The sequence below is a fragment of the Phascolarctos cinereus genome, unplaced genomic scaffold, assembly GCF_003287225.1.
Source record: "Phascolarctos cinereus isolate Bilbo 61053 unplaced genomic scaffold, phaCin_HiC Scaffold_8;HRSCAF=390, whole genome shotgun sequence".
NCBI classification, from domain to species: Eukaryota; Metazoa; Chordata; class Mammalia; order Diprotodontia; family Phascolarctidae; genus Phascolarctos; species Phascolarctos cinereus.
Window position 1 is genome coordinate 63,082,162 of NW_027556291.1, and position 144,179 is coordinate 63,226,340.

At 41.8% G+C, this 144,179-nt stretch overlaps 3 protein-coding genes across 7 annotated transcripts; 1 reads left to right on the top strand and 2 right to left on the bottom strand.

Annotated features, from left to right (window-relative positions):
• Positions 1–7,694: 7,694 nt before the first annotated feature.
• On the bottom strand, positions 7,695–82,053 carry ATG4A (autophagy related 4A cysteine peptidase). Of its 4 annotated transcripts, XM_020967227.2 has the most exons (14): positions 81,851–81,941; positions 58,859–59,006; positions 49,174–49,284; positions 42,530–42,601; positions 40,824–40,922; positions 31,901–32,002; positions 31,664–31,736; positions 19,136–19,215; positions 18,171–18,352; positions 17,998–18,076; positions 13,132–13,277; positions 11,722–11,778; positions 9,742–9,853; positions 7,695–8,493 (listed from the first exon to the last, which is right to left on the bottom strand). In XM_020967227.2, the coding sequence occupies exons 2-14, from the start codon at positions 58,929–58,931 to the stop codon at positions 8,429–8,431; spliced, it is 1,251 nt and encodes a 416-aa protein (XP_020822886.1). In that variant the 5' UTR covers positions 58,932–59,006; positions 81,851–81,941; the 3' UTR covers positions 7,695–8,428. The 4 variants fall into 4 exon arrangements, with proteins under 4 accessions (XP_020822886.1, XP_020822885.1, XP_078004038.1 ...); XM_020967226.2 differs by lacking the exon at positions 58,859–59,006 and having other exon boundaries at positions 81,851–82,053; XM_078147912.1 differs by lacking the exons at positions 40,824–40,922; positions 58,859–59,006 and having other exon boundaries at positions 81,851–82,053.
• Positions 82,054–82,213: 160 nt separating this feature from the next.
• PSMD10 (proteasome 26S subunit, non-ATPase 10) lies at positions 82,214–109,634 on the top strand. Of its 2 annotated transcripts, XM_078147913.1 has the most exons (6): positions 82,214–82,384; positions 89,468–89,566; positions 101,147–101,293; positions 101,426–101,592; positions 107,855–107,901; positions 109,323–109,393. In XM_078147913.1, the coding sequence occupies exons 1-5, from the start codon at positions 82,271–82,273 to the stop codon at positions 107,877–107,879; spliced, it is 552 nt and encodes a 183-aa protein (XP_078004039.1). In that variant the 5' UTR covers positions 82,214–82,270; the 3' UTR covers positions 107,880–107,901; positions 109,323–109,393. The 2 variants fall into 2 exon arrangements, with proteins under 2 accessions (XP_078004039.1, XP_020822889.1); XM_020967230.2 differs by lacking the exon at positions 107,855–107,901 and having other exon boundaries at positions 82,228–82,384; positions 109,323–109,634.
• A 9,670-nt stretch (positions 109,635–119,304) lies between these two features.
• VSIG1 (V-set and immunoglobulin domain containing 1) lies at positions 119,305–135,384 on the bottom strand. The gene is made up of 5 exons (XM_020967207.2): positions 135,183–135,384; positions 127,358–127,513; positions 124,042–124,161; positions 122,493–122,631; positions 119,305–119,597 (listed from the first exon to the last, which is right to left on the bottom strand). The coding sequence occupies exons 1-5, from the start codon at positions 135,367–135,369 to the stop codon at positions 119,456–119,458; spliced, it is 744 nt and encodes a 247-aa protein (XP_020822866.2). The 5' UTR covers positions 135,370–135,384; the 3' UTR covers positions 119,305–119,455.
• Between the last annotated feature and the right edge of the window lie 8,795 nt (positions 135,385–144,179).

Here is a 144,179-nt window from a genome sequence, read left to right on the forward strand (position 1 = left end):
CCTGGGTTGGAAAAGCGACTACGAATTTTTCTTGGATTTCCCCATCACGATTTGGTCTGGTGCAATTTCTAGATCTGTTTGAATGAGTTTGGGGAGACCACTTATTGTACTTTCTGCTACTCCACTATCTTATTTCTGCCTCCCCAGTGAGCTCATAATAGACAAATCAAATGGCCTTCTCAACCTAACCTTTCTTCAGCATTTGACACTGCTAACCACCCTCTCCTCTTACCCCTCTGACTGTTCTTTTTCAGTCTTCTTTATTAATTCATCCTCCAGGTCATATATACTAACTGGGCAGTTATTCCAAGGCTCTGGCCTAAGCCCTCTTCTCCATGATCTTTTGGTGCCTTTATTAGCTGTCATAGGTTCAATCACCATTTTTCTAAAGATATCTATAACCCAGCCCTTGTTTCTCTCCAGAGCACCTTTCCAAGTGGATATTGTATAGACATCTCAAACTCAGTTTGTCCAAAACAAAACTCGTCATCTCTCCCACCTCCCACCCCACCCCACTATTCTCTATTACTGTCAAGTACTATCATCCTTCCCACCACCCAGGTTCATAATCTTGGTGTTATCCTTGACTCTTCACTCATCCCACGTATCTGATCAGTTGCCACATCTTGTCTTTTCTATATCCATAATCTCTCTCACATATATCTCCCCTTCTCCACTCACATCATCATCCTTCTTGTCTAGGCTCTCATGACATCTCGCCTGGACTATTACAATAACCTCCTATTTGGTGTCCCTACCTCAAACTTTTCCTCACTTAAATAAATCTTCTACACAGCCACCAAAGTGATTTTCCTAAAGTGCAGATCTGATCGTATCATAATCCCCCTCCCCCAACAAATTCAGTGGCTCCTTGTTGTCTCAAGGACCAGACAGAAACCCCTCTGTCTGGCCCTTATATCTTCACCTGTCCCATTCCTCCCTTTTCTACGTACACTCCCCCCTGCACACTGATCCAGTCATACTGACCTACAACATATTGTTGCCTACCTATCTCCAATCTTCATGCCTTTATACTGGATATCTCCTATGTCTATAATTCACTCACTCCTTGTTTCTGCCTCTTGGAACTTCCAGCTTTCTTTAAGATGTTCCCTTCTTCATGAAGTCTTTCCTGATCCTCTCAATCCCTAATGCATTCCCTCTCAAATCCACCTTATATTAATTTTGTATATATTAGGTATATGCTTATATATGCCCAAGTTGTCTCCCACATTAGAATTTATCTTCCTCAAGGGCAGGGACTGTTTCACCTTCATATTTGTATCTCCAGTGCTTTGCACAGTGCCTGGCACATAAGAAGTGTTTAATAAATGGCTCATGATTAATGGGGCTGAAGGCACTGCCTTAGGCTTTTCATGCTTGGGAATGTGGGATTGATGCCCTGGATCTCTCCCTGTATAACTTCCGAGACAACAGGAGTGACTCTAGATGATTTTCTGGTCCCCTTTCTGTCAGGCCTGAATCAGCCACCTTCTCAAGTACATCTGCCACCTATTTCTTCTCTCTGTTCTCTTGCTTTCTCTCACGTGGCTGGGTAAAATCAGCATCTGCCATTTTGTAGGGTGAGAGGGAGTGTTTGGGCAGAATCACCACTGGGGATACAAAGAAAGGCAAAGAACAGTCTCTGCTCTCAGGGAGTTCCCAGTCTGATGAGGGAGACAACATGCAAATAACTAGGTACAAACAAAGTGTATTCAGGCCAAACTAGAGATAATGTCAGAGAGAAGACACAAAGATTAAAGAGGACTGGGAAAGGCTTCTTGAAGAAGGTAGGGCTTTAGCTGGCACTTGAATGAAGCCAGGGAAACCAGGAGACAGATAAGGAGGGAGAGAGTTCTAGACATGAGGGTCAGCCAATGAAAATGGCTGGAATTGGGAGATGGAGTGCTGTGATCGAGGATCAGTAAGGAGGCCAGTGTCACTGGATTAAAGAGTATGTGTGGTAGGGTGGGAGGGAGGCATGAAGAATAAGGTGTAAGAGGGGCAGCTAGGTGGTGCAGTGGATAGAGCACCGGCCCTGAAGTCAAGAGGACCTGAGTTCAAATCTGGCCTCAGACCAAACACTTGACACTCACTAGCTATGTGACCCTGGGCAAGTCACTTAACCCCAATTGCCTTCAAAAAAAAAAAAGAAGAATGTGTAAGAAGGCTGGAGAGAGAAAAAAGGACCAAGTAATGAAGGGCTCTAAATGTAAAACAGAGGATTTTATATTTGATCATGGAGGTAATAGGGAAGCACTGGAGTTTATTGAATGGGGTATGGGGGGATGACTAACCAGAATTTATTGCAATAGTCCAGGTAAAAGTTGATGAGGACCTGTCCCAGGGTGATGGCAGTGTCAGAGGAGAGAAATGGGTGTATATAAAGTAGAAAGGATGATGTGGCAATCGATTATATGGGGGAGGTGGGAGTGAGGGAGAGTAAGTAGTTGAGGATGGCACTTAGGTTGTGAGCCTGGGGGACTGGGGTGAGGATGGTGGTACCCTAGCCAGTAAGAGAGAAGTTAGGAAGAGGAAAAGGTTTTGGGGAAAATACTGGGTTCAGTTTTGGGCAGACTGAGTTTAAGACATCTGTAAGACATCCAACTCAAGATGTCCAATAGGTAGTTGGATGATTGAAGGTCAGGAGAGAGATTAGGGCTGGATACACAGATCACCTGCATAAATGATAACTGAACCCATAGGAGCAGAAAATATATAGCAAAAAGAAATTGAGGAAAGAGAAGAGGACCCAGGACATAGCCTTGGGGGATATCCAGGGTTTGCAGGAGTGATCTGGATGAAGATCCAGCAAAAGAGACTGAGGAGGCGTCAGACAGGTAGGGGGAGGAGCCAAAGAACATACTTAATTTAAAGCAAAGATATTTAGCGAACTACAATTCGAAGAAACACAGCAATAAAACATTTTATCCATAGCACACAAATAACCCATATCGTCTGTGGGAGGAATGGGAATGTATAGGGATCACACATATAAAGAACACAGGTAGCGAGGGTACACGTGTAGAGAGATAACTCACACTTCTGACACTATAGGACCACTGATGTTTTCTGGTGATTGTTTCTCTTTGGGTCTATATCCAGTTGGATGTAGCATTTCTGATAGTCCATATCTGGGTATCACATCTCTGTCGCTCCCTACCTATTGCTCTTTTCTGGATATGTCACTTTGCTGGTCTCATGTCTCTGCTTGGTAATATTCCATTGCTAGCTTCTGAGCTTCATCACTTCAGGGCCAATCTCCAACCTTTGCACTTCAGGTCTCTAGGGGTTGGTAACTGGAGAGCTGCCACAAGTTTGTCAACAAATATGTCTTCTGAAAGAGCAGCAGCAGTGTGGAAGGTCCTACTGCTAAAACTCTGAAAGCAGTTAACAATTCCCATGCCCCCTGTTCCTTACATCTTGTAACCACTCCTCACAAATCTCAGTAGCCTGAAGAAAAAACACCTGAGCCCATTGGTTCTTTGCAGAGGAAGCCATTCAGCATAGAGGAAATCTGGGAGCTACAGTTCCATTTCAGCCCACTTGGAGATGACTTGATTTGGATAATTGTGTTACTACTCATAGAAAAGCTCTCTACGAGAACTCTTGTTTAACAAGACAGTTATTTACATTTTGAGGAGTTTCATCTGTCAGCTGGCTTTGACAACAGTAGTGTCCTGGTACCTAACAATATATGTATACAGCCTACTCAGTGTAATATAATTGGAACACAAGTAAGAAAAGATCACATATTTCAGTTTTCACTTATGGAACTGAATGTTGAGATCCCTGGAACGTGCTATCACTAGTATGCTTATTGGTTGGGAGGTGAAGTTTGTGAGTAAAGCCAAGGTACAAGGAGTACTGCCAGACTAACATACTTGCTGACCCTCGATATATTTGACCTCCCATCATGCCTTTGCACAGGTTGTATTCCCTATGACTGGAATGTACTTCTTCATCTTCAACTCTTAGGACCCTAAGTTTCCTTCAAAGCTCAGTTCACACGCAACCTCCTACATAAGCCTTTCTTGATCTATCCAGTACATGTTGTGTCCCTATCTCCGATTACATTTATTTTATATGTATTTTCGTGGACTTATGTATAGTTTTCCCCAAAAGACTGGAAGCATCTTGAGGGTTTATTTTGGATTTTATTTTACTGGATATTTAATGGATTATTTTGTTTTTCACTTGGTATCTCCAGCAGTGTTGTTGCTGTTGGGGACCTATCATCTGACAGTCACTCAATGAATTTGTGTGATCTTAAGAAGACACTTATTCTTCATGGGCTTTGAATTTCCCCAGTATGAGAAAGGAGATCCCTAGTTTTATGCAAAGCAGAGGACGTTCCAATAGCTCAGAACTGTCTATTTGTTCCAAGTGCTATCAAGATCACAGAACTTTTAGAGCTGAAAAGAACCTCAGAAGTTTTCCAGGACGACCCCTATCATTTTACAAATGTAGAAACAGAGATCAAAAAGGGACAAGAAACTTGCCCAAGTTAGTGGCATGGCAGAGATAAGAACCTAGTTTTCCTGACTCCTAATCAAGTGCGTCACTCCACTATAATGTGGGCAGATGAAACTGCAGTACTCTTGTAGAGGGAAAGAAATCAAACGGTAAAACCTGAGTTAAATCCTGCCATGGACACTAGGCTAAATCTTACCGTGGTCACTTGTAAAATGGAGGTAATAGTACTTGTAGTACCAATTTATTAGGGTTGTTGTAAGAATGTATGTACTTTGCAAATCTTCAAGTGCTATAGAGATTTCAGCTACTAGGATAGGCCTAATTCACATTTGAGACTGGTAGAGACCCAGAATTAAAATGTCATTCAATGGTTCTTTCATAATTAGGCTGGTTGACTCTTCATTGGGAGTTTTTTTTTTAAAAAAAGTGTTTTATCTCCTACAATCAAGCCATTTCTTCTGTGTAGGGTGGATTTTAGGATATATTGTACAAATTTTCACCACTTCTTCCAATTACCATTTTGCTCTAGTGACATGAGGCAATTCCTCTTGAGGAATTCTACTACTAAAATTAAATTTCTGGCTTTGTTTTTTGTTTTTTTCAAATAAAAGCCACACATATGCAGAGGCAGCCTATTCTCCATTCCAGCTTCCGTGCAGTAGCACAAGCCTAGGAGAGCGTTCATGTACAATGCTCACAAGGGAACTCAGTGTCTGTCTTATACGCTTCATCTTATTTCTTTACTGAAACTATTCTTCTTTGGTTGTTTTCTTGTGCTGACTCCCTGGGGTTTTCTAAGTAAACTACTATGTTTTCATAGCAAATAGAGATATCTTTGTCTCCCTTTCTCCTAAATTTATGCTTTAAGTTCTTTCTCATCTTACTGCTGACCAACATTTCTAGAATTACTCCAAATAACAATGGAGAAAGGGAAAGGCTTCCTTGCTTTAACCCTGTATTTGGTAGGAAAGCTTCTAATGTTCCTCCAATGCAAATAATACTAGCATTTAGTTTTCAATATATTCTTTATCACATTAGAAAAAGGCCCTTCCTATAAAAATGTGCATACCCTTTGACCTAGCAATACCACTTCTAGGGCTGGATCCCAAAGAGATCATACAAATAGGAAAAGGACCCACATGTACAAAAATATTCATAGCAGTTCTTTTTGTGGTGTCAAAGAATTAGAAATTGAGAGGATGCCCATCCATTGGGGAATGGCTGAGCAAGTTGTGGCATATGAATGTAATGGAATACTGTTGTGCTATAAGAAATGAGCAGGTGGACTTCAGAAAGACCTGGAAAGACTTGTATGGTCTGATGCTGAGTGAAGTGAGAAGAACCAGGAGAAAGTTGTACACAGTAACAGCTACTTTGTGTGATGACTAACATTGATAGACTTAGCCCTTCTCAGCAGTGCAAGGATCTAAGACATCTCCAAAGGTCTCATGGTAGAAAATGCTGTCCACATCCAAAGAAAGAACTTAGGAGTCTGAATGCAGATCGAAGCATACTATTTGCTCTTTTTTTTCTTCTGTTTTGTTTTGTTTCCTCTGTCTGGTGGTTCCTCCAATTGGTTCTAATTCTTCCTTACATCACTAATGCGGAAAATATATTTAATAGGAATGTGTATGTATAGTCTATATCAGATTGCACACCGCCTTGGGATGGAAGGGTGGGAGGGAAGGGGAGAAAATTTTAAAACACAAAAGCTTATGGAAGTGATTATTGATAAATCAAAATAAACTAATAATAATAATAATTTTTAAAAAGGCCCTTCTATGCTCCTACTTTGTGGAAGTACATTTCATAATGAAAAGTTTTAAGGCTGAACTTTTGATCCTTTGGATATAACTTCTTCATCTGGTGAATTTTTCCCTATGGTTCTCAAACTTATTTGGCCTACCGCCCCCTTTCCAAAAAAAAATATTCAGCACCCCCCCTGGAGTTAGGGTAAGTTAACCCTTATTTTTATTCAACGTCCCCCCCCCCAATTGCACCCGAGGCTATCACCAGCCCCTGGATCATTCCAGCGCCCCTCAGGAAGCTGTATTGCCCACTTTGGGAACCTATGCACCTAACTCATGCATTCAATGAAAGCTATTGGCTCTCACTCAACCCACACTAACAAAAATAAAATGTAAAAGAATATCAGAATTAAAGGGCTAAAGGATCCTCCCCCAAGAAATGAACTCTGTTTCAAGAGGAAACCTTCATCTCTGTTAAGTTCATCAAAGAGCTGTTGTATCACAGGGGACGTCAGGGATCAGAATTCAACTCTTCATTTTAAATATGAGGAACATGATCTGTCCAAGGCTACACAGTAAGTTAATGGTAGAACCAGGATGATCTCTAGTCCTGGTCCAATAACCTTATTTAACCTAAGAAGATTCCTTTTTTTTTTTTTAACTGTAATTTAACCTCCATAAGGCAATTTTTCAATAGCTAACTGTAACACTGCTAAATATTTAACCCTAGATAAAATGGAATCTAAGGAACCAAAAATTTAATTCCTAAATATATAGCTCTGTCCATTCTCAAAGGTTCCTTGAGGGAAAAATCAACTCACATTGTATTGTTTCAGAGATCACATCTAAACACTTATTTGCAATCTTTTTTTATATATTGCTGAAGTAAAGCCATCATGGACTAGGGCCAGAAAAGAAAAAGAGAAGTAACTGGCTAGGGGGCTCAGTGGCTGCTACTCCTCAAAGAGGGTGTTAAGTAGAAGAACAGGGAAGGTTGGCGGGAAGAGAGAAGAAAGAATCTAGACTAAATGAGCTCCTTAAGCAAGGGACCTCTGGTTCTGGAAATATTGACAAAAGTGGCTTAAGGGAGCCAACACACACACACACACACACACACACACACACACACACACACCCTTATCTATCCATATGCACACAATGAATAAGTGGTCAGGGCACGCAAACGTGCACACACACACACACACACACATACCATACACATGCATACACACACATCACATGAACACACACACACACACACACACACACACACCACACACACACACACACCATCTATCCATCTGCACACAATGAGTAAGTGGTCAATGGAGGTTGGTTTGAAAATAAATGCTCTTTAAATGGGTCTACTGTTCCTAAATGGTTCCAAAAGAAAGGTGATTCATGGATATCACATAATTATGTAGGCACCCCAGTAGCAATATGTGAAATGAAAAAATAAATGAGGCACAATTAAAAGCACAAACCACTTTTTGACTCTTTATTTCTTGAACCAAAATCAGCAAGGCAAAAGATCCTGATTCAGCTCGAGGTCAGGGTGAAATGTATCATATGCAGCCTTGATGGTGGGGTGGGGATGGGGAGGGGTGATGGTGGCACAGCAGCAAGCAAGCTTCCCCCAAACAGGAAGGAGGTTGTAAGAAGTGTCCATTTGCCATAATTCCCTTGATAGAAATGTTTTCATACAAAATTATTCAAAGTGCCTATTAAAATAATTTAGCGAGACCTTTTGTTTTCCCTGATGCAGACAATTTAATTTTATGAAGAAACAACTGCTTCCCAAGATGCAACCCCAAAGCTGAAACTAGAACTGTCTCTATGTGAAGAGACGTGTTACAAGGAGAGAGAGAGAGAGAGAAAGAGAGAGAGAGAGAGAGAGTAACCATTTCCCACTAATTGGTTCTGAAACAAGACTAGAGTTATCCTCTAGACATTCAAACCATTATTGGAGTTCACTGTCTCTACAATAAAACCGAGAAACATCGTGGTCCTGCTTGATTACCATCTGGCAATAGGATTCTCTCTCTCTTCCTCTCTCTCTCAGGGATAGAGCTCATGGGAAAACGGTAACTGGTTCAGTTTGGATTGATATTGTATTCTGTGCTGTTGGTGATTCAGGCACTCTGGCTAGAAAAGTTCTCTGCAATGTGGTGCCAGGTGGTGGACACAGGCTGGATGGCACTACTTCACATACTCAAAATCTCAAAGTCTTCTTCCAGTTCAAACAGGTTATTGGTGGATTCAATGAGTTCTACCAGAACATGAAACAAAAGGAAAATTGGATCATGGAATCTGAATTGTTAAGGGACCTCTGAGGTAATTTGGTCCAATCTGAACCTGAATGAGATCCCTCTCTACAAATATGCCCAAGATCTCCAGTAAGGGGAAACCCACTACTTCCTGAAGCAGCCCATCCCCCTTGCAGATAGAGCTCTAATTGTTAGGAAGTCTTTCTTAACACTGAGGCTAAATCTGTTCCTCTGCAATTTTTACTTCATTGATTAACTCAAATATGTATAAACATGAAATGAAATGAAAATGTAAAAAATGTATTAAGCGCTTTTTATGTGCCAAAAATTCTGCTACAAATTGTGATATAAACTGAAAATCAAGACAGTCCCTGCTGTCAAAGACAAAGGTGAGTTCTTTGAGAGCTTGGACTTTCTAGCCTGTCAAAATCTTTTGAGATCCCGATACCGTTATCCAATATGGTAGCTATCCCCCCCATCCCAGCTCTGTGTCATCTGCAAATCTGATAAGCACATAATAATAATAATAATAATAATAATAATAACAGCTAAACATTTATATAGCAATTTTAAGATTTGCAAAGCAGTTTACATATATCATCTCAATTGGCTTTACCTACGTAAGGAGTAGTAGTAAAAATGTTCAACAGTACAGAGCCAAAGACTGATCTCTGGGGATACTCCACTGTCTAAATCATGTTTTTCTACCTTTTCCACAAGAAAAGCATAAGAAATTGGATGTCATCAAAGGATGTCACTTACCTGGAAATGATCACTTATTGGGAAGCTTCGCTAAGCTACCAAATAATTATTATTATCATCCTGCATAAGGTGTACAGAAGATAACTGAGTCAATTGACACCATCACTACAAAATACCTGTAATTTCTCCTTATCCAGAATTTAAATAACTCAACCTGTTTTAAATCCCATCCAATGAAAAATCAGCCTTGCACAACGATGACGCTGAGGCCTTATGTGACATTGAAGGGCTTACTGAATCATTAAAGAAAGATTTAATAAAGCTCATTGGATTTTTCTAGATCATGAATTTTACCTCACTCTTTGAAATGTCATGCCCTATATGGTACATGTGCTAACTCTCAGTTAACCTAGCAATTCAATTAATCAACACATTTTATTCCAACCATTTCAGATAGTGAGGAATTTCCTTTCTCTACAAATAATGCAGTGCCATGCTTGCCTGTCTCTGAATGATGGAACCTGCCCAAGCTCCTGTCAATATCATACCTGCACCTGTAGTTGTCACTTCCGGTTTGGTTGGAGGTATGAAAGGAGGCCAGTGGGCTGGATGCTTCTGAACCAGCTCAAACATCTGTAAACTCTGTGGCTTTAATATCTCCTAAGTAAAAATAAAGGTGTTTCTTAATACAGGAGATTCATGATACTATTAGAACCACAATCCAGAAGGTAGACTATGACCCTTAACAAATAGCCCAAGAGATAAAGAGGAATAGCAAATGGCCTCCAGATTTCAGCCAGGGTGTTCATGGGATGTGCACCACAAATTGAATGCCTGGTATTAATCCATTCTAGACACTGGAGCCTTGAGGGAAGGAAACTCATGGGAGCATTTTGAAGAAAAGTAACATAGAGCTCTTGCTCCATCTTTAAATTCAATCTTGGGCAGCAAATTAATTGTAAAAATGTGCCTTGCTTTGGGGAACACATTTGTTCCTTTAGTGTGGGCTGCAAATGAAATTTCTGTTCCTCAAATTCCATTTTCCTATTGACTTATCTATGAAATTGAAAGTGTGTTCTCTCCCTCCAGCCTTAGAAAAAAAAAATGGCAACCCTACCAGATATAATTAAATCGCGCTGATGAATACAGGAAAACTTTCAAAACCACATACTGAAAGCTAGAAAAATAATTTTTCTCCCAAGATGGCAATAGGGAGAGGGGTAGAGAATAGAACTGTGATTTCACTGACATAGGATTTTCCTCCACCAATGCAAATTGGCACCTTCTCTACCACTTACACTCTTAAGAATTACCTACAGCACTACAAGGTTAAATGACTCACCCAGGGTCACACAGAAAGTATATATCAGAGGGCAGGTCTTCCTGGTTTTGAGGCCAGCTCTGTATCTACTATAATCCTGTCCCTCTGAGATAACAATAATAGGTAAAATAACAAAATGGATTACAATGGTAAAGGTGACCAGAAGCTGCTCTCTCTTGAGGCTGGTTCCAAAATGGCAAGTTCTTATTAGGAATTTATTTTCTATTCTCCTTCAACTACTTATTAAGCAATAGCTGGTTCTGTTGCTCTATACATTCTATATGATCTATATGTGAGGGGGAAAAAGACAAGTTCCCGCGGTAGTGAGGTAGCATACCAGCATGCCGCCAGCCAGTGAGGCACTGACTGTTGTCAGAATCCACTCCCTCCCTATACGTGATAGCTAATGGAAAGGCAAACCTGCTAACTGAAAATGAGCCTCCAACACATAAATAGAGAAATCCTTGAATACACAGTTTTTTTTAAACTGTCAAAATATATGGAAGAGAGTAAGACATAAATAGTAACTTCAAATTATAAAGGTTGCTGCTATACTTGAAGTTTTAAGTCCATAGGGCCATTGAATGCTCAATCCTAAACACTTTCCAAACAAAACTGGACTTGGAATCACAGAATGTTAGCACTGGGAGAGGCCTGGAGAGATCATAGGATCAGAATTTTAAGAGCTAGAAGAGACCTTGGAAGTCATCAAGTCCAAACTCCTCATTTTACAGATGAGGAAACCGAGGCCACAGTAGGTGATATGATTTTCCTGATATTACACAGCTAGTAGCAGAGGCAAGATTTGAGCCCAGGTCTTCCAGAATCCAAGCCCAGGGCCCCATCCATTATACTGCCATTGTCTCTAATACTGAAACACAGTGGGTGAGACTACTTATGCTAACTCTTGTCCAACCCCTTCAGTTTACAGAGAAGAGATCTGCTCAAGCTCAAGGTCTATAGCTGGTAAATAGCATAGCTGAGACTCAAACCCAGGTCTCCTTAACCCACTGCCATGTTCTTCCCACCATACTATGTTGCCATTCTTTGGATTTCCCCAAAACCATACTCCTCTTGGGCAGTTCCCTTCTACTGCCAATGGTCTGTGTTTATCACTATGAAACATTCTTCTATAGAAAGCAGAGTAAAAAGTATTTTAAAAAATTTTTGAATTGTCTGAACAACAACAACAAAAAGACAGATTTACCTTTTGAACGAGCCCACACCAGTTATCAAAATCTTCTTCTTCTTTGCAAAAGAATCCCTTGAAGATTCAAAAGAACACAAACAAAAACACAAAGCACAAAATTTAGAGTTGGTTACTATTTACCCCTCATATTAAATGACGTTGTTGGAGTTACAGAGATCATCTAGTCAATCAAATAATCAACAAGCATTTACTAATGGCCTATGTGCCAGGTCCTGTGTTAGGCCCTGGGTGGGGAGGAGGGGAGAGAGAAAGGCTAGCCATAGGATTGTAGGGTCATAGGTTTAGAGGTGGAAGGAACTCAGAGTCCATCTACTGCAATGCTTTTGTTCTTTAGATAGGGAAATGGAGGCCCAGAGAGGGTAAATGACCTGTCCAAAGCCACCCAGGAAGGAAGTTGTAGAGCCAGAATGGGAATCTTGGTCTAAACTTCAAATCTAGTGCTCCTTCCACTATATCATGCTGCCTAGGCCCTTCCTTTTAAAAAGGCTTCAAATGAGGCCCAGAGAGAAGGGACTTGTTCAAATTCAACCAGCAAACAGTGGCAGAAGCAAGATGACACTGTATCATCTTGATTATCACTACATCAAATGCTTTGAATCGTATTTCCAGGGCCCTAAACTACTCATCTGTCCCTGGACAGACGTCAGACCTTATATTGAAATGCACAGCCATTTACAAGTCAGTTTCTAGACCTGGTGTTGATATAATTATATATGTACAAGCACACACACCACACACACACACATACATACACACTCATCTATAGAGAATAGTTCATAGAATTGCATTAGCACTCATAGCTGAAGATAACACTTAATAAATGGTTTAGATTCTCAGTGAGTCAACCACCAGAATTTAGAGAATCCAGCCTACATGGGAAAGACCTGTCTATTCCCAGGGTCAACCTACATGCCTGGGAACAGAATGGTCAATTCTGTTAGATGCAACTCTGGGGTCCTGGCTGATCACACCATTAGAGAGGTTATCAGAAATGATGGTCTGACTCATTCTATTGACACACAGGTAGATTTACTGTCCCAATTAATTAGGGAGGAAGGTAGGAAAAAGGACAAGAAAGAAAGAAAACCAGCTCCTAAGTCATGTTTGAACCTACATAAGGGGATGTAGACACTATCTCTAGGCAAGAGGCCTCCACTCACGTCCAATTCAGAGACAGGAGGAATTACTAATCTACCCCCACAGACACACATACACCTGTTCTTCCTCACTGTCACTATAAACAGTCCTCATTTAAAGAGAGTAGGTAGGAAGGAAGGCAAGAAAGATAGCAATCCAAAACCCATTTCTCTACTCTAGCTGCATGACCAGAGGGTAGGGTGGGGACAGCTGCAGTCACCTTGAGACCTTTGTCTCAGTCCAGTGTTAGCCTTTGGAAGACATACTTACCAATGCCACTGAAGGATCCAAGTTCAGGATCTTCATTCGATGGGGGGATTGCTGGCAATGGAAACTCTGGTCATCCACTGTTCCATTCTCCTCAGAGTCAACAAAAGTCTGAGTGGTATGGGGATCCAGGTAGATGAGCTCATCTCCTGTTAAGGTAAGAAACAGGTTTGGCCTTTCCAAACACCACTGGTGCCTGTGCGGGGTGGAAGAAAGTCTCCTTCCCCCAGCCCTTTCCAGGAGTGCAGGAAGTGGGTGAGATCCAGCAGGAAGAGCATAGAGGGAACATGCCCTCCTCACCTCAATCTGATCAATTAACCAAAAGAGTTTCTCTTAAGTTTCAATGTCCTCAAAGCATACATCGAAAATTAGAAGATAACAAATTAGCTAAGAACCTGGAATAAAAGCACATCCATTTCATGGAATGCTCCGGAGGCAGCAAGAGGGAAGAGATAAGTGATGACAAGGCTGTGGCCTAGTCATTCCACTGTCTCATTAAGGGACTTTTCTATCTCTTAACAATTGGGCAGCATCCACCTCTAGGGGACTGGTATCCAACTTTTGATCAATCTTCAACCAATAAATGGCTTTCCCTTCACGCTAGCTACTCTGGCTTGTCATTAGAGAAAGACTGTCCAGTAACAACGGTACTCCTGGCACTACTTTAGATGAGAGGTCACGGAGATGGCTGGTTTTTATTAGATATAATAAATGACTCAACAAGCCAGAAAGTACTGACATAGCCCAGCCACCAACAGCAATCCAGAGGAGCTTTGCTCCAAGTGACCCACTCAATGAGCGGAGAACAGCCCTGTGGCTTTATTTAGTGGACTGGGCCTCCCCAATCTGCAGACCTTTACATCTCTAGAAAGGGGTCAGGCACAGAACCACGGCATTTTTCTAGTGGTCTCCAGTGTTGCATCGAATCTCAGGGAACATCTACTATAAATACAGACACGGAGTCCAAGGAGGGTCCCCAAACCCACAGTCCATGCCAGAGGGCTACACTGCAAAAATGTTCACATCAGACAGATATTTCCATTCAATGGGGTGGGCACCCCAAACTCTATCCCCTAAGTACTGCTATCTTGCAATGGCACCTTAAGCCCTCCCTCTAGCTCCAGCATCTCTTTATTTGCAGTGTATGTTTTCTTTATAAGTACAATACCCATCAGGTACTGGGCAGCAAGCAACATATTTTGTTATAGAAAGAATATCAACAATAATCATAATCATAACTGCTACTCCTATTCTGCTTTACATTGCCATGATTATTGCCACACCCTAGCTGCCCCCAATCTTCAATCTCTCTTTATCTACTGGCTCCTTCCCTGCTACCTATATTCATGAGCAAGTTTCCTCTATCTTTAAACGACCCTCCCTTCATCCTACCATGCCCACTAGCTGTCGTCCTATAGCTTTCTGCCCCTCTTTCAGTCAAGCCATCTGGGAAATCTGCCGATTCTTGCTTCTACTTCCTCTCCTCTCACTAGCTTTTGAATCCTCTGCAATTTGGTTTCTGACCTCATTATCCAACTGAAACCAGTCTCTCCGAAGTTGCCAGTGATGTCTTAACTAGCAAATCTAAAGACCTTTTCTGAATCCTCACCCTTCTTGACTTCTCTGAAACATCTGACACTGCTGACTGTCTTCTTCTGCTGGATACGTGCCTATCTGTCTATTGGCATCCACATTCCACCTTCTGTCAGTGTATCCCAATGCTCCATCCTGGGCCCTCTTCTCTTCCCTCTCTATGCTCCCTCCTGCACAGTTCCATTACCTCCCATGGGTTCATTTGTCATCATTACACAGATCACACACACACACACACACACACACACACACACACACACACACACACACTGATCTAACCTTGGTCTCTCTCATGAGCTCAAGTCTCACATAACCTATTGAATATTTTCAGTGAAATGTCCTGCAGATATCTCAGTCTCGAAATATCTAAAGTAGAATTTTTTTTCCCCTCAAAAGCAACTGCTTTTCCAAATTTCCCTGTTTATGCTGAAGGCACTAACATCCATACAGACTCACAAGGCTACAATACCCAACTTATCTTGACTCTCAGGCAGTGGGTGGTCCAGTGGATGGAGCCCTGGACCCAGAATCCGGAGGACCTAAGTTCAAATCCAGCCTCAGACACTTAAAGACCTGTGTAACCCTAGGAAAGTCACCTAACCTCTGTCCGCCTCAGTTTCCTCAACTGTAATATGATTGTACCCACTTCCCAGGTTTATTGTGAAGATCAAATGAGAGGATATTTGTAAAGTGCTTTGCAAACCTTAAAGCGCTATATAAATACTAGTTGTTGTTGCTACTACTACTATGACTACTGCTGCTACTATTTTCCATAACTCCTCAGTCCTCCTCACCATACATATCCACAGAAGGGATCACAGACTCAGACATGGAAGGTATTTCAAAGGTTGTCCAATCCTCTCATTTACTGATGAGGAAACTGAGGACCAGAAAGGCCCCATATCACATAGCTAATCAGTGCCTGAGGCAGGATTCAAACTCAGGTATTCTTGATGATAGATCAAGTACTCTATCTACTATTCCACATCGATTCCAGTTCCCAAGTCTCAATTTTGCCTCCACAACATGTTTTACATCCATCCCCTTCTCTCCACTCATAAAACCATCTCCTCTCACCCGGATTATTTCTTTTCTTTTTTGGGGGGGAGGAGGGGCTAGGCAATGGGGTTAAGTGACTGGTCCAGGGTCATGCAGCTAGTAAGTGTTGTGTCTGAGGTCAGATTGGAACTCAGGTCCTCCTGAATACAGGGCCAGTGCTCTATCCACTGTGCCACCTAGCTGCCCCTCACCTGGATTATTTCTATACCTTGCTAATGCACTAATCAACCAACATCACAATCACATCCTCAGCACCATCACAAAATCAAATCATCAAAACCATCATTGTCACATCCCTACGACCATCATTGTCAATGCTACCATTAGCACCACAATCACTGTCACAAAGCCATCATAACCAGCATAAGTCACATCAGTACCATAATCACTGTGGTACCATCAGCGTGAAAAACTTCACTATCATTGCTCTTAGTATCAGCAGTATCATCACTATCCCATGAGCACCATCTTCATGGTCACAGTAAAATCACTGTGATATCAGGATTGTCATCACTGTCATATCCTCACCAGAATCACAACCATACCAGCACCACCTTTACTGTCACATCAATACCACAATCCCTCTCACATCAGCCCTACCATATCAGCACCACTGCCTTTGTCTCATCCTTACCAATGTTATTATATGGTTGGCACAATAGTCATTGTCACATCCACACCAATACCTCTGACACAACCGTACCACCATTATCCTTTTCACATCATGAGGAGACATCAGGCCTGGAATAGCCAAACGTCCAGAAATAATGATAATAACAATAATAATAATACTGACTTCAGGGTTGGTACAGGTTGTGGCAAGAGACCTAATCCTAAAGTTAGATCACTTAGATTTAAAACCTGTCCTTGAAACTCACTACCCATGAACATCTAGAGAAGTCATTCAATCTCCTTGGGCCTCAGTTTCCTCCTCTGTAAAATGAGGTAGTTAGACTAGATGGCCTTGGAGGTATTTTATATATCTAGACTTAGGATCCTTAAATAAATCTACAGAGGACCCCTTAAACTCAACTTTACTCATTGATTTCTGGCTCTTTCCCAGGTATAAACCATAGAAAAGTATTGGGGGGGGGCGGTGTTTCCATTAGAAACACAGGAACACCAAAGGTATCATTTGGAATAAACAAATTATGGCAATAAAAATAGGGGCTTGCGCCTATGCAAGCATATATGCAACTATATATGCAACATATAAAACCACAGCATGCCTTTATTTCTTCTGCCTTTTGCTAGATGATAGCAGAGTCACTAGTGGGAACCCAAGAAGAGGGAGAGGGAAAAAATGGCTAGAAGATCAGGAAGGAGACAGAGGCACTGAGATAGACATGACTGAGTAAGGATCACAGGATTTTAGATCTTGAGACGGAAGAGGCCTGGGAGGACACTGAGCCCAACCGGCTCAATTTACAGGGGAGGAAACTGAGGCCCAGAGAGGGGAAGTGACGTGCCTAAAGTCACAATAGGATCCTAGATTTGAAGCGGGAATGGACCTGAGAGGTCATCTAGTCCAACCCACTCATTTTACAGATGTGGAAAGTAAGGCACAAAAAGGTTAAGTAACTTGCCAAGGTCACATAGGTAGCAAGCCTCAGAAATGAGGTCCTCTGACTCCAACCTCAGTATATCTCTGTCAGCACTTTAAAAGGACATGGAGAGTAAACTGGGTTGAGGGCCCCATGGGAAGGGAAAGAACCCTGAAAGAAGGGTATCAGACAAGGATCAACAATCAGACTGTGGTGAGGAATATAAAAGAAGATTAGGTCTGGAAGACCTAATTTAGAGCTCATCTGGTCTGGTCCCCTCATTTCACAGACACAGAAACCGAGACATAAAGCAAGAGGGGAGGAGGGGAGAGAAGGGATTTCCCCAAAGTCATGCAGAGATTCAGCAGACGAGTTAGGACTGGATCCCAGGTCTCCTGACTCCAAATCTCTTTCCACTCAGCCACAGGGTCCAACAGATACCATTTGGTTATGAGAAAAGGCGCAGTAGCAGGTGGTGAAAAGGACCCCTCAAAGCACTCTTCTCTTTGGTTTAGGATTAGGGTGGATACAGCATGAGGGCCAAAGGTTTGTTCCATGATCACCGACTGGGCCACAATGGGGCCCTAGAGCTAGATTTGCTAAGGATTTCAAAGAGAATCTTTCCCACCCATTTATCCCACCCTCAAATGACTTGTGATTAGACTTTACTTACCTAAAAATCCTATGAAATAATAGGCGCTATTTGGCTTTCCTCCTAATGCACCTAAAGACTGTGGCATCTTAAAACACTCCTAGATGGAAAGAGAACATCAGGTTCTCAGCTGGCTTCTACACAACAAGGAAGTTGACTGCACAACAAAGGGATTGGTTAAGAGAGCAACTTACTTTAAATGCATCAACATAGACAGGATTAATTTGGTTGATGCCCAAGCGAAGGGGCACAATAAGCAGAAGGGGCCTCCAGCCAGAGGTGTGCCCGGGACAACTTGTGTTCCAGCCAAGGCCATTCCAGGAACTGGACAAACTGTCATGGGTCAGGTTGGGAGGGCACATGTGGCACATTTTTTCTAAAAATACAAGTGAGAGTTTGGTTAAATAAATGTATGTAGACATTCTTACAAGTTCCAAATGACACAGACTCAAAAAGAAAAAGTAAAGGTAATAATGAACCTGCCTGGCAGATCTCTTGCCACTCCCCTACATACATCAGGCCCATCCCTGCCTCTGTACCTTTTCTTTGCCTCAGGCTGCCCCTCTCTTCTGAAATTCATTACTCTCTGTCCATCTAAACCCTCCCTATCCTTCAAGCCCTAAATTAATAAAAGGATTTGTTCTGTAAAACATGGACTCAGTCAAAAGGCCACACCCAAAGACCTAGAAGGCCTGGAAGCTGCGGGTTCCCTACCCCTGCTAGCTACTCCCTGTAGCCTTCCCAAAGCAACCCCAAACACTGACCAAGCTTCCCTTTCTCTAACTCCTATGGCACCAACTTAGCATTAGACTGATTCTCTGTCCTGATGCATTAGTCTTGGCTCCCAAACTACACCAAGATTGGCTTCCTCATGGACTCCAACTGTATTTAACAGTGATTAGCACAGAGCAGCTGATTAGTAACCATCTGCTGAAGAAGCCAATGACTTTACTATACTTTCTGGAGAAACCTTCAAAAAAGAAGATAATTGAAAAAACTGGAGAGGAAGAGTTGGGGTGGTTAACCACAGACCTTTGCTAAACTGAGTTCGGTATTACAAGGCAAGCTAGAAAGATTCCAAGCTGGTAACTTTCTGAATAGCATGGAGGGAAAGCATCACCTACCATGTAAACAGATGGTAAACAGGGTTGTGACTTACTGATATCTTCGATGACCACTGTGTTATCCATCGAAACATAAACAGCCAAGGAATTCCATTCATCAAATAAAGCAAGCTTTCTGGAATACAAGATACAGTGGAAACATCCTTTGAGGAGGCAGAAACCTCAGCAGGAAATAGTATAGGTCAGTGCCAAATATTACTAATATTACCATAATCGCTGACATTTACACAAAAAATTTTAGCTTAAAATGGCACGATGACTTTTGGAACACCTTGCATATTATGTTAGTGTTTGTAAAGGGCTTTACAAACATTATCGTATTTGATCCTCACAAGTCTATAAAGACTTCTATTTTATAGATGTTAATTTAGCAACAAAGTCAAATGTTAAAGGCAACCCTGACTCCTTTTCCCTAGTTTTGGGATATCTATTTTCCTTTGACCTTGCAAATGCCACAGGCACACCGGACTTAAGTGTTGAAAAAGAAGTTGGTACTTCACTAGACACAAAGAAGAGTTCAAAGAATAGAAGGATCTCAGAGTTGGAAGGGAATTTGAGGTCCATCTAGTCCAGAGGTTCCCAAACTTATTTGGCCTATCACCCCCCTTTCAAAAAAAAAAATCACTCAGTGCCCCCTAGTGTTAGGTTAGGTTAGCCCTTATTTTATTGAATGCCCCCCCAATTGCACCCGAGGCTACTACCACTCCCCTGGATCGTTCCAGCACCCCCAGGGGGTGGTGTTGCCCACTTTGTGAACCTATGATCTAGTCCAACACATAACTGATAAAGACTATCCTCCATGATACACTCAACATATGAAATGACTAGCCTTCGTTGAAACCCTCCAGTGAAAGACAAGCCACAATATACCCAACACATGGAATGACTAGTCTTTGTTGGAAGCTCTCCAATGAAAGACAAGCCACTACTTCCTGAGAGGCAGTTTTGATGATCAGTACATTTTTCAAGCCGAAATCTGCCTCTTTGTGACTTTTGGTCATTGCTTCTGGTTCTGTCCTATGGGATCAAGCCAAAAAGCTAATCCCTCTTTCATGTGACAGGCTTTCAAACACTTGAAGACTTGAAGTTATCATGTCACCCACCAAGTTCCTTCTGGCTAAATATTTCTAGTTCCTTCAGATGAAGTAACAATCTGCATTATCTAATCTCATCTGGACCCTTTGATCCCTCTCTAGGAGAAACCAAAGGTGCTATTCTACTTGCCACATAGGCTTTTCCAAACCTTCTCTTCTCTCCTTGAGCCTCCTATATACCCTTGCCACAATCTTCTCAGCTCAGAGGACACACTTCACTAAGAAAATCAAGAACATGAACCATGAACTCCCTTCTCCTTCCCTTTATCTCAAAAGCCCTTGACATCATATCCAATTTTATTCTCCTTTATTCCAGTCTCTGGTAAAGAGGTGGCCATTTTCCTTATCAAGGCCAAGGTCTCTACAGGTACCCTTGGTCCCAACTCCCTCCTTTCTTCTCTAGTAGACTGTCCCCCAAATCATCCTCCCATCTCTCTAACCTTCATTCTATCTCTGTCTACTGATTCCTTCCACGCTGCCTACAAACACATCCAAGTCTCCCCAACCGTAAAAAATCCTCACTAGATTCTTCCATCCCCTCTGGCTACTGTCCTATATCTCTCCTCCCTTTCATAACCATACTTCTAGGAAAAAACTGTCTATAGCTGTTACCTCTACCTGCTCTCCTCTTACTCACTTCTCAATCCTTTGCATTCTGGCTTCTAACTTCACTCAACTGAAACTGCTGTCTCCAAAGTAACTAACGATCTCTTAATTGTCATACCTGACAGCCTACTCTCAGTCCTCATACTTCTTGACCTCTCAGCAGCATTTGACCTTGTTGACCACATGGATACTCTATACTGAATACTTTCAGCTTTTTATTACCACTGATCTTTCTGGGTTCTCCTCCTACCTACCAGTCTCTTTTGCTAGGTTATCATTCACAACATACCCCCTAACTGTGGGTATGACCCCAAGACTCTGTTTAGAGATGTCTTCTCTTTTCTCTCTGTAAGCACATGTGGAGACTCCATCAGCTTGCTTGGTTGATGCAACTTCCCCACATGAGAATCTGGAAAGCTTGCTTCCTGTAAGGGAAGTACCATGGAAAGACTATGGAGCTTGTGTGGATATTCTGTAACTGGTTCTGGTTGGCTAGCCACGTGGTTGGAAGGAGCATTTTTTTTTGACTGATTGCATAGCCCCATATCTTTGGGAACTTGGTGAATCTTTTGCTCATGGTATCCAGTGAGATCTTGAACTAAGGAAGATGGTCTTAGAGTCTTCTTCAAGTCTGACTCCACACGGTCTTTGAGAAATAGGTCTCAGTCCCTAGCCATTTTTATTTGTGCTTTTCCATTCTAGGTGGAGGGATTGAAGCCTCTTCAACTTTAGGAATCTTAAAAGGTCAAGAATGAGTTACAGGAATCCAGGAACTGTTGTCTAGGATAAACTTTCTGCAGCCAGTATAGCACTGATGATCCAAGGAGAAAGAAGCAAGCTTCAGGAATGACATTTAGGACTCCAGTCCAGTGGAAGGATTTGTCCAGCAATCAGGCCACACATGGACATGCACTTGGTGGGGCCAATGCTATGTTAGAATTGAGCTAAGTTTTGAGCCTACTCTCCAGGGAATGAGATGGTATAGGGGAGAATATACCCAAGAGGAATTGGAAAAAATTTTTGTACATTTGTCCTTGAAATATCATTGAAGTAAATATCCTTTTATAAAAGCCATCCAATATTAAATGGTTAAATGAAACTGGGGCAGTAGTTACTGGCCCCTACCAATGAAGATAACACAGCCAGTTGGGGATCAAGCCAATAGTAGTAAAGAAGAAAACGACCCTCACAAACCTCTCAGGATGCCTTAGGTGTGGCCCCACACCTGCTAGGACTTTTTCAGACAAATTACTATCTAACTGTGCCTCCCTATCTTGTACTTTTGAACCTTAAGAAGAGATATAGCCTATCTGATCCTGACAGAAGGCCAAAGTATATAGGTATAGATACCACTACACTTTTTAAACTTGGTGACCACTTTGGCTCCTTTGGATTTATTATAATCTCTACAAAGATTTCTAGATCTATTATATCTAGTCCTAGCCCCTCTCCTGAACTCCAGTCATATCTCCAACTGCCCATTAGATATTTTGAACTATATATCCCATAAGTATCTAAAACTAAACATCTCCTAAACAGAACTCATTATCTTTCTCCCCAAAAGACTCTCCCTCTTCTGAACTGCCCTATTTTTCTCAAAAGTAGCACCATTCTTCCAGTCTTAGAGTTATCTTAGAATCCTTACTTTCCCTCACCCCTAATATCTACTCAGATTCCCAAATCTTATTTCTATCTTCACAATCTCTCTCTTATTCAACTCTTCTCTATATTTACAGCTACACTAGTTCAGGCCCTCTCACTTGGAATACTGCAATAGTTTCCTAACCAGTTTTCCTGCCTCAAGGCTCTCCGGTCCATCTTCCATACAGTTGTGAAAATTATTCTCCTAAAGTGCAGATCTGATCATCTCACTCCTCTACTCAATAAACTCCAAAGGGTCCCTATGTCTCTAGGATGAAATATAATCTTCTCTGTTAGGCATTGAAAGCCCTTCACAACCTGGCCCCAACCTCCTTTTCCAGGATCATAAGGCATACTCCCCTACCTAAGCTTTGTGGTCCAGCCAAGATGACCTTCTTACTGGTCCTCAAACTACGTCTTCCCTTCCTGTGCCTTTATACAGCCATAACCTAGGCCTGGGATGTTCCCCCTCACTTCAGGCTCCTAGAATCCCTTATTTCAGAGCTCAAAAATTAAAAAAAAATGTTAAAAATTTTTGTTTACATGTAATTGAGAAAATAAATCACCCAAAGCCTTTCTCTTATTTATTTTATTTTATTTTTTTGTTTGGCTAGGCAATGGGGTTAAGTGACTTGCCCAGGGTCACACAGCTAAGTAAATGCTATGTGTCTGAGGATGGATTTGAACTCAGGTCCTCCTGAATCCAGGGCTGGTGCTCTATCCACTGCGCCACCTAGCTGCCCCCCAACCTGAAATTACTTTGTTTTTATTTTGTATATCTGAATGTATATGTATGTATGTACATATGTACACATGTACACACACACACACACACACACACACACACACACTTTTTGTCTTCCCAATTAGACTCAAACTACTCAAGGGCAAGGATTGCTTCATTTGGCCTTCATATCCCCTACCCCCTGCATAATGTCTGGTACATACATGCTTATTGACAGACTGAAGCAGTTTGCACATGGCACGACATGAAGGCCCTTCACCACCTCATTTGCCCTTCTCTGGACTCAATATTCCAAAAGGTCTGAAAAAAAATGGAGTCCAATGTCCTATAAGTTATGCTTTTCTTAAGGCAGGCCAAGTAGTCTTGTGGCTGCCATATCATATTGACTTTGCAGTTCAATAACCGCCCGAGATACGGGAGTAGGAAACCTGCAGCCTTGAGGCCAATGTGACCTTCTAGGTCCTTGGGTGGGGCTTTTGACTGAGCCCAAGTTTCACAGAACAAAACCTTCTACTAAGAGGATTTGTTCTGTGAAGTTTGGATTCAGTCAAAGGGCTGCACTTGAAGACCTAGAGGGCCACATGTAGCCTCGAAGCCACAGGTTCCCCACCCCTGCTGGAACTTTTTCAGACAAACTACTATCTAATTGTGCCTCCCCTTCTCGTATTTCATGCTATTAGATGAGAAGTTCTTAATCTTGTTGGGGGGCGGTGTGTCATGAACCCCCTGAGGCTTAGTGGATAGAGCACTGGGCCCAGAGTCAGGAAGACCTGAGTTCAAATCTGACCTCAGATACTTATTAGCTGTGTGACCCTGGACAAGTCACTGTAACTTCTGCTTGTGTTAATCCACTGGAGAAGGAAATGGTATACCACTCCAGTATCTTTGCCAAGAAAACCCCCAATGTGTCCATGAGGTCATGAAGAGTTTGGAAACAACAACATGGATCCCTTTGAAGCCTATCAACTCAGCCCTTTTCAGAATAATGCTTTTAAAGGCAGAAAATACATAGGCTTACAAAGAAAATCAATTACATTGAAATGTAGTTATCAATTTAAAACAACAACAACAAAGTTCCCAGATCTCAGGTTAAAAACTGCTGTCTTTAATTCAGCTCAATGCTATATAGTTTGTCAAGATCGTCTTTGCAACCTCATTTTGTTATGCAATGTTAGCTATCCATCCGGGTTTTGTGTCAGTTGTAACTATGGTAAGCAACCCATCTATGACTTTAGTGAGGTCACTAATTAAGATATTACACAGCACAGGTCCTTGGGGCGCTACACAGGAGACCTTCTGCCAAGTGGTGAGTGAACTATTAACAACTCCTCTTTGAGTTTCACTATTCAGTCAGCTCCAATTTGACCTAACTGTATTACTATCTAACTCACTAGCTATCTCTTTTCCACAAGATGCCACAAGATCTTTTTTTTTTGTTTGGTTGGTTGGTTTTGGTGAGGCAATGGGGGTTAAGTGACTTGCCCAGGGTCACACAGCTAGTAAGTATCAAGTGTCTGAGGCTGAATTTGAACTCAGGTCCTCCTGACTCCAAGGGCAGAGCTCTATCCACTGCGCCACCTAGCATGAGATCTTTTATTAAAGGTTGTGCTACAACCTAAGCAAACTTCCCAGCATTCCCCTGATCTATCAGTTTAGCAGCATCTCTGTCATAAAAGGGAAAGTCCACCTGGCACACCCTGCTCTTAATGAAGCCATGCTGACTCTTGGTAATGACTGCTTCCTTTTTACAAGTTCACTAACCATCTCTTTGATGATTCATTCTAGAATTTTCTCAGAAATCTAAATAAAACTCTGGATTATAACTTGTAGGTTTTGCTCTCTCTCTCTCGCTCTCTCTCTCTCTTTTTAAAGGCAATTGGGATTAAGTGACTTGCCCAGGGTCACACAGCTAGTAAGTGTCAAGTCTGAGGCTGGATTTGAACTCAGGTCCTCCTAACTTCAGGGCTGGTGCTCTACCCATTGAGCACCTAGCTGCCCCATTGGTCTCTTTTTTTGAAAATCAGAACATTTGTCTTGCTCCAGTATTGTGACACCTCTCCTTTTTTCTGGCCTTTCGAGGATTACCGACAGCAGCTTCACCATCATATCTACCACTTCTACCCAAGGATGGGGTTCACCAGAAGGTGGGGAGGAATCAAGGGCAGCTACGGGCTCCGTCAACTCCTTCTTAGTTCTTCTATGATTACCCACCCAAAGGTCATTCTCTTTGACAGAGAAAACAGAAGCTAAACGAGGATTAAGCAGTTCGGCTTTCTCTCTGTTGTCAGTAATCATCTTTCCATCCATGCCAAGTAGCAGCCTTATCTCATTTTTGTTCCTCTTCTTTCTCCTACTACAGGTTAAGAAAATGACCCTTTTTTATTGTCCTTAATTTCCCTTGTGCTGAGTTTGTGCCAAACTCAGCTCCATCTGAGCTTTAGTACTCCAAACACTATTCACATAGGACCACAGAATCCTAGATCTGGAGAGCTGGAAGGGACCACATGGAGGTAATCTAGTCCAACCCTCTCATTAACAGATAAGGAAACTGAGGCACAAAGAGGGGAAGTGACTTACCCAAGGTCCTACAGGTAGCAAGGGGAAAAGCCAGAACTCAAGTCCTCTGATTCCAAATCCAGCACCCTTTCCACTATATAATGCTGTTTTCTAGGACCTTCATCATGTAGATTCTTCCCTAGTTCCTTGTACGTCTACATTAGGATCTTTAGCCAACTTCTGTTTTTTCTTGCTCCTTGGAATTGTTTCCAGATGCATCTTCAGAATTCCTTTCTTAAGGTTTCCCATCCCTCTTGGCTTGTCTTCCCCTGTAGAATTTGAGTCCTTGGGATCCTACTTGTTCTTCTTCTGAACCCTCTGAAATCTGCTTTCTCAAATCCTAAGGCACATGCCACACTAAGCCCAGATTTCCTCGCCTTCTCTAGCACAAATTCTAGGAGGGAATAGTCATTTATTCCTGAAAGTTCCCATAATTTCCATCCCCAGCAATTAGTTTCTCCCTATTAGTGAGAATCAGTTCCAGAATAAAATTCCCCAAGCTGATTCCTCCACCTTCTGAAGAATGGAATTATCATTATGAGAAATCCAAAAGTTATTAGCAGTTCTTCTTTTGGCAGTGAAAGAGCTCCAGTAGACGTCTAAATAACAGCAGCCCCTATCACTATTACATAATGCCTATGTGTCAGCCTTGTGACCTGTTATTTCGTTTTTTTGGTTCCAGGGGTCAGTCATTTATACTCCAATTTCAAAATTTCTTTTCTTTCTTTCTTATTTCACTCCATTATCGTTCAACTCTCCCCATGCTTCTCAGAACTTCTACTTGTAATTTCTTACTTAATATTCCATCAAATTAACATTCCATTGTCTTTGTTCCCAAATCAATGCCTATCTACCATTTCCAGTTCTTTGCTATACAAGGAGTGATGCTATGAACACGTGGGTATATGTTGGACCTCTGTCTCTTTCTCTCACTTTGTTAGGACATATGTCCAATAATGGGACTGCTCAGACAAAGAGAGTGAATGGTTTCATCACTTGCACTAGTTTGCATGATTCCAAATGGATATCCACCAATAGTGTATCAGCATCTTCCCACAGTCCTTCCAACATTGACTGTTCCCATATTTTGTCATCTTTGCCAATTTGGTGGTGGTAAAGTGAAATGGCAGCATGTGATTTAATTTGCATTTCTCTTACTAGTAGTGATTTGGAGGATGTAATCATATGGACATTTACAGGTTGCAGTTTCCCTTTTAAAAACCATTTATATCCTTCGATCACTTCTCTATGGGGGAATGGCTCTTGGTATTAAATATTTATGTCCATTTCCTATATATTCTAGATATCAGACTTTCACTGGTAGAACTTCATGCATATATGCTTGCCTCTCTTCCACTTCTCTTCTGTCTAAATTGACTTTGTAATGATTTTATTCATTCAAAAGCTTTTAAATTTTACATAGTTGAAATTGTTTATCTTTTGTGATCTCCATTATCCCATGCTTGGGTAAGAATTTACTGCCTCTCTATGGACAGTAGGTCAACAAATATTTGTTAAATGCTGTGGCCTGAGGATACAAAGAGGAGCAAACAGAGTCCTTGTCCTCAAAAGGCTTATGTCCTTGGGGGGTGAGGGGGTGGGTGAAATTCACTTAAATAACTAGGTACATACAAGATACAGTAGATATATAATCTGAGGAGAGAAAGCATTAGAAACTCAGCAAGGGGTGGGAAGAAGAGGTTGCTAGAAATACCTCCTGTACAAGGTAGGATTTCAACTGAGGCCTGAAGGAAGCCAGAGAAACAAAGAGCTAGAGGCTGGGATAGAGAGCATTTCAGGCATAAAAAAGCACAGAGACAAGAGACACAGCAATGCGGATGAGGAAGAGCAGCAAGTAGGCCAATGCAGCTGTATTACAATTTATGTGGAAGGGAGGAAAGTGTAAGAAGAGCAGAAAGCTAGGTAAAGTCTTGGTTATGACAAGCTTTAAATGCCAAACCTCTTGAGGCCTTTCTGTCTGATCCTGGAAATAACAGAGACCCATTGGAGCTCTCAGGGCAGAAGGGTGTCATGGTTAGACATACACTTTAGAAAAATTACCTTAGCGGCTGAATGTAGTATAGACTAGAGGGGAGAGAGGCATGGGGCAGGCAGAGTACTCAGAAGGCAGATGTGATAGTTCAGAGGCAAGGTGATGAGAACTGAGCTAGAGGGGTTGCTGTGTGAGCAGAGAGAAAGAAAGGTAGCCAAGAGATGTTATAAAAATAAAAATGACAAGCTCTGGCAAAGAACTGGACTTATCGGGTGAACAATACTGAAGAGTGGAAGATGACACCAAAGTTGTGAGCCTGGTTCACTGACAGGATGGTTGTGCCCTCAACAGTAATAGAGAAGATAGAACCATTTCTGTTCTAGACATGCTGGGTTCGAGCTGCCTATGAGACAGCCAGTTTGATGTGTACAAAAGGCGGGATTATTGTTTAGGAGAGAGACTAGAACTGAATATAAAGATTTGGGAATCATCTGCATAAGGATAATTGAACCCCTAGGAGCTACTGAAAATAATCAAGTAAGACAGCACAGAAGGAAAAGAGAGGAGAGCCCAAGACAGAGTTTTGGGGGATACCCAAGCTTAGAGGGCATAACACAGATGAAGACCTAGCAAAGGAGACTGAGAAGGAATAGTCAGACAGAAAAGAATAGAACCAAGAAAGCAGAGTCATGAAAACCTAGAGAGGAGACAGTACCCAGAAAGAGAAGGTGATCAATATCAAAGGCTACAGAGAGATCGGGGGTGAAAACGAACAAAAGGCCATTAGATTTGGTCATTAAGAGATCATTAGTAACTCTGAAGAGAGAAGATTCTGATGAACAATGAGGTTGGACATTGAAGTTGCCAAACTGCAAAAGATTCAGAAGCAGAGGCACTGAGTATAAACAGGTTTCTCAAGGAGTTTGCTTGTCAAAGGGAGAAGATATGTAGGACAGTAGCTAGTGAGGAATGGCAGGATAAAGTGAGGGTTTTTAAGGATGAGGGAAACACCGGAGTGTTTCTAAGCAACAGAGAAGCTGACAGATCCAGAGAGACTGAAGATAAAAGAGAAAGTGAGGATATAGTGAGGGCAATCTGCTAAAGAAGAAGGATGGGGATGGAATCAAGGAGAAGGGCCATCTCTTCTTATGAGACATAGATGAAAGAGCAGACAGTAGGGGAAGACATCTGAGTGAAGTGAGATGAGAAAAAGGGCAGGAGGGGAATGTGTTGGTGAATGACTGCAATTGTTTTGGTGAAATACGAAGCAAGGTCCCTGGCTTTAAGCAGGGGTGTGCTGGTAAATGTTTAAAAACCAGCTCTCAGAAAAAAATGTACACACAACATACTTTTAAGTTAAATCATTTAATTTATTTATTTATTAATTTAATTATTCAAAAATATTTAAGGTAAATTATTAACATTTTCTCCATCACTTTCTTAAGTGTAGACAATCAACAAAACAATATATCAAGCCCTAACTTGTGGCATTTACCAACTTTCGAGGTACAAATGCTCATGCTGAAAATCTGACAACTGGTTCTCTCAAGCTGGTAGGAGCCAGCGCCAGCCCACCACTGAGGCTGGGGGTGAGATGCCTTGGGAAGCTTGAGAGGTAACAAGGTTTATAATACCTCTGTGGTGACTGGGATAGAGAATAGATAAGGGAAGAGTAGCATGTCTGCCTTACTGCAATGAGAGCTCAATGTAGATGGTAGGACGTAAATTTGTAATTAATCCAGGCCAGCACATAAATAGAAGCAGAGGAGATGAATGATCGGAGTAATTCAGGATTGGGGTGTGGAAAGAAAGGGAGGAAGGAAGGGAGGGAAGGAAGAATCTATTTATTTATTTATTTTAGCTTTTTTCTTTTTCTTTTTTTTTTTTGGTGAGGCAATTGGGGTTAAGTGACTTGCCCAGGGTCACACAGCTAGTGTGTCTGAGTGTCAGAGTGAGGCCAGATTTGAACTCAGGTCCTCCTGACTTCAAGGCCAGAGCTCTATCCACTGTGCTACCTAGCTGCCCCATGAAGGAAGAATTTATTAAGTGCATACTATGTGCCAAGCACTGTGCTAAGGGCTTTACAAAAATTATTTCATTTGATCCCCACAAAAAACCTGGGAGGTAGGCGCTATTATTATCCTCATATTATATATTTTTTTTATTTTTAGGCAATTGGTGTTAAGTGACTTGCCCAGGGTCACACAGCTAGTATATCCCCATATTATAGATGAGGAAACTGAGGCAAACAGGGTTGAGTGACTTGTCAAGAGTCACACAGCTAGTAAGTGAGTCCAGGTTTGAAATCAGGTTTTCCTGACTCCAGGTCTAGTGCTCTATCTATTGTGCCAACTAGCTGCCTCTATGATAAAATAAGAAGGGCAAAGAACTGAGGCTAGTGAAGAGCTGAGTTGGCTCACCAACGGGTTGAGATAGGGAAGAGAAGAGAGCATAACCACTGCAGAAGTGATGGCCTGGGAAAGAAGTGAGGGGTAGAGAGACTAGAGGTCACAGTGAGGATGAAGAACAAGTCTAGGGGTCATCACAGCATAAGGAAAGTTGGAATGATAAAAGATTATGACGGTATTTTGGAATTCATGAACATGGAAATGAAAGACTTATGAGTGATGACAAGATCAGGAGTATGACCATCACGAATATGACCAGCTGCACGCCGAGGCAGTACGAAGCAGTTGAGTATGAGGGCAGAAACTGGAGAGGAAAAAGGAGAATGTGTTGGGTGTTGATAGACAACTGTCACCAGGATATGGACTGGGTGACAGATTTGAATAGTGTGAACCTCAAGGGAGGTAAGCTTGCTTAGTAAAGTTGGAAGAAGGAGAGTCTGGAAGCGGCAATGGAGAGTAAGGAATTTTCTGATTTCCCCACCATGACCAGCAAGTTGAGCGATAAGAAAAAAAGCATAGGCAGGAGAGTAAATAGTGTCACAAAGAAGGAGCGAAGTCTCAGTGAACACCAGATGCTGGAAGGAATGAGAAAGGAAGAGGTTTAAGGTGAAAGGAAGTTTGTTAAATATGGAGCGGGCATTCCTGAGAGCACAGTTGATGGGGTGGCCAGATCTGGAGGGGGTCACTGAGGGGTGGGGCAGTGAGAGGTAAGGTTGAGGAAGACAGGGGCAAAACAGTTGCCAGCTAGGCATGGGAAGAGGATGGTACATCAGCAGCCAGGTTTAGGATCTCTGGGTGAGCATAATGCTAACCATTGAGATGTGAGTCCAGGCAGGCAGGTAGGCAGAGTATCAGCAGTTAGAGAGAAGTCTGTCGAGTAAGGCACGTGATGAGACTTTCTTATAAGCTTATTATGAGGCCTTTCTTATAGTCGTGAAATGATAGATTCTCTCTCTCTTTTTTAATATAATATGAACTTTTGTATTCAGGTAGTGTAAACATTTTGAATTTGCAAGATGTTAGTTTGATCCTAATATCTGCCAAACTGCTTTCCGGTTTTCCAAGCGGTTCTAAGAAATTTGTGTCCTTGCATTGAGCAAACCCAGGGATACTACTATTAGCAGCTGCTTCTGTCTCTTGCTTATTGAGTTGACATTTTCTGTTTTTTAACCAGTACCCAATAATTTTGATGATTACTGCTTTATGATATCATTTGAGGTCTGACAATGCAATGCTCTCAGATAAGCAAATTAACAGTGGTGAGACATTAAGCACCTCCAGAGGAACATCCATATGGAGTGGTATAACTGCCATAGGTGCCCACACACAGACTTTCCTACTTCACAGTGTAGTTGGGCAGAGAAGTTCAAAGGTGCCACGGTTGGTGGGTATAGGAGTGACTAAGTGAATGGATGAGGTTGACCAATTGGGTAGAAGTGAGCTGGGTGAAGGGAAGCAGGAGAAAAGGGAAATAGTTAGCAAAGCAACCACATAAATAAATGCTAGTCTGTTTTACTTACTTTAACACCTGTGCAACTGTATTTGGTCCAAACCATTCACCAATTGATTTCCCTTCTCCTACGCCCATTTGTGCTGTTTTTATATGAGAAGATTAACAAGTTAGCAAAATAATTTTTCAACAAGATACAACCTACTAAATTTCGTATAATTGTCAAAGACTTCTAACCAAGAAGATGACTGATTTCCCACAGCCCCTCTGGAGTTAGCATGGAAGCCACAGGCCGGCGCATCCTTACCCATTTGATGGATAGAATAACAGCAATCTTTTCTGTCTAAGAAGCACTTTAAGATTCGATGGTATTCTTCAGGCTGTTCTTGGTGCTTCTCCCAACACCAATCTAACGGGGGAAATGGTGATAAAAAATTACTAAAGATAATAACAATGGTAATTGAGATGTCACATCCCCTTCCCATAAAAACATCCCCTTCTTTTAGTAAAAAATTAAGGAAAGTGTCCATGCTACAAAAGGATACCATCTCCTTCCCTGCTGCCCTCAACCATGACTAGATATTCCCCATCTTCAAAAAAAACTCTCCCTTGACTCTGCCATCCCCTCATGCTAGCATCCCATATTTCTCCTTACTGAAACTCCTATAGAAAGATGTTTACATTCACTACCTCCAGTTCCTCACCTCTCACTTTTTTTTTTGTTTTGTTTTTTTGCTTTTTGGTGAGGCAATCGGGGTTGACTGACTTGCCCAGGGTCACACAGCTAATAAGTGTCAAATGTCTGAAACTGGATTTGAACTCAGGTCCTCCTGACTCCAAAGTGGGAGCTCTATCCACCATGCCACCTAGCTGCCCCTCCATTTACTTCTCAACTCCTTTCCACCTGGCTTCTAACTGTACCACTCAATTGAAATGCTCTTTCAAAGGTTACCATCCTTCATTATTCAACCCAATGGCCTTTTCTCAGTCCTTCTCCGCCTTGACCTCTCTGTAGCACTGTTGACCTTTCCTTCCTCTACCCACCATCTCCTCCCTTAGTTTTTGAGGTTCTATTCTCTCCTTGTTCTCCTGTCTGGCCATTCCTTCACAATATCATTTGCAAGAGCCAGGAGATCATTGTACACAGTAATGGCAACAGTGTAACAATGATCAGTCGTGAAAGACTTAGGTACTGTCATCAATACAATCATCTAAGATAATTCCAAAGGACTCATGATGAAAAATGTTATCCACCTCCAGAGAGAGAACTGATGAAGTCTGAGTGCAAATTAAAGTACAATTTTTTCACTTTATTTCTTTGTCTTGCTTTTGTTGAGATATGGCTAATACGGAAATATATTTTGCATGATTTCACATGTATAATTGATATCATATCGCTTGCCTTCTCAATGAGTGAGAGAGGGACCAGAAGGAAGCAGAGAATTTGGAACTCAAATTTTTTTAAAAGAATGATAAAAATAAATCATATTTTCAAAACGGAGGGGGAAAACAGTATTTGCTAGACCAGAATGCATATCCCACCCCACGCATGGGTGTACACCAGGTGTGTCTATCCTGAGCCCTCTTTTCATCTGTTCCCATGGGCCCAATGTTATGACTCTCAAATCTACGTATCCAGCTGTAGTCTCTTTCCCATGCTCCAGTCTTGAATCAGCCATCTGTATCAAACATTTTCAAATCGATGTCTAAAACTCAATATTTCCAATATCTCCTAACTTCTCTATTTTTAAAAATTTCATCTTAAAAGTCTTTGCTTTTACATCACCTTCATTTCTGAACATACCCTTCTGCTCTCCCCTACTCAGCAAGTCAACCTTCATAACAAAGATTTAAAAAGAAAAAGGTCAAGTCAGTCAAACCAATCAATACATCTACTCTGACATCCTACATCTTTTGCAAAAATACTGTAACTTCCCCATTTTTGATGAAGCTGCCAGCACCCTTCCTAGTCCCATCCCAGGCCTACAACCTTAGAAGTCATCTTTCACTCTACATACTCCCTTACCCAATCAATTCCTAAATCTTACTGACTTGATGAAGTTCACAACATTCTTCCAATCCACCCTCTCTTCTTTACTCACATGGCTATCACCCTAGGTCAGGCCTTCCTTACTTCTTGTCCAAATGACTGCCACAGCCTTCTAACTGGCATCTCTGCCATCAGTTTGTACTGTCTAATCTATGCTTCTAATACCTTCCAAAGTGATCTTCCTAAAGCACTGCACCACTTCGGTCCCCTGTTCAAGAAATCCCAAGCAGCCATCCCTTGCTTCTACCTTCAAACTGCACTGTCGGCCATGTAATGCCTTTTATGATCTGGCTTGAACCACTCTTTCCAGGCTGATTCTCTCTGATACACTCCCCTACATGGTCTCTATGTTCCTATCAACTGGTCGATTTGCCATTGTCCAGGCTCAATATTCCATCTCCCATAGCCATGCTTTTTCTCAAGTTGTCTTCCATACCTGGAACGCTCTCCCTCTTGGAATCTCTAGCTCCCTGAAGGCTCAGTTCAAGTCTCATTTCCTTTGTGAGGCTTCTCAGCCAGGTACTTGTTAGCATTCTCCCTTCTTTCCCTGAAATTACTCTGTATTTACTTGTCTGTGTACGTATTTTTTCTTCCCCCAAAAAATATACATTCCTTAAGGGCAAGGACTGTTTCATTTTTGTCTTTGTGACAACAGGGCTTACAAAACAACAGGTGCTGTATCAGGTATTTGTTGAACTGAATAGAGACAAGCATCTTTCATTCTGACCACTGATATTGTGAAGTTCAGCCCTTTCAAGGCGTCACTAAACATCAGTGACAGCCTGAATCTGCAATCTGACTTAGTCAAAGAGCCAGAGCTGTACAAGTGTCTCACAAATAGGTAATACCACAGGGGTCTCAGGCTAATTCTCCTGAGGTTGTTGGTTTTTTTTTAATAACATTTCTTTTCTTTTTTTTGGTCTAGGCAATAGGGTTAAGTGACTTACCCAGGGTCACACAGCTAGTGAGTGTTATGCATCTGAGGCCAGATTTGAACTCAGGTCCTCCTGACTCCAGGGCCGGTGCTCTATCTACTGCGCCAACATTTCATTTTTTCCCCCAGTTACATGCAAACACAAAATCCTCTGTATGGCACTCAAAGTCCTTCATCACCTAGCTCCCTATCTTTCCAGGTTTCTCATGCCTTATTCCTCACCAGGTACTCTTCAGTGCAATGACACTGGCCTCCTGGCTGTTCCACAAACAAGACCTTTCAATTCTTGGTTCCCAGCATTCTCTCTGGCTGTCTCCCACGCCTGGAATGCTCTCCCTCCTCCACTGATTACTGACCTCCACTTGGCTTCCTTTTTTTTTTTTTTGTGAGGCAACTGGGGTTAAGTGACTTGCCCAGGGTCACACAGCTAGTGCATGTTATGTGTCTGAGGCTGGATTTGAACTCAGGACTTCCTGAATCCAGGGCGAGTGCTCTATCCACCATGGCTTCCTTTAGGTTCCACCTAAAATCCAATCTTTTATAGAAAGCCTTCCCCAACCCCTCTTAATTCCAGTGCCTTCCCTCTGCAAATTGTCTCCTATTGATCCTATATATAGGCTGTTTTATATACATTTGTTTTCATGTTCTCCCCCATTAGATTATGAGCTCTTTAAGAGCAGGAACTATCTTTTGCCCTTTTTTTGGATCCCCAGTGCTTAGCACACAGTAGGCTTTTTATTAAATGTTTATTGAATTGAATCTAATAAAGGACTTTCATTTTACAGCTCCAAAACCTTACATAGGACACGCAAGAGTTATGGGAAATTGGTGCAATATTCTGCACCATTTGAATGATGAAGGAAATGCTCTTGTTTCCACCCTTGACTGGAGATGTGTGTGATAGGCCAGAGTATGGAGGCTAAATTGATTTCCAAGATACATATTTCTCTTCTGAGGTTTTGGTGTCTTTTGTATTCACAGCTGCAACAGACTGCAAAGGCCAAAAGTCATTATCTCAAAGTATCGCCAGTTTTTCCTTTGCTTCCAGGATTTCTGTGAAGATTTGAAATTTAGAGTCCACAGAAATTTTCAGAAGATAAAATGCAACCCCTCTTCCCTTCTTCTTTTTTTTTTTTTCTGAAGAAAAACCAAATTAGTAAACTGCTTTCAGGAGATACTAATTAGTAAAATGCTAGACACCAGAAATTATTGATGATATTCTCACCAAAAAAAAAAAATCTCAAGAAAATATAACTTTTAAAATAAAGAGAAAATAATACAAGTTATATAAGCCACATCTCCCAACTCTGGTTTAAGGGGAAAATTCCATTTCTAAATTTTTCCTGGACAGAGATTCTGCCAATTCATCCCACTTAAACATACAATCTGAATCGTCAAGTTTTGTTGTTGTTCAACCATTTTTTCAGTTGTGTCTGACTCTCTGTGACCCCATTTGGGGCTTTCTTGGCAAAGATGCTGGAGTGGTTTGCCATTTTCTTCTCCAGTTCATTTACAGATGAGGAAACCGAAGCAAACAGGGTAAAGTGACTTGCCTAGGGTCACACAGCTAGTAAGTGGCTGAAGCCAAATTTGAACTCAGGTCTTCCTGACTCCAGGCCCAGTGCTCTTATCCACTGTACCACCTAACTGCCCTAAGCTAGCTGCCTGGAAAAAAATGGTCTGAAAGAAAAGAATGAATGGTGAGAAGGAAGCTCCCCTAAGAAGTGCAGTGGCCAGCTTACTGGCCTGGAATCTGGGCCACTTCAAGCTGCAGCTTCACTCTCTCCTTCTGAGCTGGCCCTCGGGCACCTCATTCATTAACCTCCCTGAACTCCACTTTGCTCAGCTGGGATACCACAATAAGAGCATGTGCACTGCCTATGTGCCAGGCTGCATGTGAAAATCAAATGAAAGAGTCAGAAAAAAGTCATGAAAATGCCCAGGCTGTTCCTACCCACCTACACATCTAGAACTCCTAAAGGGTTGAGAGCCCTAAAGAAAAAATTCACTAGGTTTTATGTTGTTTTTCTGTCATGTCTGACAACTCTCCATGACTCTGTCTGGGGTTTTCTCAGCAAAGATACTGGAGTGGTTTGCCATTTCCTTCTCCAGCTCATTTTACAGATTAGGAAGCTCAGGAAGACAGGGTGAAGTGACTTGCCCAGGGTCACACAGCTAGTAAATGTCTGAAATCAAATTTGAACTCCAGGCCCAGCGCTCTATCCACTGCAGCGCCACCTAGCTGTCCCAGTTTCCACTGGAGTCAAACTCAAATAGAAACAGATCTCTGCGGGCTGCATAATAACATAGAAAACCACAAATGAACATTAGCTATGTTGTATTGTATTTTTACTTATTTTGTTAAACATATCCCAATGACTTTTTGATCTAGTTTTGCTGCCCACTAGCCCCGAGTTTGACCCCTCTGGTTTCAACCACACCAGATATCATGCTATACATATATCTATGAAATCTTTGTGTTTAAATCTCCTATCTCTGTACCAGAAAAATTCCAATAACCTTTAGCCCATCTAGTCCCCAAAAGAAGAGGGGAATTGGAGAAAGGCTGGGGAAGTCTTAGGGAAGACTTCTCTTTCTCTCCTCCTTACATGTGGGATCCTCTGTCTATCCCATGAATTACATTTGTGTGTGGGTAAAGCACCAAGCACAGCTACTCTACGATTTTATGACCTATTATGGCTGAGGACAAATTAGCCTTCACGTGTTCAAGCAGCACGGTAAAGTGGTAAGAATGCTAGTTTCACAGTCAGAAGACCCAAGTTCCAATTCTTCCTCTGATACTTATTACCTGTGTGACTTTGGGCAGGTCAGGTGAATACCTGGGGCCTCAGTTTCCTTTGTAAAATGAAGGAGTAGATTAGATGGCCTGTAGGAGTCCTTCTCAGCTCTAGATGTAGGATCCTAGGAGACCTTCACAACCATTAACAAAAAGTTGTGTTTGTTTAACAAAGGTAATGAGGGGTTCTTTGTGATATAGGAACAAAATTCAAATTAGGTGACCCACCTCACCAACAAGGGACATAAAAGCCTTCAATCTCTGGATTTTTGGAATGCTTCTTTTATAAGGTTCATACAAATAGGTCACTCTCAAGCAGGCAAGATGAAATCAAAAGCTGTGAGACGTTTCCCTGTTGCCCTGGGGAGGCCTAGCCCTAAGCTCCTCCCCTCTCCTCCCCCCCCACCCGATCTTTTTCCAATTCTCCCCTTCCTTTCTGGAGCTAGGTGGGCTAAAAGAATTGTTGTTTCTACAACTCAAAACTTTAAATAGACAAAACCATTATCATAGATAAGAGTTGGAAGGGCCTTTCAAAACCACATAGTCACAGATCCACAGGATGAGGGGTGCTGAAAGGGCCCATAGTAGCCATCTAATCTGAAAATGCACCAGCCTTTGCTTGCAGACCTCTGGTGAAAGGAAAGCCATTACCTCCTATGGGACCCCACTCCATTTTGAATAATTTTAACTGGCAGGAGATTTTTCCTAACATTAAACTAAATTCACCTCTTTGTAACAGCTATCCAAAGCTGCTGCCCTTGGGGACAAGTAGAGCAAACTGGATTCCTCATCCATGTGACAGTCCTTCAAATACCAGAAGACAGCTATCATGATTCCCAGTAATTATTCTCCGCTCCAGGCTAAAGATGCCCAGCAGTTCTTTCAACTAGTCCTAATATGGCCTTTAACCATCTGGACGTTTATCAGCTGATGACAATAATAACAATAATACTAAACAGTAATATAATTAACATTTATAAAGCTTTAAGGCTTGCAAAGCACTTTATAGTTATCATACCATTTGATCCGGAAAACAACCCTATGAGATAGGTATTATTATTACTTCTATTTCACGGATGAGGAAACTGAGGCTAAGCAATGTTCAATGACTTGTATAGGTTCACACACGGGATTCAAATTCAGGTCTTCCTGACTCCTTGTCCAGCACTATCCACTATACCATGCTTGCTTAGCTTATCAATGACCTTCCTATACTGTGGCATGCAGAAATGACAACAATGCCCCAAATGTGGCCTGATCCAGCCAGAGTATAAATTCCTGGAGGGTAGAACTGTTTCCTTTTGTGTCTCTATGTACCCAAGGCTGAGCACAGTACCATGTACTATTTAATCCGGCAACACCGGCCTACACTGACCTCCTAATTGTTCCATGAACAAGATGTTCTACCTCTTGGCTCTGGGCATTCTCTCTGTCAGTCCCCCAATCCCACCCCCGGCCTGGAATGCTCCCCCATCCTCCTCTCTAACTACCAACTCTGGCTTCCTTTAAGTCCCAACTAAAATCCCATCTTTTATAGGAAGTGTCCCATAACCCCTCTTAATTCCTCTGTTGATTATTTCCTATTTATCTTGCATATAGCTTGCTTCTTATATATTTGTTTGGGTATTGTCTCCCCCATTAGATTTTGAGCTCCCTGAAGGCAGGGACTGTCTTTTGCCTCCTTCTATATCCTCAGCACTTAGCATAGTGCTTAGCACATAGTAGGTGCTTATTAAATATTTATTGACTGAGGAATGAAGATCATCAACCAATTCCTGGACACCACTATTTCTCACTGTGTGCCTAAAATCACATTAACTTTGGGGGCTGGTTCATCATACTGTTGATCTGTATGGATTTTGCAGTCTAAATCTTCAGATAAATTGCTGTCAAGCCAAGTCTCCTTTATCATATCTTATATTTGCAAAGTTGATTTTTTGAACCCAAGTATAAGACTTTACACTTATCTTTAATATTAGATATCAGATTCTGTCTAATGCTTTGCTTATCAAATCTTTTTGGATACTGACGGCCATCCAGTGTGTTTCCTCTCTCCCCCAGCTTTTGTGTCATTTGAAAGCATGCTAATAATACCCACTATACCTTTATCCAGATCACAAATTAAATCATGAAACAGCCCAAGGCAAAGCACAGAACCCTGAGGCACTCAACTAAAGACCTCCTTCAAAGCTGCCCATTGTCACCCAGCTAGTTAGTTAGTGCTAAGACCACAATACACCTGACAGTTCACAGCTCTTTCTAGTCTCTACATGGCCCCGCCTCTGTCCCATCATCTCCGCAGACTGAAGAGAGGCTTTCTTCTCCTCCCCATCCATCTTCCATACAGCTGCCAAATTGAAATCACTAAAACATAGAGCAGACCATGTCACTCCTGCCCCACACTCAAGATCTTCCACGAGTCTCTACAGCCTCTAAGACAACTTACAAAATTTTTGGGCCTGGCATTTCAAGCCTTTTGCAATCTGGTCCCCATTTAGCTTTGCAATCTTATTTCCTATGATTCCCCTACATGCATTTTCCCCTTCAAGTAAGCCTGGCCTGTCAGGTCCTTATACATGACATTTCATATTTCCTGGCTGGCATGCCCTCCCTCCTTACCTCCACTATGTAGAATCCCTAGCTTTTTCATCAAAGCTCAGCTTAGGTGCCACATCCTACATAAGGTAGATCCTGGCAACACCCCAGGCCCCAATCCAGTTACTAGCAATTTGGTGGACTTTCCCTTTTAAACTCACTCTGGATTTACTTATCTGTCTATGGTTTGGACCTATTTTATTTTTGTCTTTGTAGCTCCAGTACCTAGCATAGTATCTCACACATAATAGATGCCCAAGAAGTGTTTGTGAAACTGAACTGGATCTGTTCACTCAATAAAACTAAACATCCACTGTTTCTGCTCTGGCACTTGGCCTTAGGCCAAAAGAGACACATTTCAGAGAAAAATAAGCAAGACACACTAGCTCCAGTTACTATAATTGACTTGTGTTCACCAAGGATAGCTATTTAGTGCCTTCTGGCACTAAATAGTTAGCCCTGTTGAACACAAAGTACAGCCTCAGTTGCCAATATACGATCCCACTGGCCACCATCTTGATTTATTTTAACAAGGTTAAGAAACAAGTCTATCATAATGGCCTTCTTTCTAACCAGATGGACTTAACTCAACAATAAAAAGGATAGAAATCCTAAGGGGCATGCATCGCTGTCTCTGTTCATTCTTCCTGAGAAAAAGAACTTTCTTGTCTGCTGAGTCACCAAGAAACACCTGTCTCCTGCTCCTGACAGATTTTATCACTGGAGCATTTGGGCACTCATGCTTGTTTTTGTCTAAAGCATTCCCCAAGTTGTAGCCCACTGCTAAAATATGGCAGCAAGTGAGTCAATCTGGCAGAACATCCTCTAAGTGGTCAGTAGAACAAGTTACTCACCCCTTCCCAGGTGCTTGCAGATGAGGGCCTGGGCCAGCATCATCTGTCCACAACGTAGCATGCACCCCCAGCCAGTATCTGATGATGGGCCCGTTCCTCCTATTGGCAAAAGGGTCTGAAATGAACTGGGATTCATAGGATCATGGGATCATAGATTCAGAGCAGGAAGGGAACTTAGAGGTCATCAAGTCTAACCCCTTCATTTTACAGATGAGGAAACTGAGGCCCAGAGAGGTTAAAAGATTTCCTAGCTAGCTAAATGTCTTCTTGACTCCAAAACCAGTATCTTGGATCTGGGATCCAGCATCTATCCACTATCTTGGAATTACCTTTTCTGTAAAAAGCAGCAGGCTTGGAGACTTTTATAAACACATGCTATTGGAGGGAGATTAACCAAGAAAAAGAGAGGAGCCTTGGCCATTGACTGATGTGAGACTGAGTGGGTAAAGAGCTGAGGTGTCAAACAGCCCTCCAGAGTTTCTCCTGAATGCAGCCCAAACTTCAATTGGGAAATATTTAACAAAATAAATAAAAATATAATACAATATGGATAATCTTAATTTGTGGTTTTCTAAGTTCATGTCTATTTGAGTTTGACACCACTGGTAACTCAGGCTTTCTCTGACTTTAAAAAATGTGACTCAATTTTTCAGGTTGTAGATTTCAAACTATAGATGAAATTTAGGGTACACACAGAAAGTGTAACTATGGGTACCCAGTCACAGGTGCATTGGAGCAAGTAAAAGACCAAACCAACATTTGCCAGGTCTACTGGCCCTCAGGTTTAGGGAGGCTCCTAGCTGTCCTAACATGAATGAATTAGAAAGCTCTGATCCAAGTCAATCTTGATTATATCTAAACTCAGAAAGGTGGTGTGCCTTTGGAAGATAAATCAGTAAAATCACATGAGACTGCCTGCTCCAACTAAAGAACATTTGATTGTAAAGGAAGTTTCCAAATAAATATCAGCAGTGAACTCAAATGTCTTTCTCTGGGTGTCAATGGAAGGCCACCCCTGAGGTATTTCCTATCCAGTAGGACAGTGAAAAAATTCTGCTAGAAATGGGCAGATCTGGCAACTGACAAAAAGTGGTGAATCCTTTCCTTACGGCATGTTGTGGGAGAGAGATGGAGGGGAGAAGAGGTTACTGGCTACAGCAATGGATCTAGCAAGGTCAAGGAGACTGACTCCCAGTGACCAAAAGGGAGCAGCACAGAGGCAACAAAATCCTTCTCTCGCACTGCTGTTTTGGGAACATGGATGGCTTTAAACAGATGAAAATTAAAATTAAAAAAAAAAAAGGATATTATACTCCCTAGAAATTGGACAGATTTAAAATAAAAATTTCAACATTATAAATGCCTCTTCATATAGAGTAAAATAAAAATTTAATTTCTGGGAGTAAAAACTATGCCGAGCTGGAGAAAATGTCTGCTGAATGTAATACACTGGACATAAATCATACTCAGGAAGGTTTTACTCTAAGATGACCAGGCCCAATCCTAAAGTGCATTTAAGTAAGGCTGTTACCCACATTTCCTCACAACACTGTGAAGCAGATATGGCAACCATCTCCATTTGACAGATGAGAAATTAAATTACTGGCCCACACAGTTAAGTAAGTGGCAGGTGGAGTCAGAACTTGAATCCAGATCTTCCAACACCAAATACAGAGTTCTCCACAATAAGCAGCAGACCTACCTACCTATTGGTGAAAACTTCCTTCGGTATGTAAACCAGAGACGAGCACTGATATCAGACAACAGCTTGGATTTTTCTGTAATTAAAAGTAAAAGTAAGAGTGAATTATCTGCTAACAAATACTGCCATGAGAATTCTGGGCAACTAATGAACCAGTTAAATTGCACTGTTATGATGCATAGACAAAACAGCAACTAAAAAATCTCAATACCATGGGAACCCTTTAATGGATTATCTCAGACTCCTGTTCCCCATCCTATGCCGCCCCTACCCCCACGCCTGTGAGGTGAAAATAAAACCATCTAGTTGCTTGTCTTGTTAGTGGTTTTGGTCAAAGTTTTAGTATGAAAGAAGATTGAAGCTATCTATGGAGAATTCCAAACCATCCTTTTAATTGGCACACAGACAGGATACAGTAGTGATACAGGACTTTGATTATCCAAGCATCTGCTGGAGCACTTGTGTTCTCTTCCCACGCCCTCCCAGCTTGCCTTAATGATAATTTCATCCTTCAAAAGGTGAAGAAATCAACAAGGAGAAATTCTATTCTGGATCTGATTCTCACTAAACAGGGAAGAACTGGTTGCTAGGGTGGAAATGATGGGGATCCTGAGGAGAAGAGACATGGAGGTAAAGAGCTTAGCAGCACTTAGCATAGAGCCTGGCACAAAGGAGGCACTTAATAAATGCTTTTTCCCTTGACTTGACTTGAGTTCATTCCAACCATGGCCAGTGCAAAGATAGAGACAGGAGATGGAGAGTCACATGTGAAGAAGAGAGAGAAGAAGAGTTTGGCTGGATCACAGAATGCAGGAGGGGGACTGCTCTGGGCAGGCGTGACTCAGGTCAATCTCCTGGTAATTTAGGTTCAATAATGGAACCAAATGAGATAGTCATAGATCACTGAACAATTTACAAAAGGAGATTTACTTAGCCATTGCAGAAGGCTATTCGACCCCTTGAGTTAAATCAGCTTAACTAGGCTTGGAGTCAGGAAGACTCATTATTCTGAGTTCAAATCCTGCCTTAGACACTTACTAGCTATGTGACTCTGGGCAAGTCACTTTACCCTGTTTACCCCAGTTTCCCCATCTGTAAAATGAGCTGGAGAAGGAAATGGCAAACCACTGCAATATCTTTGCCAAGAAAACCCCAAATGGGGTCACCAAGAGAGTCCAACATGACTGAAACAAATGCACAATAAAAGCAAAGCTTCCACTGAGATCCAAGCATCTAAGAGCCACTCCAGCTGAGGAAGTGATGTCAATAGTCAATAGAAGATGCTTAGTCTTCTGAGCCAACCAAGCCTGAAGAAATGTCTCAATATCTTTGAAGGAAAAACTGGCTTAAACTGCAAGGAAGAATAGAGGTGAAATTATTGCTGCTACTACACTCTACTCCTTGGTGATCAAGGTCCTTGAGGTCTTCTAGAGCAGTGCTTCGTAAACTGGTGGAAGTGCTGATGGGGTCGGGCAAGTGGAAGAAGTGTAAGAAGCCTTGTTCCAGAGCACCTTTTAGCACTGAAATGACTCCAGGGCTATTACTGTTCGATCTCGACCTCCAGGGTGATACAGGAGCACTACTGGTAGAAGAGAAAAACTCAAACTGAAACCAAACAATAATGTAACAGTTTTTAAGAGTGAATGAAGTCAGGAGAGTTTGAGGAAGGCCCAAATCCCTAGTCTAAATAATCAGATCCATGTGGTGGGTGATCCTAAATCTTTGCAATTCACAATGAGATTCTCAGTGTAAAAAGGTAACTATCGGGACTACAGCAAAGATGATGACCCTTCCTGCATAGTCAGCAATCTTCATCATAGCTCAAGAGGAAGTACCCTGCACCACCAGCCACTTAAGTGTTCTCTAGCCCACTAGCCTGGGTGGAATGCAAGATCCTGGCTGCAGGAGAGGCCTCTCCATGACTGCACCTCTGCTTCTGGGGGAAGCTGGTTAGATGCTTTCATCTTCCCCTTGTTGTCATAAAGCAAGCTTCCTCCCAACAGTGCCATCCCTTGATCCTCCAAGCCCTTCCTGGGGAGATATACCATCGACAGCAATGTGGAAAAGCCCATCTGTTATACACGATAGTAATCAGTGGGCTCTAGTGGGTCTGCCTTCTGATATTGCACATGCCAGTGCCCATTGCACTGTAGTCGAGAATTGATTCACTATTCACTGCCACTGTGGCCCGTGGCACTACCCACTGCCTGCTGCTGGTACTGTAACTGGGGCCTGCATCTCTGTCCACTGTCTGCTAGGACCTATATCTCTGCCCACTGCTATCTGCTGGGGCTGGAGCCCTCATCTCTGCCCACGGTCTCCATACAGTACTCTTGAGGCCTGCATCTCTGCCCACTGCCAGGGTCAACTGCTGCCCCCTTTGCTAGGGCAGGACAATTGCTACTACTAAAACCTGAGCTCTTTTGCTCTGTGCTAGGTTGCTTTGGGCCCAGGTACTACTGCAATGCACTGGTGGGGGTGGGGGGTGGGGCAGGAAGCAAGGTGGCACAGTAGATAGAGCACCTGGAGTCAGGAGGACCTGAGTTCAAATCTGGCCTTGGACACATAACACTTAACTGGCTGTGTGACCATAGGTAAGTCACTTAACCCCACTGCCTAGTCAAAAAAAAAAAAAAAGCAACAAGGCCAGAGATTCCTCAGGGCCAGTACAAGCAGAAGCCATTACTGCTGGGGGTGGGGAAACGATGCTGGGGTCTGAGTTGTGTACTCTTTAGGGGTCCCTCACCAGAAGCTCTAATTGTAGTTTACAGTTCTGGGGTGAGAGTGAAGACTTTCAAGATTGATACAGCAGCACTGCTCTGTCCTCAGCTAATTAACTGAGGTACAATTGGCACATTCGTCTATATTCCCAATTCCAGAAATGACCTTGGGCTCTTGGGGAGAATTTAACCTTGTCCTTTCAAATGTCTGCCCGAGTTTGCACCAAAGAACCACAACAAAATTCACGTGGCAAAATTGTGGTTGGTTTCTAAAATTCCAAATTAAAACAAAATAAAACAAAACAAAAAAATTCCTCAGCAGAGTTCTTAGAGAGTCTTAACATTCTATGGATCTGCCTTTGTTTGCCTTCTCTCACTACTGGGATTTCTCATGCCACCCTTCAATGGCTGGCTGTGTCCAGATATAATTACAGAAGTGAGGCCCACTGGACCAGCTGTATAGTCATTGAAAAATGCCATTTGAAACCAAACATTTACACAAATATGAGGAGGCAGGGGACTTTTATCAGAAGGCCTCCCCTGAAACAACCAAGTATGATCATTAGCATGCAGTCCCAGTAAGAGCTGAGGACAACTAATTCTACTGAATTTGTCCTTTTCTAATCAGGGGAAAATCTCTTTCTCCATCCCAAAAGTTCAGTTCCTCTAGGCTGCTTTGAAGACACATGGAATCCTGATAAGATCCCCTAATGGAACCTGGAGGAAGCTTAAACAACCATGAAGAACTCCCTTCCTCCCACTCTTCCAAAGCTGAAAGACATAAAACAGTTTATTGAAATCATCTTTGGGCAGCTAGGTGGCGCAGTGGATAGAGCACCGGCCCTGAAGTCAGGAGGACCTGAGTTCAAATATGGCCTCAGACCAAACACTTGACACTTACTAGCTGTGTGACCCTGGGCAAGTCACTTAACCCCAACTGCCTAAAAAAAAAAATCATCTTCAAGGTACACTTACAGACACAGAACACACTGTGCTCTTCTAATTGAATGACCACATGCAGGTTGCTTTCTAATTTTCTAGAAGTAGAGTGTGCCTCACAGTAAGCAACCAGTTTTTTCCCTTTTTGCTGCGATTTAGTCATTTTTTCCGTTGTGTTTGACTCTTTGTGACCCCACCTGAGGTTTCCTTGGCAAAGATACTGGAGTGGTTTGCTATTTCTTTCTCCAGCTTTTTACAGATTTTTATAAATTTTACATTTTACAGATAAGGAAACTGAGGCAAATAGGGTAAAGTGACTTGCCCAGGGTCCCACAGCTAGGAAGTGTCTGAGACCAGATTTGAACTCAGGAAGATGAGTCTTCATGAGTCCAGGCCAGGTACTCTATCCACTGAGGCATCACCTGAAACATGAAGGTCAATCTGGGCATACTTTATTCTGCATTGCCTATCCCTCACTTTAATAAGTGCATTTGTTGTGGGGCTGGGCCTCACTCAGGTCAGTCCCCTCTTAATTTAGGTTGAAATTGGAACAAAAGAGACTTTTGTAGATTACTGGATAGTTAACAAAAGATTTACTTGGCTGCAGGAATAGGACATTCAACAAAGAAGGGTACTGAGAACCCCTGGAGTTGATTCAGCTGAGAAGAGATCCAAAGGTCTACCAGTCAAGTAGCTGAAAGCCCCTCCAGTCCCTCATAGCTGCTTTGCACTCAGAAGCCAGCCAAGCCTTGAGGAATATTTCAGAGACTTTCAAAGAAAAACTAGCTTACAGGGCAGCTAGGTGGCACAGTGGATAGAACACCGGCCTTGGAGTCAGGAGGACTTGAGTTCAAAACTAGCCTCAGACACTTAACAGTTACTAGCTATGTGACCCTAGGCAAGTCACTTCACCCCAAATGCCTCATCAAAAAAAAAAAAAAGAAAAAAGAAAAAACTAGCCTAACACATATGTGATTGTGGGGGGAAGATACTGCTCCCACCACAGGGAATAATCTCCAAAGAGGCTAGAAAGACAGGTTGGGGTCAGGTTGTGAATAGCTTTAAAAGCTAAAAAGAGGAGTTTATATTTGATCCTATAACCAAATAGGAAGTTGACGAAATAGAAGAGAAAGGAAAATCATTTTAGCAGCACTGTGGAGAATGGAGTAGGGAGAGACTTGTGCCAGGGAAACCAAACAGAAAGCTGTTGCCGTAATCTATGTGAGAGATGACGGAGGTCTGAAAGTGGTTGGGTGAGTGCAAAGAAGGGGTCAAAGGAGTAGAGTGTTGTAAACGTAGAGACAGCAAGACGTGGCAACTGACTGGAAAAGAAAGTGAGGAGGAGTCCAAGATAATGCCAAGGTTACAACCCTGGGAGACTGAAATGACGGGGGTATGTTGGACAGAAACAGGGACTTTGGAAGAAGAAAGGATTTCGGGGGGAGGAGAATGAAATCAGTTTGGAACATGTGGAGTTAAAGACATCTCCGGATGGTCAGTATGAAATGTCTGATAGACAAATGAAGCTCAGGATTGATTGGGCTGGAGATGGAGATCTGGGAATCATGTGCAGAGAGATAATACTCAGACCTAGGGCAGTGGCTAAGGTCAGACTAGATCTGTGATGCCGAGTTCAGTTCTCAGCATCACAGTTTCAAAAGGACACTGAGAGGCTGCAGAACAACCAGAGGAAAGCAACCAAGACGGCAAAGGGCCTTGACTCTGTGCTATATAGGGATCTGCTGAAAGAACTGGGCAGGTTTAGACTGGAGAAGACTTGGGGGGAGGGGGACGTGACATGTGTCTTCAAGTATTTCAAGGGCTGTCACATGGAAGAGGGATTAACACTGTTCTCTTTGTTCAAAAGGCAATGAGTGGACGTGGCAAAGAGGCACATTTAAGCTTCATGTAAAGGAAAACCTAACTCTTCAGGCTCTCCCCAAAAGGAATAAGTGTGATGGCTTTCCCACCCTTGGAGATCTTCAAGCAGAAGTCACCCTAAAGGTGTCTTAGAGCAGGGATCCCCTTCATGATTGGGCTGCACTGGCTAGCTGCTGATATACCTTCCAACCCATACATTCTTTGATTCAATGAAATACCCGAAGACAGCAATCATGTTCCCCTGAAAACTTTCTCTTCTGTAGCCTACATAGCCCCAGGTCCTCTTATCTTAGGATGAGAGTTTTAGAGCCAGAAGCAAACCTGGAGGTCATCCAGTCTAACCCCCTTCAATCAGGAAACTGAACCAGAAAAACTGGATGTCTTGTCAAGGGTCACATGGCAGTATGTCTAGACTCCAAGTCTGGTGGCCTAGCCACTACACCTGGAAGTCTTCCAGCTTGTCCTAAAATGCAGCACGTGTAACTGGCCACAATATCCCCTAAGAAGTCAGATGAGGGCAGAGTAAAACAGGACTATTTCCTCCCTCACTCTGGGACTCTTAGAGCAATGCAGTCTATGAGCACATTAGCTTTACTGGCTTTCGGCAATCCTTTCCAGCTCTGGATCACCAACCTATTTGAGATGAAGGTCCCCAGGTGAAGAGGACAAAGCCCTGGGGCACCACCACTAGAGTTCTCTCTCTAGATTGGCATCCACACAATACATTAATGAGCACTTTTGGGGTATGGTTACATAACTAGTTCCAAATCTACCCAATTATATAATCAGCAAGGCATGTGAATTTAGGTAGAAAGAGAGAAAAAGCTAGGAAGCAGGCACTACCCAAGGTGAGGAGGCAAAAATATAATGGCTGTCACTTTTCAAGCAGAAAGGACTGGTATGACTGCATTATGGCATAGGCAAAATTTCAGAGTAGCAATGTCATTTTCATGTAGACAGTGCATCAGAAATCAAAAGCTGCAGTAACATTTCCTAAGGTAACTCTTTGGACAGCCCAGAGATAAGGAGAAGCTTATTTTAACAGTATATTGGGGATGTGCCAGCCTTCTGCCTAATTTTGTTCTCACTGATGACTTCAGAATCCTACCTGCTTGAACGTCATACTGCTTCCCCAAGATCCAAACAGGCTCATCTGTTTCAGGTAATTCTTCTAGAGAGTCTGATAAAATAGCTATATGCCTTTCACACCTGGAAAAAACTGAACACAAAGAAAAGCAATTAAATAGCAATTTAACCATGGAAGATCTATACTTTCTGACTGCATTTTGTAGTCTTTTTAAAGCCAACATCTCCATGAAAACATGGATCAGGTTGAGTCTTCAGATTAATTCATGTCTCCTTTCCCTAAGTCTTTCTGTAGTATAAGCATTATTACACCATTCTTACATAATAATTGCTAGTGCACATATTTCAAAGGACAATTCTAAGAATTCTCTCACAATGACTTAGACACCTGTTCCTGATCTTCTTTAGTCTAATCCATCCTGCTGCTTGAGTACTGGTTCCGATTAATTGAATAAATACTGTTCCTTAATATGGTAAATTTTATCTAGGTAAAAGCAAGAAACACTATTAGATGTCATTAAGAAAAACTAGAACTATTTTCTTTCCCCCCCCCCTTTCTTGTGGTTTTCCCATTTTGTTCTGATTCTTCTTTCACAACATGACTAATGTGGAAATATATTTAATATGATTGTACATGTATAGCCTATATCAGATGGGGAGGGGGGAGGGAGAAAAAAAAATTTGGAACTCAAAATCTTATAAAAGTGAATGTTGAAAATTATCTTTACATGTAATTAGGAAAAAAATAAAACACTATTAAGTGGGAAAAAAAACTTGAAAATAAAAATAAATAAATAAAAAGATCTTGGCACTTAAAAAAAAAAGAAAGAAAAACTAGAGACCTTTCCAACTAAGATCAGAGTGTAAAGCATGTCCACTATCTTCAAAGCAATTCAACAAGTATTTACCGAGGAATTAACCAATCAATAAACATTCATTAAGCGCCTACTATGTGCCAGGAACTGTGCTAAGCACTGAGGATCCAAAAAAGAGGCAAAAGACAGTCTCTACTCTCAAGGAACTGACAATCTAATGGGGGGGAGGGGAACAACAAACAAATAGAAACAAGCTACATAGGAAATAATTAACAGAGAGAAGGGACTAGAATGGGGGGTGGGGAATGAGATTTTACTTGGGACTTAAAGGATGCCAGGGTGGTTAGCAGCCAGAGCAGAGGAGGGAGAACATTTTAGGCAACATTTTAGGCATTAGGGACATGCCGAGAGGAAAGAGATGGAGTGTTTTGTTTGTACAATAGGAAGGAGGCCCATGTCATTGGTTAAAGAGTGTACGGTAGAGTAAGGTGTAAGAAGACTGGACAGGTAGGAGGGGGCTAGGTGATGAAGGGCTTTGAATGCCAAACACAGCATGTTGTGTCTGCTCCTGGAGGGAATGGGGAGCCCCTGGAGTTTATTGATCATGCATGTGATCAGACCTGCACTTTAGGAAAGTCATTTTGGTGGCTGAATGGAGAACGGCTTGGAGTGGAGGGAGACTCCAGGAAGGCAGAGCCCCCATGAGGCTATTGTGATAATCCAGGTGATGAAGGTCTGCCCCAGAGGGAGAGCAGTGTCCCAGGAGAAAAGGGAGAATATTCGAGAGGAGTTACAAAGGTGAAATTGATAGACCTCGGCAACAGATTTGATGGGGGGACGGGGGGGGGGGGGGGGAGATGAGAGACAGTGAGAAATCCAGGGTTGTGAGCCTGAGGACTGGGAGGATAGAGCTGCTCTCTATAGTAACAGGCAAGGGAGAGGTGGGGTCAGCGGATACGATAATGAGTTCAGTTTGGGACGTCTAGGTTGAGATGTTTGAAAGGCAGTTGGAGATGTGAGACTGAAGGTCAGCAAAGAGTTTGGGGGCAGGAAAGGAAGATGTGAGAATCATCAGCATAGAGATACTTGTTAAATCCACAGGAGCTGATGACATCACCAAGTGAAGTAGCACAGAGGGAGAAGAGAAGAGGGTAGAAATATCCAGAGGGATACCTAGGGTTAGAGGGCATGATCTGGAGGAGGATCCAGCAAAGGAGAGACAGAAGGAGTGGTCAGATAGGTAGGAAGACAATCAGGAAAGAGAGATGCATCCCAAAAACCTAGGGAGAAGGGAATGTCAAGGAGGAGAGTGTGATCTACAGAGTCAAAGGCTGCAGAGAGGTCAAAGAGAATGAGGACTGAGAAAAGGCCACTGGATTTGGCCACTAAGAGATCATTGGTAATTTGGGAGAAAACAGTGTTGGTAGAATGATAAGGTTGGAAGCTGGATTGTAAGAAGTCAAGAAGAGAGTTAGAGGAGAGAAAGTGGAGGCACATGTTGTAAAGGGCCTTTGTGAGGAGTTTAGCTACAATAGCAGATGATATATAAGATACTAGTTAGTGGGAACGGAAGGATCAACTGAGAGTTTTTTCAGGATGAGGGAGTCATGGACATGTTTGTAGGCAGTAGAGAAGCAGCCAATAGACAGGGAGAGAATGAAAATAAGTCAAAGTGGGAATTACAGAGGGGGCAACCTTCATCAATTGGGGAATGGCTGAACAAGTTGTCGTATATGAATGTAATGGAATACTATTGTGCTATAAGAAATGATAAACAGGCTGACTTCAGAAAAACCTGGAAAGACTTGTATGGTCTGATGCTGAGCGAAGTGAGCAGAACCAGGAGAATGTTGTACACAGTAACAGCCACATTGTGTGATGACTAACGTTGATACTTAGCCCTTCTCAGCAATGCAAGGGTCTAAGACATCTCCAAAGGCCTCATGATGGAAAATGCTATCCACATCCAAAGAAAGAACTATGGAGTTTGAATGCAGATTGAAGCATACTATTTGCTATTTTTTTCTTCTGTTTTGTTTTGTTTCCTCTTTCTGGTAGTTTCTCCTATTGGTTCTAACTCTTCCTTACAACATCACTAGTGTGAAAATATGTTTAATAGGAATGTGTATGTATGGCCTATATCAGATTGCGCACCATCTTAGGATGGAAGGGTGGGAGTGAGGGGGAGAAAAATTTAAAGCTCAAAAGCTTATGGAAGTGATTGTTGATAAATCAAAATAAATTAATTAAAAAAACGGAGGGGACAATCTTTTCGAGGAGACAAGATAGAATCGGATTACTTAAACGAGTAGAGGTGTTATCCTTGGTAAGGAGTAAGGCCAACTCATCATGTGAGACAGGCATGAAGGAGGAGATAATGCCAGAAGGCACCTGAGTGATAGGAAATGAGGAATCGGGGAGAAGAGGGAGCTCACAGTGTATGGCCTCAATTTTTTCTCTAAAATATGAGGCAAGGTTCTCAGGTAAGAGGGTGGGAAGTTTGAGGAGGGATGAGAAGGTTTAGAAGAGCAAGTTGATAACGGAGGTATAGAAAGTTTGCCAAGCAGCAGTGACATCCCAGTTGAGGTTGTATAGCACATATTTGGAGTAGACCCAGTGACAACAGTTGCATGATTTTCTCCACCAATGTTCAGCTGGGCATATGTAAGAGTTAAGGTGATGAATGGTGGGAGTGATCCAAGGCAGAGGTTTGGCAAGGCACAATAGGTGAAATGATAAAGAATAGGGATTCAAGAGAAGAGGACAGTGTAGAGTTGAATTGGTTCACTAAAGGTCAAGATAGGGAAAAGAGAAGAGAATGGTTAGTACAGTGAAGATGCCCTGGGAGAGAATTGAGGGGTCAAGGGTTTGGAGATCACACTAAGGACAAAGAGTAGGGTTTTATAAGGAAAGGCAGAGGGAGAAGGAAAAAGCTAATAGATTATGGCTGAATAAAAGGATTTTGGAATTCTTGAATGAGGAAGTGGTACATCTGTGGGTGGTGGCAAGGTCAAGAGTATGAACATTTTTGTGCGTAGCTGAAGTGGGGTGAAGGAATAGGTCACGGGAAGTGAGTTGGTGGAGGAGCTGAGTGGTTAGGGTGTTTGAGGGAGAGTTAATATGTATGCTGAAGTCCCCTAGTACGTGGGCAGGAGTTAAGGAGGAAATAAAGATTGTGAGCCAGGTACCAAATGCACTGAGGAAGGAAAGACAGTGAGGTGGAGTTCTGTAGACAACAGCTATCAGAATTTTCATCAGGCGGTAGATATGACAGGCATGAACATCAAAGAAAGAGAAGTTACTGAGTGTTAGAGGAAAGGGGAGAACTTGGAAGTTGCAACTGGAAGCAAGAAGTTCTGACTTCCCTGCTTTGATCAGCAAGCTAAGAATGAGAGAAAGAGCAGCCAGTACTGGAAAGGGTGGCCAGGGAGGCTGCATCAGAGAACAGGCAGGTATGAAGGAGAGCTTGGAAGGAGTGGGAGAGGAAAAGATAGAGGATGAGGGGAAGTTTGTTGCCTACGGAACAGGCATTCCCAAGGGCACAATGGAAGGGGAAGGTGGTTTTTGTTGGAACTCTGGGGCAGGAGGGTTGAGGAGGATGAAAATAAGGAAGAGGGTGGGGAGGGTTTGAATGATGGCTTACAGGTGTTTAGAATCCCTAGGCTATGAATGGTACGACAGGTATGAGAATGTTCATTGTTGATAGGATTCCATTCCTCTTCTCAAAGGAGACTGAAGATCAGGCTAGAGAAAGTGCAATATAAGATGGAAAGCATACAGTCAGATGGTCTGATGGAGGGTCCCACCCCACTATTCCCCTTCCTTCTGAGGATGCAGATTAGGCAGGAAAGGACACAGCAGCAGGAAGTCAAGGCCCCAACATACACAAAATTCTGTAGGGTATACAGATAAGTAAGATCAAGCTCTGCCCTCAAAAAAAGCAGTCAGGGTGGGGAGGAAAAACACTTACATAAAAAAAATTAAAGCACAAAGAAAGAATCTTACAAGTGAAGAGAAGACAAATAAGATATTCATAGGAAGAAGATAACTTCTGGCTGGGGAACAAAAGGAAAGACTTGGAAATTGAGCTGGTATCCTTGGTTCAAGGCGATAATTTCATAAGGCTAAGGCTCATCATTCTTTCTTGCTTATTTTGCAACATTTAGCAACTCTCTAAACGGATGGTTAGATATGAAGTGTTACTACCATACCACTAAAAAGTTGTTATTATTAATAACAATGATAATAAAACTCCTAACTAGTCAGTCTATCAGCGAAGCATTTCCTATCTCCAATCCTCATCTTCCACACTATTGACAAAGTAATCTTCCTCATGCTACTGTATCATCACATCATTCCTATATTCAAAAATCCTTAGAGGCTCCCCACTATTTACCCAATAAAATACAATCTTCTTAGCTTGCCAACCAAAGCCCCCACCCCAGTCTGGCTTGCTGGTCTTCTTTCACAGCACTTCCTTTTCAAGTACTCGGTGTTCCAGCCAAACTCTTATTTCTCTGGGTTCTCTGATCTTATCTTCCCTCTCCCACCTTCATACACTTATCCACAACATCCCCAATATCTATAATACACACCCTCCCATCCCATCCCCCAGTTTTCAACTGCTGACATCCTTCCCTTAAAGTCCAACTCAGCCAGTAATCCACCTTAGAGTCACCACTTCATCCACTAGAATTTCTCTGATCAATCCGATTAGAAATGTTTCATAGAATCATAGGACGGGAGAGTTGGCCTGGACCTCAGCAGCCACCTTAGTCCAACTGATACACAAAAGGAATTCTCACTACGACACATTCAACAAAAGGTCCCCCCAGGCTCTGCTTAAACACCTCAAGGAAAGAGGACCCCACTACCTCCTAAGGCAGCTCATTCCACTTTTGGGCAGCTTAAATCATTACCTAGCTATTCCTGACATCGAACCAAATATTTTTTCTTTCCAACTCCTACCCATTTCTCTTGGTTCTACCAAGCAAAATGGTTTAATTTCTCCTCCACATTGACAGCCCTTATAATAACTGTAGATAGCACAGTGGATAGAGCTCCAGCCTTGGAGTCAGGAGGCCCTGAGTTCAAATCTGGCCTCAGACATATGACACTTACTAGCTGTGTGACCCTGGGCAAGTCACTTAACCCCGACTGCCTAAGCCAAAAAAAAAAAAAAGCAAAAACAAAAACAAAACCTGTAGATTGATATCATGATATCACCCATCTCCATTCACCCACTCCATGAGGCCATTGGTCCCCCAGGAAAACAAAGAATGAACAAGAACAAGAATAACAACGCCCACTATTCTTTTCTCCAGGTTAAATGTCAACCAGTCAGTCAATAAACATTTATCAGGTGCCTACTATATGCCAGGCACTTTGCTAAGTACTAAAGATAAGCAAAAGACAGTCCCTGCTCTCAAGGCACTCACAGTCTAAATGTGTCCTATTCCTTCAACTGGTCCTCATATGACATGGAAGCCAAGGCCCTTCCTCCTTCCTTCCTCCTTGAATCCCTCAGGCCCCTCTGTTTGACTTCTCCTACATATTCAGTCATAGTCTAATTTCCATTACAGTTATCTGTGTACTTGTCTTATCCGCACTATTAGACTGGAAATATTCTGAAGGCAGAGAGCATGTCATTTTTATTCCCAGTGCCTAGGGCCTAAAGCAGCTACAGCAACAAGGGTTTAAGTCTTAAGGAGAAGTAAGATTAACGCAAGGCTCATGAAAATCTGGCCAAATCAACAAGCATTCATTTCTGGGGATAAAGTCCCATCAAGGAGCATTTATTAAGCACTTATTGTTTGTAATTTAGTTGGGTGAACAAAATTGTAAAATACAAGAGAAAATCCCAGCAAATGCTACTGCAGTGTTTGAGCGCTGGAGGAACTCAAAGAAAAGGGAGGGAGTTCCATGTGAGTTGGAATATTCAGGGGACATTAAATTGGCTCTCCTTCAAGGAAGGAGGTGGACCTAATACCATTCAGGAAAATAAACGGCAGGACTTGGAGAGCCAAAGGGAAAGGGAGTGGATAGGGGAGGAAATTTTAGGTGAAAGGAAAATATGAGTAAAGGCAAGGAAGAGAGGTTGGTATAAACCAGGCATGTTTGTGGGCCATTTGAGAAGATTGGAATGACTAAGTAAAGAGTAGACATTGGAGAACAGTGGGAATCAAATCTGGTTAGGTTAGGGAGGATGGGGCCAGACTCTGGAAGTCCTTGAAAGCAAGGCCGAAGAGTTAGAAACACTGAAGATTTTTTGCAAAGAGGTCTAAGAAAAGTGGTACTTAGAGATAATTGGTAATTATACATTACAAATGAGTTTCCTATCTGCAATGATGAAGGGAATTTCCACATTTGGAGTTCCCCCTCAGCAATGAAATCACAGATGTAGAGAAAAATAGGAAATGTGATGGTATACAGGATGGATTGGAAACAAGACAGTTTGGAGTCAGGAAGGCTAGCTGAGGCTGTTTCATGAGATAACCAAGGTTGAGATTGGATAGTCTGGTTAGGTAACTGGGTAAAATAGCAATAGCAACAGCATGAACAACAATTAATAATCATTTTCTCTACCTGCACAAATAGTTCAAATATTAAACATAAGAAGACTAGGAGGATAGAAATTTGTTCAAAAACTTTCTACCTGAACTCCACTGAATTATGAGGAGGAGGAGGAGGAGGAGAAGGAATAATAGTAGTAGTAGTAGTCGTAGTAGTAGTAGTAGTAGTAGTAGTAGTAGTAGTAGTAGTAGTAGTAGTAGTAGTAGTAGTAATAACAACAAAAATAGCTGACATAGTGCTTTAGGTTCACAAAGCAGTTTGCATACATTGTCTTATTTGATCAACAAAACAAATTGCCAATTCATTACCCACTGCTTCTTGGGAAGAAAGAGAGTATATAGCTTGAATTGAAAATATTGTCATTATTTTTTCATTGATATAATCAAAACACTCCCAAAGAATATAAATGAACATTCAATATCATTCAGGTACCTTGTCATCCTAGCTTTCACAGATAATCAATGAAGACATTTTGGTCCTATGTCCTATGTATTTTAAAGATTTGGAATTATGCAAGAAGTTATTCAATTGTTCATGTGCTTTGACCTAAAAATCCCACAAATGGATTTATATCCCAAGAAGGCTAATAGCAGCAAGAAAAGACCTTCGTATCTGGAACTCAGAATCTTAAAAAAAATGAATGCTGAATGACTACTGTGGAAATGTGTTTAACATGACTGTACATGTATAACTTATATCAGATTGCTTGCTCTCTTGGGGAAGGGAGAGGAAAGGAAAGGAGGTAGAAAAATTTGGAACTCAAAATCTAACAAAAAAGAATGTTGAAAACTATCTTTACATGTCATTGGAAAAAATAAAATACAATTTTAAAAAAAGACCCTTGTGTAGCAAAAAATATTCATAGCAATATTATTTGCAATAAATAAATTGAAACAAGATTATGTTCCCAACGATTAGGAAAACGTGCTGCATGACTGTAATGGAATATTATGGTGCTATGAGAAGAACCCAATTATGAAGAGTTCAGAGAAACATGGTAAGACTTCTAGTAAGTGATGGGGAATAGAGGAAGCAGGACCAAGAGAACAACATACACATTGATTACAACAATGTAAACATAGACAACACTAACGGGGGAAACCCATCCAAAGACAATGGGCAGTGTTGGCACCAAAGCAGCAAAGTTTAAGTTCATGTCTTCCCTTTATGTCACCTATCAGTAAGCTACAAAACTAGGCAATGGCCTCTGCAAGTTGTGATTTTCTTTAACTTTTTCGGGGGAATGGACTTACTACCCCAAGAAAAGTCAGGGAAACAAACTCAAATTGCTCTTTTTCCACACTGCAAATCAGCAATGGGTTCTGAAGAAAGTCAGGACTAGGAAAGGGCAAGGGAGCTGGTGACGTAGGCAAGTGGCAAAAGGTACCCATGTTAAGGTCACTTTCTAGGAAGACATATTTTAATGCCAGGAAAGATCTTCTTTCTGGCACAGAGGGGTAAATTTTATGGAATCCTATGATCTCAACATTGGAATGACCCTCTGAGGCCTCCCAGTCCAATCAGTAGCTGACAAGGAAGCCCCTCAATAATATTCCATTCAATGAACTCTTGTAAGATAGCTGACGTATTTAAGAGCCTGGTTTAGAAGCTGAGTATAATAAAGACAAAAATTAAATAGCCTTTGCCAAGAGGGAGCTTCGATTCGCTTGATGTCCATAGACAATACATATAAATACAAAAGAATAAGAGGAAGGAGAAAGTCTTAACAACTTGGGGGGGGGGGAAGTGGCACATCAGGAAAGGCTTCCAGTGAGAAGTAGCACCTAAGTCCAATCCTGAAGGAAGGGAAATTCTAAAAGGTGGCAGTAAGGAGGGTTGTCTGGTCTGGTCTTGGTCCGAAAGATGGCCTTGGCAAAGGCACAGGGATGGGAGATGGGGATGAGACTTGGACTTTGTGGAGTACTTAGTAAGTTAGTAAAAGTCTGGACAGACAAGCTGGCGCCAGTTTGCGGAAGGGTGTAAGTGCCAGGCTAAAGAGTTTGTACTTTATCCTAGGGGGTAACTTTTGAGCAGGGGGAGTCCCACAGTCAGGCCTGTGTTTTAGGAATATTCACTTGGCAATCGGATTAGAATAATGGTCTCTCAAATAAGGGCTGGGAGCTCCTAGGAGGCCCATGGCTTGATCCCAAGGAGTGCATGACCAACCAACCAATCAGAGGGTGGGTGGAATCCCACAACTGTGGAACTTCTCTCCAACTTAAACTTTGCCCTGGACCCCCAAAGCAACAGTAGCTGAGATGCCATTGGGAAAATTCCTCCCCTCCTCCCCATATACCTACCCCTTGTGCCCTAAATCACCTTTAGTTATAGTAGTCAACCCTTCGAAGACAGGCTCCAATTCAGGGCAGTGACCAGTGAGAAAGAACTCCATCTCTGCCTTTTTCACTTAGGATAGGTGAGGATGGGCTACACCATGCATCACAAGGGTAGGAAGAAACTAGAGATTCTGGTTAAGAAATTGGGTAAAACAGCAACAACATCAGTAACAATAACAATAACAGCCCGTTATTTTATCCACCTGCACAATCTGAACATTAAGCATCAAAGAACAAGGGCAGAACAGTAACTTGTCCCCGAGCTGTTCCCATCTGAACTCCACTGAATATACAATGAGGACAAAAGCAACAACAGTGAAAACAAGACCTCGGTACAGTATCTTCCCTCACCCCAATCCTCTCCTATTTGGAGTTTGTCTCTTTCTGTAAAGGCCAATTCTTCCACTCCCCAGGTATTCAACCTCAGTGTCATCCTTGACTCCCTCTGTCTTCCTCCCTCATATCCAGTCAGTTGCCAAATCTTGCCTTTTTACCTCCAAGACTCCTCTCTTGTACGCCCCCTTCTCTCCTCTGATGCTGCCGCTCATCTGGGGAAGGGCCTTATAACCTCACACTTGGCCTATTGCAACAGGCTGCTGGTTAGTTTCCCCCGCCTTGTCTCCCCCCATTCCAGCTTCCACTCAGCTGTGAAATTAATGTTACTGCACAGCTCAGACCATGGCACCCATCCTCCTCCACAAACTCCAGTGACTGCCTATTGATTCTAGGACAAAAAAAAAATATGATTTCATCTTTATCTCATCCTTTTTCATTTCTATTTTGTGTCATATAACATTCATAATTATTAGCACAGTTATACATGTATATAATTCATAAATAAGTAAATATACGGGGGTATGCTCAAAATTTTTTTACTGATGGGGTACAAAAGCAAAAGTCTGGAGACCAATAATACAGAAAGAGGTTTGGAGAGGGGAGATACTGGAACCACAGAGACTAATTTTTTTGGTTTTTGTTAACTTGGCAAGCAGGTTAAAAGCTGGGTATAGAAGACAAAAATGTTTGTATCAAGGTTATATTCAGCCCACAAAAGAGAGCTGAGAAGAGGGGGTGGGGATTGGGAAGGGAAGGAAAACTTTCCACTAGCAGTCATGATTTTGAAGACTGGGAATGAGAAACAAGTTTAAGAAGGGAACGAAGGAAGGCCTAGGTCCTTCCACAAAGGAGGGTCCAGGAGGAACCCATCAATGGGGGAAGGAGGCAGACCTTACAAAGTTATGTTCCAGACTTTCTTAACCTCCTGTTCATCTTCATTTTTCAGATATTATGAATCTTTTTCTTTCTTCCTCTTCATTGCTATTGTTGCTACTATATCCTCTCCTTTATTAAAAAAAAAAACCTCAAGGAAAGCAATTGAGTGTATTGCAGCAGTCTAGGTGAGAGACGTGATGCAGGCCTGAACTAGTAAGTGGTTGTCTGAGTAGAGAAAAGGGGATGGCTGGGAGAGATCTTGTGCAGGTAGAACTAACAAGTCTTGGCAACTGATTGAGCATGGAGGGTGAGGGAAAGAGAAGAATCAGGGATGACTAAGGACTTGGGAACCTGAGTCACTGAAAGGATGATAGTAACCTCAAGAAAAATAGGGAGGTTTGGAGGAGAGGAAGCTTTAGGAAGATATGTTGCATTTGAGATGCCAACGGGACAGCTACAGAGATGCCCAGCAGGCAGGTGATGCAGGATTACAGTTCAAGAGAGAGATTAGAGCTGGATATATAGATGTGAGAGTGATCAACTGAACTTATGTGAACAAATGAGAGCAAGCCTAGAGAAAGAAGAAAAGAAGGCAATAGTTTTGTCCTTCTCCCTGGTCAGACTATCTCTAGAATATCATGTTGAGTATGGGATGTCACAATTTAAGACAGACACTGATCGGCTGAAGAGAATCCAGGGGATAGCTCTGATTGTGTGTGATCTATCCTTCATTCTCAAAGAGGACCATGACATCAGGGAGATGATAACATGACCTGCAATTGACTTTGATTTAAGTGAGGGAGGGCTGTGCAAAGTCACCAGCCTCACTTTCTCCTCCACAGCCATCTGGGTCCAGTGGCCAGATACTGATCAGGACGACTGGAGATGGCCAGGACGCTCAGGGGAAAGCAACCAGGATGGTGAATGAGTCTTGAGTCCACACCATATGAGGACCAACTGAAAGAACTAGGAATGTTTAGCCTGGAGAAAAAGAGATGGGAGGGGTGTGGGAGTGGGAAAAAGGGAATCTGCAAGATTGGCTTCAAGCATTTGAAGGGCCATCATACGGAAGAGGAACTAGACTGGTTCTCCTTGGCCCCACAGGGCAATACAAGGAAGAAGGAGTAAAAAGTGTAGAGGCGAGTTTAAGCTTGATATCAGTTTAAAAATAACAACAATAATGATGACAACAACTTCCTAACAATACTCTTGGCCCATAAGAGATGACAAAAGGATGGTTTCAGACAAACCTGGGAAGATTTAATCGTATGAAATGATGCAGAATGAAATGAGCAGAACCAGGAGAACAATTTCTACAACAACAATAAGATGGTAAGTCAAAGCATAATCTGGAAATGCTTCAGAACTCTGCTCAGGGCAATAGCCAACCACAATTTCAGAGGCCCAGTGATGAAGCATGATACCCACCACCTGAGCAAGAGGTGATGGACTCAAGATAGAGAAAGAGTCATAGCAACAAGTGAATTTGTTTCACTTGACTTTGCAAATTTATTACAATGATTTTGTTCTTTTTATTTTTTCCAATGGCTAGGAGGTGAGAGGGAGAAACAAAATAAATAAATGTTTGTTAATGGAAAAAAAACCCTAAAAATAAGTTTTATATCTTAAAAACAAAGAAAAACTTAACAATTAGAAGTGGGCTAGGCTGCCTCCAGAGGTATGCAAATAGAAGCCAGATGGCCATTAAACAGGCATGTTACTGTGCAGAGGCTTTCACGTATAGTTTGGAATACTACATGGTTGTGGAGGTCCCTTCTACCTCTAAAACTCTGTGATTCCGAGAAGGATTCTATTGCTAAGTTTCCCGTCATGTGGTCCACTCTTCTATCCCAATTAAATGCTTTGCAACTTGGTTTATGGTTCCTTCTTGGTCTACTGATAGAAAATGTATATCTAATCACTGGAAAATTCTGGACCGAAACAAAAATTGGTATTGTTACCAAATGTTGGGTTGCTGAATAATGAGCTATTTTTTGTTCTATTTATATCTCGTAGAGTGTTGCTTTTAGGTGTTCATGATACATGTGTTGGAACTCGTGGAATAATAATTAAGATTCAACTTTGTTAGAGAGTGATAGTCAAACCTAAATAGGCTGACATTTAATTTGTAAAAACAAATGATAGATGTGTTTGGATTTCTGCTTTTGTGCATGGGTTCTGTCAAGGCTTGCTTTGGCTTGGATAAAGTAACAGATTAAAATATTAGCTGAAACTTAAGGAGGTTGAATTGCTTAGAAATAATGGCTGGAATCATACAAGTATGCTTAGGTATAAATTGAGAAGTTTAAAAAAATTATAGGTAAATTTTTTTTTGACACAGTAGTGCTGGACTTGCAATTGTTAAGATCTGGGGTTCAAATCCTACCTCTGGCATGTACTAGCTATGTGACCCTAGGCAAGTCACTTCCCCACATTGGGCCTCAGTTTCCTCCTCTGAAAATGAGGGAACTGGACTCTGTGACCCCTAAGGTCCTTTCTAGCTCTAGACTGGGGATCCTACAAATCCTAAATTGGGTCCTGAAGTTATATTTGCATAAGTATGAATAGACAAAATACTCTACACAGAACCTCAGGTAACAAGGATTTTCAGAGTAAAATTTGTGTTAGAGTAAATATGTCTGAATTCCAATGAAAGAGTGCTTCAGTCTTATAGAGCTCGGCTTTTGCCAGGAAACTAAGCTTAGCAAATGTTTTCATATGCTAACACGGTCTGTGCACGTTAGAGTGAGACCTTCATAATGCCAGAAATAATCAGCCTTGAGAACAGACCAGTAATACAAAACAACTGCTCCTAGTCACATAGCTCCAAAGTTTGCAAGCTGTTCTCCTTACAACCACCATGTGAGGGGTCAGCAGTATATGGATGGTTATTATTCCCATTTCACAGATGAGGAAACTGAATGTCTGCCAGGTAAAGTATTTTATCTAGGGTTATACAGCTAAGAAGTATCTGGCAGGAGATTCTAACTCAAGTCTCCTGATTCTATGTCAAGTAAGGAAGGGACAGTGAATGAATACAATAGGCTCCTTGTTTCTTCTAGCTACGATTTCCCAGCCTTTGCTGTACCTTTAGCCAGCGCACATCCATTAGACTAAGTCTCAACTGTAGAATTTGGAATAGTTGATTTTGCCCTGCTGTGACTAGAATTATCAGCAGACCCCCTCCCTCACTTCCCAAGAGAATGTTTCTGGAGGGCTCCACCCCATTCTGCCATCTGTGGATCTGTTCCCCTGCCTTTCTCCCCCACCAGAAACAACAGCTGTACCAAATATTGCTCAGTGAGCGTAGGCAAGCTTTCAGATCTTGGTGCTCTATTCCTGCCATCTGAATTTGAAGCTTAGATTTTCAGAGGTCAAGAAATGATATGGCCCATATACCCCTGAGTTCTCTGGGAGGGGAGTCATAAATAATCTGGCCACATGCCCCCATAATGGGATAGTAGTAGGAAGCAAACTGCTCCCAGGCATGAACCTGGGTGATGAACAGTGAGGTGGGTTAGTGCATCAAGGGTGAGTTGGTTTCAGGGATGGGACCCTAACTATTCCTGTCTCAGAGAATGGAACTTACCCCTAGGACTTAGCTCTTCTGACTCAAGCACAACTGAGCAAGGACAGTTTGAAATCACAAACCAAAAATCAAGCAAGATAGGTGTATACTGTAACTCTTAGGAGCTTGGATGGCCTAAGGTCTCAGTTAATCGACTGTCAAGTATTTATTGGGTTTCCATGCTGTGAACACTGGATTAGCCACTGGGATCTAAAAAGAAGCAGAAGATATAACACCTATCCTCAAAGACTTTATCATGCTAAAGTAATATTTCAGTTATCTAGGATACAGTCAGGAAGCAGGAAATACGCAAAACAGATGACTGATAACCTAAAATAGAAGTCACAAAGCACAGGCACTAGACTCATAAACTCCTAAGAGGAGAGGCCCATCCTCTGGGTCTGTGCTTACAAGAGTCATAGCTTACAACAACTGAAACAAGTCTAGTGGCCTGCTCTCCAAGATTACAACAGAAAAGGAGTAGGAATGGAGAGGTAGGAAGGGTGTGCAAGTTTGCTGATAGAGAAGTGACAGCTGACCTGGAGGGAAGAAAAAGGAAAAACTATAAAAAGATAGCAGAGGAACTCCCAAAGCAAAGCAGTCTGGAGCCAAGAAGAACAAGTAAAACCTGAGTAATGCATTGAATTATAACATGGTATAAGAATAATTGATGAGAATGATGTCATCAGAAAAGCTATACAGGGGCAGCTAGGTGGCGCAGTGGATACAGCACTAGCCCTGGAGTCAGGGGGACCTGAGTTCAAAGCGGGCCTCACACACTTGACACTAGCTGTGTGACCCTGGGCAAGCCACTTAACCCCAATTGCTTTGTGGGGGGGGAAGCTATACAGTTATCCCTTCCACAACGCGGGAGTTAGGGAGTCTGCGCCCCCACAATCTAGAAAATCTACATAAAATGTTTTGACCCTCCCTCTGTACCGGAGAAGAAGTCTGAATTATTATGGTATTAAAAGGTACAGTATGTTGATGTTATACAATACTATACATATAGTTTACGCATTTCTGAGTTTCTAAACCTTTTCTGTGTCGTCTGCTGGCCTCTGCGTGTTGTCTGTGGCTTCTGCAAACTCTTCTGAAATTCCCATTTAATGTTTTATGCCAACCTGCAACCATGATGGGGAAAGTTGTGATGTGGAAGGGATAACTGTATTATGTTCCTTATCCTCTGTTTAAAAAAGAAAGGAAATAAGTTTGGAATATATTTCAGAAATTGTTCTATGCAAAACAATTAGAATAAACACAATTACAACTACACTGTAAACTCCTATCCCCCCCCCCCCCCCCCCCGGTCTTCAAATCTCTCCCTATTGACTGGCTTTTCCCTGCTGCCTACAAACAGCCAGGTCTCCCCCATTATTCAAACATTCTCACAGGCCACTCTCATAGTCTTAAACCAGCCAAACTACACTTGTTGCCTACACTTCCTCTTCTTTTACTCTTCAATCCAGCTTCCTATCAGCCTCATCACTCAACTGAAAGTGCCCTCTCCAGAGTTACCTGATGTCTCAGTTTCCAGATCTGATGGCCTTTTCTCAGTCCTCCTCCCTCTCAATCTGGCTGAAGCATTTGACCCTGTGGACTACCCTCTCCCCCGGGACACTCCCTTCTCTATGTTTTCATGACACTCTCTGGATCATCATCCATACCCTGCTCCCATAATCACCCTAACCCTACCCCCTAAATATCCCACCTCAGACTCACCCATTCCTTCCACAGCCTCTCCTGGAATGCCTACTCCATCTTAAACCATTTAACTTCACACCTCATCTGGCTTCCTCCAGAATGTGAAATCCCTGGCTACCCTTTCCAGTACTGGTGGCACTTATATGCCATTCACTGGTCACCATGGGGTAGTCAGAATACTCCTTGGTCCCCAAAGCTACTTACAGACTCTCCTTTTATCACCATCACTCGGTAACCTCTGTTCCCTTTAGATTCATTAAATCCATATTTATTAACAATCAAGATTCAGACAGCTGTTATCTACTGTTATCTTCTCCCAGGTACTCTCCAGTTACTTTCCCTCTGAGATTACCTCCAGTTTACCCTGTATCTATACTACAAGTACATAGTTGTTTGCATGTCCTCTCTCCCCCTTAGAGGGTGAGCTCCTGGAAGACTGGGACAGTTTTGCCTTTCTTTTATCCCCAGGGCTTAGCACAAAACTTGACACAGTAAGCACTGAATAAATGTCTATTGAATTCACCACCCTATTCCTACCCTCCTTATCTCTAACCTGGTACTTGGTCTTTGCCTTCTAACTGGCCTCCCTGCCTCTGGTCTTTCCAACATATCTTTCAAATGGCTTCCAATAATGATCTCCTTAAGGAGAGATCTGATCACATAGCCACCCTATTCAACAACTTAAGACTTCTAGAATAAGTTACAAATGCCATAGTCTGGGATGTAAGAGCCTCCAGAATCTGGCTCCAATCTACCTTTGCAGCCTGATTTCGCTCTCTTTCATGTATTCAACATCCCAAATGAGACTACTAGCTATTTCCATCTTGTCCTGCCCTTGTCACTCAGGCCTGAAATTACCTCAACATTCTGCAATTTTAATGGTGTGATCAGGCCATCAACACAAATCAAAAACCCTTTGGAACTTACTAGACAATTCAAGAGTGCCTGTGAACAGACCCAAAAAAAAAAAGTTATCACCCTGGAGCCAAAAGGAGATTGAGCCTCTCTGAATTCAGCCATTTTTCTGGGATAACAGACATGAAGCTGGAGATTCATATTATTGGCAGAGAACTAGCATTTTTCATTGTTTGACAAGGGCCTTTTTATTGTTTAACAAGAATATTTTGGGAGAAATGTAATACTTTCCGCTTTGGGGAGGAGGGGGGAGCAGCCCAGGTTCAAAGATCTGCCTCAGTGGCTCCGTGATCTAACCTATAGGAATCATAATCCATCCATACCATCTCATATCTTAATAAAAACTTTTATAGTTTTTTTGTTTGTATAGCTGCAAAAAAAAGAAAAGAAAAGGAACTGTGTTTCAGTGCCTGTGGTTTTTTTTTTCTCTACTAGAGCTCTGCTCCAAAACCTCACTGAGGCACGGGTGTTGACCCTAGACTGTGGGAGGCTAAGCCAGCAAAGTATAAGTTGTACCTACTCCTAACAAGCTGGAAAGGTTTTAAGGTGAGGCCTGGAGATAAATGCTGCCTGGCAGTGGCCAGACCAGCCTTGCTTAGTACAGGGGGACCCATCCATCACCAGGTGGGCCGAAGGGGTGATGAATTTTTGGTCAAAGGAACTTTGATCTGCATGAGTTGGGGCATATGCACACCAAAGAAATGATTAAAATACTGGAGTAAATAACTGGACTGTAGAAATGTACAAACTTTTCCTATTGAGTTGGATACAAACGATGATGAGCCGTTTTTCCTTTGCTTAGCACAGTGCCTGGCACTGGGATTTGATAGGAACTTGTAAGCCCTGCTCCCTACTCCATTACCAAGGTGCACAGGTTTTCAGTCTTTCAATGTACTGATCTGCTTGGCTGATCAGTTTCTCCTCTTCAGGCCTGAGGGTAAAGCAAGACTCACAGTGTGTCTCACCAAGATGCATCTTCCTGTTGGCCTCAGACTGGGCAGACATGGCTTCCCAGTCAACCTAGAGGCAACAAAGGTCCACCTAAGAGGGGAGATGCCCTTTGGACCTGGTGGATGTCTGCAGATCAGGAGAGTCACCTCCCCTAGTTCTGCCAAGCAGACAAGTTTCTCCAGGGAGATGAGTAGGCCTCATTTATAGGAGCTAAGAACCACTGAATCCTGGTCACATATCTTTGCTATGTTAGGGCTAAATAAACCTCCTTCTGTTGACTGTTCAATGACTTACAAATGCCTCCTTTCATTTCAATGCTGAACCTGAATGAACAGCCTAAGATAGGCCCACCCCTAAATTATGGAATGAATGTCCCAACTCCAGCTTTTTTTCAGCTCTCCCTCCTGCCTGGAATGTACCTCCACCTCCTCGGCTCCCCTGGCCTCCTTCAAGTCCCTGCTAAAATCTCACCTTCTACAGGAAGCCTTTCCCAATCCCCATTAATTTTGGTGCCTTCTTTCTGTTGATTATTTCAAATTTATCCTGTCTATAGTATGTTTTTACAGAGTTATTCATATGTTGTCTCTTCCCTCCCCCTCACCAAGAGCAGGTCTTTCTGCCTTTCTTTGTATTCCTAATGCCTGGCACATAGTAGGCACTTAATAAACATTTACTGACTGAGTGGGATGGAGAAGGCAGAGAAATATAGGGGAAAATTTAGGATGTGAAATGTAAAAACATCTTATAAATGTAAATGTTGTAACATGAAAATGTAAAACCAAAAACTATCAATGAAAAAAAAATGTTTTAAATAAATTCTAGTTGACATGTTTTTTTTTCCTCCCTCCTAGTAAAATCAAATTAGACAGAGTATATTTTTTTCCATTTTAGAAACCTCTCCAAATGTAGAATAGAACTTGGGTGCAAAGTGAAAATTCATACCTAAGAACTCTCTTTTTCCACTGACCTAGAATGTAAAACACAGGTATGAAGCCACGGGGATGGGACGTAGGAAGGCTAGGAAAATACAGTAACCAGAACATTTCACTGAAGGTTCAAAAGCCTTTCCGATTCTAATCATCGCCTTTCTGAAACCAGACAACTAATCATGAAAAGTGCAGGCCTTAAACTATTTAGTCAAAACAGCAGCACATCACCAATCCACTCAGTGATCAGATAGCAATATGGTAAATCAGACTGAAGGTATACTCTCCTACTTTTATTACAGTAATGACCTAAAAAGAGCATCAGACTGCATAGCAACCAAGAAATCTAAAGAGAAGCTTCAGTAAATTGCTTTGTCCAGCCCAAGAGCACAAAAACCCCAGCCAGAAGCCATGGACGCTGGAAGAGAAGTCTTGCCAGAGAGGTGGGCAGGTAGACAGGTGGAACAGAGAAGAAACCAGCAAGTGCATCACAAAGAGGACAACACCAACAGAGTGCCATCCTCGGGATCGAGGAAACCCCAGAATGGAGGCAGATCACTCGGTGCCCTGATCAGGGACAGCCAACCACAGGACAAGGATTGAGGACAGAGAAAGCTGCCAGCACGCTGAGCACTGACCAATCACACACCAAAGGAAGTGGTAGCCAGGGGTGGCAGGGCAAGACCACATAGGGCCTGTTATCTATATCAATCTCACGAATTCCATGAAGCCATTGCTGAATCAGGAAGAAACTTTATTAACAACCTAGGAAGGCCAGGCATCCTGCATGTGTAAGAGCACACATGTGGGAGCACACATATGACAAATGCACACCTTTTTATTCCCTATTCCCCATTGGAATTTCCTTTCCCTGTTTCCCTATTCGATGGGTACTATAGAGGTTACAGCCTATCCAAAGAACCTAATTTCCCCAAATGAATCTCTGCCCCTAATTACATCTCCCACTCCCCACAATTCTTTGACTCAGGCCTTAGCTTGGGAACATTCCTTTTTATGTTAAGCTCAGAATGGATTTCCCATCTGTTAGCCTATTTACTACCAACAGTGTTTTCTTATTCTAATATAACTCCCTTTAGTTCAACTTCCACCTAGCCCCCAGATTGCATTCCTTAAGGCTTCCACTTGGCTCTTTGTGGAAATAATAATAATTTATATATATATTTCTCTGACTCCCTCTGATTCAGTGATATGCAGAAGCAACATCCATATATCCCACAGGCCTAACCACGTCACTTGAGAGTAAGGGAGGGCCACAGCCTAGCCCTGGCACTAAGGCCCAAAGTAAGACCCAAAGCAAGACCCAAAGCTAGAGATTCAGGTTTAGAACACAATGATGTCAATTATATAACATCAAAAAGGTTTTGTACAAGCAAAATGCATGCAATTCAAAAATCAGAAAGAAAAAAGGTAACTGGGGGAAAGTCTTTGCAGCACATTCTTCTGCCAAGGTACATGAAAAACTGATTCAAACAACTACGAATAAGAGCTATTCCCCAATATTCCCAAATATCCATTTAGTTAAAGGATATGAAGAGGCAGTGTTCAAAGGGGAAAAATCCAAGCTCTCCACAATCATATGCAAAAAATGCTTCAAATCACTAGAGAAATGCAAAGGAAAACAACTCCAGGTCCCACACTCACCTTCTCAAAGTGGTGAAGGTGACAAAAGAGGAAAATGCCGAATATCAGAGGGGCTATGGGTCAAGCACACTAGTGGATTGCTGATGATACCACCACAAAGTTCCAGCCATTCCAGAAAGCAGTTTGGAACGAGGCCCAGAGCATCACTAAACTGTTCTTACTCTTTGGCCCAGCAATAGCACTACTAATCCTAGACTCTCTAAAAATAAAGAGGAAAAGAACTTACAGATACAAAAATATTTCTAGCAGCTCTGTCATAGCAAAGAACTGGAAATTAAGGTGTCCATCAATGGGGGGATGGAGAAACAAATTATAGTATACAAATGTAATGGAATATGACTGCACTGAAAGAAATTATGAAAGGGCAGCTTCAGAGAAACCCGAGAAGACTTACATGGAGTGATGCAGAGCAAGGGTGGCAGAACCAGGAGGACCTTTATGTAAAAACAACATTTTTTAAGACTAATAAAGAAGTCTGATCAACATAATGACCAACCAAGATTCCCAAGGTCCAGCAATAAAACATACTACCTACCTCCTGACAGGGGTGATGAATTCTTAAGGTATAGAATGAGGTATACATTTTGAGACATTGAGAATATAAGGATTTATTTATTTATGCATACTTGATATGAGAGCTTTATTTTTCTTTCCTTCAATTTAGGGGAAGAGGAAATTGGGGAGGAAAGGATGGTAGTGATAGAGTTAACAAAATTGGGGGTAGTAAGAAAAAAAGGTCAATCAGTCAATAAACATTTATTAAGTACCTACTTTGTGCCAGGTACTGTACTAAACAGTGCGGATACAAAAAAAGGAAAGGCAATAAGACAATCCTTACCCTTAAGGAGCTCCCAACCTAAGGGGAGAGAGAACTTGCAAGCAACTATGTATAAATGACACATACAACATATATAAGGATAGCACTAGAATTAAGGAGAATCAGAAAAAGCTTACTGCGGGGGGTGGGGGGGGTTAGCTAGGACTTGAGGGAATCCCAGAGGTACAGTTGAGGAAGGAGAATATTCCAGGCATGGGGGATGATTTGTGAAAACTGTGCAGTCGGGCAATGAGATATCCTGCCAAGGATCAGTAAAAGGCCAGTGTCCTTGGATAGAAGAGTATATGAGGGAAGGCACAGATCGTGCTGGAAGAAGACTGGAAAGATCATGGAGGATCATAGAAGGCTTTGAGCACCAAACAGAGGATTTTGTATTTGATCAGATAACAGGGAGCCACTGGAGTTTATTGGAGGGGTGGGGGGGTGGGGGAGTGACATGGTCAGGGCTGTGCTTTAGGAAAATCACTATAATAGCTCAACGGAAGATGGACTGGCGTGGAGAGAAACTTGCAGCAGACAGGCCTCCCTACAGGTCACTGCAATAGTTCAGGCATGAGGTGATGAAGGCCTGCACCAGCGTAGCGGCAGTGTCGGATGAGAGAAGGATGCTACAAAGGCGAAATGGACAGGCCTTGGCAACAGATTGGCTATGGAGAGTGAGAGACAAGGCTGACTCCTAGGTTGTGAGCTTGGGGGAATGGACCATGGTGCCATCAACAGGAATAGGGAAGTTTGGAAGGGAGAAGTTTTAGGGGAAACAATAATGAGTTTAGTTTTGGTTTTATTGTCGAGTCGTTTCAGTCCTGTATGCCCAGGGTCATACAGCTAGTAACGTCTGAGGCTAGATTTGAACTCAGAAAGATGAGTCTTCCTGACTCTATCCAGTGCAGAGTCACCTAGCTTTGGACATGTTAAGTTTAAGACAAGGGACATCCTAGTTTGATATGTCTAATAGGCAGATGAATGAGAGACTGGAGGTCATCAGAGAGGTTAGGGTAGGACAGGTAGATTGGAGAATCATCAGCATAGTGATGGTAATTGAATCCATGGGAATTGATCAGATCACCTGAAGTAGTATATAGAGAGAAGATAAAAGGGCCCAGGAGAGAGCCCTGTAGGATTTCCTTGGATAGTGGGCATGCTCTGGATGAAGGTCTAGCAAAGAATACTGAGGAATGGTCAGATCTGTAGAAAGGCCACCGAGAGAGTAGTGTCCTGAAAACCTAGAGAGAAAACAATGGGATGGAGAAGATGAAGATTGACAGTGCCAGAGAGTTCAAGAGGATTGAGAAAAGGCCACTGGATTTTGCAATTAGGAGATCACTGACAACTTTGGAAAGCACACTTTTGGTTGAATGATAAGATCAAAAGCAAGACTGTAGAGAGTTAAGAAGAGAGTGACAGAATGGAGACACACTATTCTAGATAGTCCTCTCAAGGAGTTTAGTCACAAAAGACAGGAGAGATATGGGATGACAGTAGGTCATACCAACCACATCTCCAGAGGACCCATGACACAACATGGTACCCACTTCCTGACAGGGAGGTGATGGACGTAAAGTGCTGAAAGAGAAAAACATTTTTGGACACAGCCACTATGTGGATTAGTTTTGCTTGATTATGCTTACTTGCCACAAAAGAACTTTCCCCCCCTTTCTCTTGGTTTTTAATTGGGGAAGAGGACTGTTGGGGGAAGAGGGGTTAACAACAGTGATACAAAAAAAAAAGCAACATTATATTGCTAAAATGCACAGATAGAAAAGAAAACAAAAAATTCAGAAAGAAGTAATGACAAGTAGAACAGTTTTGAAAATAGCATGTAGAATTAATTATAATTTTTAAAGCAAGCAGTATGAAATGAAGATTCAGTTTCATGTAGAATCTTCTTTTTGTGTTCTGTTGTGTGTAGGAAATGTTCTTTTTTTTGGTGTTTAGGTTCAGAATAATTTCCTTTTCAGGAAGAAAAGGAACATAACAGAATGAAGATGATTTAGAAACAGAAAGCAAGGCAACTTTGGAGATAACATATTGAAAGTATTATATACCTAAACAGAAAAGTAAGTTGGTTATAATACAGTTTCAGGTTTCATGGACAGTCCCCTTTTTCTCTTTTGTGTTAGATATGGAAATGATCATCTCATTTGGTGTTGGTTAAGTTTAGGATAAAAAAAGGCAATTAATTCTCCTTCTTTGCAGAAGTGAGGAACTATGGGTATGGATGACTATATATCCTGTCAGATTCAGTAGACGTGTTGGTTTGTTTTTGCTGAAATGCTTTCCCCCCCCTTACTCTTTTATTATTATAAGGGATAACTTCGGGTGGAAGAACAGGAGAGAGATACATTTGGAAATGGAGGTGAATAAACACAAAAAATAAATTTAACAAATTTATTACTCTTCTTTAGTATACATCAATAATAAGTTCTAGATCCCTAGCACTGATCACATACTTCTTGCTCTTTGAGAACAAAGAGAAGTACAAAATGAATGGGATAGAGGCTGAAATAATTATTAAATAGCTAACTGTTAATATTGGGGATTTATCCCTCTCTGAAATCTTATTCTCTACTGGGCCAAGCCAGCATCTGAAAGACATTGCTGATAATGAGATCTGACTGGCTTTCTTCTCAATCTCATTCAGACCCTGCCCAGCCCACGGTGTTCTACCCAGGTTTGAGTGGGGATAAATTCTTTGATTAGATTGCCCAAGACTGGGGGTGATTTGGAAGCAAAAGACAAGATCAAAGTCACCCTCATTAAAATAGGTAACCTCAGAGTTGTGAACTGATCCAACCATCCTGGTGAGCAATTTTGAAACCATGCCCAAAGGGCAATCAAACTGTGCATACCCTTTGATCCAGCAATACCACGGCTAGGGCTGTGTCCCAAAGAGATGAGAAAAAAGGGAAAAGGACCCAAATATACAAAAATATTTATAGCAGCTCTTTTGGTGGTGACTAAAGAATTGGAAATTGAGGGGATGCCTATCAATTGGAGAATGGCTGAACAAGTTGTGATTTACAAATGTAATGAAATACTATTGTTCCATAAAAAATGACAAGCAGAAAAACCTGGAAAGACTTACGTGAACTGATGCCGAGTGAAGTAAGCAGAACTAGAACATTGTATACAGTTACAGCAACATTGTGTGATGATCAGCTATGATAGACTTAGCTCCTCTCAGAAACACAATGATCCAAGACAATTCCAAAAGACTCATGATGAAAATGCTATCCATATCCAGAGAAAGAACCATGGAATCTAAATGCAGATCAAAGCACACTATTTGCACTTTTCCCCCCCTTTCTCATGGCTTTCCCTTTTGTTCTGATTCTTCTTTGACAGCATGACTAATGTGGAAATATGTTTAACATGATTGCACATGAATAACCTATATCAGATTGCTTGCTGTCTAAGGGGGCGGGGAGAGAAGGGAGGGAGAAAAATTTGGAACTCAAAATCTTATAAAAAAATTAATGCTGAAAACCATCTTTACATGTAATTGGAAAAAATAAAATACTATTTGCAAAAAATAATAATAATAATAGGTCCACCCCTCACAATATTCATTCTCTCTCATTACTTGTTAACCATTCAGAGATGATATTCGCCCTCAGGAACACCCACTCTTCCAAGGGCATACAAGAGTGGAGTGAGTTCCACTCAAGAGAGTGATGGCCAAATGACCTTCCTTTCATTAATAATATGCTAACATTATTAATAATTTGATTAATTACCCAGAAACTATGTCTCGAACTTTTTATACAACACAGGCAAATACAAAATTAACCATCATAACCATGACTATGAATGGGACGAATTCATCCACAAAACAGAAGAGCAGAGCACAAAAGGAGAGCATAACCCAACAACGAAATTTATGTCTCAGACAAACTCAAAAAAGCAGGAATAGCTATCATGATCTTAGACAAGGCAACAGTAAAAATAGACAAGATTAAAAGTTAAAAAAGAAAACAACATTATTCTTAAAGGCAATATAAACAATTGAATACTGTCAGAACTTAATATATATGCACCAATGGCACAGTATCTAAATACTTGAAGGAAAAGTTAATCAAATTACAGCTGGAAATAAGCATCAAAGGTATAATATCTGGGGACCTCAATGGAGCCTTTTTGTACCCAAACATATCTAACAATAACAACAACAAAAAAAAAAGTAGTAAAAGACCTGAATAGAATTTTAGAAATGTATAATGGTAAATCTGTAACAATTACTGAATTAGAACTGAAAGGAATGTATTTCTCAGCTGTACACAGAAACTTTACAAAAACTGATTATGAATGAGGGCATAAAAATCTCAAACAAAAGCAGGACAGCTGAATTATTAAACCTATACTATATTAGCCACAACTCATTAAAATTACTAAGCAATAAAGACTGGGGGGAGGGGTTGTGGGATTTTAAATTGATCAGAAACTAAGTAATTTAAACAAAGAATTAGTGGGTCAAAGAGCAAAACATAGTTACAATAGGTAATTTAATCAAAGAAAACTACAACAATAAGACAATATACCAAACTTTGGAGATGCAGTTGAAGCAGTAGGGAAGGGAAAATTTATATATCTAAACACTTTCATAACAAAAAGACAAAACAGATCGATTAATAAGGCATGTAGCTACAGAAATTCATTTATGCCTTGTTCAATTTATCTGAAACTGGGTTATTTCCAAGCTATATAGAAATTTATAACACCAAGAGCCATTCCCCAATTGAAAAATGGTCAAATTCAAACAAGTTGTTTTCAAATAAGGAAATCCAGCTATCAAAAACTATAATTTTTTTTTTGCTAGACAATCGGGTTAATTGACTTGTCCAGGGTCACACAGCTAGTAAGTGTTTTGTGTCTGAGGCTGTATTTGAAGTCAGGTCCTCCTGAATCCAGGGCTGGTACTCTAGCTGCCCCCAAACATTTTTTGGGGGGGGCGGTGTTGGGCAATGGGGGTTAAGTGACTTGCCCAAGGTCATACAGCTAGTAAGTGTTACATGTCTGAGGTCAGATTTGAAGTCAGGTCCTCCTGAATCCAGGGCTGGTGCTCTATCCACTGCGCCACCTAGCTGCCCCAACAACTATAATTTTTTAAATGCTCCAAGTTCCTAATAATTAGAGAAAAGACTATAATCAAGGCAGTATGGTTTGGTCAAAAGAGCAGGAAATTCGGAGTCAAAGGACCTGAATTTGAATGCTGGTTCTGCTATTTGGGGAAAGTCACGGCTTCTCCCAGGGTCTCAGTTTCCTCATCTGTGAGAGAAGTGATTATTAATAACCAGTGATTTGGGGACATCCAGAGTCATCCCCCCACCCCACCCCTTTTTCTAAAGTGCTCATTTCAAAAGTGCAGTCTCTGGAGGAATGAGATTGGATTAACTTTCTTAATAATCCTGTTTTGACCCTACCCAGCTGGGGAAGCCACAGGTGCTACTACTCAGGTATGGGTGGGGCTAAATTCATTGAATAGACAGCCAAAGGCTGGGGGTGGTCTGGGTATAGAGATAGTCTCTCTTTGATTTGATATCACTCACAGCTCCTTATTGTAATACTCACACCCTTGTCAATTGTTTATTTATTTATTTATTTATTTTGTTCTGAAATTCTACCTCACACTCATCAGATTAGCAAAGATAACTAAAGAAAATAACAAATGTTGGAGGGGTTGTGGGAAAATAAGCACACTAATACACTGTTGGTAGAGTTGTGAATTGGTCTAGCCATTTAAGAAAGCAATTTGGAACCATGCTCCAAAAGTCACTAAATTATCTACACACTTTGAAGTAGCAAAACCACCACTAGGCTTATCACCCAAGAGATCAAAGAGAGGGGGGAAAGGACACTAACAGGGAACTTTGAAAGGCAGTATAATGACCAACCACAATGCCCTTGGGCCCATCCATGATGAAGCATACTACCCACCACCTGACCTAGAGGTGGGGGAGGGATGTACCAAGGGACAGCCTTGGATATACATTTTTGAACACGGCCAATGAGTGGATTTGTTTTGCTTGTCTATAATTGGTTACAAGGGAGGGTGGTGCTGGTGGTGGTGGTTTTATAAGGGGGGAATTTGAGAGGGAGAAAAGAACTGCCAATAGAGATGAGAAAAAAGTGAAAAGGAAAAAAAAACCAAGGTTATTGTAACATCTTTTTCAATGAACAGAGAACAGAAGGATGTTGAAGAGACATAATTGTTTGCCTTTTTTATCTCTAGCACTTAGCACAGTTCCTAGCACATAGAAAGCACCTAATAAATAGTTATTGATTGGCATTTCCCAAATGACACAAGTGTTGTAGTATACAGAGGAAAACTTTTGCTTAAAGGATCCAGGCTGTTGACCTGACTAAAGGAGACATAAATTAAGCAGGACAACTTTGGAACTTTTGACTTTATTGCATATTTTTTAAAAAACCAAGCATTATAAAATGCAGATTCGTGGTTTCATGTACAATTCTTTTTTTTTTATTCTTCTGTGTGTATGGAAATGTCTGTGTGTGTTGATTATCTTCAAGTCAATACTATAACAAAAAAATTTTAATTAAAATATTCAGCAGTGGTCACGGAAAAGTGTTTATACTCTGGGTAATTTTTGATCCGTTAGTTGACCTTACATATAACTAAGTGACTGCACTGAGATTGAAGGTAAGTGTTCCAATACCATGTTCCTTCCCATTTTCACCAAGAGGCAATGGGAGGCCAGTTGTGGGAGCACACATCCTTGCTGCTGTTTGGAAGGCAGGAGCTGCTGAATCACTGGAGCTCTGGAGTTCTGAGCTGCAGTAGGGCTAAAACCGATTGGGGATCCAATCAAGCAACACGGGAACCCCCTGGGGTTGGAGTCCACCTGGCTGCCTAAGGAAGGGTGAACCAGCCCAACTAGGAAATGGAGCAGTTCAAAGATGCCTTGCAGAACTCTGGACTTCCAGTTGAGAGAGAGGAAGAGACCCAATCTCAAAATACATAAATGAATGAATGAAAAAATAAGGTGATAGGAATATTGTGGGGGGAAGCAGCAAGTGAAAAAGAATTAGCACCAGTGCTGGACAACAAACCCGACACTGAATAAGGATCACAGGAGCCCTAACGCCTAGGCTTGTATTTACGTACAGTTTTCATCAGAGGCACAGAAGGTACCCGCTTGCCGAAAGCTAATTATGCCTGAGGCTCCAGGCTGCAGATAAAAATAATACAGGTGACTGAGCAAGCAAAGGTCAGAGAAAGCTAGACAGTCCAAGCCAATGTCCTTCAGGTTTACTTTGGGCTTTCCAGGGGGTAAATATAGCCTGTGGGTGGGTCTGCCTGCCATCTCTTCCACTTAGATCCATCCTCCAGATTTTCCTAAAGTGCAGGTCAGTGGCTTCCTATTGCCTCTCTTTGGCAATCATAAAAATGCTCTGTTTGGCATTCAAAGCCCTTCATTACCTAGCCCCCTCCCACCTCTCCAGTCTTCTCACACCTTAGTCCTTACCATGTACTATTTGATCCAACAGCACTAGCCTCCATCTCTAGGCTCTGGACATTCTCTCTGGCTGTCCCCCATGTATGGAATGCTCTCCCTTCTCATCTATGCCTACTGACCTCCTTGGTTTAAGTCCCAACTAAAATTCCATCTTTTACAGGAAGCCATCCCCAACCCTTTATAATTCCAATGCCTTCCATCTGTCCATTATTTCCTATTGATCCTGTATATAGCTTGCTTTGTATATATTTGTTTGCGAGTTGTCCCCCATTAGAATGTAAGCTCCTTGAGGGCAGGCACTGTCTTTTGCCTCTTTTTGTATCCCCAGCATTTAGTACATAGTAGGCACCCAATAAATATTTACCGATTGACTGGCATTTCCCAAGTGGACACATGTGATATTTAAAAAGTTCGAGAGACAGTTTCTGGGAAATTTAATCATTTTATTAATAACGCCAGGATGTTTATTAATAAAAAGGATGGTCTTTCTCTTAAACCAAAGACAATCACCGTAGGGGCTGACTGCTTATATGCCAGTTGGAAGAAAGGTGTTCCTGAGGGTGGCAATCAACTCTGGTTAACAATTAATGAGAGAATGAATATTGCAATGAGGGGCTGGACCTGAATTTTGATTATGTCAGTTACTTCTAAGTTACCCCCAGCCTTGGGCAATTTATTAGAAGAATTTATCCCCACCCAAACCTGAGTAGAGCACAGTGGCTTCCCCCACCTGGGTGGGGTCCGAATGGAGGAGAAGGTTAGCTCAAACCTTCAGAGAGGTCTTGAAATGAGGATAAAAGAAAAAGGGGGAAATCTGAATCTTCTCAAATCATTGGTTATTAATAATCATTTCTCTCACATATGTGCTGTAGTTTACAGAGGAAAACTTCTGCTTAAAGGATCCAGAATTTAGACTTAGCCCAACATTCCAAATGGAATAAATGTGTCATAACAAAACATACTGTCCATCTATGAAGGGAGCTCAGATAAGCTCTTGCATCTATAGGGCTTTGTTTTCCAGTTGTTCCTTAGTATCAGCTCAAAGCCCAAGTGATAACCTCTGAAGATGGAATATACCTAGAGACCCTGCTATAGTACTATCAAGCCACGCCCTGTCCCTTAGGTGGACCCTAGGCAAATCTGTCCATCTAGTCCCAGTTCCAGGCTGATTATACATTCTATATCCCCTTCACTCACTCTCTTTTCCAGCCAAACTGGCCTTCTTGCTGTTCCTCACAAAGGCCATTCCATCTCCCATCCTGCTGTCTTTGTCCAGGCTGTTCCCCAGGGCTGGAAGGCACTCCCTCCTCACTTCCACCTCATAGAATCCCTAGTTTCTTGGGTTGAGCTCAAATGCCACCTCCTATGTGAGGCCTTTATTGATCTTGCTTAGCTGCTAATGTCTTTCTCTCCCACATGACCTTGCATATACTCACAAAAATTCTAAAATAGTTTAAAATGTGGTTTGGTGTGGGGGAGGGGGGAAGCATGTGAGTATGCTGTAGGGCAGCCAAGAACCAGGTCTTTTATTTGGAAAAATCTCTGGTTCTGCTATCTCCAAGAAGCTTTGGAAAACATGGTAAGTCACAAGATTGATTTAATGCAAGGATTATAAATCATTAATTTCAACCAGCCTTCTAAAGACAAAGAAACGTTTATCACTCTCAAAGCTCACAGTAGCCCTTCTACTCTTAGGCAAAACCATCCTTTCGGGGTTCCCACAGTGGCTATGTGACTCTGAGCAAATCACTTAACTTCTAAGTGCCTCAAGCAACTCTCTAAGATTATAATCAAGGCAGTATGGTTTGGTCAAAAGAGCAGGAAATTCGGAGTCAAAGGACCTGAATTTGAATGCTGGTTCTGCTATTTGGGGAAAGTCACGGCTTCTCCCAGGGTCTCAGTTTCCTCATCTGTGAGATAAGTGATTATTAATAACCAGTAATTTGGGGACATCCAGAGTCATCCCCCCACCCCACCCCTTTTTCTAAAGTGCTCATTTCAAAAGTGCAGTCTCTGGAGGAATGAGATTGGATTAACTTTCTTAATAATCCTGTTTTGACCCTACCCAGCTGGGGAAGCCACTGGTGCTACTACTCAGGTATGGGTGGGGCTAAATTCATTGAATAGACAGCCAAAGGCTGGGGGTGGTCTGGGTATAGAGATAGTCTCTCTTTGATTTGATATCACTCACAGCTCCTTATGGTAATACTCACACCCTTGTCAATGGTTATTTTATTTATTTATTTATTTTGGCAAGGCAATTGGTGTTAAGTGACTTGCCCAGGGTCACACAGCCAGTAGTTACGTGTCCGGATTTGAACTTAGTTCCTCCTGACTCCAGAGCTGGTGCTCTATCCACTGTGCCATCTAGCAGCCCCTCTCATTGTTAATCAATCAGAATTGATACACCCCCCCCTTCCAAGGGTTATATAAGCAGTTAGCCAACCACCTTGTGATTACCTGGGGCATTCCGGACTGCCACTGGCCTTTTATTAAAAACTAGTATTATTAACAAATTGATTAAATTGCTCAGAAATTATGTCTTTCAAACTTTTTAAATGCCACATTTGTAAAATGAGGGGATTAGACTACATGGCCTCTGAGGGCCCTTCCAGCTTTAAATCTACTGTCCTATGAAGCTGCAGATTGGGTTGGCTATTTACACTGGTAGAAGGAGTCCCAGACCTCAAGGAACTTACATTCTAAAAGATAAATACCACACGTATGAGTGGGGGCCAGAAAGGGATCTTTTGCTTTGAAAAGTTACAGGGAGGGCAAATGGTGCCACTGGGGAGTAAATTCACACACCCATTCTTGGAGCAATGACAGCTGATTTACTATGGTTCCAGAACTGGAGAGGGGATAGTATGAGTTGGAGGTCGGGAGGGAGGCATGGAGGCTAGGAGGATGTCCAATGAATGAAGTATAGCTGGCACCAGGCCCAGATGTAGTGGCAGACTGAGGCAGGCAACCACTGGTGGGGTCATGGAGACGGCTGGATTTGGAAGACTTAGGTTCAAATCATGACTCTGCCACTTGCTATTTATGCAAGCTGAGGCAAGTCTCATCACCTTCTTGGGCCTCATTTTCCTTCTTTGTAAAATGAGGGGGGGCTAAATGGCCTTCAATTTTAAACCTTTGTTCTTCTGTGTGACCTCAAATCCGTTACTTCCCCTCTATGAGGCTCATTTTTCTCCTCTGTAAAATGAGGGGACTGGGTACAACGGGCTCTGGATCTAGGATCCTATGTGTAACCTGGGACAAGTCATTTCACCTCCCTGAGCCTCAGTTTCCCCATCTGTAAAAGGATGAGGTTGGCCTCTCAACCGATGCATCTAAAACCTCGGACTACGGTTGCCATGATGCCTTGCTCGTCATATAACGTCCACCGAAACTCAGGTGGAATGGCCATAATATGACGTCACCGCGTTGGGGCGGGGCAAGAACAAGTCCATAGCGACGCGGCCTCTGCATGACGTCACAGCGGGGCCTGTGTCAGTTCTTTGGCAACGGCCAGACCCCCCAGGATCCGCCCCTGGGCTCACTGATTCGGGCTCTCCTAACTCGGACAACGTCCCTAAGTGGCCCCTGGGAACATCTCCCCCCACCTCCCCTGGCCGCGAGCCCGTCCTTCTGACCAGAGAGACCTGGCCGGCCGGCCAGCGAAGCACCCAGCCAGGGGTGCCCGCTTGAGCCCCCCACCTAGCCTTCGGGCACCACTCACCCCGTTTCTCTCCTGGGCTTCGGAGTGTGTCCCCAGAAGCCTGAGCTCGTTCGCCGACCCATCCATCGCCTCCGGCGCCGCTCCAAGGCCTCCACTCCATTCTCCAGCTGTCATCGTTGGTGCATACCGCAGACTGCACTGCGACTGCGCGCCGCGAGGCACACTGGGATTCGTAGCCCAACACCCTGAGGTAGAGTATTGAAGAAGGCTCCCCCGCCCGGAGCCTACCTAGAACTACAACTCCCAGAAGGATATTGTGATAAGGCAAGGGTGAGGGAGGTGGGGGAGGGGGACGATTGGGCTCTGGAGGTGGGGAAAGAGTAGAGAGTCCTGAGTGGCTGGGGTCCCGCCTTAGCGGTTCTTCTATTGGTCCCTAGAGTAAGAGGCGGGGACGAAGTGGCAGCTCGCGAAGTAGTCGAGATGGAGGGCTTCGTGTCGAACGTGGAAGTCTGCAACCTGGCCTATAACGGAAAGTTGGAGCAGCTGAAGGAAAAGGTTCTGTCGGACAAATCCCAGGCCATCAAGATTGACCAGGTGAGGGACCGAGCGAGGGAGCCCGGCCCGCCCGCCTTCCCCCGCAACTCTCTCTTCCTGTAGTTCCACCGCGAGTGAAGTCGAAGACGCGAGTTCTACCGAGGCCTTGAGCGCTAGAGTCATTAGAGGGCCCTGGTGCGCATCCCGCCGCTGAAGCCTCCAGGCCGGGGTGGGGGAGGGGGCGTGGGGCCTGAGAGGGAGGGAAAGGCCCTCAGGCCTCGGGCAAAGCCCTTCGCCACCGTGGGCCTCAGTTTCCACACTTGGAAAACGAAAAGGGTGGGAGTGTTTGGCCCTCATGGGCCTTCCCGGCTTCAAATCTAGCACCCTAGATGGAACCGTAGGCAAGACCCTTCCCCTCCCCGACTTGGAAGACAAAAGGGATGGGACTCAGGGCCTTCCCGACTTCAAATCTAGCTCCCTAGGTGAGACTCCCTCAGTGGACCATGTTACCTCCTTCGGAAAATGAAAGAGAGATGAACTGTTTGGCCCCCAGCCGAGCCCCTCTTTACTTAAGAGCTAGATCAGGGGTGGGGAACCTGCAGCCTTGAGCCCTCTAGGTGCTCAAGTTCGGACCTTTGACTGAATCCAAACTTCACAGAACAATAGAATCTTCCCTATAATTCTCTAGGGCAGAGGTTCCTGATTTTTTTCTCTTTTTTTTTTGTCATGACCCCCACCTGCAGTCATTTTGGAAAAGCCTCTGGACTCCCCCCACTCAGAATTATGTTTTTAAATGCCTGAAATAGGAAATATAGAAGTACAAAGAAAACCAATTCTATTGCAATACAATTTTAAAAATAATATTCAAAACAAGTTTCTTGCACCGTGAACCCTTGTTCTAGGGTCATGTGGAGAAGGAGCCCTTTAGTTCCCAGGCAGCATGTATTTACTCATTGCTGGTCCCCTCTTTGCTATGGGGACTACACTCACTAAATCCATTCTTAGCTGCAGTGGGCCTCGCCCAAATGGATTTTTGTGGTGATGAAGCCCAGAGCAGGTGCTGCCTCTACAGGCTGTATCAGAACAGGAGAGATGTCGACAGGACAAGGAGACCTCCATTGTTAATCTCTGTAAGGTGCTAGGACAGGGACAAGGATCTGTGCAGTGGTGTCTCCTTTCTCTTCTTTTAAAAAAATTATCTTTTTTAAAAATTCTGAACGTAAACACCAAGAAAGTACATTTCCATAAACACAACAGACTACAAAAAAAGCATTCTATATGAAACTATGGATCTTCATTTCACATCACTTGCTTTTAAATATATATATATCTATACACAAAATAAATTCTGTACCTTACTTTCAAAACTGTCCTGCTTGTCTGTGCTTCCTTCTGTTCTCTTCTGAGCATTTTAAAAAAAATGTTGCAATGGCCCTCTTTTTTTTTTTTTTTTGGTACCACTACTGCTTATTCACTCCTTCTCTGCTAACCACCTCCCCCCAATTAAAGGAGATAAGGAAAGGTTTAAAAAAGAAAATCCCTCTAACATAAGCATAGTCAAGCAAAATGAATTTACATGATAGATTTTTTAAAGTATGTAAGTATATAATCTACACTTTACTTTCAAAACTGCCCCGTTTGTCTGCTTGTTTCTGTTCTCATTTGTCCATTTTTTAAAATGTTGCAAGTGCCCTCCTTTTCACATCAGTACTGCTGACCCACTCTTCCCTTGCACTCACCCCCCCCAAAAAATGGAGATAAGGTAAAGTTAAAAAAAGAATCCTTGTAACAAAAGCATAGTTGAGGGCAGCTAGGTGGAGCAGTGGATAGAGCACTGGCCCTGGAGTCAGGAGGACCTGAGTTCAAATGTGACCTCAGACACATAACACTTACTAGCTGTGTGACCCTGGGCAAGTCACTTAACCCCTTGCCTAGCCCAAAAAGAACCCCAAAAAACAAAAGCATAGTTGAACAAGATTAATCTACACAGGTCTGTTAAAGTACATAAAACACTTTTAAAATATGTATATAATAAATTCTATACTTTACAATCAAAACTGTCCTGCTTGTCTGTGTTTCTTTCTGTTTTCATCTATAAATTTTAAAAAATGTTCCAGAGGCCTAATTTTTTGGCACCCTCTTACACCCTGCTCCCTAGAGGAGGTAAGGAAAGTTTAAGGGAAAAAAAAAGAATCTTTGTAACAAGTATAGTCAAGCAAAATAAATCTACACATTAATTTTTTAAGTATATAAAATAAATTCAACACTTTATTTTTCAAAACGGCCCTCCTTGTCCATACTTCTGTTTTCTGTGCATTTTTTAAAAATTACAATGATTCTCTTTCTTGGAGCTGCTACATCCTTCCCCCCCCCCAATTAGTGGACATAAGGAAAAGTTAAAAAAGAAGAATCCTTATAACAAGGTATATAAGTGGTTTTAAAATATATCTAAAATAAATTATACAATTTATTTTCAGAACTGTCCCGCTTGTCTGTGCTTCCTTCTGTTCTCCTTCCATGCATTTAAAAATATTTTCACAATGGCCCTCTGTTTTTGGTGTCACTATTGCTTACCTGCTCCTGTAATCTTACCCCCCAAAATGGAGATAATTGGAAAGGTTTAAAAAAAAAAAGGAGCCCTTCTAACAAATATGTTTAGTCAAGCAAAACAGTGACTGTATCCAAAAATGTCTGTATCCTTCTGCACTTTGTGTCCATTACTTCTCCATAAAGAGGTGGGTACCATGCTTTATCAGAGATGCTCTTGAGAATTAGTTGACCATTGCTTTGTTAAGAGTTCTAAGTTGTCTTTCTTTGTAGTGTTGTTCTTATATAAATTCCTCTCCGTTCTGTGCACTTCACTTTGCTTCGGTTCATACCACATAGGATTCTCTGAATTTGTTTCTGTTGTGATTTCTTATGGCACAATAATATTCCATTATATTCATATGCCATAATTTATTTAAGAAGCAATCTAAAACACCCTCCTTAGATTCTAGTTCTTCCGGCTTCTAATCACTTTTAGGTGATAAAAGGGAAGGAAACAGGAAGTTTGTTTTCCCTTTGTAACAACAACAAAACCGATAAAAGTGACTACATCTGATAATATATGCAATATGTTATAACTGTAGACTCCCACCTCTTTGCCACCAAGATTGACAAGGTGAGGCACCAATCCAGGGAGGCAGACTGGCCTTTCTGCCTTTCTCAGCACCTCTCCCTCTTCCTGTAGTTTGTCTATAAATGAAGTCTCAACTGAAAGACTTCTTCTGCTTCCCTCTTTTGGTTCACAGTATTGTAGTCATTGTGTATAGTGTCTGTTTCTGCTTACTTCATTCTTCACCATTTCCCTTATTTCTCTCAATTCCATATTTTTTCATTTCTTATGGGGCAATAATATGCCATCTATTGGGGTATGCATGTAGCTAGGTGAAGCAGGGCAATATCAGATGTTTGGGGCAAATATTGACAATTTCTCTTCTTTCTGCACTGATTTGTTTGGGTAAAAACTTTTAAATTTCATATAATTAAAATAGTCTTTTATCATCTCTCTTTTCTGGTTAAGAAATTTTCTCTTGTGAATAGCATTTCCAGACTTCAAATTATATTATAAAGCACTCATTAAAACTAGAGTTATCCCTTCCATGTCGCAACTTTCCCCATTGCGGTTTTGATATTAAGGGGTTATTATGTGGAATAGCATAAGAAATTAAATGGGAATTTTGGGGGAGTTTTGTGGAAGTCACAGACGACACATGAAGGCCAGCAGATGATGCAGAAAAAGTTTAGAAACTCAGAAATGCATAAAACATATGTGTGGTATTGTATAATATCAACATATTTTATCTTTTAATATCACAATAATTCAGATGACTTCTCTGGTACAAAGGGAGAGTCAAAAAATTTTATGCCGATTTCCCAGGATGTGGAAGGGATAACTGTGTTTGATAGCAGAGAAAACAAAGAAAAGTAGATCAGTGGAACAGATTAGCTAAGGAAGAACCAGAAACAAACTCAGTAGCTCATTGTTCAATAAACACAGCAACATAAGATATTTGTAGAAGGACTCCCTATTTGACAAGATCTACTGGGAAAGCTGGAAAGCAGTTTAGCAGGTATTAGATTAAGAACAGCATCTTACACCACACAGCACAATAAGTTCAAAGTGGATACCCAACCTAAATATTAAAGGTCACACCAGGAAAAAAAGTTAAAAGACAACAAAATCAAGTACCTTTCACACCTATGACTAGGAAAAGAACTCTTCCCAAAACAAGGGGTAGAGGCGATTACAAACCATCCAGCAGATAATTTCAGTTGCATAAAATTTATAAAGCTTTTAACATGAACAAAATCAATACAGGTAGGATAATAGGGGAAGCTGTCAATTGCGGGAAAGAAATCTTGGCATCCTGTCTTCCAAGTTTGTTCCTGTTTGCTTCTGTTTGACCAGATTTTCTCATGTACATCTGTGTTTTTGAATTTCAGATTTGTCATTTTCTCGTTCATAGTCTCAGCTATTTTAGAGTGATTCTCTGTTACATGTTCTAAGTTATCTATTGTCTTTTTGTCTTACTGTTTTTTTTTCTTGGAGAGCTCTGATTTCTAGCCCAATTTCTTCTTTTAATGATTTTCTTTCTCTTTTGAAATATTCTAGAGATTCTTGCTGCTCTTCTATTCTTTCTGGGAGCCCCACAGGTTTTATTCTTATTTTTTTTTCAGTGTACGCTTTTAGATTTCCTTTGTAGCCTAATATTTATTCATTGGAATGCCACCTTTTCTAGATTGCTTATTCATTCATCCGTCCTTTCTTTATGAGTCTCATTGTTGCTTTGTGTGCTTGAGTTGGGTTTTATACCCAGTTTTCCTGATGCTGAATAAGAAAAAAGCATAGGATCATAGAGCTAGAAGGAACCTCAGAGGTCATCTAGACCAACCTTCTCATTTTATAGCTGAGGAAACTGAGGGCTGGGAAAGTCAAGTGACTTTAGTACCCAAGGCCATGTATAGGTAGCAAGTAAATAGCAAAGTCAGAATTTGAACCCAAGTTCTTGGACTCTAATTCAGTATTCTTGCCACTGCACCCTCTTTTCTCTTCTACTCCCTTAACTTACCAGGACTTTGTACTTTGGTACATTCCAGTATACAGTTTTTACATCTGTATCCCCAGCAGCTAGCACAGTGTGTGGCACATAGTAGGCACTTAATAAATGTTTATTGATAGATACAAGTAAGAACAAAAAAGAGAATTAAAATTTAAACTTAATTTAGTGCAATCACAATGATATTGCCCTGTTTGTGCCCACTCCAGAGCTTCTTGTTTAACTGATTGATGCTCTTTCCCCTATCCCTTCCAGTTCTCTGGGTGAGTGTTCTCATGATCACATGGTGCGGGGGATCCATGCCTTGTGGAAACTCCACATACAGAGGACTGCAGCTGGGTTTATCCTATACTCCCTTTTCTTCAGGCACAGAAGCCCCTTTCCCTCTGTCCACCCATGTACTACTGGGTCTTCGCCCACCCCCACCCCCCCCCGCCCCATCTACTTATTCTACTTCAGTACTGTTCAGTATTCTCCACTTGTTAAAGAATATGTAGAGTTTAGACTGAGTCACTGCCCTAAATGGACAAGAGAGGAGCCGATGCTTAAAATGCCAGCCTGTTGGGGTTTTTTGTGTTTTGATGTATAACACATAACCTGCAGGTGGTTAGAGTGAATGGGAACTTCAGGCCGTTTTGGCCATCCCATATTATTTTGGAAAATTTACATCATGTGAAGGTGTTTCCCAACTTATTTTCCCCCAATTTTAATTGTATAAATTTAGCACATTTCTTAACAGTTTTGAGGTTGCAGGGTTAGGGAGTTATGCTGAAAACAACTTAGACTACCAACTTTCCCTCCCTGTATTCTTTGAAACCTTCCCTCCCTGATTACTGAAACTATGCTTTGCCTGTGTTCATCTTTAAGCAGTTACTGAAAAGGAGGTGATTCAAGGCTTCCTTATCTATGCTCTTCATTTCTTGATTATAAAAGTTAAAATTGGCTAATCCTTATATTAGCTATTGTTCTTCTCTTGCCTTTGGACTCCTGTTTGCACTTTGCTTTGTGCACAGTTAGCTTTTGACAAGAGAGGTAGTGGACTAGAGGTGCAGAATGGGAGGGACATGGCCAATGCATTAGACCTGTTTTGTTTGACTGTACTTAATTCATTATAAGAGAGGGCTTCTGTTGTGAAGTAATACTATTGTACTATAAGAAGTGACAAGCAGGGTGGTTTCAGAAAAACATGGAAAGATTTATATGAACTGATGAAAAATGAAGTGAGCAGAACCATGAGAACATTGTACACCATAACAGCAATGTTGTAATGATGATCAACTGTAAAAAACTTAGCTACTCTCATCAAAGCAATGATCCAAGACAATTCCAAAGGACCCATGATGAAAAATACTATTCCACCTCCAGAGAAAGAACTAATAAACTCTGAATGCAGATTAAAGCATACTTTTTCCTAAATTAAAATTGTTATTGTTTTAATTTGTTTGTGTTTTCTTTTGCAACATGGCCAGTGTGGAAATATGTTTTGTCTGACCTCACATGTATAATCAAAATCAAAGTGCTTGCCTTCTAAAGGAGGGGAGGATGAGTGACAGGTAGAGAATTTGGAATTCAAAATTTTTAAAAATGATTGTTAGAAATTCTTTTACATGTAATGGGAAACATTTAATGAAATAAAAATAATTTTAAAAAATAAAGAAGAGGACTTCTGTTAGGGGAGGTGAGTTAGTGGGAAGTAATAGAGATGCACAGAAGGGATAAAGAAAAAAGCATCAGTAAAACCAAAAGCTCCAAAGGGGACAGAGACAGGCCAATTTTGTTATTATTGCATTCAATTTAATGTAAACTTAAAACAAACAAATTATCCAGTAGATGTTCATGGTTTCACATACAATTCTCATTTCTTGCTCTTAACTGTGTCAGTCAGTAAGGATTTATTAAGGCCTACTATGTACCACCTGATGGGGATGCAGATAGAAAAATTATATCCCAGAATATGTGTTTGTTGTTAAGTTCACAAGAAGGAATGTAAATCTAAAAAGTGCAGGCTTAGTTTGTACTGTGAGTTCTCTTTCCCGTGCAGGATAACCGGACCGCATTACATTGGGCATGCTCAGCAGGATGCACAGACATCGTTAACTTCTTGCTCAATCTTGGAGTGCCAGTGAATGATAAAGATGATGTAAGTATTGGTCCAAGTGAACAAATTTCCCATTATCTTTGGGTTCCAGACTGGGGTTTACTTAGGCTTGAATTTTTAGACCATCAACAAAATAGAATAATAGCTAACTAGAATGTTATAGAGTGGGCCTGGAGATTAAGCATGGGGCCAACAATCCCAGACTCCTGATGATTAATTCTCCCATTCTGTGATCTGTGAACCCCTTAACTTTCTGGTGCTTTATTTTCCCTAGTTGAGAAATTCTGCTAAATGACATTACAAAAAATGAAATGGATGATATGTTTAAGAGACCAGAAATGACTGCTTTGGGACAAAACAGCTGGAGTGGGAGTTGTTTTCTAAATCAGCTTTTCATTTACAATCAGACCATTGGTTTCTTTGACAAAAATCAAAATCAGTATTGAATTAAAAGAAAAAGAAGGCATGCAATTAAAACAGTTCTAACCTGCCCTTTTTAAAATAAGCTATTGACCCCAAAAATTGGCTAAAAGAAGAGATATTGACACTAGTACATTTTCCTAAGGAATTTTAACAGACGTAAACCAATTGCCACAAGAATCTAGAAACCACTTTAGCCAGCAAATGCTTGATCTCCCTGCCACATGGCAGTGAAGGGCAGCACTATTTTAAAATATAATGTCTTTTGTAAAATCTTACGGTGGAAAATGATCTGAGATTATGAGTAGTATCACTTCATAAAACATCGACATGGAGCTTAGTGAGAGACCCAATTAAGCATTTAAGGATGAAACTGGACAGATGACAACAGACAAAAAGTTTTAAAGGATCTGTCAAAATTCTTTTAATAAACTGTTCTCTCCACCAATGGAAGTGGAGCTATCACATTTGAACTTTTAGCATTTCAGTCCCCAATGAGCTGCATGAGAGTAAAAATGTGTCATTGAAGAAAACAACAGCTGAACTAAACCAAGAAAATACAGATGGGGCATGCACTGTAGGCACACACCATTTTGAGAACATTGAAGGGTTAATTCTCAATAAATGTGAAACAAGAGGATACCAAATACTTGGGACGGGGTGGGGAGAACAGATTTTATTACTACCCAAAAAATGATCAAGGCATTACTCGTAACTACCAACTCATATGCTTACTTTCCCATTTCTACAAAATCTTTATGAAAATAACCTGGACTGGGGGCTGCTAGGTAGTGCAGTGAATAGAGGTTGGAGTCAGGAGGACCTGAGTTCAAATTCAGCCTCAGACACTTAACACTTTTTAGCTGTGTGACCCTGGGCAAGTCACTTAACCCCGATCGCCTCACCAAAAAGAAAAAAAAATAATAATAATAATCCAGACCCGTATCAAGGGCACCCTGGATAAAGGTAAGAGAAGGGAACAGGCAGGATTTCAGTGAATTGGGATCACAAGTGAATACATTGGCCTTCTTACTGTTCCTCATATACAACACTCCTATCTCCTGACTCCAAGCATTTTCACTGGCTGCCCCCCTTCCCTGAAATTCTTTCCCTCCTTATCTCCTCCTCTGTACTTTCCTGACTTCCTTCAGGTTTCTTTTTCTTTTTTAAATCTTTTTCCTTTTTTTGTTACGTTTTAAGTTTTGAGCTGTCTCCCTCTTTTCCTCCCCACCCCACACTAGAGAAAGCCCCTATTTGACACAGATACACACATACACATATATGCAAAACCATACTATGCATACTTCTATTTATCAGTTCTTTCTCTGAAGGTAGATATCTTCCTTCATAGGTCCTTTGTAGTTGATTTGAGTATTTATGATACTCAGAATAACTTAGTGGTTTACAGTTATTCTTTGAACAATATTGCTATTACCGTATACAATGTTCTCTTGCTTCTGCTCATTTCACTCTTCATTATTTCATACAAGTCTTTCTGTGTTTTTCTAAAATCAACCTCCTCATCATTTCTTACAGCACAGTAATATTCTATCACTGTCATGTACCACAACTTGTTTAGTGATTCCCCAATTGATGGGCATTCCCTCAATGTCCAGTTCTTTGCCACCACAAATACAGCTGCTATAAATATTTTAGAACATAGAGGTTCTTTTCCTTTTTCCCTGATCACCTTGGGAAACAGACCTAATGGTGGTATTTCTAGATCAAAGAGTATACAGTTTTGTAACTTTTTGGGCATGATTCCAGATTACTCTCCAAAATAGTTGGATCAGTTCACAGTTCCACCAACAGTGTATTAGTGTCCCAATTTTTTCATATCCCCTCCAACATTTGTCATTTTCCCCTTCTATCATTTTAGCAAATCTGATAAGTGTGAGATCATATCTCAACTTTGTTTTAATTTGCATTTCTCTAATCAATAATGATTTAGAACATTTTTTCATATGACTGTATTTGATTTGATTTCTTCATCCAAAAACTGCCTGTTCATATCCTTTGACCATGTATCAATTGAGGAATGACTCACATTCTTATAAATTTGACAGAGTTCTCTATATATTTGAGATATGATACCTTTATCCAAGAAACTGTCTATAAAATTTTTTTCTCAATTTTCTGCTTTCCATCTAATCCTGGATACATTGGTTTTATTTGTACAAAATCTTTTAAATTTAATGTAATCAAAATTATCCAGTTTACATCTCACAATACTCATCTCTTTTTTATTCATAAATTCTTCTCCTATCTATAAGCCTGATAGATAATATGTTCCATGTTCTGATTTACTTATATCTCCCTTCATATGTAGGTAATGTATCCATGTTGACCTCATCTTGGTAAATGGAGTAGGATATTGGTCTATACCCAAATTCTGCTAGACTGCTTTCCAGTTTTCCCAACAATTTTTGCCCAATAGTGAATTCTTATCCAAAAGCTTAAAACATTACATTTGTCAAGCACAAGGTTACTGTGATCATTTACTACTTTGTATTGTATGTCTAATCTGTTCCACTGATTCACCTTTCTATTTCTTAGCCAGTACCAGATAGTTTTGATAATTACTGCCTTATAATATAACTTAAGATCTGGTACTGCTAAACCTTCTTCCTTTACCTTTTTTTCCATTAATTCCCTTGATATTCTTGACCTTTTGTTCTTCCAAATGAATTTTGGGTTTTTTTAATTATTATTTTCTAACTTAATAAAATAATTTTTGGGTAATTTAATTGGGATGGCATTGAATAAGTAGATTAGTTAGGTAGGATTGTCATCTTTATTATATAGGTTCAGCCCACTCGTGAGCAATTAATATTTATCCAATTATTTAAATCTGATTTTATTTGAATAAAAAGTATTTTACAATTATATTCATATAGTTCCTGGGTTAAAGGACAGGTAGGTGGCGCAATGGATAAAGTGCTGGGCCTGGAGTAAGAAAGACTCAACTTTGTGAGTTCAAATCTAGCCTCAAACACTTACTAGTTGTGTGACTCTGGGCAAGTCACTTCACCCTGTTTGCCTCAGTTTCCTCATCTGTAAAATGAACTGGAGAAAGAAATGGCAAACCACTCCAGTGCCTTCACTAAGAAAACCCCAAATGGGGTCACTAAGGGTTGGACACAACTGAAATGACTGAACAGCAACAAAAAGTTCCTGGGTTTGTCTCAGCAGGTATACTCCCAAGTATTTTATGCCATCTACGGTTATTTTAAATGGGGTATCACTATCTCTCTTGCGGGGTTCTGTTGGTGACGTATAGAAATGCTGATGGTGGGGTTTATTTTATATCTGCTACTTAGCTGAAATTATTGTTTCAACTAGCTTGTTAGTTGAAGCTCTAGGATTTTCCAGGTTTCATCATATCATTTACGAAAAGAGATAGTTTTATTTCCTTATTGTCCATTCTGATTCCTTCCATTTCTTTTTCTTCTCTTATTGCTATTGCTAGCATTTCTAATACAATATTGAATGATATTAGTGACAGTGGGCATCCTTGTTTCACTCCTGATCTTATTGAGAAGGCTTCTAGCTTATCCCTGTTACAAATAATGTTTACTGATGGCTTTAGGTAGATGCTTCTTATCATTTTAAGAAAAAATCTGAATGAGCATTGTATTTTGTCAAATGCTGTTTCTGCGTCTGTTGATGTAATAATGATTTTTATTACTTTTGTTATTGATATAATCAATTATGTTAATAGCTTTCCTTATGTTAAACCATCTCTGCATTCCTGGTGTAATTTCCCACTTGGTCACAATGTATAATTTTTGCAATATGTTGTTGTAGTCTTCTAGATAGTATTTTATTTAACATTTTGCATCCATATTCATTAGTGAATTTGATCTATAATTTTCTTTCTTTGTTTTTGCTTTTCCTGGTTTAGGTATTAGTACCATATTTGTTTCATAAAAGCAATTTGGTAGGACTCCTTCTTTGCCTATTATTGCAAATAATTCATTTAATGTTGGAATTAGTTGATCTTTAAATATTTACATTTAAAGAATGTAAAAATCTAAAAAAATGTAAAATGTTTAAATGATCTTTAAATTCACTTGTAGGGGCAGCTAGGTGGCGCAGTGGATAGAGCACCGGCCCTGGATTCAGGAGGACCTGATTTCAAATCCGGCCTCTGACACATAACGCTTACTAGCTGTGTGACCCTGGGCAAGTCACTTAACCCCATTGCCTAACCAAAAATGAATGAATGAATGAATGAATGAATAAAAAATGAAATAAATTCACTTGTAAATCCATCTGGACCTGATGCTTTTTTCTTAGGAAGCTCATTTATGGCCTGTTCAATTTCTTTTTCTAAAATAGGTTTATTTGGATATTCTATTTCCTCTTCTGTTAATCTAGGCAGTTTATATTTTGTAAGTATTCTTTGAATGATTTTAAATTGTTAAATTCATTGGCATATAATTGGGCAAAATAACTCCTAATAATTGCTTTGATTTCATCTTCATTAGTGGTATATTTACCCTTTTCATCTTTGATATAGTGATTTGGTTTTCTTCTCCTTTTTAAAAAATCATGTTAACCAGTGGCTTATCTATTTTACTTTATTGGGTTTTTTTTCCCATAAAACCAACTCCTAATTTTATTTATTAATTCAATGATTTTCTTACAATCAGTTTTATTAATCTCACTTTTAATTTTTTGGGATTTCCAATTTGGTGGTTAATTGGGGATTTTTATTTTGTTCTTTTTCTAGTTTTTTAAATTACATGTACAGTTCATTGGTCTGCTCCCTCAATTTTATTGATGCAAGCATTTAGAGATAGGTTTTGGTATGTTGTCTCATTGTTATCATTCTCTTTAATAAAATTCTTTATTGTTTCTATGACTTGTTCTTTAACCTACTCATTCTTTAAGATTAGCTTATTTAAGCTCCAATCAGTTTTTAATCTGTGTTTCCATGGTCCCTTATTAAATATAATTTTTTGCATTATAATCTGAAAAGGATGAATTTAATTTTTCTGCATTTAACTGTACATTTTTTATGCCCTAGTATATGCAGTTTTTGTAAAGGTTCCATGTACTGCTGAGAAAAATATATATATATTCCTTCCTATTCCCATTCAGTTCTCTCCACATATTTATAATATCTAGCTTACCTAAGATTCTGTTTGTCTCTTTGACTTCTTTCTTACTTATTTTTTGGTGAGATTTACCTAGTTCTAAGAGGGGAAGATTGAAGTTCCCCTACTATTATAGTTTTGTTATCTATTTCTACCTGTCATTCATTTAGCTTTTCCTTTAAAAATTTGGATGCCATAGCATTTGGTGCATGTTGGTTTACTTCATTGTCTGTGGTACATTTTATCATAGTACAGCTTATCTCTTAATTAAATCTATTTTAGCTTTAACTTTGTTTGAATTCATGATTGCTACTCCTGCTTTTTTTGCATCAGCTGAAGCATAAGAAAATCTACTTCAGCCCTTTATTTTAACTATGTGCATCTCTCATTTTTAAATGTGTTTCTTGTAAATAATATATTGTCAGATGCTGGTTTTTAATCTGTTCTGCTATCTGTTTCCATTTTATGGGTGACTTCATCCCATTCACATTGAAAGTTATAACTACTATTTGTGTGTTTCCCTCCATCCTATTTTTCCTGTTTATCCTTCTCTCCCTCTCTTTTTATTCTATCTCTCCTCAGACATCTAATTACTTCTGACCACTGCCTCCCTAATCCACACTCCTTCTAAGATAATTATGTCTTGAGCTTCAAGTTTTTCTATTGTTTCTGAACTCTATCTGGGAGCCTGACCTCAGATACTCCTGTCTGCCTCAACCCTGGAGGAGGGCCCCCGCAATGCTGTTGCTACTGCTGCAAACAGCACGTGCTCTTACACCCTGCAGTCCTTCCCATGGCTGCAAGCTTCAACTCACCCTTCTTCCCTGGAACCAAAACCAGGAATTCCACTCTCTTGCCCCCCCTGCACTCTGCACTCATGGGCCTCTGCTCACTTCTCACCCACAGCCACAGCCTGGAACCTCATCTGGTCACCATACCTGGGCCTGTCCAGCACCAGTGGAGGGCCCTGCAGTCTTCCCCATCAGCTGCCTGGCCCCCACACTGACAGTGGGATAAAAGTTCCTGAAGCTGAGGTTGCTGTCCATATAGCTGCCCCTGGGGCTTGTCGTTTGATAATTCGGAGATATCTGCACTCCAAACAGGCTAGACCATACCCAAAAGGTCTGTCTGGTCTTTCATAATGTTCTCCCAAGTTGTCTTAGGCTGGACAACTGCATTAGCCCAACTTTTTAATTATTTCTACCTTGCTTTAAAGTTCATTTTGAGGCATTATTTTAAATTGTTTGTGGGAGAATTTGGGAAAGACAGGTAATGTCTTGACTTATTCCACTGTCTTCCCAGAATCCTTTTGTTCTTCTGGTGTCTACTAAAATCCTACCTTCTGCCTTTCCCAATCCTTAATCTTAGTGCCTTCCCTCTGTTGATTATCTCCAGTTCCTGGCCATAAATTGTTTATTGTTTCTATGACTTGCTCTTTAACTTAATCATTCTTTAAGATTAGGTTATTTAGGCTCCAAATAATTTTTAATCTGTGTTTCCATGGTCCCTTATTAAATATAATTTGTTTGTACATAGTTGTTTGCATGTTATCTCCCACATTAGTTTGGGAGCTCCTTGAGACTAGGGACTGGGTGGTTTTGTTTTGTTTTGGGGTTTTGGGTTTTTTTGGCCTTACTTTGTATCCCCAATGCTTAGCCACACTGTAGAACATCACCTAAATTGTCAATTGTTTTAAAATGTATTGATTGATTTTGCTGGATTTTTTTCTTTTTTCTTTAAAAAAAATCCTTTATCATAAGGGGAGGCAAGAGGGATACAGGGAGAAATTTAGGTGTATAAGCAAAGCAAATCAGAAGGGAATGGGTAGGATTGCCTTTGGGAAAGTGCACACTGCTTTTTAATGATGCTGTGCTTCTTCCTGAAACAAAGGCAGTCTTTTAACACTAATATTCTAGTAATGATACTATTATGGCTCCAAATCATGAAATATCATGGTTTGCAAAGAATTCATTTTACCCAGTGAACAATGGAGAGGCCCATGATGGGCATAAATAAGCTGCAGCATATTACCAGCGAGGATCTGTGCAGTCAAACCATTGTCAGAGAAATGGATGAACAGAGAAAGAAGCGGGCTGGTCATGTGCTAAAAGTGGGGGACAATTGCCAATCCATGTGCCGCATTGGGATCTCTGTGATGGCAATAAATCTGGAGGAAGCACATTGTAGAATCTCCCCGTGGAAGATTTTTGAGAGGACATGGACAAGAGTTGCACAGATCTGAAGGTGTACACAAGTCACAGGCTATACCATTGGAGAGAGTACCCACATGAAGTCCCACATGCAAATATAGATGGACATCAGAGGACAATCAAGATCATTTGTTAAACTAGAATTTTGTTCCCTCAGGTACCTCAAAATAAGTTCGGCATGGCTGGGTTTTTGTCCCACAGAGATTTTGTTGTAACAGCATTGGTATTGGGGAAAGAGCCCTGCACGAACTGAGAATTCCAACTTTTCCTCTTGATTCTGCTGCTTATTACTTGCATGACTGTGGACAGGTTATTTTACTGCTGAGCCACTAGAACTAAAAGACAATTTAAATACTAGCCCATGAACACTACCCTTTTACAGAAAAGGAAACCGAGGCCACAGAGGTCAAGTGGATTGCTCAAGGTCACACAGGTAGAAGGTAGAAGAATCTGGATTCAAACCAAAGTACTCTAAAATTAAATCCAGTTAGTTCCCCTTTCACTAGCCATACTTTCTCTAACATCCACAGAACTCAAAGGGTTTGTGTCTCTTCCAGTTCTATGAAATGAAAAGGACTATACTCAGTACTTCAAAGGAATGTTCACTTGAGAGTTTTGCATATTTATGGAAATTTTGTGTTGCAGAAGAGCTCAGAGATGTGTGTGTGTATGTACACACACACACACATGCACACATTCAAATCTGACCTCAACCACTTAACTAGCTATGTGACCCTAGGCAAATCATTTAACCTTCTGTCTACCTGAATTCCCCTCAACTATAAAGTGTGTGTGGGGGGGGGAGTAATTTTTTTTTTTTTGGTGAGGCAATTGAGATTAAGTGACTTGCCATGAGTAACACAGCTAGTAAGTGTTATGTGTCTAGGACCAGATTTGAACTCGGGTCCTCCTGACTCCAGGGCCAGTGCTCTATCCACTGCGCCACCTAGCTGCCCCTATGGGGGTGATAATTATAACACCTACCACCCAAGGGCAACGTGAGGGTCTGATGAGATAATATTGTAAAGAGCTCTGGGAACTTTAAAAGTATTAGACAAGAGTTCACTATTTGACAAAAACTTCTAGGAAAAGTGGAAAACAGTATGGCGGAAACTAGGTATAAACCAGCGTCTCACACCATATACCGAGATAAGGTCAAAATGGGTTCATGATTTAAACATAAAGGGTGATACCGTAAGCAAATTAGGAGAGCAAGAATAGTTTACCTGTCAGATCTATGGAAAAGGGAAGAATTTATGACCAGAGAAGAGAGAACATTACTAGATATAAAATGGATAATTTTAATTATATTAAATGTAAAAGTTTTTACACAAAGCCAAACCAAAATTAGAAGGGAAGCAGAAAGCTGGGAAACAATTTTTATAGCAAGTGGCTCTGATAAAGGCCTAATTTCTCAAATATATGAAGGACTGAGTCCAATTTATAATGCAAGTCATTCCCCAATTGATAAATTGTTAAAAGATATGAACAGGCAATTTTCAGATGAAGAAATCAAAGCTATCTATAGTCATATAAAAATGCTTGAAATCATTATTGATTAGAGAAATGTAAATTAAAACAATTCCGAGGTACCACCTCATACCGATCAGATTGGCTAATATGACAGAAAAAGGAAAGTGATAAATGTTGGAGAAGATGTGGGAAAATTGGCACACTACTGCACTGTTGGTGGGGTTGTGAACTGATTCAACCATTCTGGAGAGCAATTTGGAACTGTGCCCAAAGGGCTATAAAACTGCATACCCTTTTATCCAGCAATACCACTGTTAGGTCTGTATCCCAAAGAGATTTTAAAAAAAAAAAGGGAAAGGACATATTTGTACAAAAAATATTTATATCAGCTCTTTTTGTATTGGCAAAAAATTGGAAGTTGAGGGGATACCCATCAATTGGGGAATGGCTGAACAAGTTGTGGTATATGATTATAATGTAATCCTATCATATGATAAGAAATGCCAAGCAGCCTGATTCCTGAAAAACCTGGAAGGACTTACCTGAACTGATGCTGTGAGTGGAGTGAGCAGAACCCAGAGGACATTGTACACAGTAACATTAATATTGTACGATGATCAATTATGAATGATTTGGCCATGCTCAGCAATACAGGCAAGTTCCAAAGGACTCAAGATGAAAAATACTGTCTACCTCCAGTGAAAGAGCAAATGGTGTCTGAATGCAGATTGAAGCATACTATTTTTCACTGTATTTCTTTCGTGGGTTTTTTTGTCTGTGTCTTCTTTCACAATATGATTAATATGGAAATATGTTTTACATGATTGTACATGTATAACCTATATGAAATTGCTTACCGTGTTGGGAGCAAGTCAGGGATGGAGGGAGAAAATTTGGAACTCAAAATTTTTTTTAAATGAATGTTAAAAATTCTCTACATCTAATTGGGGAGGAAATAAATTTGCAGGGGCAGGGCAGTTGGGGTCATATGAGTTGCGCAGGGTCACACAGCTAGTAAGTGTCTAAGGATGGATTTGCACTCAGGTCCTCCTGACTCCATGGCCGGTGCTCTATCCACTGCACCACCTAGCTGCCCCAATAAAATATTTATTTTAAAAAAAAAGAAACAACAATATTCCAAAGAGAATTTAGAAAATCCTAGTCCTTTCAAAACAAACAAACAAATGTTACAGTGTTGGGGCATCTGGGTGGTGCAATGAAGAGAACACTGGGCTTGGATTCAGGAAGACTCATCTTGATGAGTTCAAATCTGGCCTCAGACACTTCCTAGCTGGGCAAGTCCCTTAACCCTGTTTGCCTCAGTTCCTAATCTGTAAAATGAGCTGGAGAAGGAAATGGCAAACCACTCCGGTTTCTGCCAAGAAAACCCAAAAATGAGGTCACAGAGTCAGAGACAATTGAAATGACTGAATTATTTTGAGAGTTATTTGAGAGTGAGTGTGTGTATATACACTGTTGCTTTGTGGTACTACCATACAGGGTCCAAATCTGGCCTCAGACACTGACTAACTGTGTGACCTTGGGCAAGTCACTTCACCCTGTTGGCCTTAGTTTCCTCATCTGTAAAATGAGCTGGAGAAGGAAATGACAGAACCACTCCAGCATCTTTGCCGAGGCTTAAAACCCCAAATGAGGTAACAAAGAGTCGGCCATGACTGAAATGGCTAAGCAACAGCAGCACTGTACAGGTTACCCAGCATAATTTGTTTCTCAGTAACATTATTAGCACATTATGACCAAATCCTGTCTAAAAGCCATGACTCCCCCATGAGGCCGTTCTGCTGGGTACCCATTTATATTGTTTCTATGAAACTAACTTCTCCCTGTAACCTAGAATGTGGTTTCACTTCATGTCCTGTTTTCCTGGAGCTGATTAATGATAGTAGTAGTGCAGGTCATGAAAAATGAGAGTTCTTCTAGGTTATAATGATATTTGGCCTGTAACTCTACTTGAGGGATGTTGGAAAGTATAAGAATAATAAGATATGTTGAAAATTCATGACTGAACCAAAAGCATTTGTTAAGCACTTACTTATAAGCCTGGGAAATGAATACAAAAGCAAGAGCCCTTCCCTGCCTTTACAGAGCTCCTATCATAAGGAGAGAGACCACCCATACAGGTGGCTGGTGGCTGGGAAGGGATGTTTTTAGCCTGGAGACCCCTGGGGATGGTGCCTGGAGCAGCTGAGGAGTTATTGACAAGTCTCTTACGAAAGCAATGATAATTAATTCCCTGAGCAAGAGGAGGACGTGGCATAGGGGTAATGACCTAGGTAAAAAAATGTGGTTGAGGTTGGCTAGATATGGGAGCTCTTCCTACCTGCATTTTTTTTTTGCACTGACCAATATATGTGGTCTTTTCTCCCCCATTTCCCTCTTTCTCATCTCTCCTCTAGGCAGGTTGGTCCCCTCTTCATATTGCTGCCTCTGCTGGCCGAGATGAGATTGTGAAGGCTCTTCTGGGAAAAGGCGCTCAAGTGAATGCTATCAATCAGAATGGGTGTACTCCACTGCATTATGCAGCATCCAAAAATAAGCATGAGGTGCGCACGGGAGTCTCGGGCCTCTGGCTTTGACTAGATGAATGACTACAGAAAGCATTTCTTCTGGTGCTAAGCACTAGCTCGAAATGATCCCAAACTGTCCCATCCACTCTTTTCCCCTCATTTCTTCAGATTGCTATCATGTTATTAGAAGGAGGTGCTAATCCAGATGCTACTGACCATTTGGAGTCCACTCCATTGCACCGGGCCTCGGCCAAGGGAAATCTGAAGATGATCCAAGTCCTTCTGCAGTATAAGGCCTCCACAAACATCCAAGACTCTCAGGGGAACACTGCTTTGTAAGTATGAAGTCATGGTCCTTTTCATTTCACAGAATTGGAAGGGACACCAAGGTCATCTGGTCCAGCCCTTCCCTGAACAGGAAGCCCCTCTATGCTGTTCCCCACAAGTCACCCGGCCTTTTCCTGAAGACCTTCAGGGAGGGAGAAACCACCACCTTTTCAGGCAGTTCCTTCTACCTTTAGAACAACAGCTGCAGGTGTTAGGACATTTTTCCTTTGATCAGACCTAAATTTGCCTGTTTGAAACTCCCAGCCCTTCTTCCTTGTTCTGCAGCCAAGAAGGACAAGTCTTAATCTCTTTTCCATATGATGACCCTTTAAATAGTTAAAGGCAACTGTCCTGTCCCCATGAAATCTCCTGGTGGCCAAACATTCTCAGTCCCTTCAGTTGATCCTTAAGTGTTCTGACCTCAAGGAGGCAGTGTGGTACAATTGGAAGAACAGTCTCAAGTTCACATACCACCTCTGGCATTCCCTACCTGGGGGACATGGGCTAAGTCACGTCCCCTCCTGGGCTTCAGTTTCTTCTCTATAATGAGGAGCTCAGACTAAATGGCTTCTGAGGGCCCTGCCAGCTAGGATCCACTGATTGCATCTCCATATGCTTGCCCTCTTCTGGATATCCTTCAGTCTTTTCTAAAATTTACGCAGAACTGAACACAGTACCTGCAATGTGGTCTGAACACTCCTAAGCTCAAGATCCTCTTAGTTCCAGCTGCTAAGTTGTGCTTTTAACTCATGTTGACTTTTGAGTTTGCATGGCATTGGGCCTGGAAAGCAGAGGAATTCCATCAGCTCTCTTATCTTTAGGCATTATTTTTTTTTCCTGTTTATTTATTTATTTTTAGTTTTCAGTATTAACTTCCACAAGATTTTGAGTTCCAAATTTTCTCCCCATCCCTCCCCGCCCCCATCCCATGACAGCCTGTGTTCTGATTCCCCCTTCACCTAATCCATTCTCCCTTCTATTACCCCTTCGCTTCTTTTATCCCCTTTCCCTTCTGTTTTCCTGTAGCGTGAGATGGATTTCTATACCCCATTGCCTGTATATCTTATTTCCCAGTTGCATGCAGAAACAATTTCTAACATTCATTTCTAAAACTTAAGCATTATTCTCATACACCATTTTTCAAACCAGAAATACTGAGAGTCCTCGGCTTAAATCTCATTTTGTTGTGCTTTAAATATTATGCATCAAAATCCCTATTCCTGTCATCTTTTTTTGATCTTATGTAGCTGGTTCAGATGAAATACCTCATTCTTCTTAGAGAGGTCTCAGAGCCATGCACGTTTCAGTCCCAGCTCTTTCACTAATCAACTGGGACCTCAGGCAAATAATATAACTCCCTGTGCCCCAATTTCTTCATCCGTAAAATGATGGTAATACTACAAATAGGAAGGGACCACAGAAGTCATCTCATCCAACCTCCTACCCATTATGGCATCCCATAGCTAATGTGGAACTGTCTGCCACACTGGGCAGCTCTAATTGTGAGAAAGGCCTTCCTTAGGTTCAGCCAAAATCTGCTCCCCTGGAACTTCCTCCTGTTCCTCGTTCTGTTCTCTGGAACCCACACAGTGAGTCACAGGATCTCAGAGTTGGAAGGGACCTCTGCTATCGAATCCATCTCAAACTCAGCACGTCCAAAACTGGTCTTTCCCCTAGACTCTCACCTCTTCCAAACTGCCCTATTTCTTCCAGTCACCGCCATCTGTTGAGTCTCCCAGGTTCATAACCTTGCACTGTCCTTGACCACTCACTCCCTCACCTCACTCTAACAACTAGATTGCCAAATCTTGCTGTTTTTATCCCCGCAGCATCTCTCACATCCAACTCCTTCTCTTTGTTCACACACCCTCATCACCTCTCACCTAGGTTATTGCACCAGCCTCCTAATTGGTCTCCTTGCCTCAAGTCTCCCCAGACAGTCCCCCTCCACATGGCCACCATTTGGGCCATTCCCCTACTCGACTGCAATAATTCCCTATCACCTCTAGGATAAAATGTAAACTTTCCTGTTCGGTGCAGCCTTGGCCCCAGCCACTCCCCAACTTTGAGATCCAGCCAGAGTAGGCCTCTCTCTGTTCCTCATTCTGGCGCTCATCGCCATGCCTTTGCACTAGCTGTCCCCCAGACCCGGAGTGCACCCCCTCTTCTCTGCCTCATCGAATTTCTCTCTTCAATACATGGCTCAAGCACCACCTTCTCCATGCTGCCTCTTCTTCTCTCTCCCACATGCTCCTGCCCCTCCTCCCAAACCACTTTATGTGGAACCACTTGGTAGTTATTCACTTTCTGTTTAGTCTACATATACTTATTGTCTCCTCCTTTAGAATTTGCAAGCTCTTTGGGAGTAGAGATGGCTTCATTCATTTGATTTGGCTTCCCCAGAGCCTGGCACACATAATAGGTATTTAATAAACACTCATTGATTGATAAACATTCCCTGTTGCTTTAGAGACAGTTCAGTGGCACTGCAGTGGAGGGAGCACTGGCCGTGGAGTCATGAAGACCTAAATTCAAATCCAGCTTCAGATACTTACCATCTGTGTGATCCTGGGCAGGTCACGTCACCGCTATCTGCCTCGGTTTCCTCATCTGTTAAATGAGGATCATAATAGTACTTTCCACACAGGGTTGTTGTGAGAATAAAATGAGATATTTGTAAAGCACTTAGCACAGTGCCTTGTATACAGTAGGTGCTTAATAAATGCTTCTTTCCTTGCTTTAACTGTAACTTCTATGAGGTGGTTTCAGGTTCCCCGCACCATCAGTCATTCTCTAAGCATTTTTGAAGCACCAGGAAAGAGATACAAGGAATGAGCCAGTCCTCACCCTTTGGAGCTTGCACTGTCAGGTTTCTGTTCTCTGCACCATCTTCATCACTCCCGTGGACAGTGCTCTTGTTCCTCCATGTGCCCCACAAGATGCTGATACCTCCAGTGACCAGCGCACCTCCTGGTGTGAGCTGACTAGGCCAGAATCCAACAGTAGTAAGCCCTCTCTTGTTTTGTTTACTATTCTTCTAGTCGTTCTTATGGGGCATTCTTATTACTAAGATTAAACATGGGGAAGCAGCACAGGCCAGTAATAAGGTATCCCAGGCTTTTGCTTCTCAGTCCTGGCCCAAGTCCTTGTTCTACCACTTATTAGCCACATGATTCTGTACAAGCCAGAGAATCTTTCTGAGCCTCAGTGGCCCTCATGGAGGAGCAGAAGGGAAATAAGATCTGTGTTCTCTACGTGACAGAGTTGTTGTACAGAACGAAGTTGGCAGACTCTCAAGCACTCTAGAAATGTGAATTACTCTCCTTACAACCTAAGATCGAATTCACTTGTGGGGGTGGTGGCAGTCATATCCCAGTGTGCACTTCTGTGAAGTGATACTCCAAGTCACCCATCTTCACATAAGCTGCTGTTGACATCTCAGTCCCCATCCTATACTTCTGTAGTTGACTTTAGAACCAAAGTACAGACCTTCATATTTACTCCTTTTAAACTTCGTCTTGTTTGCTCTTTTATATTGTTTCAGCCTCACAAAGTCGTTTGGAATCCTGATTCTGTCATCTAGCTCTGAACTTTCTCTCCCAACTTGGCGTTATTACCAAAAAGTGATTAACATGCCAACTTCCTCATTGTGTCATTGATAAAACTGTTGCACAGGACGAGGCAGAGACATTCATTGGCCTGTGGGAGGCCCCTCGAGACCTCTGCTCCATTACTCTCTCACTCACTCTCATGCACTGGCTATGGCTGTTCCGCCTGTTTAGAACCCATCTCCCTATACTGCTGTCAGCCCTCGTTTCTTTTGTGTCCATAAAGGAATTATGAGACTCTTTATCAGACACCTTCCTGAAATCCAGAGCGGTGGCCACCTGCTAGGGGAAGCAGTGTGGTACAATGGGAAGATGCTGGCTTTGGAGTCAGAGAGCCGGGGTTCAAATTCTTCCTCTGCCATTATCTACCTGTATGAGGCTGGGCCAGTCCCTCCCCCTCCCTGGGTCTCAATTTCCTCCTCTGTAAAACGAAGGGTTTGGACTCAATCTCTGAGGGTCCTTCCAGCTCTAGATGTAGCATTCCATGTTTGACCCTGGGCAGTCCTTTCCCTTCCCTGGGCCTCAGTTTCCTCCTCTGTAAAATGAGAGTCTCTGAGAGTCCATCCTTTTCTAAATCTAAGATCCTTTGATCTGCCTAGTATCCCTGTCAAAGAAGAAAATTAGGTTAATTGGACATGCCTTTTTTTCTGCATTTTAGTACTAGACAGCAAAAATGGGTTGTTGGTTTCAAAAAGTCAAGTCAAGAACCAGAGAAAGACTTTAGCAGCTCCTACTTGAAAACACATTGTTAAATAGCTCATGTCTTTCATCACCTTATGTAGATTTCTCTTTTTTTTTCTTTTTAAATTTTGTATTGATAACATTTGTTTTTACTTCTCCTTCATTTCTAAATCCATCCTTTCTCCCTCTCCTGCTCAGGGAGCCTTCCTTGGAACAGAATTTTTTTAAAAAAATGAATAGGAAAAAAATTAAGCAAAACTAACCCACACATCAGCCAGGGCTTGATAGTAGGGCATCCCTTAGGACCCAACCCGGCCACAGTAACCATGGTGCTCCTCTGGTGATCATTTCTGTCTCAGTGGCGTGCCCGTCATCCCAGAATGTGATGTCTTTTGCAGACATTTCTCAAGTATGTACCATGTCAGCATCCCCAAGTAGTTTTGACCTCTTCATGCCAGTGCCTCCAAACTCCATATTTAACTGAACTTGCTACCAATAGGAGACGCACAGAAACCCAGTTCCACAGTGTTGCTCCTGTCACTCAGCTGGACCCTTCCCAGGAATAATAAAGCCAGTGTTTTATTCAGTGGCTTTGAATAAAGTGATGACAATGACCAAGGCCCAGCGGGCCCTTGAGGAGTACCTGCCCAGTAGAATGAAGTCCTGCTCACCTCCGTTTTGGTTTTGAGGGTGAATAACAGTTGAGGCAGTGAGTAAGAAGATAAGATGTTTAGTGCCCCACTTCTCCTCTTGCTCCTCTGATCCAGGGAATAGGGTCCCTCAGCTGCAGCTAGGAACATCTTGCCACCCCTCGGCAACTCCAAACCAAGGCAAGATAAGACTGTTTCCAGCCACAGCAGCTGTTGCCACTGCTTTCATATGAGGCCCTCTGGGTGCACCTCTCCGCTTACCCGCCCACCCTCTGCAACTCTTGATCTATGCCCCTATCCAAGCCTCTGAGCCTGTCAAAACTGCCAACTTTGCAAAGCTTTAAAAGCTATAAAATGCTAGCTCTCATTATTATTATTACCATGGCAGCCACAGCTCCCCTTCCCTCCTCTTGCCGCTCCCCAGCTGGGAATCCCAGGTTTTCAGTCGCACTCATGCTGCCCCTCCTGCCGTGTCTTTCCTGGCTTCCAAAGCCTCTCTCAGCACATGGCAGCCATAGCAATGTGTGTCTCTGTTTCTCTTTATAAGCACTCATGGACTAGTGGTGTATTTTAAATTTTGACAGGGATGAATGTCAAGCTCACCGTTCTAATTTGCCATGTCTATTTTCTTCCTCTTTTTGAAGATAATAGAATCATATACATAGAGCTGGAAGGGGGAAATCCTAGAGGTCATCCAGTCCAAACTCCCACATTTTACAAAAGAGGAAACTGAGGCATAGGGAGGGGAAATGAATTGTCCCAATTCACACATAGAATCATAGACTTAGAGCCAGAAGGGACCCCAGAGGTCTGATCCCCTTATTTTATAGAAGAAACTGATGTCCAAAAATGTGAAGTAACTTGCCCATGGTCATTACTAGTAAGTTATCTAAGGTGGAATACAAACCAGGTCTTCCTGACTTCAGGTCTACTGCCCTATCTGCTATGATATGCTGCCCATCTCCCGTTCTTCAGAGATTAGTAATAGTGGTCACCAGGCATAGTGATATATACTTGTAGTCCCTGTTGCTGGTGAGGCTGAGGATTTGGGATTGGTTGAGCTTGGGACTTCTGAGCTGCATTTGAGCTAAAGCCAGTTGGGCGTCTGTCCTATATCTGGTACCAATGTGATGAGGCTGGGGGAGTAGAGGGCCCCAGTCTGACTAAGGGAGGAGTAAATCAGCCCAGGTTGGAAAAACAGAACCAAAGCTTGTGTGCTGATCAACATTGGGATCAGGCCTGTGCTTCCAGCCTGGACAAAATGGGGAGTCCTGATCTCAAAAAGAAAACCAAAAAAACCCCACTAACCGTGCATCACTGATTTTCTTCAGGTTCTTTCGCTGCTTTGAGATGTAATTCCTGTGGACCATGTGGACCGGTAGAGTTGAATTCATTTAGAGTAACCGAGCTCGGTGTCCTAATCTTCTCACCTGTATAGGCTTTCAGTTTCTTCTGCATGATATTTGTTCTACCCTTTCTAGTATGCCCATGAGTCTCCTTGATAGGGGAGATGGAAACAGAACGATATTGGAGTAGTTCCACTCTCCCATTTGTAACAATTATACCATCTGCCCCAACCAGGGGCCATGTCCCTTTTTCTTCCAAGTCTAGGAAAGGCAGTATGACCTAGTGGCCAGGGAGCTGGCCTCCAAGACAAGCAGACCTAGCTTTTAATTCCTGCCTTTGTCCAGGTAAGACAGATCACTTACCCTCCTTTTCAGTGCCCCAGGCAACTCTCTTTAAAACTCTTAAGTTGTAGAGAAGGTGCCAAACTACCTTGGTACAAGGAGTTTCCTTCCCTGGGAGTTCCCTATACCCAAGAAGTCATAGGTCCAAGCCCTAACCTAGCAAAGTATATCTTAAAAGCTCCTTCTACTATCCTGTCCCTACCATTGGTTATCTTTATTTGTTTGAGATTAGGGACAAGCCTCATCTTACCTGGCCTTTCATTTTTCTAACACTTTTCTTCCAGGTCCATATTATTCTTTTGTGTAGACTATTTTCCGTTTTTGTCCTTGGCTTAGTATCCCCTTGTTTTGATCTTCTGACTGTGCCAATTGAAAATTTGACCTCAGTTCTCTGTGAAGTTGTGTCATTGTCTTTAGATGCCTCCCCACCAGTGAGCATTCATAATTAGATTGGCAGAATTTCGTTCTTGAGCACTACCTCTCCCTCCCCGTCCTCCAGTCCCTTTTGAGCACTTCTTACTCTTTGAAAGTTTCAGCCAATCTCGTAGGGTTATTGCAAGTATCCAACAAGATGCTACTTGTGAATGTGCTCTCCAGAGTGAAAATGGTCTTGTGAACATAAGAGGTTCAGGGGGCAGCTAGGTGGTGCAGTGGATAGAGCACTGGCCCTGAAGTCAGGAGGACCTGAGTTCAAATCCAGCCTCAGACCAAAACACTTAACACATACTAGCTGTGTGACCCTGGGCAAGTCACTTAACCCCAATTGCCTAAAAACAAAACAAAAAAATAAATAAAAATAAAAAATAAAAAACACAAGAGGTTCAAATAAATGTGAAAGGATGACTTAGAGCCCCTGGATGTTCCAAATCTGATCTCTGGGGGATTGGAGGCAAGTCACTTCCCTGGTCTCCAAGCCCTGTAGAAATAACACAAGATGGGAGGAGCTTTGGACCAGGAGCTCTAAAGCAGCAGTACTAGGCTTTGAAGACACTGTCAGAGGAGGTTCTCAGTTTGGGAATGGCCTTTCCAGGAGCGCCACAGTCCAATAGTGTGCACAATGCACCGAGCCAGGTCAGTGCTAACCAGTGATCGTTGTGATTTCCAAATGCAGGCATTTAGCTTGTGATGAGGAAAGGATTGAAGAAGCAAAACTACTGGTGGTCCGAGGAGCAAGTATCTACATTGAGAACAAAGAAAAGAAGACTCCTTTGCAGGTGGCAAAAGGCAGCCTTGGCTCAGTGCTCAAGAGATTGGTGGAAAACTAGCCTGGCCTAATGCATAGTCAGATCTGCTTTGCGGCTGCTTTCTTTGACCATTGTTGTTTTAGCATTACCTATTTTTCTGGAAACTGATAAGCTTGTGCTCAAGACCACGATGTTATTTGTTAATGATTTATGGAAATAAAGGTTTTACTATTTCAGGATCTCACTGTTTCCTCAACTGGCTGATGTTTCTGCCCCAAATACTGATTTCCCTTTTAAAATGGTACGTGTTCTAAATTCACCCATCAGCTAATCAAGAGTGTTTATTAAGCACCTTTTACATTCTCAGTGGGGGCAGCTAGGCGTTTTCAGTGGAGTTGGGAAGACTCATCTTATCTTCCCCAAGTTCAAATCTGGCCTCACGTACTAGCTGTGTGACCCTGGGCAAGTCACTTCACCCTGTTTGCCTCAATTTCCTCATCTATCAAATGAGCTGGAGAAGGAAATGGCAAACCACTCCAGCATCTCTGCCAGGAAAACCCCAAATGGGGTCACGAAGAGTCCGACATGATTGAAAATGACTGAACCATTGTTTTCAAATGTTCTCGACTTTGTACTTAGCACTGGAAATGTACAGAGAAAAATGAAGCAGTCCCTACCCTCAAGGAGCTTCCATTCTATCAGATTCAGTCCATATTCTGGGTCAGTAGATAGAAGGTTGTTTCATCCCATTCTGCTGGCCTGGAGTGAATCAATCAGTTGCCGGTGAGTGGTCTTTCAACTATTGGGAGTTAATTACCCCTTGGAACAGAGGAACCAAAGTGCATGTGTGCTGTCTTTGTGGCTGAGGGGAAGAGAAACAAACACTTCTAGATTTACTATAAGATTCTTTGCCTGTGTCGTCTTATCCTGTAAAAGGTTTCACTTTTGGCCAAAAGAAGGGCCTTGCTTGATGTGCAATGGAAAGACCAGAAAGTTAGGGTTGGGGAGTATAATCCAGTTGACAATTTATCTAATCAGGACTGTGTCTGCCTACCAGGTACCAGCAATGGGTTTCCTCTAGACAACAGCTAGAAGTAACCCATTGTGAATAGATGTTCCCTGACATAATTTCATATGCATACAACTTCTAGACATTTACATGCCTCAGATGTTGAATGGACTACCTCACTCAAAGCACTAGAATAAATTCAACTCAATTCCATTATCCTCCTTAGCTTACATTTTTCTTTCTTGCCATAAATATCATAATGAATTCCTACTCACTCACTGCCTATTACGTGCCAATGTCTTGCCAATCCCTATTTCTAATGAAGCTCTTTAAAACTAAGGAACATCGTTATTTCTGTTGAGGGCACCACCATCCCTCAGTCATCCAAGTTTACAACTTTGAAGTCACCCATTTCTTTCCCGTCTTGTCCATCTCTTTCTTATCCAGCCAGTTACCAAAGTCTTGTTGATATTTTTTAAAAGATTGGATATCCCCATCTCACCCAGACTGGAAATATAGGGGCTACTCACAGGCCTAGTCCCACCACTAATGAGCATGGGAGCACTGACCCTTTTCAGTTTCCAACGGGTCAGTTTGCCTCTCCTGAAGAGCTAGTATTTATATAGCATCTCAAGGTTTGCAAAGCTCTCTACGTATGTTACTTCATTTGATCCTCACAACAGTCCTGTGACTTAGATGCTATTATTATCCCCATTTTATGACGAAGAACTGAAGCACAGGTCATGCAGCTCTGAAGTGTCTGAGGGTTTGAATTTCAGTCTTTCTGATTCCTGAGTCCCACACTATCCATTGCACCACCTAGCTGTCCTTAGGTTCCACCCACCCCACCCCTCACCCCTGCTCCCTGAGATTCACATTAATGCCAAACTTAGAGCAGATACCAGATCATTGTAGCCTTCTGCATCTCAGAACACCCACCAGCCTCAACCTCCCCTCCAACTGGGATTACAGGCAGATGTTACTATGCCCACCTAGTCTTGTTTCTACCTCCACAACATCTCTCTCATATCTATCCCCTTCTCTCTACTCACATGGCTGATGCTTTAGCTCAGATTTTACTCACCCCTTGCCTGGGCCATCACAACAGCCTCCTAATTGGTCTCCCTGCCTTCAGCCTCTGCCCTTTAATCCATAGGCCACACAACTACCAAAAAGGCTCCCTAAAGCACAAGTCTAACCATATCTTATACTCCAACATCTTTAGGGTTCCCTATTACCCCTAGGATAAAAGACAGCCTTTCCAATCTGGCTCCTATGTACCTTCATAAGCTTATAAGACTGCTGTCTCCAGAGTTTACCACCCAGTTTTTAGTGAGTCCATCCCTGGGCTAGGCTCTGGGGGAAACAACAATTAAAGAGAACCAGCCCCTGTCCTCCAAAGCCTCACAGTCCATGTGGGGAGATGACTAACATATATCACACAGTCACGTTCTCTAATAAAAGTAAAATGGCAGATTGGGACACTCATTTGAGTCCAGTTTGTCAGACCAAGTACAATACATATTCCAAGGAACGAGAGAGAGATAGGACAGGGTTGGCTTCGCACATAGTTTATTGCATATGAATAGGGTTAGAAGGGCACTGGGTATCTTCAGTACCTGGAATTGCACCATTAGAGTCATTTGGGGTTAGGCCATTGCCTCTGTAGGACACTCCAGTCCTCCAGACACGTCCTGGGGAACAGGTAGAATCTTACCCAATAATTAGTTATTCACATTTCAGTGTGAATTAGCTTACCATCCCCTTTCCCAGAGACAGATAGCTGAGGAACTGGGGACAGGACTGGAAAATTTTGATGGGAGAAGGGACAGGAGTAAAGGTTTAGTGTAGGGGTGGGAACCTGCTTGGGGGAGGGGATGGCCTTTTGGTGAGGCTTTGCAAAATTTCTCTCTTAGATATGGCTAATATGGGAATTTGTTTTGCCAAACTAGTAAGATATGGGGGCAACTAAGTGGTACAGTGGATAGAGCACTGGCTCTGAAGTCAGGAGGACCTGAGTTCAAATCCAGCCTCAGACCAAACACTTGACACTTACTAGCTGTGTGACCCTGGGCAAGTCACTTAACCCCAATTGCCTAAAACAAAACAAAACAAAACTAGTAAGATATGTATTGAAAGATTTGTTTGGGGAGTTTATTTCTTTTTTTTTTAATGTAGTCAATGTGTATATGGGGGGTGGGGTGGGAGGTTCGAGAGAGGGCCAGATTAATTTAAAATATTTGTTACTTGAAAAATAAAAACAAAAAAAGGGAAAAAAGAGCAACACCCACAAAATACTAAAAATAAATATTGCAAAAAAAATTTGAAGTCAGATGTCACTTAAAGATGTTACTTTTAAAGTCACTTAGTCAATCATGAGTCTTGATCAAATAAGATAATATCTGTAAAGTACTTTGTAAACTTTAAAGTTATTATTATTATTGTTAATTATTAGCATCCTGGTGTAGTAGGTAGAGCCAGGAAGTCCCACCTCTGACACATCCTGGCTGTGTGACCCTGAGCAAGTCACTCATCCTCTCAATTTCCTGATCTGAGTGTCCCAATCTGGCATTCTACTTTTATTAGAGAACGTGGCTGTTTGATACATGTTAGTTATTTCCCCACTTGGACCATGAGGTTTTGAAGGACAGGGGCTGGTTCTCCTTAATTAAGACTCTCAAGTTGCACCTGCACTTGAAGAGGGAATCCCTTTATCTGGGAGTTCCCTATACCAATGAAATCACAGGTCTAGACTCTCTCATCATCATTATCATCATCATCATCATTATTATTACTGATTCAGGGTGTGGAAAACATGGCCCTTGTAATGAGATGGATACAAAAGGCAAACTCCACTCACACTGAAATTTTGCCAAGATCAGACTTCTTTAAAAGACCAACTCCAGGCAGTGAGCATGGTAGTGCATGCCTAGAATGACTGCTTCCAGGGAGGCTGAGGCTGACAGATCTCTTGAGTTTGGGAATTCTGAGCTACAGTAGCAATGTCCTCACTAAGAGCAGTATCAATATGGTGAACCTCTGGGAGCTGGGGGAGGCAGAGGAAGGAGATCACGGAATTGCCTAAAGAGGGAGAAGGCAAACTGTCCAGAATCAGAGACCAGAGCAGGTCAAAGCTCCCATGCTGCTCAGTAATGGGATGGTCAGCCTCTGAACTTCCAATGTGGGCAAGATAGAGAAACCCAGTCTTAAAAAAATTAAGTAATAGAAGGCATCCTATTAGACTCACCCATTTCATATTAAAAAAATGAGTAAAAGGGAGAGAAAAAAAATCCAATTGTCCTATAAGGTCTAGAAGGAACCTTAGAAATCATCTAAGCCCGGGATTTTTAACCCTTTGGGGGAGTTACCAGCCTCCTGTGGCAGGCTGATGAAGCTATGGACTCCTTTTTGGAATAGTTTTTTTAAATGCATAAAATAAAATACATAGGATTACAAAGGAAATTAATCATATTGAAATACAATTAAGAAAATATTTTTTTTAAAAGTTCATGGACCTCAGGTAAAGCACCCCTGATCTAATTCAATTCTCTCACTTGACATGGGAAAACTGAGGCCTCAAAGGAGGAAAGGACTTGCCCAAGATCACAAAGCTAGTAAGTGACAGAGCTAGAATTAGAACCCATGTCTCTTAGCTTCTCTTCTGGAGCTCTTTCCACCCTAACACACTGGCCTTTAAATACCAAACTAATTCTAACATTTGATTTCGGCCACTAGTCAAAATGATAAGTGGGCCAAACCGAGGAGGTACACTCTGGCTATCTGGCACTACCCCCATGAAAGGGCTTTCTCTGGTTTAGTTTGTTTTCTTGGACCCTCCCCTTCATCTCTTCTGATTTTGTTAGCGTTTGTTGCCAGAGCTGTAGGAGAGAAGTAGACATCCTGAGTCCACAGACTGGGGGTCGAGCTTATTAGGTGGAGCTCCCCTCTTTGACCTGCATATTTATTTGTCTGCCTGAAGATGGATATGAAGAAAGCCTTCTGGAAAGGGGGCACAGAGTTCACTCGCAGACAGTGGCATCCCGTTCCTGGCTTCCACCTCTGCATTGGATGAGACCATAGTTGGGTTTCTTTTTCTTTGAGTTTTTTGGTACTTCTTCACTTTCTGATGGTATACGCTTGAGAGGAGAGCTCCCCCAAAGTGGCCTCAGCTTGGCCCGATACTTCGAAGGGCAGTCATTCGGTTGAATAAAACAAACAGCCAGCTCCAGGATGGAGTGGGCCCCACAGGGATTGCCATGGAAGCTGCCCTACCTATCCAGGAACAATCCCCCCGGGGCAGGAAGAGTTCCCAAATTGTCCTAAAATGAGTGTTCCAAAGAACATAAAAGATCCCTGTATTCGATGTTTGCTCTTCAACAATTGGTGAAAGATAGTGATGGCCTGGGCCCATTTGCTGAGCATTCTAATTTAGAGACGCTAGACAGAGCAACATGAATTCAGGTTTGTCTCATGCAATTTTTGAAACAGCCAGGGGCCTAATCTACCTATTGTCCTCCATGTACAAGAGTTTATTGCATTCCAAGGTCTAATCAAAAAGGAGGGTGGGAGGGTGGGGGTGGGGGTGGAGAATGCAAACAAGGAAATAAAAGAAAAAATGCAAACAAGAGAATATGGACTTGCCATGCACAAATACTTTCAATTCCAAAGATCCTAGGTAGGTCTTTGTGTTTAATAAAGAAAGGTATTGTGGCCAAACGAGGGATTAAGCCTGAACAGCCTGCTTCCTATGGCCCTAACAAAGACCAGTTCCTATCCTACGTGGACACTGGGTAGAAGAGGAAGGATTCTGAGGATTTGCTTAAACCCAGACAATTAGCTGAAATAATTTACAGCCAAACTTCAAATACCCTGAATACTTGGGGAGTAGTTAATTTCCAGATTAGAAAAGATTACTTTTGTTAAGGCAAAAGACCCTTTTCTGCTCTCTCCCAGCATTCTCTCTCCCCAACTCCCACCTCTTGTTCAATTGTTGATGAATTTTTAAATGGTCTGCAATCTACTTTCCTGCCTCAGTCAGTCAATAAACATCTATTAAGCACCTTACTACTATGTGCTGGAGTAAGGACTCTGTGGTTGCTTGTGACTACTGCTGAGCCCTTCTTTACTGATTTAAGGATCTGACAGGCCTTTCAGGTCACTGTTATGAATATCAATAATAAGAATAATATTAATAAATTACTAATCCAGGGTTACAGACAATACAGAAAGAAATCGAGGGAAAACCATGCTGCTCAAAGCCAGCCTTTATGCATAGATGCTCATTTTTATGTTGTGACTTGAGGGGACCTAAGCCGTTCCCTCTCCCTCCTCCTGACCACTTCAATACTGGAAATTCCCCCATTGGAAACTCATTCCTTTATGACATGATCATTCTTTAAAAACCCTCTGGTAAAATGCAAAACACTCCTAGGAGGTTTTTAAACTGATTATCCGGTTGGTACAAATTAGCTCATCAGAGCCTTTTTTTAGAAACAAGAAAAATCTAAGCAAAAGTGTAATATAGCACAGTTCACCTTTTTTTTCTTTTTTTTTTTTCTTTTAAAGACTAAGTTTCTCTGATCTTGGCCAGGCTGGAACAAGAGGCCATGCATGGGCTTGACCCCACTAATGATTAGCTCTGTTTCCAACATGGGCCACTTTGCACCCTGGTGGTTCCCCCCCACCCCGACCGACTATCAGAGGCATGCTTTATTAACACCAAACTTTGTGGGGACACCCAAAGCATAGTCTCCTGTAACTCAGGACTCCCACTCTCAAGAGATCTACCAGCCTCAGCCTTCCCAGGTAGCTAGGATTACAGGTGTGTGCCACCATGCTGGCTAATAACTCACCTTTGAGAGGCTGGATGGTAGAAAAGTCAGGTCCAAAGGATGGAGCCCAGCCTGGGAAAAAGCAGGATCCCTCACTCCCCAGCCATCTGACATGGGGCGAGATGATCATAGCAGGGAAAGAACTCAGAGGAGTGGAAGAGTCTAACTTTGGTGCATGGATCCAAGTTCAGCAGTCTTTTCCCCTGCACTATACTCATCTCTCTCAAAGCTTTAAACAGGGAACCAGTACATTTCATAAGCTTCACAAATGGTGCTTACATATAAACAGGTGGACCTCATTTTAAGCAAATGCTACAATTAAAAGTCTTGATTTCTATAAGTACAACAGTTATCCCTTCCACATCGTGGAGGGTACAGGAGCGGCACCCCCAACAATCTGGAAAATCTGGGTAATTTTTTTGGCCCTCCCTTTATACCAGAGAAGAAGTCTGAATTTTTTCTTTTTCTTTATGGGGTGTTTACAGTACCTTGATGTAAAAATTGGGTTAAGTATTTGGTCATAGGCTCTGTGTCGTCTGCAGCTTCCTCAAAACTCCCCCCAAAATTCCCATTTAATTTCTTATGCCAACCTGCGATATATCGAAACCACAATGGTGAAAGTCACTGTATACTAGAGGTTCATTATTTGCTTTACAAAATGTGAGTTCAGCATAGGATTCCTTTCAATAGCAATTGCTCCTAAAACATGCTTTGAGTTTTCTTTTCTTCTTTCTTTCTTTCTTTCCTTCCTTCTTTCTTTCTTTCTTTCTTTCTTTCTTTCTTTCTTTCTTTCTTTCTTTCTTTCTGTCTGTCTGTCTGTCTGTCTGTCTTTCTTTCCTTCCTTTCTTTTGTCCTCTGTCTCTCTCTCCTCTTGTCTCCTCCCATTTTCTCTTGTCTATTTCTTTTTCTTTCTTTTTCCTTCCTTCCTTTCTCTCTCTCCTCTCATTTTCTCTTCTCCTTTCTTTCTTCTTCTCCTTCCTCCTCTCCTTTCTTTCTTTCTTTTCTTTTTCTTTCTTTCTTTCTTTCTTTCTTTCTTCCTTCCTTCTTTCTTTTTTCTCTCTCCTCTTCTCCCCTCTCATTTTCTCTTCTCTCTTTATTTCTTTTTCTTCCTTCTTTCCTTCCTTTCTCTCTCTCTCCTCTCATTTTCTCTTCTCCTTTCTTTCTTTCTTCTTCTCCTTCCTCCTCTCCTCTTCTTTCTTCTTTCTTTCTTTCTTTCTTTCTTTTTCTTTCTTTCTTTCTTTCTTTCTTTCTTCTTTCTTTCTCTCCTCTCTCCTCCCCTCTCATTTTCTCTTCTCTTTCTTTTTCTTCCTTCTTTCCTTCCTTTCTCTCTCTCTCCTCTCATTTTCTCTTCTCCTTTCTTTCTTTCTTCTTCTCCTTCCTCCTCTCCTCTTCTTTCTTTCTTTCTTTCTTTCTTTCTTCCTTCTTTCTTTTTTCTCTCTCCTCTTCTCCCTCTCATTTCTCTTCTTCTTTCTTTATTTCTTTTCTTCCTTCTTTCCTTCCTTTCTCTCTCTCCTCTCATTTTCTCTTCTCCTTTCTTTTTCTTTCTTTCTTTCTTCTCTCTTTCCTCCTCTCCTCTTCTTTCTTTCCTTCTTCCTCCCTTCCTTTCTTCCTTCTTCCTTCCTTCCTTCCTTCCTTCCTTCCTTCCTTCCTTCCTTCCTTCCTTTCTTTCTTTCTTTCTTTCTTTCTTTCTTTCTTTCTTTCTTTCTTTCTTTCTTCCTCTCTCTCCTCTCTCCTCCCCTCTCATTTTCTCTTCTCTCTTCTTTCTTTTTCTTCCTTCTTTCTTTCCTTCCTTTCTCTCTGTCTCTCTCATCTCATTTTCTCTTCTCCTTTCTTTCCTCTTTTCCTCCTCTCTTCTTTCTTCCTTCCTTTCTTTTCTTTTCTTTTTCTTTTTTTTTTTGCATGTGAGGGAACCAGATTTGTGATCTCATTGGTGTAGAGCAGGGGCCAACAAACTATGTAGCCCACAGACCAAATTCATCCAGCTACCTGTTTTTGTATGACCAGCAAGCTAAGAATGGTTTTTACATTTTTCAATACAAATTATATTTGCCCCGCAGGCGGTAGTTTGCCAACACCTGGTCTAGAGAATTCCCAGTGAAGAAACTCCCTCCACCAAAGCAGATGTGCATTTATTTTGTAGCTGACAGTATTTGAGAGTTGCCTGGGACACCCAGAAGTGAGTAGACTGGCTAAGGCCAGTCTGTGCTGAGATGTGTCAGTATTGAACCCAGGTTTTTCTGACTTCCTGATGAATCAGAACATTCTGTTCACTTTGAGACACCATCCAGATCAGTTTAGAGGGTTTACCCCACCAGGGGTGGGGAACCTGGGGCCTCGAGGCCACATGTGGCCCTCTAGGTCTTCAAGTGTGGCCCTTTGACTGAATCCAAACTTCACAGAACAATCTGTTTCGGTCAAAGGGCCGCACTTGAGGACCTAGAGGGCCATACATGGCCTCGAGGCCACAGGTTCCCCACCCCTGGTTTAGATAGTAGAGAGGCCAGTGTGGAACCTTCATGCTTCTTCCTTAGTTCTCTAAGAGATCTGTCCGAAGTTAGTTAGCCTTAGAAGAAATACTAATTCTGATTGGCTGTTGATGATAAAGCTATGAACTCTTCTTGGTGGTCAATAGCATCAAGAGCATGGTAGCAGAATTAAGCCTTACCCATGCTATCTCATCCTACCTGCATATGGAATATAAGAGAGAAATGAGATTATTCAATCCAAGTCACAAATGCTACCAAATATTTTCTTTTAAGCTAGAAATCACCAGCCAATCATTTATTGTTGACATTGCAGCATGGTAGAGTTAGCAGGGCCCTTAGAAATCATCTAGTCCAACCCCTCCCCTCCCATGTTAACAGATGGGGAAACTGAGGATTAAAGAATAGAAGGGACTTGCTCATAGTCACACGTGGAGATAATGGCAGAACCAGGACTAGAAACTGAATCTCTGGACTCTCCAGTCCAAGGATCTCTCCATCCACCAAATTGGCTTTACACATTTTAGAAAATAACACACTGCCAACATATTGTGCAGGAGCCCTTGTATTTCTTGGGTAGCTAAATTGAGCCTCTTGCCTGGGATTCAGAGTAGGAAATATGTGGATGTCTAGGCTATAATCACACACAGGCTTTGTTATGGGGGGTTTCCATGGCAACTCAGCTCCAAACACTACCGGTGGGTTGGCTGTGGTGCAGCTGTGTCTTTAGTCACAGCCTATTTCTCCTCTCCTTCAGCCTCCTCATGGTTGGAGGCCAATAATTCAGGCTCTGTGGATGATGGAGGCACTTCTCGGGGGGCAGTTTCCTGGGCTGGCACTGACTCGTACTCTGAACTTTGAAGTGGCTTCGTCACAGGCCTGTGGGAAAAAAGAGGGCACAGAAAAGAGTGCGTTAATGAGACAGAGACTGGAGGGCTGAGGCATGGGGAAACTGAGGCACATCTTCTATGCTGAGCAAGTCAAGCCCCACAGTTGAAGTAAGCCAAGTGAGAAAGACATCCAAAGATGAGAGGAAACCGTCATAAATATTTACTAAGTGTCAGTTATGTATCAGGCACTGTGCTAGGTGCTAGGGATATTTGAGAAGAAAAGGCTGGGGGAGGAAGAACCCAAGGGTAATCTCCAATTCAAATCAAAAAAACAATTAGCTAGGATCCTAGCTCTAGAGCTGAAAGAAGCCAGCTAGTCTAACTCCCTCATTTTACAGAGGAGGAAACTGAGGCCTATGAAAGAAGTGACTCTCCAAAAGTCACACAGGTAGTAAACATCAGAGGCAAAGTTTGAGCCCAGGTCCTAAAGCCAGGGCTCTTTCTACTGTACTAGACAACACAAGGTACCCATGATATCTGTCCAATATGAATTAGACTCAGTAACTTCTGAGGCCCCCTCCCAGTCTGAGAACTCCCAGACATGGGTAGAGAATGCCGTTACGTATTTGACCTAGGGCATAGCAGAGCTGAGATTCGAAACTAGGTCTGCTGGTTCTTACTATAAGACTCTTTCTACTTCACCACCTGCCAATCTTATAGAATGTCACCACTGGTCTAGGGTATGACATGATATTAGCAAAAACTATCCCTTGTGTCTTATGCTAAAAATGGCCACATTACAGAACAATGCATTTGATGTGTGGTTAAGAAATATCTTTCAAAAGATCAAGAATCTCAAAGGAAATAAGGGCAGAAAGTATCACTTGCTATTCCTCACATTGAAAGACCTCCTGTCTTTGGGCCCTTTTGCTGGTTGAGCCTCAGGCCTGGAATTCTCCCCCTTCCAACCTCTGGACTCCTAGAATCCCTGGCTTCCTTTAAGATTCAACTCAAATGGCTGGGATTCTTATAATCTAGCCACTGCTCAGATTCCTAAAATCTAGCCATTGCTCAGATTTTCACAATCTAGCCAATAGCCCACAGATGCTCAGATTCCTTAAGAGTCTGGCTAATATGGCGAATCTTCAATAAACCATGTTTTTGGCTAAAAAAAAAAAAAGATTCAACTCAAATGCCGGTCTTTCTTGCTCTCATCAACTTCTCCAAAGCTACCTCCCCTCTACTTTGTATTTATGTTATATGTTCTGATTTATACATGTTATGTCCTTCATTAAAATAAAAGCTCCTTCAGGGCAGGGACTGTTTTCACTTTTTCTTTGAATCCCCTAACTCAGTGCCTGACATAGTAAATGCTTAATAAAGCTTGTGATTGATTGAATTTACTAGATTTCCAATTATATTGTAAAGCAGTAATCATCAAAACTATTTGGTACAGGTTAAAAAAATAAAGAGGGAGACTAGCAGAAAAGGCTAGATAAGCAAACCTCAGAAACAATCAAACATAGTAACCTAGTGTTAGATAAACTCACTAACATCAACTACTTGGGGAAGGACTTTTTCTTTGACCAGAAGTTCTGGGAACTTGTAGTGCTCAGAACAGTGCCTGGCACATAGTAAACATTAATAAATGTTTATTGAATCGAATCAAATTGAACTGGAAAGCAGTTTGGCAGAAATTCAGTTTGGACCATCATCTTACACAAAATACCAAAATAAACTCCAACTGAATAAGCAACCTTAACATAAAAGGTCACATTATTAAAAGAAAATGAGAGGAAAATAGAAGGAGGAACTTTTCCTAACAATGGCTAAGGAGAGAATTCTTAATGCAACAAGAGATAGAGATGGGCATAACAGACAAAATAGATATGTAATTACATAAAATTAAAAAGCTTTTCAATAAATAAAATCAATGCTACTAGAATCAGAAGAGAAACTATAGATTGGAGAAAAATCATTGCCTCAAATATTTCTAATATCTGATATTCCAGATATTTAGGGAACTAACACAAAAAATAAGACCAAGAGTTATTCCCAAATAAATAAATGGTAAATGGATATAAATAGTTTTCGAAAGAAGAAATACAAAATATCAACACATGGAAAATTGTCCTAAATAACAAATAATGAAAAATTAAAATTAAAACAATTCTGAGGTTTCACCTCACACCTATCAAGTTAGCAAGTATGATAAAGACAGACCAGTCAATATTGGAAGGGCTATGGGAAGACAGGCACACTAAGAGCTTAGCACTTAGCACAGTGCCTGACACATATACACTGTTGGGAGAGCTGTGAGCTGGTTCAATCATTCCAGAAAACAGTTTGGAATTATGCAAGAAAAATAACCAAACCGTTTATATCCTTTGACCAGTTGATGTTACTATCAGAGACATACCCCTCAAGAGACCAAAGAAGATAGAAGGAAATGCTGCATTTAATGACAAAATATTCATTGCCAATTTTTGTGGCGAGACAAAAATGGGGGGAATGTAGGTTCTCATTAATCATGGGTTTGCTGGACAAATTGCAGTATATGAATATAATGGAATGTGTTGTAAGAAATGATAAATGGGAAGAATTCAGAGAAATTTATATGAATTGATGCAGAGGGAAGTAAACAGAGCCAAGAAAACAATATCTACAATGACCACAAAACATAAAGCCAATCCACAGAACTCAGAGCAATTCAATGCAATCTTGACTTCTGATGATGGAAAGCATCTCCCACCCTAAGGTAAAGCGATGTGAAATCAGGCATGTGTCATCTGACATTATCAACGTGTCAGAAGATCCTACTTAGCAGAATGAGGCTGGTGGGGCAAGTTATTGGGAAATAATGATGTAACAAAAAGAAGATCAAAATATTTTTCAAGACAAGAAGTAACTATCGCATTCAGGTAACAACGGAAAAAATTCTCACTGCATCTCCTTTGTTATGACTTTTCTTTTCTTGGACTTGGCCTTGGCCTTTGTCATGAAAAACCAAACAATCAAGCAGATGATGATGGCAGCCAGGAGGGCTCCGATCAGTGCCCCAACAATGACACCTGCTTCCGAATCTAGGAGGGAAAAAAGTCTTGTCAATAGTGTGGCTCACATCATGGACCTTCAAGCTAGAGAGGGACCATCAGCGCTCCTGAACTGTAGGGATCCCTGCATTCCAGACAGGAAAGAGAATCTCCCTCTTTTGCTGCTCTGTCCTGGGGCCATGCATGATGAACCCGGTTCCTCTAGCACTTGTGTGTCCTGTTCTATATACACCATCTTCTTCATTTTCCTCTGGAGCTTAGGTATGGAGCTTAGGAGCGTTAGTATGCTTAGGGCATACTCTGAGCTCATCCAGGGCAAGGATCCCTCTCCTGCTTTTCTCACTGTTCCTGCAATGGTTCTATATGTGGGGATAATGGGGAAAAGATAGATCATGGGATCCTAGCTCTAGAACTAGAAGGGACCTCAGAGGTCAGCCAGTCCAATGCCTTCATTTTACAGAAGAGGAAACTGAGACCCAGAGGAGGAAGTGACTGGCACAAGGTCACACAGGCATTAGGTGACAGAGACAGGATTTGAATCCAGGTCCTCTCACTCCAAATCCAATTGCCTTTTCACCATACCATGCTGCCTCTAACCCTTCCTAGGCTGACTCGGTTTCCTCCTCTGTATAATGAAGAGGTTGGGCCAGAGAGATGGCCTTTAAAGGCCCTTCTTTTCTTCTTCTTTCTTTTTTTAAATTAAATTAACCAAAGGTTTATCTATTTTATTGGTTTTTTTCCTTGGTGGTAGCTTCACCCTTTTCATTCTTAATACTAGTAATTTGGTTTTCTTCTTTCTTTTTTTTTTCTAATTAAATTAACCAAAGTAAAGGTCCTTCTTTTCCAGCCTAGCATTAGGATTCGTGGAGGTGTGAAGCTAAAGTCAGCTTTCTCCAGTTTGAGAAAGCAGTATTTGGAGAAAGCTGGGTGGCTTCACTCAGGTAGTTACCATTTCCTTTGGATATGCTGAGAGGAACCAGAAGGGAAACCCAGTCAGAGACTATGCAGGGGACTCTCTCTGATTTTATGTACCTAGGCCTAACAATGAGTGGAGAGGCAGCAAGGCCCAGTGAGTTGAGGGCAGGCTTGAGAGTAGTTGGGAAGACCAGCCTCTGGTTCATTCTGGATGCCAACCCTGGGCCAGCCACTGAACTCTCAGCACCCCAAGCCACTCTCAAAGACCATAAATTGTAGTTGAATTGCAGGTTTGTGGAGGGGTGTCCACTCAGGTCTCTACCTCAGGAGCTCCCACTAATGAATGAAATCAAAGGTCTGAATCCTGGAACAAGAATAAAGGAGGGAAATAAAGCAAGAGAACCCAGAGAGGAACCAGGCATTCATTTATGGTTCCATAAGAATCCATTTGGTTGAAATGACCCTGGGCTTGGTACACACCAAAGGTCACAAGCAGGACACAGCACATTAATACTGTCAACTCACGTCCTGTGATGAGATCAATCTCACAGGAGCTGTTCCCAAGGTTGTTGCTAGCAATACACCGGTAGTGGCCTTTCTCAAAGGTGGTCAGATTGCTGATAACCAAAAGCCCACTTGATGGATCTGCCAAAAACAGGAAAAGTACTTTTGTTATAATTTTTTTTTAATTTTTAGGCAATTGGGGTTAAGTGACTTGCCCAGGGTCACACAGCTAGTAAGTGTCAAGTGCTTGGTCTGAGGCCGGATTTGAACTCAGGTTCTCCTGACTTCAGGCCCGGCACTCTATCCACTGCGCCACCTAGCTGCCCCAGAAAGGTACTTTTGAAATAACAAATCGACATATATGAGCAAATAGCAATGCTTCAATATGATTCAATTCCACAGACTTTTATTATGTGCCTACTGAATGCCAAGCAAAGACAAGAAATAGTCTCTACCCTCAAGGAGTTTATACTCAATTGGATGTGGCTGGAGATGCCTAGACTTGCTTATGAATGTATGGTGAGTTGTGCATGGCTCTCCCTACCACCCCACGTCCAATCCCTGCTCATCCTTAAAGCCCTTGCCCCAATGCCATTTCTTCTAGGCCACTGAAACTCAACTCAACAAGCATTTATTAAGTGCCTACTGTGTGCCAGGTGCTGGAGATACAAGGACTGAACAAAACTGTTCCTGCCCTCAAGAGCTTACCTTCTCCTGGGAGGAAAAAACACATACTCAGGAAAATCCATACAAAATACACAGGGGGTCCCAAAACTCTTAGTGAAGCTTAAAACTCGGTCAGTTCCACCAAATGGTGGGGAAATTAAGTTTATTAAAGCTTAAAACTGCACTAAGACTTTTGGGACACCCTATATGTATAAAGTAAATACAAAGTAACTGGGGGAAGGAGAGAGCATTAACAGCTAGGGGCATCTGAAAAGGTCTCATGTAGGAAATGGCACAAGAGTTCCAAGAGGTGCAGGTGAGGAGGTAAGAAATGAAATGCTATGTACAGGAAATAAGAAATAGACCAGCTTGGCTATAACATTGAGTATATAAAGAAAAATAAACATGTAAAGATAGGTTGGAGCCAGACTGTGAAGGGCTGTAAAAGACAATCAGGGGGGTTATATTTTATCCCAGAGGTAATAGGGAGCCATTGAGACTTCTTGAGCAGAGTAGTAACATGGTTAGACCTACCCTTTAGGAATATCAATTGGGGGAGAGGGGAAGGATATATTGGTGCTAAGCACTGGGAATAGAAATTCAAAAACAAAAACAGTCCCTGCCCTCAAGGAACTCACAATCAAAAGAGGGAGACAACACATATAGGACAGCGGTGGGCTAGGATAGTGAATGCGAGCACTGGAAAATAGATTGACATACTCCATCCAGGAACAATGGCAGAGTTGATTTGATCATGGTTCATGGTTCCAGAACTACAGAGTGGTGGGGAGTGGGGGCTGGGGGGAGAGGGTATGGACATTTGCAGGGGTTGGTCCTTGGCAAGTCTGGATGCCTAGATGGTAAGAGGCCTGCTGCCCAAACCCTCATGGCTTTAGAAGGCTGAGGTATCATTAATATGCTCACTGTCCCTTATCGCCAAAGGTTGAGGGATCTCAAGTCCCAGCTTCAATGTTGAAAGGGGTATTTCCCCTATCCCCCCCCCCACCTTTAAACTCCCCTTGGAACCTTTTGTTAGTATCTCTTTTATGGTACTTTTCCATTCTACCTTGTAATTAGAGCAATCTCTTTGGATATCATGTCTCCTCAACTAGACTGGGTCAAAATAGGACCCAGACAGGAAAAGCTTCTTTGGCCCCCAAATGGTCAGAAGAAGGAGATCACCTGCTTCTCCCTCCCTATCTATGAACACATGGGCTCCCTGGAGAACTTGTCCAGTTTAAGCCCAGCCCGAAAGAGGGGAAGGTCTAGAGCAGAGGTTCCCAAACTTATTTGGCCTATTGCCCCTTTTAAAAAAATTACTCAGTGCTCCCCTGGAAATCTACCTTCTTTAACCCTTTAATGTTTTTTTTTTTTAAATTTGTGTCATTTAAAAAAATATATATATATATATAAAATGACGTGTTTTAAATTTAATAACTTATTATAAGAGTGTGGTTTTTTCCTGCATTGAAATTTTAATCACACAATATTGCATCATGTAACCACATAACATTATATTATAAACAAGTCATTACACGCACATATTCCTGCTGATGCATGCTGGACTTCCTGACAATGTGACAAGCTCTCCTGCCAATACTTGCTTGTTAAGACCTGCCGGCAGACTTGACCACTTGCATTTTGTGTATTTATTTGGAAAATAATGTAATCACTATGACTTTAACTCTGTTATACAACATATGAAACATGTATGAATGATTTTTCAAATTTTTCTTCTCTTCTTATGCTTCTACCACCCCTTTATTTTTCAATGCCCCTTTGCACCCAAGGCTACTACTGCCCCTCCCCCCCCATCATTCCAGTGCCTCCCAGGAGGCTGTATCACCCACTTTGGGAACCTATGGTCTAGAGTAAGCACAAGGCTGAGCTTAAAATTCATTCTGAGATGATTTCATTAGCATTAGATTAATAGCTAGGGGTTAGCTTATGGGAAGTGAATGTTGAAAACTAAAAATAAATAAATTGATTTTAAAAAATAGCTAGGAGTTAAAATTTATACTGGGGCATTTGCTATAGAGTTAGGCTTTGTGGTTAACTCTTCAGAGTTTAGGACTCTGGTGAGAGCTAAGCTATGGTTAAGTCTAGGACATGAATTACAATGAGTCAGGCTTATAAGTAGGGCTAGTTTGGGCTCATATTCAGTTTAGTACTAGAGCTCAGGTGATTGTTAGAAGTAGTGTTGTAGTTAAAAGGTAAAGCAACCCCAGAGTGGGGTAGATATTTGGGATAGCATTGGAGTTATGGCTTTGGCCATGGTTAGGGTTAGCATTATCATTAACATTAGAGCTATTTCATTGGAGTTCCACACTCTAATAACACTTACAGCATTGTCCTGGCACCCATAACCCCCACCCCAGCCTCCCAGATTGGGAATGTCCCAAGTCCAGATATACCCTTCAGTGATACTATAGATTGGGCCCATCCTCAAAGCAACCTTCCCCCAAACTGGACTAAAAACAAGTGGGCCTCCAGGGATTGTGCGGAGGTCTGGGGAGAGAAGGCAGGCCACATTAGCCTATGTGTCATCATCCTCCTTGGGCCTACAAACAACAATAGACTGAGAGCCAATGAGGTATTACTCAGTACTGCAGAGTGGCCACATTGAATTCTATCGAGCCCCTATTGAGTTCTAGGCTCAGATAATACTCACTGTATTGTTCTTTCACGGGTTTGATGGTATCTTCCTCCAGTTTAAACCACTGGTACACAGGGGATGGCATCCCTTCAGCCGAGTGGCAGGAAAGGGAAATGGCATGCTCTGCTTCTGGGGTGCCTCGGATGCTACAATAAGGCTTTGAAGGTTTCACTGGAAGACAATAACAAAGAGTGAGAGTTTATCAGGAGGGTAGCAGTTTGTGATAATTGTCCTCTCTTACCCATTTCCCAAAGGGCACTTCATTGATGTTTCCAAAACCTCCCTTGGCAATTTCCGTAAGGTCCCACCCAGTGACTGTAGGATGCTTCAGCTAATGGAGCTCTCTCTTGAGGGTCAGATGCTGTCTTTCTTTTCCAGCTCTCCATAGATTTATAACCAAGAACTTCTACACAATATATCATTAATGAAACAGATATACTTAAGGAGATATAATGTTTGGGGGGGACAAATTTTTTCAAAGAAAATCAGAGTTGTATTTGGTGGCCATCATTGAATAAATGAGAAAGCACCTATTAAGTGCTTACTATGTACTAGGCATTGAGCTAATCATTCAGTTAATCATGCTAGTAGACACTATCTCAGCTGGCAAGTAGGGTCCAGGCTGGGGTTAGCCATCACAGGGATCTAGGGCAGGTAAAATCAGCACCCGTGCAATGGGATTTTTTTTCTTTTTAAAATTAATTAGTTAATTAATTTTTAGTTTTAAACATTCACTTTCATAAGATTTTGAGTTCTAAATTTTTCTTCCTCCCTCCACTCCGCCCTCCCCAAGATGGCATGCAATCTGCTATAAGCTATACATGTACAATCATATTAAACCTGTTTCCTCATTAGTCATGTTGTAAAAGAAGCACATCAGAACAAAAGGGAAAAACCATAAGAAGAAAAAACAAAAACAAAATAAAAGAGAAAATAGTATGCTTCAAAATACATTCAGACTCTACTTCTTTCTCTGCATATGGATAGCATTTTCCATCATGAGTCTTTTGGAGTTGTCTTAGATCCTTGCATTGCTGAAAACAGTCAAGTCTAGCAAAGTTAGTCATTGCACAATGTCACTGTTATTGTGTAAGGTGTTCTACTGGTTCTGCTCTCTTCACTCAGTATCAGTTCATGTAAGTCTTTCCAGGTTTTTCTGAAGTCAGCCTGCTCATCATTTCTTTTGGAACAATAGTATTCCATTCCATTCATATACTACAATTTGTTCAGCCATTCCCCAATTGATCTCCTCAATTTCCAATTCTTTTCCACTGTAGAAAGAGCTGCTAGAAATATTTTTGTACATGTGGGTCCTTTTCTCTTTTTTATGGTCTCTTTAGGGTACAGATTTAGTAGTGGTATTGCTGAATCAAAGAGTATGCACAATTTTATAGCCCTTTGGGCATAGTTCCAAATTGTTCTCCAGAATGGTTGGATCAGTTCACAACTCTACCAACAATCATGCAGTGGGATTTGAGGGGTGCCAGAAGAAGCCTCCATTTCAAAAGCTCTATCTCTCCTATAGGCCTACTATGATGCCTGACATGCTGTTACTAGAGATTCACTCTCTGACTCTCAGAATGTCAGAGAAGGAGGGAAATCCAAAACACCAAAGGTCACAGAAGGGTAACTGGGCCAACTCACACCTGAGATAAATGAGGTCCTGAGATAGGAGGCACTTGGCCAAGGTTACACTGTTAGATAGGCCCTGTTGTTGTTATTCAGTCATTTCTGACTCTCCTGACCCCATTTGGGGTTTTCTTGGCAGAGATACTGGAGTGGTTTGCCATTTCCTTGTTCAGTTCATTTTACAGATGAGGAAACTGAGGCAAACAGGGTGAAGTGACTTGCTCAGAGTCACACAGCTAGTAAGTATCTGAGGCTGGATTTAAACCTAAGAATATGAATCTTCTTGATTCCGAGCCTGACACTCTATTCACTGTGCCATCTACAGATAGTCCCCAAGTCTCTAGGAATCCCCAGTTAAAAAACAAAATCCTCTCTCTCTCCCCCTTTCAAGAGGGAAATTTTGGGTCTTGAATTTATCCTATGACTGACTGTGAAGTGAATTCCCAGAGAGGAAATACTATGTACCAAAGCAAATTAGCACTTCTTATGCAAGGTTTTGTAGTAGAGGTTCTTAGCCCATGGTCTAAGAATTTCTTATATTTCAACATCATTGCTTTCCTTTGCAATCCTATGTGGTTTATTTTATGCATTTAAAAATCTTTTCTGAGAAGAGGTCCATAGGCACCAAATTGCCAAGGGGCATATGGCACAGAGAGGTAAGAAACTCTTAAAGAGCTATTTCATGTTGGAGTCAGGACTTGAACCCAGGTCTTTGTGACCCTGTATTAGGCTCCCTACCTATCACCAATGCTGTCAAATTTAAATCGAAACAGATCCCTGCTGGCTGCATATTTACTTAGAAAAGCACAAATTAACCATATCTATGTTGCACAGTATTTTTATTTATTTGTTTATTTTTATATTGTTAAGTGTTTCCAATAACATTTGAATCTGGATGTGGGCTTTGAGTTTGAAATCTCTGTGTCACATCATGTTGCTTCATCCTGAGAGGGCTGACAGGTCAAAAATTATTCTCATTTCCTTTTATGTGTTGGCCTCCCCATTAGAATATAAGCTTCTTGAGGGTAGAGATGGCTTTCATTTTGCTTCGTATTCCCAGAGTTTAGCACAGTGCCTGGTACATAGTAAGGGAGCTAGGTGGTGCTGCAGTGGATAGAGCACCACTCCTAGAGTCAGAAAAACCTGAATTCAAATCTGCCCTCAGACGCTTACTAGCGGGGGGACCCTGGCCAAGTCACTTCACCCTGTTTGCCTCAGTTTCCTCATCTGTAAAATGAGCTGGAGAAGGAAATGGCAAACCACTCCAGTGTCTTTGCCAAGAAAACCCTAAATGGAGTCACAAAGAGTTGGATGTGACTTAGAAACAACTAATAAATACTTGTTCACAGACTAGCTATAAGGCTTTAAAATTTGCAAAACACTTTCCACACTAAAACCTCATGTGACAGATCCTATCAATGTCACAGATGAAATTCTGAGAGTTGAAGTCACTTGGCGGTGGTCACATGGTTCATAGTGTGAGGTGAGATTTGAACCCCAAGTTTCCTGCTCCAAAGCCAGTCCATGTTCTATTAAACCAAATTTACTTCTCCTAGACCCTGATCAGCAGGGCTTCCCTTGTCTTGTTGGAGCAGGACTGCTAGTGTCTGCCAACTCTTCCTTCCTCCTCCGCAGTCTCCCTCCAGTGTTCACTGGCGGCCAAGCCAAGCCTCAGGGTAATTTGTAAGACCTGAGGCTAATATGGTGGATGTGCGTGGGTTGGAGCACAAAGGGAGTGAGAGGAATTGGAAAGACCAGTGGAAAAGACAAAGGGCGAGCTTTTCCCAGCCTCCAAATAAAACAGTGGAAGGGATTGATCTGAGCCCTGAGCCAGGGAAAAGATGAATAGAAGCAAGGCACCCCAAAGAGGCTGAAGTGAAATGAGAAAGGACTTCTAGCTGAGAAGGAAAAGTCAGAAAGTCTTAACAACTGTGCAGGACTATAGCCTGGACTATAGCTAGAAATGACAAGCCCAAAGACATGTTGGCCCAGGTCTTTCTGTCTTCTTTACAAGTAACACACTTGCTATAGATGTTATTTGTTGTTGTTCAGTCTTGTCCAACTCTCCGTGACCTCATTTGGGGTCTTCTTGGCCGACATACTGGAGTGGTTTGCCATTGCCTTCTCCAGCTCCTTTTACAGATGAGGAAACTGAGGCAAACTGGGTGACATGATTTGCCCAGGGTCACACAGCTAGTCAGTGTCTGAGGTCAGATTGGAACTCTAGGCCCAGACCCAGGCCCAGTGCTCTATCCACTGCGCCACCTGACTCCCAATTGCCAACTTAATGCCTGCAAGGGCATTAAGGATGCCTAAATGAGAGCTATAGTGTCAGGTTCTACTGTTCCCAGAATGGGGAAGGGAAGGGAACAGCATTTATTATGTGCTGGGCACTGTGCAAAGTGCTATGGGAGATTTTTGGCAGGTGGGGGCATAGGCCACAAAAATCAGGGAATATCATTAATTACTAATAAGCCCTCTCAGATTGAACCGGACCAGGTCCATGCCATTCTAGAGCTCTTTTTCTGAGAGATGGGTTCCACCAGCACTGTAAATACCTAATTTTGCTCTTGAGGGCAAGAGTATCAAATCATGCCCTCCTCTTACCTGATGGTGTGGTGTGAGGTAGAAAAAAAATAGTGCCTCATCAGCCTCTCCCTTGGAACAGATCTAGTTTACCCAGACAAGGAGGTACCTGGAACCCCAAGGGAAGGAAGCTACAAAGAAAAGAACACTGAACTTAGAGTCAGGGGACATAAGTTCAAAAATTCTACCTGTGTGACCTTGAGCAAATCACTTCACCTCTCTTGGCCTCAGTTTCTTAATCTTCTAGTTCTAGAGCAGGTCTGCACAACCTGCTGCTTGTGGGCACGCCAAAGGATTTCGGGCAGCCCTCAAAAAATGTAGAGGAAAACATCCTCTACATTTTTCATGGGCTGCCCGAAATTCTTTGGCAGGCTGCAGGTTGTGCAGGCCTGTTCTAAAGTCTTCTGATTCTAAGGAGAAGAACATGGGGTCCTACCTGGGTAGTAGGATGGCTTGGAACTAGAACCTCTATCTCATGACTGTCAGGCCAAGGATCTTTCTATCTGGGGGCTTTCTCACTCTTTCCTGGGTGGGCCAATGTGATGGTGGAAGTTTCATCAAGGTTCCTTAGGCATTCTCTTGGGCTCCTCTCTTTCTATACTCTTTCTCAACAATCTTAACAGTTCCCACGGGTTCAATGGTCATGTCTGGGCAGATGACTCCATCCCTAACCTCCTTCCTGACCTCCAGTCATACAGCACCCATCGCTTGCTGCACATCTCCACCTGGGGTCCATTGGCATCTCTGCCTCAATATGTCCTAAACAGGACTCTTGTTTTCCAAGCCCTTAACCTGCTCCTCCTCCACGCTTGCCTGTTCACGTTGAGGGCATGAGGGCACCATTATTCTTCCAGTCACCTAGGTATGTAAGGTCAGGGTCATCCTCTTCTTTCTCCCTCAAAAGCACTTAGTAGAGTGCTTGGTACACAGCAGGCACAATATAAATGCATATTCCCTCTCTCTTTCTTCTCCCTTCTGTCAGTCCCCACACATAATCATTTGCCAAGTCATCTCTATCCTGGCTTGGACTCTCATCAACTTTCTTCTCACCTATTGCAATAGGATCCTAATTAGATGGCCAGTCAGTCAACAAGCACGTGTTAAGTGCCTACCATGTGCCACTGTGCTGTTGTCCCACTCCATTTTCCATCAGCCGCTCTTCTTTATTTCACCTTCCCTCCCAGGATAAGCTGATTGCCTGAAATCTCATCACCACAAGTTTTGATACTGTATACTTTCTCAACGCACCCTCAGTTGTGTCTCCCCTCAGAGGGGAGTGGCAAGGCAATTAGGGTTAAGTGACTTGCCCAGAGTCACGCAGACAGTAAGAATTATGTGTCTGAGGCAGATTTGAACTCTGGTCCTTCCGACTCCAGGGCTGGTGCTCTATCCACTGCACCACCTAGCTGCCCCAGGGCAGTTTTCTTTGATAATTTCTTAAAAGATGATATCTAGGCTTTTTTTTTTTTGATCATAGCTTTCAGGTAGTCTAATAATTTTTAAATTATCTCTCTTGAATCTATTATCTAGGTCAGTTATTTTTCCAACGTGATATTTCACATTTACTTCTATTTTTTTATTCTTTTGATTTTATTTTATTATTTCTTGATGTCTCATGTAGTTGTTAGCTTCCATTTGCCCAGTTCTAATTTTTAATTTTTTAATTTTAATTTTTCTAATTTTTAGGCAGTTGGGGTTAAGTGACTTGCCCAGGGTCACAAAGCTAGTAAGTGTCAAGTGTTTGGTCTGAGGCCGGATTTGAACTCAGGTCCTCCTGACTTCAGGTCTGGTGCTCTATCCACTGTGTCACTTAGCTGCCCCCCCCATTCTAATTTTTAAGGAATTATTTTCTTCAGTGAACTTTTGGACATCCTGTTCCATTTGGCTAATTCTGCTTTTCAAGGCATTCTTCTCCTCATTGGCTTTTTGTACCTCTTTTACCATTTGGCCTAGTCTGTTTTATAAGGTGTTGTTTTCTTCAGTATTTTTTTGAGTCTCCTTTACCAAGCTGTTGACTCTTTTGTCATGATTTTCTTGCATACTTTCATTTCTTTTCCCAATTTTTCCTCTACCTCTCTTACTTGATTTTTAAAATCTTTTTTGAGCTCTTCCATGGCCTGAGACCAATTCATATTTTTTCTTTGAGGCTTTGGATGTAGCAGTTTTTACTTTGTTGTCTTCTTCTAAGTGTGTGTTTTGATCTTCCTTGTCACCATAGTGACTTTCTATAGTCAGGATTTTGTTGTTGTTGTTTGCTCATTTTTCCATCCTATTTCTTGACTTTTAACTCAATGTTAAAGTGGAGCTCTGCTTCCAGGGTGGAGGGCACACTTTCTTTTTTTTCTTTTTAGGCAATTGCGGTTAAGTGACTTGCCCAGGGTCACACAGCTAGTAAGTGTGAAGTGTTTGGTTTGAGGCCGGATTTGAACTCAGGTCCTCCTGACTTCAGGGCCAGAGGGCACACTTTCTTAAGCTTCAAGGTTTTTGTTTAGCTAGCTCAGGGGGGTCTGTAAGCTTTTGGTTCTTCCAAGGTGATATGATCTAAGGAGAGATGTTTACTACTCTCCTGGCCTGTGCTCTAGTCTGTTCATGACCACAAGCACTCTTTTCTGACTTGGAACTGTGACCAGTGTCCCTGCTCCCCTGTGGCCACAACCTCTGGTGTGCTGGTGCTTCTCCTAGCCTTGGGACTGCCACCCAGGACTGTGACCTAGATCTGAGTATGCATAATGCAACAGAGTCCTGCCCCCAGTGCCACCAAAAGGACATCTGTAATCTCCCTCTGACCAGCTATTCGACCCCCTTACCATCTGTTGGCTAAGAGCCCTAGAAGCAATTGCTGCTGATGATGATTCGGTCACTTCCAAGGCCTGCTCCTGGTTTGCTGGGGCCAAGTCTGCACCGGAGTAACCTGCACTGGACTGTGCTCCACTCTCACCTGGTGCGAAAGACCTTTCCTGCCAACCTTTTAAATTTTCTTGGACTAAAAATTTGTTTCACCTTATCCTTTAGTGGGTTCTGCTGCTCTAGAATTTGTTTTGAGGCATTATTTGAAGGTATTTGGAGGGCAATTTGGGAGAGCTCAGGCGAGTCCCTGCCTTTTCTCTGCCATCTTGGCTCATTAAGCTCAGTTTTGACTCTATCAACAAGGGATTGGACCAGGGTCACATGGCAAGTTAAAGGTCTCCTATCTCCCAGGTCAGGGTGCTTCCCCACAGCCAGGTTTCATTAGGGACTCCCTGAAACAATGTCCAATTTATCTTTTTTATATTTTGTTTGTAACATTTGTTTGCCTATTGTCTCTTTCAATTAATCTTGCTCCTTGAGGGCAGGGATTGGTATTGCCTTTCTTTGTATCCCCAGTACTTAACATAGAGCCTGGCACGTAGTAGATGCCTAATAAATGCTTGTTGACTTAACTCCCTGGGGGCTACACTGTCCCCTGGAGCTGCATTGGTAGTGGTCTCCTGTGTCACAGTAGGAAAAACAGGCTGAAAAAAGAAACATATGTTTGCATCCAAGCTTACAGCCCTTGGCTACGTACTCCTCCTCCCCACTCACAATGTCCCTCCAACCCAAGATTGCACCCCTTGAAACAAAAATACAGAGAAAATCTTTGTGGTACCTAACACGTTGGCCATAACAAATCCTTGGTTATTTCCCTGAAAGTCAGGTGGGTTGTTGACATCGCAGATATAAACTCCGCTGTCTGCAGGTTGCATGTTGGAGATAGTGATGGAGGCATTTCCTGGGGTGGAGGCCCCTGTAATCCGGTCCTTATACTTTCCAATGTCAGATGGTTGTCCACCCATAGAATAATAAATCTGAGACAACAGAGAAATAACAGGCAAGTGCATAAAAAGAAACTTTGGGTACTCCAAATCACAGCATGTCAATTGGGGGATCCATTATACCAGGACAAGCCTCTCGGCAGTATTGTTATTGTAATGAGGCTGGACTGGGCCAGAGCATGCATAGATATTCCCTTTGTGGTTCCAGTCCAAATGACCATATAGAATAACCTTGGACTGAACCTACTTTCATCCTTTATGACTCAAGGGTTTGCAATGGGAGATGACTGAGAGTTCTTTCATTAGTTTCTGATAACTAAGTAGAAGATGAACTAGAATAGAATGGATATAAAAAAGGGAAATATGCCCCTTGGTCACATTAATCCCCCAGTACCTAGCATAGTACCTATATAGTAGGTGCTTAATAAATGTTTATTGATTGACTGGTTGCTCTCTCTTTTCTTTCCCCTTGAGGTGATAGGACTGCTTTGAGCTGCTTCTGAGAGCTGAGTGAGAGAAAGGCAGCTACCTTGTCTTCCACCTGGCCCATGTGGCTTTACACACATGGTTCACTCTGTCTCTTTGTGTTTGTTCTTTCCTGATCCTAGGGAAATGAGTATTCAGAGATGGAAGTGTCCAGGCAATCGCATGAATCTGGGCCATCCGGAGGTTCCATTGGAAGGCCCATTGGCAGTTGGAGCTGAATGGCAGCAGTAGCTCAAAGTAGTTGAGAAAGAGCAAACACCTGAAATGTGGGTCACTCCTTTTGTATATCTATTGAGTGCTGGTTCAGCATCCCCTGAGTTATCAGGTTTTCCAACTTCAGTAGTCAATTAGAGAACTCTGGGTCATCTGCCATTGCAAACCCTTGTGTCAATCATCAAGGCCAAAAGTGGCCACTTGGACTAGAACCAGGCAGGGAATATATGTGTATGTTGCAAGGACTGTCCCCATAGGCCAGTCCACTCCCACTACATCAACAAGCTGATATTCAGCTTCTGTTTAAAGATTTCTAATGAGAGTGAACCTCATACCTCCCTGGGCATCCCATTCTAGTGCTGGACAGATCTAGTTGTTAGGAAGTTTCCCTTATGCTGTTTGTCATTTTCTCCCCATTGCTCCTAATTCTATCTGCTGGGGTCAATGAGAACAAATCTAATCCCTCTTCCACAAGAGGTCCCTTCACATACTTGAACACAGCCATCACATAGTCCCCAAATTGTCCCTTCTCCAGGTAAAACATGCCCATTTTCTTCAACCAGTCCTCATATGGCAGGACTCCAAAGTTCTTCACCCTCCCATTTGCCTGCCTCTGTACATACTCAGAACTATATAGAATGCTTCTCTTCATAATGTCTAGATTAAATTAGTCTTTTGGTGGCTATGTCACACTATGTGCTTAGCACAGTACCTGACACATAATAGGTGCTAAATAAATGTGAATCATCATTATTATTAACTCATATAGAATTTGCAGACCACTAAAACTCTCTGGTTTCTTTAAGATGATCTGTTCCCTAGCTAGACCTCTCATATCTTATACTTGTGAAGCTTATGTCTAAACCTAAGGACAAAACAATTTATCTCTATTAAATATAATAATAATAACAATAATGCACATTTATGCCCTTTAAGGTTTGAAAAGTACTCTACATATTATCTCATTTGACCTTCACAGCAACCCCAGGTGCTATTATTATCCCCATTTTACCAACTAGGAAGCTGAGGGGGACAAAAATTAAATGACTTGTTCAGGGTCAGACAGCTAAGTAAGCATCTGAGGCTAATTTTGAACTCAGGTCTTCTTGACTCCAGGTCAAGCATTCTATCCATGTACCACCCAGCTGCTTTATGAGATCCAGTCCCAAAGTTTAGCACAAGATCTTTTTTGATCATGGCTTTATAATTTACTGCATTAGGGCTAAGTCCTCATTCTTCTCCCTCCCCACAAACTCTTTAGTCTAAGCTTCCTGGAAAACACACAGAAATTCTGATCAAGTTGTAAATCCTGACAGAAGCAAAAATCCCACTCTCTCTTTGGGCTTTGTAATCAGCATCTTAAATGTGAGTGGTAGCCTCAAAGTCATTGTCTTCTGAGAGCTCCAGTAGAGGGCACCAGTCTAAGAACCCTGGGAGCTTTGCATACTGCACAGACAGCATCTATAGAAAGCTCATTTTTCACTTAGATACAGACCAATGCTCTTTCTAGTCCCCAAAAATATGAGAAAAAACACTGATGTGCTCCCACTTGTAGGACACCTAACACATGGTAGTCACTCAACAAATATAAACATACTGCAAGTTCCCTATAGTACAATATACTCCTGAGAGGTTCATACAGTTGACAGATTATACTATAAAATGGCAATTAACAAAATATCTTGTACTGCATTTAAAAAAAAACGGGAAAATAAATCAGTGGAACAGAATGAGAATGAAATGGAAACAATATTGTTTGTTAAATTCAAAATTACAAAACAGTGGGGAAGAAAGGCATTATACAATAAAGCCTGCTACAAAAACCCCCCAATAAATTCCAAGTGATACAATGATATAAATATATTTTTAAACACCCCATAAGAACATTAGAAAGAAAGCTCAGTTGTGGAGAGGAAGAAAATTCTTCTCTATTAAACAAATGGAAAAAATCAAGGAGGCAAACTAGATGGATTTGAATATAAAAATAGAAGGATTTTTTGCAGCAACAACAAATCAATGTCCCCAACATAAAAAGGAAAGAAACAGACTAGGAATGAATTTCCAGAGTAATTGCTTCTGATAAAAATCCAACATCCAAAATGTATAAGGAATGGACAGAAATGTTCCAGTCAGTAATGACTCTTCCTTATATATAAACAAAGGACATGAAGAGGAAGTTTGTGAAGAAAAGCAATGTGTCAATAATCCCCAAACTCACTAATAATCAGAGAAATGAAAAATAAAACAATTCTGAAATCAGGTTGGCAAAGATAGAAAAAACAAAAACAATAAACTTCCATGTTGGCCAGATTGTGGGAAAAAAACAACACCACACACACCATTACATTTTTGATGAACCTGTTTAGTGGTATAATCTTTTTTGCAAGGCAGTGGGGGTTAAGTCAGTTGCCCAAGCTCACACAGTCAGTGTCAAGTGTTTAGGGTAGCATTTGAACCCAAGTCCTCCTGAGTCCAGGGCCAGTGCTCTATCCACTGTGCCACCTAGCTGCCCCTGGTGTAATCTTTTTGGACACTTTGACCACACTATTAGGATAATATATTCTAATGTAGTGTCCCAGCTACCTCATTAGGTTTCCTAGAATCCTCTTCTTCAGAACCACTGTTCACCAGCTCTTATTTGCTTCTAAATCTCCAACTGGGTAGACTTTAGCACATGGCATTGTAATAAGGCAAAAGGACATTTACTTAGAATGAAAGGCAAGGCTAATGAACGAGGGGGCATTCCTGGCAGCCACTTCTCCACCCTTCTCCCCAAATGGTTGCCTCCCACAAATCTCCTGAGAAAGCTAATCAACTGCTGGTTAAAAGCTCAGTCTCTCTGCCCAGGAGGAGGGGGCACATCTGTTTCACTCTCACTCTGGTCCTTTAAAAAGGTTATTGTCTTGTTAATGGCTGATTCAGATCACCTCCCTTTTGGTTTCTGCTGGATAGTGCTATTGACACAACTCTTGTCCATCCCTTCATCTCCCCAGTGGTTTCTCCTGCAGTCTCTCCTCAACTCTCATTTATTTTCAGCAGGGTGTTAGACTGCCAGCCACAAACTGGTTTTTGGGGTCACTGCCCTCCCAATGTTGGCACCACAGGATCAAAAGTGTTGACTCTTAGCTGCCTGGACAGACCTGCTGAGAAAGTACAGCCAAAACCTTGTTCTCTCTGTGTGTGTGTGTGTGTGTGTGTGAGAGAGAGAGAGAGAGAGAGAGAGAGAGAGAGAGAGAGAGAGAGAGAGAGAGAGAGAGAGAGAGAGAGAGAGAGAGAGAGAGAGAGAGAGAGAGAGAGAGAGAGAGAGAGAGAGAGAGAGAGAGAGAGAGGAAATGCCTCCGGGAAGTAGAGGCAGGCTTGAGACCCAGGCCAAGGACAGTCTCCTGGTTCCATTTTCCTCTCCTTCCCTGTAATTTCTCACCAGTTCTCCTCTCTGGCCCCAGCTCACAGGCTTCCCAGCTGCAGTTTCCTCTCAAAATTTCAAGCCTGCTTCCATTCAAAACCTCTGGGCACTGCAAAGCCCATTCCCCAACCACCTGCCAAGGATCTAGAGAGGCCCCTCACACTAAGGATGTTATTGGAAAGAAGAAAGGCCCCATCTGTGCACAGATATTCCCAGTGGCTTTGTTTGTAAAAGCAAAAAACTGGAAACAGCCCTTCTGTCCAAAGACTGAATAAGTCAGGGGTATGTGAACATACTGGAATTTTGTTGCATTATAAGAAATGACCAGCATTATGCCTACAAAGAAATTGGGCAGATTAATTTGAAATGCTTCAGAGAAGAAAGTAGAGCATTCCTTCCCCCAAACCAATCTACATACTGCCTAGACTCCAGTGAAGTAATATATCAGCAAAATTGGATGGAGTCTGGAGGAAGACAAAGATTCAGGAAAGGGAAACACGTGTGATTATTATTATTTTGTTAAAGTTACCATAGGTGCTCCTTTAAGAATAAATTAAAATCCTTTCCAGTTTATGGTTTGGGGTATGCTTTGATGTCTTTATTTTGCTTGTTTGAATGGTGGATATGTTGATACCAAGTTTATATTATACAGGTACACATTTTCCTTTAACAATGCTGATAATTTCTGGTTTTACATCACTTTCATTTTCAAATACACTCAAAAAATTCATTTTGTATATATGCTCTACATACTTAATGGCATACACGTAATCCAGCTTCGGATACTATCTGTGTGACCCCTGGGCAAATCACTCACCTTACTCTTTCTGCCTCAGTTTCCTCATCTGGGAAATGGGAATAATAATAGCACCTACTTCTCAGGGTTGTTGTGAGGATAAAACGAGATATTTGTAAAATGCTTTGTAAGCCATAAAGCGTTATATAAATGTTAGCTATTATCTGTCATTGTCATCATCATCATTACCATCATGATATTGTCTCTCCCATTAGAATGTAAGCTTCTTGTGGGCAGAAACTGTTTATTTTTCTCTTTGTAGCTCTACCAGTGCCTGGCACATAGTAAGTGCTTAATAAATGCTTGTCAATTGAGTGATTGAAATATATTCCTCCCCACTCCCTTCTCCAGAGAGAAATATCATGTGAAAAAGAATAAAAAAGAAAGAGGGGAAAGCATTTCAGTGAAACTAGTAAATATATGAATGCAGTCTGATACCATATGTACTATTCTCCACCCATAGTTCCCCTTGGAGCAGCTAGGTGGCACTGCAGTGGATAGAGTGCTGGGCTTCAAGTCAGGAAGACCCAAGTTCAAATCTGACCTCAGACACTTAGTAGCTGAGTGACCATGGGCAAGCCACTTAACCCTCTTTGCCTCAGTTTCCTCATCTGTAAAATGAGCTGGAGAAGGAAATGGCAAACCACTCCAGAATCTTTGTCAAGAAAACCCCAAAAGGGGTCATGGAGAGTCAGATATGACTGAAAATGACTGAACAAAATTTCCCCTTACTCTGAAAAGGGTCAACAATATAATGTGGTAATGGAGAAAACTACTGTGATTCTCAGCAACTTCGAAGAATAAGGGGCTGATAGTCCAACAGTGGAGTACTGTGGTCTACTGCGGGCACCAGATCTCAAGCAAGACATTGGTAAGCTGGAGTACGTCTAAAAGAAGGCAACTACGATGGGAAAGGGCTTTGAATCTGTGCTATACGAGAATCAGTTGTAGGAACTGGGTATGTTTAGCCTTAGAAAAGACTCAGGAGAGATCAGCCTCATTCTCTTTGGCCTCAGAGGGCAGGAGTCAGGGGTAAAAGTTGCAAAGAGGTAAATTCAGGCTTGATATCACCAAAAAACCTTCCTAATTCAGCTATTCCTCCTACATCTTGGGTGTTAGGGACAGGGCATGGCACCTCTGTGATCTGGAAAATCCCTGTAAAAATTTTAGCCTTCCTTTTGTACCAGAGAAGAAGTCTGAATTATTATGGATACTATACATATATTTTACAAATTTCTGAGTTTCTAAACTTTTTCTGTGCCATCTGCCTTTGCATGTTGTCTGTGGCTTCTGCAACACTCCCATTTAATTTCTTATGCAGACCCTCAATGTATCAAAACCATAATGGGGAAAGTTGCGATGTGGAAGGGAGAACTGTAATTACATCTGTCTCAGAGTAGAATGAGCTGCTTCGAGATCTGCCATCAGAAGCTGGGTGACCTCAGATTGAATTATAATGAGAATTCCCAGGGAATGCTTGAATTCTGATTTCAAAGGGATGGCAAGTCTAGATGCCCCCAATTAGATCTGGCCCCAGATGGAGAAAGGGAGATTGCCTTGGGGAAGAACAGAGAGGATTTGTTATATCCTTCCCCCCTCCCCCCAGGTTGTGACATATCCTTCTGTTCAGCCACATCAAATCATCTGACAGGTATATTGGACAAAGACTGGGGTAAGATCATTACAATTCATCTACTCAAGGGGGTCAGACTGCCAACAACTTCAGCTAGGAGGGAGGGACACTGGGAACCTGGCAGTAGTTGAAGAAAGGCTCTGAGAAACCAAAGCAGCCATCATAAACCCAGGCATGTTACTTGTGTAGGAGAGGCCCTCAGCATCTATTGACCTTATTTTACACACAGTTATAACAAAGATGGTTATCCACTTTCCAGACCCACAATTGAATAATTCAATTTAACATTGATCTGATGCACTGGTGATGCAAAACCAAAATTTCACCAAGCTCTCTCAAAGAGCTCATATTCTATCATTACAACAGATCAGAATGGGGGAAAGCAGAGAGACTACTAGAGGGAAGACCCATTGACAGTAATGAGAAATGATAGTTGGTGGCAAAGGAGGAGCTGGTGGAACTATTAAGCTGATACATGAATAATCTAAGTACAGTAGTCTGGGTCCATTTTGGTAGGGGCAAACAATCCTCCATGACTCATAGAATCACAGAGTCTCAAGAGTTAAAAGGAGCTTCAGAAGGGTCATCTATTCCAATGCCTTTCCTGATTCCCGATTTCCCTCTACAATGCTCCCAAAATAAGGGGTCATCCAGCCTTTGAATACTTGTAATTGGGGGCAGCTAGGTAGCACAGGACCTGAGTTGAAATCGGGCCTCAGATATTTACTGGCCGTGTGACTCTGGGCAAGTCACTTAACCCCAATTGCCTCCAAAAAAATATATATTTACAATTAGAGGGGATGCATTCTCTCAATAAATGTTAGAAAATTATACCTTATCAATATAAGACCTGAATTTCAATCCTGACCCAGGCACTTATTAGCTGTGTGACCCAGGACACATTCCTTAACTTCTCCTAGCCTCAGTTCCCTCATCTATAAAATGGGGATAATAATAACATCCACCTCAACAAGGTTGTGGGGATGAAATAAGATGATTTTTGTAAAGCATTTTGCAAATTTAAAATTTTTATCAATGCTAGCTATCACCATCATCATCGTCATCATTATCATCATTATTCTTATGATTATTATTATTCTCTCCCTTCCTCCCACTCTGTAGAGGGGAAATAGTTGTTTAAAATCACAGGTGTTGTCTCTTAGGATAGGCTGCTCAAATCTGCCCTATACCATGGGCCAATCGAAGCTTAAAGGAGGGGGTGTTGGAAGGCAGCCCTATTATGCAGAATGTTGGGAAGCACAGAGAATGTATTAAGAGCAGTGAGGCTGGCAAGAGCAGGATGGAGCTATAACACCTGAACACTACTGCACAACAGCGCAGCAGGAATCTATGTGACTCATCATCCCACTGTCACCCACCAGAGACCAGGACCTTGAGCAGAGAGGCTCAGGCGGAAGTAGGTCTTGATGGGGAGGAATCTGGCTAGGAAGCTACAGGAGCAATGCCTGGGTCACTAGGGAGTGGCATGAAGTCACTGGGTGCTTGGCGGGGTGACACACTGAAAGAGAGTAGGGAGTAATGCAGGAGGGCAAAGGGTAGGGGCCAATGAGAGATACTTCCCAGTCCAGCCAGGGATTCTTCTACTCCCTTCCCCACCAATGAAGTAAGAGGCTTTGGGGTGCAGGCAGTCATTTTGTCTTACCTGAGAAGTCCAGCTACATCTTCCCCGACCTTCTCTCGTATGCACCACTTTTACACACTGACTGATTGCCTTTTCCTCCATACTCTGAATACTGAGGCATGGGTAATGCTGCATTTGGGCAGAAATGGGCCAGTCGGAGAGTTGAATGCTCAATAGATATCGCCACACAAACCCAGAAGTCCCTTCAAAATGGCAACTTCCATGGCACTGAAGTGTCTCTCAGCTGCCACTATATATGGGGATGCCATTTTCACCCTCTGCTCCCAAACCCACACCTGTATACACTGCTGCTGAGAATGGCCATTTGACAAAGAGTTAAGTACATTTGTTACGGTCATTTTTTTTTTAAGCATGAGCTAGTCATTAAAGACTTAAGAGTCTTCTGAGTCCCAAAGAAGTTACAGTCCAACTGGACCTAAGCCACAAATGTCCTCTGTAATATAGCTGGGACAAGTAATCATCCAGCTTCTGTCTGAAGACCTCCAATGAGGTGGCCTTGGTTAGTTCCCCCCAAGCAGCCCGTTCTCCTATTGGACAGCTCCAATCATTAAGCTTTTTTTCTTGACACAAAATCTAAATCTATCTCCCAGTAACTTCTGCCCTCTGCTCCTGGGTCAGCCCTCTGGGGCCAAATGGA

What these genes read in the sequence shown, in the direction of transcription:
- ATG4A (XM_020967226.2), bottom strand. Translation starts at nt 81,950, where the DNA reads ATGGAGTGGAGGCCTTGGAGCGGCGCCGGAGGCGATGGATGGGTCGGC. An exon ending in GCAGTATGACGTTCAAGCAG is followed by an intron (nt 42,602 to 49,173) that starts GTAGGATTCTGA and finishes TTTTAATTACAG; the next exon opens with AAAAATCCAAGCTGTTGTCT. An exon ending in TCTATGTTGATGCATTTAAA is followed by an intron (nt 18,077 to 18,170) that starts GTAAGTTGCTCT and finishes CTTTCCATCTAG; the next exon opens with GAGTGTTTTAAGATGCCACA.
- PSMD10 (XM_020967230.2), top strand. Translation starts at nt 82,271, where the DNA reads ATGGAGGGCTTCGTGTCGAACGTGGAAGTCTGCAACCTGGCCTATAAC. An exon ending in AGGCCATCAAGATTGACCAG is followed by an intron (nt 82,385 to 89,467) that starts GTGAGGGACCGA and finishes TTTCCCGTGCAG; the next exon opens with GATAACCGGACCGCATTACA. An exon ending in CATCCAAAAATAAGCATGAG is followed by an intron (nt 101,294 to 101,425) that starts GTGCGCACGGGA and finishes TCATTTCTTCAG; the next exon opens with ATTGCTATCATGTTATTAGA.
- VSIG1 (XM_020967207.2), bottom strand. Translation starts at nt 135,369, where the DNA reads ATGGGTGGACAACCATCTGACATTGGAAAGTATAAGGACCGGATTACA. An exon ending in ACCCGTGAAAGAACAATACA is followed by an intron (nt 124,162 to 127,357) that starts GTGAGTATTATC and finishes TGTTTTTGGCAG; the next exon opens with ATCCATCAAGTGGGCTTTTG. An exon ending in GTCATAACAAAGGAGATGCA is followed by an intron (nt 119,598 to 122,492) that starts GTGAGAATTTTT and finishes TTTTTCCCACAG; the next exon opens with GCCTGTGACGAAGCCACTTC.